This window comes from Pempheris klunzingeri, chromosome 9 (genome assembly GCF_042242105.1).
Source record: "Pempheris klunzingeri isolate RE-2024b chromosome 9, fPemKlu1.hap1, whole genome shotgun sequence".
NCBI lineage: Eukaryota > Metazoa > Chordata > Actinopteri > Acropomatiformes > Pempheridae > Pempheris > Pempheris klunzingeri.
The window spans coordinates 19,238,423-19,354,993 of record NC_092020.1 but is presented as its reverse complement, the minus strand read 5'-3'; the positions used below and the strand labels follow the sequence as shown (position 1 = coordinate 19,354,993).

The 116,571-nt window shown below is 39.5% G+C and overlaps 4 protein-coding genes across 4 annotated transcripts; all 4 read left to right on the top strand.

Moving 5' to 3' along the window:
* Positions 1 to 927: 927 nt before the first annotated feature.
* rab11fip5b (RAB11 family interacting protein 5b (class I)) lies at positions 928 to 13,288 on the top strand. The gene is made up of 7 exons (XM_070837146.1): positions 928 to 1,307; positions 3,776 to 4,305; positions 5,042 to 5,651; positions 6,304 to 8,348; positions 8,406 to 8,787; positions 10,380 to 10,515; positions 12,639 to 13,288. Exons 1-7 carry the CDS (start codon positions 928 to 930, stop codon positions 12,897 to 12,899), a joined length of 4,344 nt encoding a protein of 1,447 aa, XP_070693247.1. The 3' UTR covers positions 12,900 to 13,288.
* A 2,373-nt stretch (positions 13,289 to 15,661) lies between these two features.
* On the top strand, positions 15,662 to 24,966 carry sfxn5b (sideroflexin 5b). Its single transcript, XM_070836849.1, has 14 exons — positions 15,662 to 15,776; positions 19,079 to 19,147; positions 19,778 to 19,855; positions 19,978 to 20,004; positions 20,114 to 20,168; positions 20,264 to 20,289; positions 20,451 to 20,504; positions 20,761 to 20,817; positions 21,031 to 21,096; positions 21,368 to 21,458; positions 21,993 to 22,108; positions 22,356 to 22,441; positions 23,817 to 23,934; positions 24,205 to 24,966. The coding sequence occupies exons 1-14, from the start codon at positions 15,720 to 15,722 to the stop codon at positions 24,280 to 24,282; spliced, it is 978 nt and encodes a 325-aa protein (XP_070692950.1). The 5' UTR covers positions 15,662 to 15,719; the 3' UTR covers positions 24,283 to 24,966.
* A 2,237-nt stretch (positions 24,967 to 27,203) lies between these two features.
* On the top strand, positions 27,204 to 34,996 carry smyd5 (SMYD family member 5). The gene is made up of 13 exons (XM_070836874.1): positions 27,204 to 27,317; positions 28,371 to 28,479; positions 29,627 to 29,766; positions 30,723 to 30,844; positions 30,926 to 30,995; positions 31,879 to 31,983; positions 32,234 to 32,296; positions 32,968 to 33,038; positions 33,132 to 33,238; positions 33,454 to 33,510; positions 33,628 to 33,722; positions 34,106 to 34,176; positions 34,654 to 34,996. Exons 1-13 carry the CDS (start codon positions 27,225 to 27,227, stop codon positions 34,796 to 34,798), a joined length of 1,248 nt encoding a protein of 415 aa, XP_070692975.1. The 5' UTR covers positions 27,204 to 27,224; the 3' UTR covers positions 34,799 to 34,996.
* A 1,987-nt stretch (positions 34,997 to 36,983) lies between these two features.
* On the top strand, positions 36,984 to 98,750 carry gfra4b (GDNF family receptor alpha 4b). The gene is made up of 8 exons (XM_070836418.1): positions 36,984 to 37,083; positions 87,733 to 88,008; positions 88,273 to 88,353; positions 90,674 to 91,019; positions 91,797 to 91,906; positions 92,649 to 92,783; positions 95,955 to 96,121; positions 98,607 to 98,750. The coding sequence occupies exons 1-8, from the start codon at positions 36,984 to 36,986 to the stop codon at positions 98,748 to 98,750; spliced, it is 1,359 nt and encodes a 452-aa protein (XP_070692519.1).
* The last annotated feature ends 17,821 nt before the right edge of the window (positions 98,751 to 116,571 follow it).

The window sequence follows — 116,571 nt, the reverse complement described above, 5'->3', positions numbered from 1 at the left end:
TGATGCGGTTCCTCAGTGGAAGCTGCTCTCCAGTATCAATAAAGGACTGAGCTGTCAGTTTTAGTTAACGCACGGAACGGAGGATATTACACAAACGTGAGTCCATATCATTAAAAAAAAAAAAAAAAAAAGAAACTCAGGATATCTGCCTTAATGGGTCTAGTCATAGTTAGAAAAAATACAATATTAATTCACTGAGTCATAATCCAGTTATCTTGTCAACTCATCATGTATTATGTTGTCTGTATTTTGCTCGTGGTAGCCTTGAGACTTTGCTCCGGAGGTTTGGATGGAAACAACAACAACTCTCGGAATCAAAGAATTAGCAGCATGAGCTGGAAAATATGTAGTTTTCTCGGACGGTTCCGCCCTGCAAACTTCTCTGCTCACATGTCCACTCTGACAGCGCGCAGCACTGTGTGACACTGTGTGTGTGTGTGCGTGTGTGTGTGTGTGTGTGTGTGTGTTGTGGGTGTTTCTCTTTAATTCTGCGGCATCTCTCCCTCTCTCTCTCTCTCTCTCTCTCTCTCTCTCTCTCTCTCTCTGTATGCGGGCCTGCTGCTCTGGAGGAGGGCGGGCCGTGAGCACAATGAGCAGATTTGGGACAGTAAACTAACTGATGCGACATGATCCGGAGCGCGTACTTTGGCTGATTTCCACGCGCGTCTCGCCTAAACTTGGTTTGCATTGATTGGATTTGAGAATGGCACGCAGAGCTTCACGTCGGGCCCGCTGTGCTGTCTGAAGGCTGACCTCGGGTAAACCCTCAGAGGCTCGGCGGACTTTGGAGATATTCTGCAGAGGTGTTTTTGCGCAGCGCAGAAACTCAACGCCAAGGGGATGATCTCCCAGTCCTCTGATAAGACAGGCGACTGAGGGGAAACCACGATTATTAAGGGACGCGCAGTCACTGTGGAGCGGTGCAAGATGATGTCATTGATAGATCTGGACGATGATCAGCGATGGGTGCCCACTCATGTCAATGTCACCGTCCTCCGCGCAAGAGGACTGCGAACCAAGGGCAAGCATGGCAGCCGCTACCTCTACACCATCATCCAGGTGGGGAAGGAGAAGTACACCACCGGGCTGGTGGAGAAGGCGGAGGTGCCCGAGTGGAACGAGGAGTGCTGCTTCGAGCTGCTCCCCGGGATCCTGGAGGACAGCGGCCGGAGCGCCTACCCCCCGGGGAGCGGGGACCTGGTCCTCACCGTCATGCACCGGGTGCTCATCGGGCTGGACGTGTTTCTCGGTCAAACCATCATCCCTCTTGATAAGATGTTTCAGGACGGAATGTGTCCTCGAGATGAGTACGTTGTGTTTGGATTTGAATGCAGCCTGTGTGACAAACCATCAAGTGTTGGCAGCTTGAGGCTCTCGCACATGAGATAGAGGTCATGTGTCATGTTTTAGGGTTTGGTCATGTGGTAAACTTTACATTCAACTTTTCTTATAGTTCTGCATTCAAATGATGGCATGAATTCAGGAGCATATATTGTGGGGATCGTTTTCTCCTCTCACCTGCTCCCCACAATGCACAGATTATCAGGCATGAGCCTCCACAACCCAAAACACAGCACCTGATTTTATATAGATTTGAAAAAAAAAAAAAAAAAATCTCTTAAAAATAATATGACAAGAGTCCAACAATAAAATCAGATGCATTGGTGTTGTGCAGGATGACACAAAAAACTGCTAAAGCTTAAATCCTAAATGCACACGGGCTCATTAAATTCTGGCCCTCCAGGCTGAAACCATTTACTACTCCAGCAGCAGCTCCCACAATGCACTGCAAATCAACAAGATGAGATGCAGTTTCCACTGTGGAACAAGAGATGATTTTAGCCAGAAAGCTTACATCTTTATTCACATCCTCCATTTCCATCAGTACAACACTAGATTTGTCCTAACGTGCTTGCTATGAATAACTTTCGTGTTACACAGTGTGTGTGTGTGTGTGTGTGTGTGTGTGTGTGTGTATGAACAGCTGACTTGTAGCTATTTCTTTCTGACACTGACAAATCTTAATTTTCTTTTTACACCTTGAGCACTGTACTAACTAACCAATAAAAGCCAAATGTAGATGTGCCAAAGTGAGAAGGAAAATTTGGTATCAATGCACCAGTGGTGGAAGAAGCACTCAAATGTTTACTTAAGTTAAAATAGCAATACTACAGCGTGGAAATACTCTGTTAAAAGTGAAGGTTTTGCATTCAAAATGTCACCAAAAGAACAAAAGTGTTAGCACCAAGATATACTAACCAAAAGGAAAAGTATGCATTATCCAGAGTGACTAATTTGTATGAAGTTTACAGTTTAAAATACAACATTTCCCTCTGAAATGTAAGTAGAAGTATAAGGTAGCATAAAACACTCAAGTACTAGTATTTCAAAATCTTACTTAATTACAGAACTTGAGTAAATACACACATTCTTTCTACCACTGCAGTGCACAGATATAAATAGTACAAGGATGCGAGGTGGAATGACAGAGAAGAAAAACAAATGTCCATAATAGTTAACTAAGACTAAGAAAATATGTAGTTTAGTCTGTACTTTGTGGTTTTATCTTTCCCACAGATAGTAAGAAAATGACTTTCCAACATCACAGAAGCACACAGTCACACACACGCAGAACTAGATTTAGAAAGTAGTAACACTACTCACTGTTTTGTGTTATCATGGTCTTCATGGAGTATGAAGTCTGGCTGACTAATTGACAATTAGTGGTATTTCCCTCTTGCAAAATGAAACCATTCATCTCTATATTTGTGCCTTTTTCCCTGAAATGTTCTAGTAAATGTCTTCCTTTTGTGTTGAGACAATAAGAAAACATGCTGTGTGTATTAATTTACTTGTATTATGGGCTACATTTGTCTACATGATTAATCTCAAAGATCTGAAGTAATTTTTATTAATGTTTAACTTAAAATATATATATATATACTACATATACACTCAGTTGCCAGTTTCTTAGGTACAACTAGCTAAAACTAGTTAAGGTTAATACAACAGTCCTGCAATAAATTTTAAAGAGGAGATGATTCAACTGTGTGATCACAGTGGAGGCTGCAGTTTGTGATGCTGCTTTCTGGTTTGATTTGGTGTATCTTGAAAACATGGCCCTGAATCTTTTCTAATAGTATGTGAGGACTTAAGTTGTGCCTCAGGTGAGGCAACAGGACTCGCCTGTAATATGTGAAACATCTCCACCATCAACACTGAGGAGCAGAATAGGATAAAGCAATAATACAACACATCTGGCTTTAATTTTGGGCTCTATGCCCTCCCTCCTCTCCACGCTCACAGAATATCACACTGAATTCCTGCTGTTAGTTTTGGCTCTACAACGCTTTCTCTGGTCCACTGAAAGGATCCAGGAGCAGAGGCAGGAATTCATTGGTTGACTCTTCATATAGTATCACTCATTTCTTATACAGCACATAGGCTGCACACTGGTGGGTGGATCTTGAGGAATTTGGAATCTTGAGGCTTGTAAAACAGTTTTGTTGTCAAAGATTTTGAATACAGTCCCTTCCAGCAGTATTTTCAGATTATGTAATTGAGCCTCTTTGCCAAAAAGAAATCAATGTTTTTGTTGTTGCTGTTTTTGCTCTAGGGAGTGGCCACATAACACGTGCATCCTCTGATTTGTGCTCTAACAGACAGCATTACTCTTCAAATATCCTGCTGAAGAAGTGTATTTATTAAAAGCAGTGATATGAGATCGACTGTCACAGTGTGGATGTTGACTGTTCGCTGTCTTTTGTGGCTCCAGATGGTTCAAACTCAACTCTAAGGTGGGGAGAAAGGAGAAGGAACGTGGTGAACTTCAGGTAACAGTCCAGTTCACTCGCAACAACATGACTGCCAGCATGTTCGACCTCACCATGAAGGACAAACCTCGCTCTGCCTTTGGCAAGCTCAAGGATCGAGTCACAGGGAGGAAGAGGGGGGACGTGGAGTCATCCTCAGCCATTGTGCCAGGCCGCTATGCCGCCCTATCAGGGTCCGTGGGGCAGCCGTTTGGAGAGGAGGGCGGAGGGCCGGGGGAGTCACGAGAAGTGGAGGTAACAGAGGAGAAGAGGAGCAAGATGAAAGATTTCTTTAAAGGAAGGCTGCGCAAGTCGTCTGACACCAGGTCATGCTCGTCGCTGGCTTCAGACAGTAGCGTGTCTTCCATGACCAGTGAAAACCCCGGACCTCCACCCTGTCTGGACCTGCTGTCAGACCCTCCCAGTTCTCCTATCTACACTAGCAAAGTGAGAGTGGACACCCATTATGGAGAGGCAGATTTAGCTAAAAAAGGTAAGATTTGACATTATTTATACTGTATGTGTGTGACATGAAGACTGGTGACTGCTGGTGTTGGCTGATAATGAATAAGCAATCCCCACAGTGTTTTATAGCAGAGTTGGGCCACCTGTCAGAAAGTAGGACCACCTCCACAAACATTATAAAAAATAAGAGAGAAAGAGGACTATTATACTCAACAAATGCCATGTACTGTATTCAATGAGATTGTTTAAGGCCCTTATATACTAAATAGATCACAAAAACAAAATAAAGATGGCCAGGATCTGGGTGTCTTGTCGCCTCTGCTAAAAAATGTTTTATGGAAACCTGATACATAGATATCACTCCATCTGTACCCACCAAAGATGAGAGCCCAACTAATACACGGTTTTGAGGCTGATACCAATATTAAAAGTAAAAGCGGAGTGAAAATTGGACCTGCAGTTATCGGCTAGCATGACTTCTAATGAATGCTAATGCTGCTCCATATCTGCTGGATGAGCAAATACGCACATGTTTGCTAATATGTTGGCTACAGCAACCTCAAAATGTGATAATCTGTCAGTGTTGTGTTTACAGCTTGTTGCACTGCCCCCAAGTGGCCTTGAGTCTGTTGTTGCTGCTTTAAATTTGACATCCCCCAAATTGAATATTTTTCTCTGATTTACCTGTGCTCAACTAAGAGACATGCATACTTTAAAAGTTTTATTTTAGTTTTCATAACCGAGTTCTTCCTCCTTTCCAACAGTGCTCACCAGCCAGCACACCACGAAGGTTCTCACACACAAACGGGCCTTCAGCGATGAAGCTAGTAAGATCACAACGGCCCTCCCTCGAACAAACCTTGCCGTGGAGTCTCTCAAGGGTCAGACTATGACTCAGTCCAAGTCTTCACTGTGTATAAATGGAAGTCACGTCTACGACTCCGAGCCATCCACTCCAAAGATCTCGGCAGCCCACCCGTCCAAGCTGGTCCTGCTGGAGAAGTGCTCTCCTCTGTCCCGCTCCCTGCAGAACCTCACCAAGAGGAGCGAGGACAAAGGTTCCTTTGCAGAAGGCAGACGCTGGTCCTTTGACAAGATGAAGAAAGAGGAGAGGGAGGAAGAAAAGGAAGCTCAGGCGTCGTCTCCCTCCATTCAACAAGCTCAGATAGGGAGCCGCTCTGCGCAGGCCATGATGCCAGTTGTGTCCCCTGCCGCTGTTTCACCTGACAAAGGCAGGAAGCTAAGAAAGACGTTATTCTCTGGAGGGCGGAGTGATTCTCTCCCAGCTAAGTCAGACCTGAATCAGGCTACTTCAACGTCTGAGGGGAGGCTCAGAGGCTGGTTTGGCTCCGGTGACTCCCAGAACAAGCCAAGGTGAGTCTGGGTCGTTTACAGGCTTCCCTCTGGGCCCAACAATGTTTGATGTGTGTACTTTCTCTCCAGGCAAAACAACAGGCACTTTGGAGGCTTGTATTCAGTTGGGTGTCCTTAGTTCACTGTTTGCTCTGCTCCCTGCTCATTTGAAAATGGAATTGATTTAGTTCATAGTTTTCTCCATTTTACGACCATGCTGTATCATTACCTCATACTATATTTTCCACCAAAGCACTCCAGCATTTCCATTTACTTTACCAGTGTGTGTCTGTGTTTCTCTATCAATGATCACTGTGGTTTAGAGAGAAGCTCTCGCAAAAGGATATTAGGAAATCATTCCACGTTGATATGAGCTCACCCAGCAGAATGGTGGGATTGGCAACAATGCATTGTATTATCATTTTTGCTTGATTATTTTGCAAATGTGCTTTTCTTTTTTGATTAAATTTGTGTTTCTGTTTTCATAATTCTTCCATTTGGCAAGTTTTGTATCTACTGATGGTAGCCAAGTTGCAGAAATGTCCCACTTTGTTGTGGAGTATCAGCAAGTATTCTGCTTGCCTTCTCTGTTTGTGTAAGAAAGATGTTCCCCATTGGGTAAGCTGGCACATCATTAACTAAGAGGACTATTGTGCCCTATTTTCCTCCACAGACTGGAAGTTTCTCCTAAGGTAGAAAGCAGCTCAGACGTACCCCCTCCCCTCCCTCCTCGCTCCCCTGTACCCCCTCAGTGCTCCTCTCCCTCTGCCTCCCCCTCCGGTCATATCTCACCTGACGACTGCAGTCACACCAACCCTTTCACCCCCTCTGCCTCTCCCTCCTCAACCCCCATCTCCCCGTCCAATCCTTTCGCCTCACATATGCAACGCAACCCCTTTTTTGAGGAGCTCATAGCAGAGGAGTCACAGAGGTCTCCTCCTTTTGCGCCTTGCTCCTCTTCTGGCTCATCCCCCTTTCATTACACTACTCTGCCCTCCCAGCCCGGCACACTCAGCCCTACTCATGATGTTAACGCTACTAATATAGCTTCCATAAGACGGGAGCGACCCAGGCCTGTAACTCGACAAATATCTCTCCCTGCTTTACTGCCTAAAACAGCCACACCTAAGTCCTCTAACCACTCCGCTTCTCGCTCCATGTCAGAGAGTGCAGGAGACTGGGATGACTCGTTTGACGCCTTTGCCTCCAGCAGGCTCAACTCACCTAAAGGGAGTCTTCCTCAGAAACAGCCGAGAACCAGTCCAACTTCATCTCATAGACGTAGTTATCTTCCAGTTAACAACAGTAACCATGCACAAGAGCTGCAAACATGTGAGGAGGAACCTCCACCTTTGCCTCCAAGGAGACTTTTAAGAACGCCAGTGAATGAGATTTACTCTGACGGCTGGCTACACAGAGGTCAAGAGCTAGCTGTCCATAAAGAGGCCTACCTCCTCTCGCAGACCGGTGTGGCCTCACTGCAACGGGGAAGAGAAGGAGAATGCAAAAGAAACAGTATATCTCCAGACCCTCACACATGCAGCGAAACCTCCGGCTCCCTCAGTATTACCTCTCAGGTGCACACAAATACTACTTCACCAGGATTCATGTCAGAGGAAAAGCTCAAAAGATTCAAGTACGAGCCTTTGGAGGATGACACTGACTGCTGGGGAGGGATGCTGTTTGAGCAAGACTTGTATGGACGTGTATGTAGAGGAAACTATGGACAATCCAAAGTAAATCGTGTTTCGTTGAACGCTGAAGAAACTGCTGAAAGTAAGATCACATCTATGAACTCGGTGCCTAAAATGGTTCTTGATAGTGAAACATCTCTCGTAGACATTTTGAAGCCAGATGCAAGGGCAATAAATATTACAACCATTCCAGTAGAGGAGACAGAGTCTAATTCACCTGAGACCACATGCTTCAACAATAATGTGTCTTTCTCTCTAACCTTAGGAGATCTGAACATGAATGTGAATAATTCAGACTTTGGTTTTATTGATTCAGATGGCTCTTCTCTGTCAGAGATAACTGATACTCTCAAAGCCATCAACAGTTTCAGTGAGACATTTCCACAACCGTCAGAAGATTCACAGACAGGCGTTTACAATGCAGAGACAGCGACTTCACCTGAAGATATGTTCACTTTGAAGGACACCTACATACCTGAGATGAACTATTCTTTTGAGGTAACTGTATCTTCTAACAAACTGTGCAAAGTCTCCCCGGTCTGCCAAGACAATTGCCAAGATTGTCGATGTGAACTGAACAACATAGCACCACATGGTCACTCCAGGGTAAACAGCAGAGAGATTGCTGCTTTTTCGTCACAAAATCAAACATCTAATCCACCCGATCTTGAAACCAAATCCAGAGAGGATATACCAAGAAGTACTGATGACTTTACAAAGGCACAAAAGGACTTTGATGATAACGGTAACCTACAAGCTAAAGGAGGCACGCCTAACCAGAAGGAGTCATTCTCTGGTGTGGTTAGTGCACGTTTTAGACCGAATGGAGTGTCCCGACAGAACAGCAGGGGCAGCCCAAACAAGCAAAGCAAAAGCGGAGACAACGAGTTTGAACAGTTGTTGTCCCTCGTTCAAAATATTTCAGGAGCCCGTGAAGGACCGTTGTCGTATCAGCCCACTAAATCTGCTCTTTCTTCCTTACTGGCATTCAACAGATCAGATCAGACAGATCAAACACATCACAGTGAATCTAACACATCACAAATATCTTCAAAAGACAACACAATGTCTCTTGTTACAGAAAACTGTGTAACAGGAAAATCCTGTGACATCAGTTTTGAGGACCTTCACGCAAAAGTAGCACCCAACCTGAGAACCCCTTCAGAGTCAAAGATTGGGCAATCTTTGCAAGAGCCTGAACCCTCTTCTCCCTCCATCCCTTGTGCACTCTCCCCGTCTGCTGATGCACAGGCTACGCTCCACCCTACCCCTCTCTGTTGCCCCTCCATACATCCCTCAAGCATGGGGCCCAGTGCTGGAGCCAGCGCTACTCTGGCTGTGGCCCCCTACACCTCCTCCTACTCTACCACCTCCACCACAGACCAGCCCCTGGTCGATGCACGGCACTCACTTTTGCCTGAGGAGACACAGCCAGCTAGCAACCTGCCCCATCAGGAGAGCAGGTGAGAATCGTCACACTAGGATATGACATGTGTAGCTATTTACAACTGGAGTAATAGCCAGGATTTCCACATTCACTACAAAACACGTAATGGTATTTTTATTTATTTATTTATTTTTTTTGCTGCTCTGGTTGCTTTGTTTCCTGATGGCCTGGCTTGTTTGATGTTGGTTGCATTTATGCCTTTATAAGTTCAGTCTTTTCATCCAAACTGGTTGGATGATACCTGCTGCATTGTTCTTGGCTGTGCTTCACATTTATGTTATTCATCTCATTATTCAGTTTCCTGTTGGCTATTGTAATTTTGCTGTTTTTCTTCTTACTGCCTAAATTTAGCTACTTTCACTGCTACTTTGGCCACCTGATATGTCATGCGCAGATAGATGTAGGAGTACTAACTGTATATTATATTGCTAGAATATGTGGGGTTTTTTTCAGAACACGAGGCTTTCCAAAAAACAAGGGCAATGAAGGCTGTTATCTGTCCGTATGATGTATACTTCGAAAAAAGTAGTGGACTGTCAGGAGTGGATTAAATGATCAAAACAATTAGACATTTATGGTGTTTAGGGGACACAAAACTTCTACTGGCACACTTTGGTTCAGTCCCAGGAAACAAATAATTCATGTTCTGTCTTGTTAGATATGCACAAACATAGCACCAGAATTTCCCCCGGGGATCAATAAAGTACTTCTATCTATCTATCTATCTATCTATCTATCTATCTATCTATCTATCTATCTATCTATCTATCTATCTATCTATCTATCTATCTATCTATCTATCTATCTATCTATCTGTCTATCTATCTATCTATCTATCTATCTATCTATCTATCTATCTATCTATCTATCTGTCTGTCTATCTATCTGTCTGTCTATCTATCTGTCTATCTATCTGTCTATCTATCTGTCTATCTGTCTATCTATCTGTCTGTCTATCTATCTGTCTGTCTATCTATCTATCTATCTATGTTTACAGCAGATACAGGAGACAGAGCGTCATATTCGGAATGAAATTGTGCTTTTCATATGTTTGTTGGCTTGGAAACAAAAGCACAAAGGACCATAGAGTCATTGTAACTTAGCTACTTAATCGTCCCCATTGAGCGTGTATCGATGATAAAAGAAACCATAAAAAAATCTCAGAAATCCAGCTTTCCTTTTGGTTGTGATCACAAAGTAGCTGTAACTTGAGTTCTAGCTTTTATTCTGATTTTCCCTTGTTGGTGCTTTACAGTCAACCCTGTCGTCCCTCCAAGATGATTTCATCCTCCAGTCGCAAACGAGTCACTGCACTTGCATTTTAGCAAATTTCTTGTTTAAAGTTGGCTGCAGTTTACAGTGCACTTACTTGAATTCTTCCTTTATATTGCTTACTATTCCTTCACAGAGTGAGGGGTCAGGTCACACTGAGCTTTTTTTTGGAAGTGTGTGTGTGAAGTGCAGTTAGAACTGTTGAATAAACTAAAATTCAGTAACTTGCCATAATTTGACCATGCAAGATAAGTCATTAAAAAAGCAATATGCACTACTAGTAAACATGCAGTATACCTGTGTTGAAATACTAGTGCTGACCTCTTTACTTTGCAGAGCTCATCTAGTGAAGCCACTAACGTCCAGCCAATTAGAGAAAAAGGACAGCCGTTCGGTGCTGGAGAAGCTGAAGTCAACCATCAACCCTGGACGCGCCGCTCAGCAGGCTGCAGCAGAACCAGAGAAGAGTCAGGTACTGTGAAGCAAAAGCACAACCCCACACCTTTATGAACCCCTTATAACCTTCCATATACCGTCTACTAAGAATATTTACAAATGCTCAACAGGAGAGCATTATTTTTTGCCCCACAAATATTGTGGGTTGCCTTATCCTACAGTGCTAGTGAAATTTGTGGTACTTGTACTTTTACTTGTGTTACTTTCTACTTCTGCTCCAGTAAAATTTAGAGGGTACTACTGTACTTTTTACTTGAAAACATTCATGTTACAGCTTTAGTTACTAGTTACTTTACACATTCAGATTTCTGCATACTAAACATATGAAGAGCTTATAAAATGTGAGGTGTTCCTATCAATTCAACTACCCAAGAGTACATAAAAAAGATGAAATCGACTAAGATTAGTCAATAATTAGTTGATTAGTCGATTAATAAGTCAATTAACAGAAAATTAGCTAGCCAATAGTTTCATAATCATTTTGATAAGGACATTTTCCATGGTTCCAGCTGAAGCCTTTCTGTTTCTACTTTAAATAATTTTAATCATTTTGAGATTTCACAGCTCATTGGAGAAAACAAGCTTTGTGAAGGTGCAGCTGCTACCCACCAGCTCCCTGTTAGACAGAGGTTACTTTAACACTGAGGACAGAAATGCTGATTACTCCTCTCAAGTGTGACATAATACTTTGGCCCAGATAAGAGTTTTCAGGTCCTGAAATAATCTGTAACACCTCTCATCTCTATAACACTCTGGACTCTTTCTGTTTTCCTACGTCAAGGAAAAAGGTGATCTCATTGGATCCTGATGCTCTTTAAGGAAAACTGTGGCAGACTCTACCACCATCAGTCTAACCTAAAAATGAACAGAAGTGGAGATTTATTTATCACCTTTAATTTCTTTCTTGAGATAATATGGGCCATTTTTGCAAAAGTCAAAAAAATTGTGCTCCTCCAGTAATTTGTGGTTGAGTTGGTGTGCAGACTACCAGTACCATTCATTATAATGCCTGTCAACAACTGGTAACATGATCCAAAAATCACAGTCAATTTTCTAAATGTATTGAATGTAATTCTGTGTGAGTGTCACTGTGTGCAAACAGCAGAGAAATTAAGTTCTTAACATGTCATGCTAAATTACAGAGAGCCACAGTCTATTTAATGCTTCCATGGTCTTTTATTAACACCAGCAACGCACTTAGTATTCATAAATACAGTGCCGGGCCAGAACTGTCATGATGACTTCACTGTTTGCTGTGACTTACTTCATTCTTTACCACCTGCAACACCCCATGACATGACACGTCTTTTAATAACTTAGTAAGCCAGTCATTTTAATTAGAATTCCTTATTCAACGGAATGGTTTGACATTTTAAGAAATACACTCACACATTTGCTTTCTTTCCGAGGGTCAGGAGAGAAGTTTGATACCACTCCCATGTCCGTATGTGAAATATAAAGCTGCAGCCAGGAGACAGTTAGCTTAGCTAAGCATATAGACTGGAAACAGACAGAATGGCAGGATGGCAACAGAGAACACACATGATGATATGTTGCTATGGTGATTTATTATTTTATTGGTAATTTTGTTATTTTTATTTATTATTTTAAATACATGAACGTGTTCAATGCATGTTTTTTCCTTATGTGAGGAAGCTACGTCCCATGTGGTTGTAAATTCCGTGGTGGGGGATGCACTTTTTTGTGCAAAAGCGCACAATATTTTAACTTTGGACTGTCTGTGTTGCTGATATTCTCTGCTAGCCTGACCTCATTTTACCGTCCTGCTCTCATCTACTGAAATAATATCCGGTGTGCCATTTACTGTGTGCCTGAATCCATGCGAAAGCAGTTTAAACCTCACTTGTTAACATGTTAATTTAATCTGTAGAAAAACTGTACCAACTGTACCAGGTATCTCCTTGTCTTTTTGCTACTCCAGGCTAATTGTCTCCTCATATTGGACGAACAGATAAGAGAGTGGTATCCATATTCTCATCTAACTCTCGGCAAGACAGTGAATGAGCATATTTCCCCAAATATCTAACTATGCCTTCAACTGTGACATTTACCAGCCAGCTTCACACACATACTGTATGTATGACTACACCTGTACTGTTCCCACTTCCTCTCTTGCAGGAGGTGGCAGTGGACCACTCGGCCCAGTACCAGCACCTGACCAACATGGAGCTGATCTCCCTGCTGCTGCAGCAGGAGATGGACATGCAGAAGCAGCAGTCGGCCTCCGAGCAGCAGGAGGCGCAGCTGAAGAAATGTGAGGCTGACCTGAAAAAGGTCAAAGCACAGGTTCGAGACTTGGAGGACTACATTGATAATCTTTTACTGCGGATCATGGAGCAGACACCCACGTTGCTTCAAGTCCGCTCGAGACACAAGTGACGACAGTGCTAAGGTGTGTACGGTGTACTGGACACGATCCTCTCTAGAATACTGTTTCCTCATGAAAACACAAAAGTGTCTTTGTTTATGATTTGGAATCACTGTTCTAGAGAGAGTCAAACAAATGCTCCACAAAGTCTGATCTTACAAGCATCCAGGTCTTCTCACTGCTAATACTGCCCTGTTGATGTAGACACGATATTACCCAACATGCATGCTGATTACAAGGCCAATTTGGCATGAATAGAAAACAGAGCAAAGCACTATAAGAAAACGCTTCCATCAAAGCGGATAAAAAATGATTATTTTACTCATGCTTACTAGAATAACTTTAAGATACTCAGCTTTTGTCACTTTAAACTCACTGCTTTCACACATGCATAAAATGAACAACAGGCTCGAGAAAACACTTATTGGAAGTGCATTCAATGCGTTCCTTTTCACAGAATATGATGTTAGCTCGGGTAACCTTAAAATTGCAGTTGTCGAAGTGGAAAAGCAACATTTTACCACACAATTATCATTTAAAACTGTTTAATGAAACGGCAAGTGCACAAAGATTGACTTGAGTTGATTAAATGTTTTCAAATAGATTTTAAGAAATTTTAAGAAATACTACAAAAAAAAAAGAGGCATACGATGAAATGCTGTGCTGCAATGTGAACACTATGAGAAGAGATGTCTCTGCATTAACATTGCTGTATGATAAATAATGTCCATGTCTGTGCCAGAAAACACTAAAGAGGATGAAGACTATTGCATTTTGTGTCTTTGTTGTGTTTCTCATTTTTACAAAACACTGTGTTCATTCAATTGTTATTTCTTGCTACATGCTAAACGAACAAGAATGTTTTAATATATTTCCATGTTTTGTGTCCATTCTTCATTTAATTTGTTGAAATAGCAACATTTTACTGTAGAAATAACAAAGCATACATGCAGTAAATAAGGCTATTCTAAGTTATTTCTAAACAATACTTTTATTCTCACTATATCATGACCTATATATCACTCTAGTACCACTGTAGCAACCTGCAATGCTTTACATGACCGCAGTACTGTAAAAGAAATAAAGTGCACATTAAGCAATGTTTCTGAGGTTCTTTTGTAGTTGGTTTGTCACTGATCAGCCCTCAGTGAGATGAACCCATGACACCCTGCGCACTGTATCATGGTATGTAAGGTGCACTGCGGCGATGCTTGTTTCTTCCCACTAGAGAGCGCTCTTTACTCCACAGTTAAGGTGTAAACCTGCTGGTTCAGCATGGACCTTGTCCCTGGCTTTGCAAATTCACCAGAGATTTTTATTTATGTCCCACAGACTATAATACAGAATATAATTTTTTTTTTTAACTTAAATCACATTAATTGTCAGCCTTGATTAGTTGACTTTGCTGTGCTGGCTTCTTTATGTCACTTGTTTTTGTCTCAGCAATGATTCCATATTGTGAAATGCTTGTTTTTCATAAATTTCTACTCGAAGCAAAAAAATAAATAAAAATAACAGCACAGGCTCCTTTTTTGTTTATAGACTCTAGAGATTTGGTACATTTCCTGTTTAGGCAGAGCAGTCCGTACACTCTTAGATAAAGGGATATACAAGAAGATATACATGCTCCACTAGTGCTAAAGATGAAAGAATAGAAGTATTCGGATTCTATAAAACAGCAAAATGTAAGAATAGCAATACTGCTGTAGAAACACAAGTAAAGGTAAGTTTAGGCATTAAAGTGATTCTGCATCAGGATGCCTATGACAGTGTTGTGTGTATTATTAATGATAATACAGACAGATGCAGTTATAGATTTAAATGTTGCAGCTGGTCAATGTGAAGCAAGTTTAGCTACTTTGCACGTAGTTGGAGTATTAAAGTCAGTGTTTCAAATTTTATATGATTGTTTTGTGTGTAAAATCTTCATCTGCAAAGTAGCCAAATCAAATCAGTCAAATAAAAATAAATGCAGCACAGTAAAAAGTACATTAGCTGTCTAAAATGTAGTGAAGTGCAAAGTGACTTAAGATGTAAGTACTCATATAAAGTAGAAATTTCCTAAAATATTATTTAACCACAGCATCATGTACCACTTTTCATCCCTCCAGCAGTTTAGTTTTTAGTCCGGTAATAATCATTAGTGTCATCAGCAGCAAGGATGACTGTAGACATCGCTGCATGTGTAATTTCTATGTTTTAATGAGATTCAAACACAAAAATGTGGTTACTGTTTATAGTTTATGTATTATTTTGAACTTTTCCTTGGTACTGTGGGACAGATGTCATGAATGTGCTTTATGATTAAGATTCAGCTATTGCCTAACAATGTGAAGGACTAATGCACAGTCAATAGACTTTTTACTCACTCTAGGCCTCTCTATGACAAGAGCATGATGAAAGTGTACAGAGTGGTGATAAATATTTAGCTCCAGGTTATCTATTCTCTCTTTTTTATTACTAAGTGAACCAGAAAACAATCCGGCTGGTCGGTGCAGACGTCTCTCTCTCTCTCTCTCTCTCTCTCTCTATCTTCAGGCCACGCCTCTTCTCATAATGATTAATTGGATCAATCTGACACCTTTGGGTGCATCAACTGTTATCTCTCCCAAGATCAATCCGAACAGTTATGCAATAGCTTTCACCTTATCGATTCTGTGGGATGTGTAGTCATGCGGGTCAACTTTGCCAGTGTTAATGCAACCCAGAAGACTACACATCCCGGCAGGCAGAGCGGCTCATCGCTGCACTAGTTTCACACTGACTGTAGTTCGCTCCACTTGGAAATCCGTTCATGATTCAGTTCATTAATGAATAAATAGTTCGGTGTCATGGCGGAGTCTGCAGCGTGTCCTGCTTTCCAGCTCGGAAGACCCAGATACGACCAGGTAGGTTATCTCCATCCTCTCTTAATCATGCATTAGTTAGATTTTGTTTTTAAGGGTTTCGGGTGAAAAACAGCCCCCATCCTCCTCCTCCTCCTCCTCCTCCTCCTCTTCCTCCTGCTGCTCCGCTCTGGATGCTGACACTTTGTAGCGAAAGTTGGCTTTGATTTGCGATTCGGTTCTTTGTCGTAAAACCACAGCAACTTTCTACCGATCATGAACTTCTTAGTGGATTTGGGTTAGTTTAGAGTTTATTGTAGCTTTGCCGGTGGGGAGGATTGTCTGTGGGCAGTGTCATATCGCTGCTTATCATCTCCTCTGACTGATTTCACACCCTGCTGCTCCGTGACAGATCACATCAGTGTGTTCAGGTCTGCAGCCGAGACATGATATCCTGCGCGTCAGTTTAAAAATGCAGTCAGTTTGTCACGATGACTGTGAAACACGTGCAGCTGTATTTGTTTAGCCCCTTTTCTTTTGCGTTCTAGGCTTTGGAAACCGCAGCTGCTTTAGATTTCGGGTAAATTATGTCCAACTTTGCGCATCATTTTGTGTATTACTGTTGTTCCAAGTTGTTTTTCCCAGAATGCCTTCTGTGCAGACTGACTGTAGCCCCATCTGTGATCGAGATTAATGGGCTGTCCGTCCGTATCTGAAGCCCATTACTCAATTTTCTGTCCGTAGAAATGAATTTGCATTGGTCAGCCCTGGAAGATAATGTGACCTTCACGTTTACTCGGATGGCACATTAACTGAGGAAGCTGCACGCTGGTTACATGTAAATTTCTGAGGCCTCTTTCCTCGCAGCCATTTATTAAAGAGTAACCTAAAGGAAATTATTCACCTGATGGCACTGCTCAGAGCAAAGTCCATAAGCAGGTTGTGTAAATAAGTCAACTGATACGAGCTGTCAAATCAGTTGTTATTGCAGGAGCAGGACTGGAAACACAAAACAGCTACAAACAACTACAAACAAAACTGCCACAAAGAGATGCACGATGGCCGCAAAGAATGACTACAAAGAAACGTAGAAGGAGCCGCAAAGAAAGTCTGTGATGCAAAACAACCACAAAGACGCATAACGGTGTTGTTTAGTGTCTCTTTCTGTCTGAGGGTCTTGCTCTTACAGTATGTAGGAGGGATGACAGACACGAGTGTGTGTGTCCAGGGGCCCCCTGTTCCATAATCCTACCATTAACATACTAATTAACACAGGATATTACACGGTTCACAAAAGCCTAAATAACAGCTTATTTACACCCTTTGTCTCGTGTGAATTATTCTTTTAGATCAGCGCAATTTCAAGGAAGAGAGTGATTGAGTCTTGGTTTCCAAATCCTTTTGCTGATCCACTACGTGTGCTTTTTTTTTTTTCTTTTCCTAGTCGTAATCTGACCCCCATAAACCTTTTTATTTTTCCCATCTCCAACCTGAAGTTCACGTCAGGCTGATAAACGTGTAACACTTTCAGTTCCTTGCATCAGTGTAGTTAAAATTAGGCCAGCCCTTGAATCAGCATGAGTCTTGCTCAGCTTGTCTGTGCTTTCTGCGGCGCTCCATCTCTGCTAGCCTTGTTGTGTACTCTCCGGGGAGCTGAAACTCATGCATAATTAAAGCAGGCTCCTCACATGGATCCTCTCCCTTCCCGACTCTTACAAAACAGCACTGCAGCACATATGGCCTGTCAGAGGAGCAGACGTGCGATGGAGGAATGGCAGCGGCAGCGGATCCAGAGATACTGTACAAAGAGATGGTTTATTTACAGTTTTTATGAGGGCTGAATATTGTTTGCAGTCATTTCAATTAGGACATGGTGCTGAAGAGTTAATTAAAATATAGAGGGGTTTGTTCCACTAACGTTTCTTCCCTTCACGACCGATAAATGTCTCAGAGGGAATCTGATTGAAGCTGCCATGTTTTCATCCGTCTGGTTTGCCAAAGAGACTCTTGGCATAAACCGCTCTCGGGCCTTTTCAGACGGTTGGCACACACACACTCAGCAATTGGCATGCTGATGGAGACAGAGAAGGGAACAGAAAACAGGGCGCCTGACGTGGAAGAATGTGTTTGGTGAATGTAAACTTGCTCAGGTTATTTAGCACATTTTCTTAAAAGTTCATCTCAAAAGACACATTTTACTTTTATATCTCAGAGGTGTTTTGTTCCATTGTTCACTTAGGATGGCAAAGACTGCAATTTTTGTGCTTCTGATAACATTTTGTTCCGAGCATAAACAGTTTTTCCTTCTAACCACAAGTATCCATCTATTCATCTTTCATTTTTATATTAGGAATCATTTGCGCGCTGAAGTCTATTCTTTACCTTTGGGGAAACCATACTGGGAAGAGAATCTGACCTCAGAGGTCCTTTTACTAAAGTTTCAGAGCTTGTTCCTTTAGAGGACAGAGGAAATGCATTGTCCTGCATGGAAATTTAAACCTACAAGCCATAGTTCACAGTTTGGGAAATACACTTTTTCAAATGATAAATATGGTGCATATAAGGCTTGCAGTTGGTTAGCTTAAGCGTAGCACAAACCCTGAAAACTAGGTGAAACATCTGGCGTGGCTCTGTCCAGAGGCAGTAAAGACTTCCTGCCAGCGCCTCTAAAGAACACGTGATATTTGCTTTTTCTAATCCATATGTGTGTGTTTCCTTTTGTTTCCAGTCGTAGCGAAGCGAACCATCTCCTGGCTGTAGCTTCATATTTAAGATACAGATGTGAAAGTCATATCTTTTCATCTCACTCTTGTTAAGAGAGCAAATAATCGTATTTCCCAAGATCCTGAACTGATCCTTTAACACATCTACGTGACAGATGATAAGTGCCGTAGCTACCACTAAGGATGCCGATGTCATGTCTTCTATATTGTATCTGAGCATTGGGGTAATTCAATGACCTTAAGAGGAGTTTACATGCAATTTTTAAGGTTGAGTCTGACTTTTGTTCCTGGCAGTGTGCAGAAATGACATGAAATAGCATTTAAGACATAATGGAGGTAAAAGTACAGAGGATAGAATGGATTTAAATGAATACATTAAAATTTACACTTAGTATTACTTTGGCTGTATTTATTGCCATCTACTGTAGCCTATTAAAACAGCTCTTTGCAGTCTTGGGGTTGCATTTGGGTGATGGGAACTGCAGAACTAGTGAGCATAAACTCAAGCAAAGCGAGCAGTGACAAATGAAGTCGGACTTCAGAGGACTTGTGAAATTATCCATTCACAGAGGGAAGGATGCTCTGCTGTTATTCTGTGTCTTCTTTCATCAAGAATTAACTTTGTCTTACTGTCTCTCCCAGAGTTCATTCCTCGGGCGTCTGAGGCACTTCATAGACATCATTGACCCCAGTACCCTGTTTGTGTCTGAGGTAAAACATTCTCTTTAAAACTGTTAAAATATTGCTGGTAGACATGTGCATATGCACAATATAGTCTCAGTGCAGAGCTTGAGCTTCTGTTGTTCATACTAATGGATGTTTAACATCAGTGCATTTTTTGGTACTTGCCAAAATGTGCTTAATTGATTAATAAATTGCCAAACAATTTCAATAAAGTTAAGATGTACGTAAAAGTTCTTTTTTAAGCAAAATTGCCAAGATTTTTTGGTTCTTTGTCTTACACTATAGGATGAATTGAACATTTTGGATTTCAATCTGTTGTTTTAGCAAAACAAGACATTTGAAGATGTGATGTTGGGCTTTGGGGACTTGAGAGGGGTGTTTTTCACTACTTTCAGACACTTTATATATACAATATATACAATTAAACAAATGGACCAAAGTATGTGGCAGAATAATAGATAACATTTGAGAACTTTGTCCTCTTCTGTTAAATGATAAAAAGGAGTGTTTGGATGAAGAAGTTCATATTTTTCAAAGTAATAAATCCCAAAAAATTCAGTTGGTATCGAACTGCAGATACTGAAAAACTTGCCAAACTGTGAAAACATTAATACATTCTTAGTGTGAACTCCATTTTTTGTTTTCCTTCGTTTTTAGAAACAGCTGAAAGACTGCATCAAACTACTTGATGACTACAAACATGGGACGCTTCCACCTGGAGTGTCTGATCTCCAGGTGAGTCTTCGCTGATGTCGCTGTGATACAATACAGAGTGTGTTGCGCTATAATGTGATAACATGGTGAACCAAATGATTAACTGTACTTGTTCTCTTAAACTGCACTGCTTTCCTGTGCAGCTGTGGGAAGCCCAGAAGATCAAGCAGGTAAGTGATTCACCCCGTCATACGTCAGCCCTGTTAAACTGCACCTCCATACATTCAAGCCTCTGGGTTCCTGGCAGCATGAGAATGATGCCATGCTCTCTGCACGCAGGCCATCATTCATCCTGACACAGGAGAGAAGATCTTCATGCCATTTCGAATGTCAGGTACGACTTCAGATGAAGATCTTTGCCAAAGTTGTTGGAAGTTTCTCCATTCTGTCATCACCTTTTACGCTGAAAATCATTTCTTCACTGTGCAGGTTATGTGCCATTTGGAACACCAATTGTAAGTCCCATATGGAAATCATACATTTGAATCACGCATTTCACAGAACGTAACATTACTGTGCAGGTATCCATTTACATGGTCACGTTTGGGGATAGATGAAATGAGACTTTGGACTTATTTTGCCCAGAAATAAGCTCTTATTCCCTGGTCTCATCTAGGTCATTGGCCTTCTTCTCCCAAATCAGACTGTGGTGTCTACCATTATATGGCAGGTACTGTATATGACATATTGTATCACCGTTGCATTTATTGTACATTTTGAACATCTGTTTTATTGTACACACAATGCTTTCCTGCCTGGAATGCAGACAATACAATATCTATCTATCTATCTATCTATCTATCTATCTATCTATCTATCTATCTATCTTTTCCCTCCTTTTCCTTCCCTTCATGCTCGCTCTCTCTTTCCTTTATTCACCCCTTAAACCCTCATCCCTCCTGTATTTCCTCCCTTCTTTCCTACAGTGGCTGAACCAGAGTCACAATGCCTGCGTGAACTATGCCAACCGCAACGCCACAAAGGTAGGAACTTATTATTGTTACTGTTTGTTATTGTTTTATCTCCATAACGGAGTATTAGTACTCGCCTCCAGTGTTTTTTCCTGAAAAAAGTGTCTTCTTAAGCCAGTAAATCTCAGTCTAACATAAAAAATGTCACTATAGAGGGTTTAATTGCAGTCTTACACTAAATCTGGTATAAAGTTGTGACACAATATTTCCTTTGTCCCTCCTCAGCCTACGCCAACGTCCAAGTTTCTTCAAGGCTACGTAGGAGCTGTGTCCAGCGCTGTTTCTTTAGCAGTGAGTCTGGGTCTTGTTCAGTGACATTAATGTTGTCTTTCAGGAAACTAAAATCTGATTTTTTTTGTTCATTTTACATGTGAATTAGAGCTGTAAATGTCGCCATGAGCAGTTTTGCATCGGCAGTGTTCAGAATCAGTCGCAATAAGGTTTTGACTGTATTTGATACACAGTATCATTAGCAGCGCTTTTAGCAGTACAGTTGTAGTACTAATTCCAGTGTTTTAGTTTCAGTAAAGTAAAGATGGAAGTGTTTTTTTGTGTGTGTTAGGTGGGACTGAATGTGCTGATTCAGAAAGCCAACAAGCTGAGCCCTGCCACCAGAATGATAATACAGAGATTTGTCCCCTTCCCAGCTGTAGGTAGGTTTTCAGAGGACTCTATGTGCCAATTATAATGGGGGGAGTTATGTGGCCTCACAACATCTCACCGATGTCACACTCAATTTTTCACTTAATTTCATGTGAGACATGCACGTGAGACAGTAATGTATATAAGAGTCACATTTCTTGTTGATCGCATTAAAGTGATTTCTGTATGAAAATATGGAATCATAGGTTATTATTATTATTGTTATTATATTATTTCTTATTTTAGTGTTTTACTTTAATTAGCTGCACACCAACAGTACTTTGTGGCCTAACTTTTCTGCTTTTTTGGGGTATTTTTAAAGGAATTTCTTCCTCTTGATAAGGGTTATCAATCGATGAAAAAATGAACTAATTAATTGCACGATTTGCTGTGATTATTATAATAATTATAATTTTTTACATTGAAGTAGCAGCTTGAATTTGGTTGCACAAACCAGTTAAAAGACGAGGAAGAAGAAAGAAGAGCTTTATAATAATGAAATTAAAATTGAATTATGTAAACTGTCTTTCTCTCTGCATCCTCAGCGAGTGCAAACATCTGTAACGTGGGCCTGATGAGACACAATGAGTTATCTGAAGGTATCGATGTGCTCGACAACAACGGGAACGTGGTGGGATCCTCCAAAATTGCTGCTAGACATGTGAGTGTCTGTTGAGCACAGTCAGCGTACTTGTTACATGACTGCACTGAATATGTTTATACACTTGCTGGGTTTTTTTTCAGTGAATTGCAAATGCCAAGGTGGCTGATAATGGGAAAAAGCATCATTTCCTGCTCGGCGCCCGTCACTCGGAGCCCATCTGATCTCATGAAAGGGAAAATTAAATCCAACTCATTGCAGTATTTGAAATGAAGCGTGTGCACAATGTTCTCATCTTTCTCTCCAGGCAATCACGGAGACCGCTTTCACACGTGTGGTCCTCCCGATGCCAATCTTTGTGCTGCCCCCCATCATCATGTCCTACCTAGAGAGGTTCGTACAGACATATGCTGTTAGTATTTTGTTAAATAAAGTGAAAATGACAATGAAAAATTACTTTCCGTTTTAATAAATGTTCTCAATTGATTTATCTTTTGGTCTGTAAATATCAAAAATGTGGGCCCCATGTCTTTTAATGTCTTCTTTTGTTGAGCAACAGTCCAAATCCTAAAGATATACTGTGTATTATTATGAAGGACTGAGACAGTTATTTCCATTTTCCTCAACAAAACCTTACTTGAAAAACGTTTGAATGAAATCTCAGCATTGTTGCAGACTAATTTTCTGTTATAGTTTTGTTGTAGCCAAAACTTTATAAGATATAATTTTTATATTAATTTTAACTTTTAACACTTAAAGGTTTACATCAAATGATTAATTTATTCAATACAAAACAGAAGATATTAAAGTAAAGTAAAGTAAACGTCATTTTGTGTGGCAGAAATATAGTTTTTACGTTTTTTTTAATCCAGGTTTATGATCCCGCAGATCTATGGTGCAGCTCCTTATGGGGGTCCCGATCCCCACTCTATATATTATTGAATATTTTTGAAGGGACTAAAAGAGAAACTCGTGCAAAAATGCCAAACTATAGTAACTCATGAAAGCCATTTTGCCCAAAATCAAATTTGAGTAAAGATTGTTTTTATTAACTCTCTATTAACTTCACTGTGGACAGTGAAGAGTTTTATTTTATTCTGTTCTGCCCAATGCTGGCTGCTAGCTTCAGCTAACTCTTTTCTTCCATTTTCCTGTAACTGAACTATCAATTTTGATGATCCAAAATCTTAGTAATTAAGCTGCGATGTCCCACATAAATCCAACCATGACAAAAAGTAACTGTAACTAACTAGTCCTGCTAGTTGACTAGCATAGCTTTGTAAAGCATCAACATCCTTTTTTAAGTTATTGCTCTTTCTCTCCATGGGGAAGTAGTGTCTGTTTGATTGTGGTGTAAAAATACTTTAAATATTTGTGTGTGTAATGAGCCATAGCCAACATATGTTGTGTCCCAGAGTGCTTAACATTCACCCAGCAGTAGCGTCAGGTCACATCCAGAGAAAATGTAAAAATGAAGGAGATGTAACAATACTGCCTAATGCATTTTCAAACACAAAAAACTGAATGATTCTATTGTGAAATTTAATAAAAGAGGACATCTGTAATCTGGCGCCTAAACCCAGCGGTGGGACTTTCACACAGACGGATAAATCTCCCACCCACTAATTGTCAAAAATAGCTCTCCCCAAATCTGCACATGATGTTTTTCTCCACATCCAAAAATAGCTCTTGGCTTCGCAGTAGTCATCTGGGATCGATCCACAGCGCAGACTCACGTTTCCTTTTATCACTGTCCTGACTTGTGTAGGATGCGATTCCTGCAGAGCAACCGCAGATTGTTGCTGCCCATCCACAGCGTCGTGTGCCTGGTTACGTTCGGCCTCTCCCTGCCTGTGGCCATCAGTCTGTTCCCCCAAATGTCTCAGGTACAGTAAGGCATCGGTTCAACTGTTCCTACTGCTGATTCAAGGCCAGATGGCAGAAGGGAGCAGCTGGGAAGAAATTCAAATTACATATACACCACTTGACATGCACAGCTCCGGCCCACGAGCTTGTATTCACTTCTTACTCCAGATGTCTCTCCCTGCATCTAATTAAAGGTCAAAGTGATTTTCAGGGCTTAAAAAAAAAAAAGACTCAGAAAGACATAGAGCTAAAATTGTACCTTCAGTTTTTATCTTTTCTTTTTTTTGCAGATCGAGGTGTCTTGCCTAGAGCCGGAGATCGCCATGGCAACAGATTGCAAGGTGGTGACCTACAACAAGGGTTTATGATGGATGGCGCGGTGGTGTGGGAGAGGAGAGGACGGGGAACTCGGATGGAAATGAGGCTGCATTGTGACCTGTCGTCAGGGGGAACCTACAGTAGGCTTCCTCCGCCATAACAGAGCCTATAGAGCACCGTGTACTAATCCAGGGTTTTTAGTCTAAAACTGTGTTGTTGTTTTTCTTTACAGTTCTCAAGATCCCAGCAATCATTTAGTCAGTATGAAAATTGCACAGACTTTCTCTTTCTTTGCTGTTTTCACGAGCAGGGAAGAAACTCTGTATATAGAACAGACGATATATTTACTATGAAATCAGTTTTTTAGCATCAATGCAATTATTTTAACATATACAATAGTGTTTCCCACACGTCATTATGGCTGCTTTCTGACCCAATGATAAAGGTTAATGAGTACAGTTTAAACCTGCAATAACTGATTTTTCTAGGGGTCTGTGAACTCGTTGATTTATTAATCCCTTTTTATGCAACTACTGGTAAATGTGAATCCAACATTCGCTCTTTGTTTTTTGAGATGATTGACACAAATCGGATGGTACAGTGTGCGTGCGATAGTCATGGAAGCGATGAGCGGCTGTACGGTCAACAGAAGACTGTGGTGCTAAACAGGAGTTTTTCCAGAGGTTAGTTACTGTCAGTTAACCAGCTAATATCGGATTTATCTCTATTTAAGCCCAATATCTCCTAAATCAGTGGTTCTCTACCTTTTTTGCCTTGTGATCCCCCTGAAAAAAAAAAAGCCGTATCTGCCTGTAATTCTTCATCAGCAGTTTGATATTTATATTTACTGTACAAGTTGTGACCACTGCAGAAAAAGACAGACTTTGTTCTGTGTTTTGTCTGAGGTAAAGGTAGAGAGCATTTCCCATCCTGTTAATCTGGTTAATTATCTCACAACCATTTCAGATAACTCTCCAAGCCTGTTCTGAGTTCAATCTAGAGGTGTCATTTCTTGCAGACACTTGTCACTGATTTATTAAATAAGTTGAAATGTCAGTCACAAAAACCTTCCTCAAGACATGTGAATAAAGTGACATAGAGCTTAAATACAGCCTATAATTGCGCAGTAGTCCGCAGCTGTGTTGGAGGTCACTCATTCAGGATTCCCTCGACTGTTAAAACGTGCTGTAATCTTACACATTCAAAATCTTTTATTCAAGATTTCCAATTTAGGGGGAATTGATTCCCTGCAGCACAAAAGAGACAAAGCAAGTTTCTTTTAGCCTCTAACCAATACTGGATTTCTGAGGCTGATAACAATACGCAGGCCAGCATTAGATTCCTTAGGTAAATACACATAATAAGCAAACAAGGATCATGCAGATCTGGTTATTAAAGAGTTTACTTTTAGAATTGAACAAAAAGAAAAAGTGCCCTCTGCTGGACAAAGAGAGAGAGCGAGAGAACCTGCCTCTAAATTCAATTCTGCAATTCCTTTTTACATATAAGCTGTGAAAATATGCTGATGTTAATATATCTGTGATCAGTTAATACCTGCTGATATATCCACGTGGTCGATTTACCTATCAGGCTCTAGTCTGGTGTATTGTTGTGATGGACTCGGTTGGCAAAAGGAGCTTTGAGTGAAAACTCCCTCTCAAATATATTCTTTACCTGTGGGAAACACTGCAATAGATATTAAAATATACACATTAGAAATCTCAAGGGAAACTCTTTGTAACCAGGCTGATATATCCTGTATAATGAGAATAATGACAGACTGTGTGGCCACAGTGTCGGAGGCTGTTCTGTAAATGTCTGTGGGAAAATGTGGAGACTGTACTGTAGATGTTTGTGACTTTACACACTCTTCAAACTGGTAAATGACAGTTTCAGTCACATGACAGGCATTTTAACCCTAATACTGTGAAACAGCTTACAGAATTATACTGTCTTTTACTGCCATTTGTTTTTTTGTAGCAGTCAAACACCAACTTTCTTTCCTGTCTTGTAGGAAGGATATTTTACACCACTAATGACTGTTTCTTTAACCACAATTGTAATCCTCATCAATTACTCCTTTTGTACGATATAAAAGTATAACCTATATATTATACTACTGATTATGCACTAGTACTTTTTGATTCTTTGTATAATACTTCTACAAGTTTATTAAATGTTTGCGAGTCAAACGACGTAAGACATTTATCTATATAATATATAATAAAAACTCTTCCTCTGCTGACTTTGTTTTTGTGGGGACATTATTTCCAGACATTTAGTGCATCTGCAAATGATTGACGTCCTTTGAACGAATTTATTTTTTATTTTGCTTTTAAATTAGTGCTAATTTAGCTGTCATATCACTAATATGAATGTGTTAGAAAATGTCTTTCATACTATATAACACCTTATTGGATGGAGGAAAAGTGATGTTAAGAGCTAGAATGATTAGCAAGCGAATGGCTTAATTAATAAAAAATTAGAAAGTTAAATTAAAGAAAATTCATCTGCAACTATTTTGGTCAATCTTTTTTTTCATCTTGGGATTCAGAAATTTTTACTAATTCAGCAATTATGTAATTAGTCAAGAAAATAACTTGATAAAATGATAAAAAAAAAAAAAAAATTGTTTTTGCGCACCTATGGTATTATTTTATCTTCCAGTTATGACAAGTAGTGCATATGAATGTGATTATGTGGGATTCACTCTTCTCTAGATCATCAGACATATAGTAGCTTTATTTTAACATTTGTGAATTTATTAGACATCTAGAATATATTTTTGACAGTTCTGCAGCCAGTTTCTGTTTACTTACTCTATAATTGTATTGCAGCTCCATTTCAGCTCAGCTAGTTTTGGTCGCTTACAACTAAACAGCTACCGAGGTCACCTGCAGTTCACATGTGCGCCGCCAGAGGTCGCTGTCGCCTGCAGCCAGACATAAAGCCTGTGAGCGTCAGGGTTGAAAGGGAAGAGGTCGTCTCCAACATGGCTGCTCCCCTGGATGACATGTTTTCCTCCTGCGTGGACCCCGGCAAAGTTGCCGCCTGCGTGGAAGCCCGGTTTATAGACAACATTAAGGTGAGGAGGTGCACAGTTTGTCCCGCCGAGCAGACTGAGGCGGATCTGCAGCCTAAAGAGGCTCTGCAGCAGTGAGGACCAGAGCCTGGCACAGCTCAGGCTGCAGGGCGCACAAAGCACTGAGGGAACAGGACTGGTGGTAAAACGCTGTCCGACAATAAGACATCTGTTAGGGTCCGAAAGTACCAGAAACGTAATGGTTTTGTGTGCAAAGAGGACGGCATCCACTATTTAACACCATGAAAATGTTTGGGTGTGACATGCAGGGTGCATGCAACTCCTGTGTGGACCAAATACATTAAAAAAAAAAAAAAATGTTCCCCATCTTACCCTGACCTAATCTACGGTGGGCTCAACACAACAATGTAAGAAGCATTTTAAAGAATTCACAACAAGGAGACACCTAAGAAATGACTAATTTCTTTATTTTAAATGACAGAAATGATCTTACATTTTGTTTAGTTTCCATTCTGAGGAGTGTGTAGGTGGACAAAACTTCAGGAGGAGTTCAGGGTGGTTGATTTAAGTCAGCATAAACCAATTATATATGTGGTGTTTGTACTGAAATGATGCAGAAGGTGCACCATACCGTGGGGCCAAAATCACTTTATTTCACTCAGTGCTGTCCATTGTAATTTTTATTGATAAGAAATCCATTCATACATTATCTCTGCCCTCTTATCCTTTCTTTGAGACAGCTGTGATAGTATGAGTGTGTAGGCAAATGAAATGTGTAAAAATAATAGTTTAATAATAGTATTTCTTTTGCTATAGTAATAATAGTAAAGGAAACCTATCCTGTTCTTCAGTGGTAATGATTTCAAATATAAAAATCAATGACAACATAAAAAACTGGATGTTTTAATTATTACTCAGCATCTCTCACATCTCTTCCTCTGTGGCTCCTCTGCCTTGACCGTGCAGAGACTGAGTGATGGATGAGATGATATTTTTGAGCATTTTAACTCCTTGACTCATTTTCTCTCATTTCTGCTGTATGTTCAGAGATTGGTGAATAGTGCACAGCAGTGATTTAGTGTTTGTGTTTGACAGGGCAAGGGTCTGTTTGCCAAAAGGAGCATCAAGAAGGGAGAAACCATATTTTGTGAGCGGCCTCTGGTCTCTGCCCAGTTCCTGTGGAACGCCTTGTATAAATATAAAGGTGAGATGTCTTCAAAGTGCTACATACCGACTGAGTGAAGTAAATAAAAGTGCTGCTCAGCGCTGCAAACTGCAGACATACAGAGAGCTACTTCCTGGACTTTTTTTTAAAGAATATTTTTGGTATTTTTTTTGGTATATGTAGAGAGAGAGACGAGAAACGTGGAAGGAGAAGCACGTGCCTCTTCAATCAGGCTACTACTGGGAGACCCTCACTTGTAGACATTTGAACTTCATCTTGCATCAATCGTACAATTAATTAATAACAGTGGTGGAAGAAACACTCAAATTAAATACTTCAGTAAAAGCCAAAGGTCACTGCTCCTAAATCAGCTGTTAAATGGCTTTTCTATAATGTTAAGGATGTGTCCTGGGTGGTGACTAATTGCTGGATGCCTCCTGTGTGCACATTGGATATATTTCTGAATGTTTTCTGTTGTAGTCTTTTTTTTTTTTTAATTTATTTTAATGTTCTGTTGTCACACGAAGCCCTTTGACTGGGGTAAAAAAAAAAAAAAAAGCTGTTATATAAATAAAGATTTACTTAAGTAAAAGTAGCAATAACTCAATGTTAAAGTCTTACTTTGAAAATCTTTCTTTTTGTTTGTAAAAGTACAAACTTAGTGGCATCAAAATATACTTCATGCACTAAAATTAAAATCACTTAATTATGCAGAATGGCCCTTTTCAGAATCATATTATGATGGACTATAATTACTGAGACATTAATATGTACATCACTTTAATGTAGCAGCTGGTAAATGCGGGCTAATTTTAATGTATTGATATATATTACTTTTATATACTGCACAGTATGTTTCCCCCAATGAAATCAATAGATTCTTTTTGGTAAAATATCATCATAAATTAGTTGTTGATTATAATTTGTATTATTAATCTAAATCTGGAAACCAATAACTAAAGTGACTAAATGTAGAGGAGCAGAAGTATAAAGTAGTTGAAAATGGAAATACTCAAGCAAAGCACCACAAAATTGTACTGAAGTACAGTACTTGAATAAATTGAAAATATTACCATCCACCACTGATTAATAATATCTAACAATATATTGTTGACAGTCCACACAGGGACGACAAAAGCATGTTATACCACAATAATTTATCTGCTCTGCCGTGTCCTTTTCACAGCCTGTGAGTACTGCTTACGTTCTCTGGAGACCGCCGAGGACAATGCAAGGAGACTGAGCGGCATCCCTGGACTCAGCCTTCCCCACCCTGAGCTCTGCCGCGTTCGACCAGAGCTGCACCAAGCCTGCCCTCAGTGCCAGGTCAGTCCAGTCTGAACAGAGAGTCAGAATGAGCTCCAGAGCCCGATTTAACGGGTCTTAGGTTTTGAAGGCCTAAACTTTTCTCACAGAAAGAGAATCCTCTGAAAAAGTGGTCAAATCAATATAGGACAAGAAACGTATTGATTTGTAAGCCAGCTGTGGTAAGGGAGGAACTTCCACTGCATCAGTGGTGGACGACATGACTAGCTGATCGATTTCTTTTTAGGAGTCAGTATTCGTACTGTGGATCAGCAACACAATCTGTTTGTCTGTTTTGTATTAACCAAAGCGGAAAAACTGGGACGACCTTGTTTGGTGGTTTCTTTGTATTTACGCACCTAAACAGGCCAGTTTTTACTGCAACAAAGCGTCTTGCATTTAATTTTAATTCAGCAGGTGGGTTCCTGAAGCTGATGATAATAATGACTTTATTTATACAGCAAGTGCTTCACAAAAGACATAAAATCAATAAGGTGTAAATGAAATTAAATGCAATAAAAGCACACAATAAAATAGTGTAATAAAATACGATTCTGATTGAAAAATAATGTTATTGATACAAAGAGGAACCTCATTCCTTCTTAATTACATTATAAAACCTCCCCGATATGGAGCTCTATCACTTCAATTTTTAACAATTCCTAAAGATCTCCCAGAGTTGGTCTGTGTCCTGAGATAATGAAGTAAATGAGATAACAAAAAGCTGTTGTTAGTGTCACTAATAGTGGGTTAATTGACTCTGCACTGTGTTATGGTCATATGCACTGAGACTGGAGTCAATAGACTTTTTGTAACCTTTGAACAAGGTGAGAGGGTCAGACTTCATCCACTCTATATTAAGTTGTTTTTTTTGCAACCATCAACACAATATGCAGTGTAAAACACTGTAGTAGTTTACTGTGCTTAATACATCTTTTAATATGTTTGTGTCTGTGTAAACTGGTCGCCCCCTGCAGGTGATGTACTGTAGCAGCGAGTGTCGACAAGCTGCAGCAGATCAGTACCATCGAGTTCTGTGTTTGGGTGCCTCCCAGGAGGATCCGGACCACCCCATCAACAAGCTTAAAGACGCATGGAGGTGAGAGAGCATTTCATAGATGTAATATTTTAATTTAAAACTTTCATACACCTCAATGAAGATCATTTGTCTTCTGCTCAGGAGCATGCATTATCCCCCAGAGACCTCCAGCATAATGCTCATGGCCAGAATGGTGGCTGTGGTCAAACAGGTGAGTCTCCGATTTACAATTAGATCCTAAATCACTGGGTGTAAATTATTTAGGGGTCAGTTCACTGTGGTGTGTGTACTTATCTGTCAGGTGCAGTTAAAAAAGGACAAACAAAACGTACACCTTGCTGTAAAAGGACACAACATGCTGTATGTAGTTAGATTTTTATTGCTCATTCCCCCTTGTCCCATTATTGTTTAAAAGCAAACTTTATGGTGGTATGTATGGTATTGAACCTAACTTTAAATTAACATTGTCCTGACTAAAAAAAGATGTCCTAAATAAGAAAGCTTGATGTGATAATAATTTTTGTAAGGTGGCAAGCTGGTGACAGAATATGTAAACGAAGCACAATGTGATGCATGTATTCATTTAAAGTTTTAAAGCTGCTCTAATCAATATTTTTATATGAGCAATTTATGAGGGTGCATAATCTGAAAGGGTTTTCTCAAAGTGACAAACCCACAGAATTGTCACCTGACTTTCAGCTTATTGACGAAGGAGTTGGTGGAGACCAAAAACAGAGCTAAAAGGAGAGTGAAAATTGGACTTGCATTCATTAGGTGGTCATAAACATAACTCGAAATGAATGCTAATTGCTTTGTGACTGCAGGATATGTAAATAAGTGACTGCAAATGTTTTGCAGCTTTAACTTGGCATAGTGAATTAAAGATAACAGATCTGATCTTCATGTGTACCACGCTAAATCCTACAGTGTAAAAAGTTTACTTTTGAATATCCTTCGAAAGTGGATGCATTGAAACATAAGGCATGTTTAACAAAAGATATACTGCATACTAACAATAAACTACACTATATTATAACTGAGTGACACAATGTTTCCAGTCAGTATTGGTTACTTGTTATCACTTGTTTATCCAGGCCAAAGACAAAGCGCACTGGCAGAGGCTGTTTTCACACTTCTGCAGCCGGGCGGCTATTGAGGAAGAGGAGATTGCCCATAAGCTCTTGGGAGAGCAGTTCAGAGTAAGTTACCATCATGTTATTTCTGCTTGATATATGAAATTGTTCAGGTGCAAAAAATATAAAGTCTGCCGATTCAAAGACAATGTCATGCTCTTTTTTGCTAATCACAGTACTTAACAGGTCAATGAGCAAAGCATGACACTGTAACTCCCCCCTGACGGAGGTTTAATTCCCACCGCAGCCACCTATGCTTATGATGTATGTTTTCTGTTACGTAAAATGTAATTTCTATTATCTAATGTTTCTACAGGGGCAGTTGACCTTGTTACACAGCCTTTTCAAAGCAGCACTTTATGATGATCATCTCAATCGGGTAAGAAAGAGCAGCTCAAATGTAACCACTACATGTCTTCAATACTAATGATCATTTTAATTAATTAATTAATCAATTAATCAAAAAAATATTGTCCTGATTTAACAAGTAGTTGGCAGTTAAACATTGTTCTCCAATGGTCCAAACCAAAAAAGGTACAGAGTCATAGAGGACTAAGAAAAGAGTAAATGACCAGTTAACAACTAATTGATTATTATAATTCATTAAGATTAATTTTCAACTAATCAATTAACTTAAGCTCTACATGGCTGCATGTTAGATATTGGAGCTTGTTGCTCAAGGCAGCTAATAACAGCAGTTTAGTTCTCTGATTTTTATATGGATCCCCTTTGTCCCCTAAATGTTGCTGTCATAGATATAAAACATTGTTGGCCGACTTATTAAATCACTTGGAATATAAATGTCGTCTGAAATGTTCCTTGTGTTGTGCTACTGGTGTTGTAGGAACCTTTATCCAATGGACAGGTTGTTATTATATATCATAATAATATGAGTAAATTAATTTCTGGAAAGTGAATGTTCACATTCCTACCAGCTCAAGAGACGCTGTAGCTGACCCTGACCTCTGACCTCTGACCTTAGTATGAAAGGGGTTAAAGGAAATGATGAATCCTCTGTCGCAGGTCAATAATGATATGATTGTATTGCAGTGGTTTGTCCCTGAGGGCTTCCGCTCTCTGTTCGCTCTGGTGGGAACCAATGGACAAGGCATCGGCACCAGGTACGCACTCACCTCTTTGTCTTTGTGCTGGACTAACTGTGGATCTTAGTTTGACCTGTAAAAATCTGTTTCTTTTTCTTTATTCAATCTCAGTTCCTTGAGTCAGTGGGTTCATGCCTGTGATGCACTTGAGCTTCCTGCCCAGCAGAGGGAGCAGTTGGACTCTTTTATTGACCAGCTATACAAGGACATTGAGAAAGGTCACAGTTTTATCACAGTCTTGCAGTATTATTTAAAGTCAGTTATTTTTGTCTCGACTGAGCAGATTTGCAATGGACAGATGATGTGAATGAGTGTTCATTATTGTCCATGTTGTAGTGCTGACACAATGACATTGCTGTGATTTATTATATAACCTGCGTTTACATTTCAACTATGCTCAGAAATGTTCGTTAATCGTCTCTTCTCTCCGTAGAAACGGGAGACTTTCTAAACTGTGAGGGCTCCGGACTTTTTCTGCTTCAAAGCTCATGTAAGTAGAAATAATGCCCAAGTTATGAGCACTGTCACTTCAATTCAGACACTGTTCCTCTGCTTATGAGGCTCACTAATTTTTGTCTTGGTCTTGTTGCCCCCTTGACCCTCACAGGTAACCACAGCTGTATACCCAATGCGGAGGCATCCTTCCCCGATAATAATTTCCTGCTTCAGCTCAGTGCCCTCAGTGACATCAACCCAGGAGAGGTCAGCTGACACGTCTGGGTTTGGAGTGATAAATTCTGGCCTGGGATAGACGGGACAGAACATCCCTCTCTAGCTTTGTGTGCTCCCTTGTCAGACAGTATTAGAAGGCTGAGACTTTGAGGATTGGAGTGGGTTTGTCAAGCTGTCAGAAAGATTGAGAAGCCTTGCATCTGCACGGCACAGTAATGTCACAGCAGCCATGCTACTTTCACAGCAAAGCTCTCCTTTGAATGCTGGCTGAGACCGGGGCACAGGAGCAAACATTGGAAAAACCTGCATCGTTTCTGCAAAGTGAAAAATACCAGTACTATGTTTATGGGGCTAAAGTCATTGATGTTGGGGTTCTTCAGCCAGTTCAACTGTTTTCTTTCTTCAATTTTCAGGAGATCTGCATCAGTTATTTAGACTGCTGTCAGCGGGACCGTAGCCGTCATAGCAGACACAAAATTCTGAGGTAAACATCTATGATCCCTTGGATGAATCACTTGAACGGAGTCCACGGTTACAAATTCCATCTGGATCAATAAAAATTGCCTTCCACTTCCAGGCAGTAATGGGCAGTCTTGAGGCACAGATGCTAGGGGTCTGATGGCTACTCCTGTGCTTATGATCTTCATTGATCAACATGATGTCAATCCATCTTTGAATTACACCCAGTCTCAAGTTTGTTTCGCTAGTCTCGTTCATTAAGTTTTTACTGCATTTTGTGGTAATTTTCAGCTTTAAAAAAGATAAAACTGCACTAACTGGTGGTGTGAATTTACCGGCTCCCCTCAAAATCGCACCAGCTGAAGTATTAATTACAGTATTAATACTTGGTTGCTCAAGTGCACAGTGGCTGCATAACAGGGCGTAAAATGCCGATGCTAATTCTGATTAGTTCAACTCTTGTTAGAAGTGCACTAATTTGACTGGAACATTTACTTCCCAGGGAGAACTACCTGTTTGTCTGCTCGTGTCCAAAGTGCATCTCCCAGATGGATGAGCTGGATGTGACTTCAGAGGAGGAAGAAGAGGGCGAGGCAGAAGGTGAAACGGAGGGGGATGAGATGGAAGATGAGATGACAGATGTCTGATGAAAGACTTGCCCATATTGTTCTCAGCCGTTCCCATTCCTTCCACCACGCTAAGCAACCAGTGAAGCCCAGAAGAATAAAGTCCAGTCTAAACATGTGGAAAAATGTCTTATTGTCAACGCATTGCACTCATTCTTTGTCCAGTTTTAGAGAAGAGTCGCACAAAGCTTTTCCTTAAATGAGGTAGATACATTTGTCAGTATTGGGACAGCAATATGTTTTTTATTGTGTTCACTCTACTTCAGCAGTCTGGGATTTTAAATTAAACAAAGACTTTCAACTTTCAGGGTTTTATCCTGTTCACATCCATATTGGGTGAACACTTAAGGACGGCTATGTCTTTTTACCCTCAGGAACTATGTATAAAATGATTGAAATTCCTACTGAGTTCATCAAATGTGGATATACACCTTTAAACCAACATGGCAGCACCACCAGTTGTAATCTCTGATATATCACCTGGATTAAGAGTAACTTTACCCCTGGAAAACCTTGCTTTTGCTGCCCTCCAGTGGCTCATCCTCTCACCTGCAGTGATGTACAGGTGTACTCCAGTGCACTATGGCATCACCATTGGGTGTGGTTACAGGGGCAACAGAGCACATTTCCCATTGCAGGCAGCAGTCAGACAAACTCGAAACTTTCAACCAGAGAGGGCAGTTAAAAATTCCTTGAAAGTTCCCAAACACACCTGCCTGCTGCTGCTGTACACAACACAGAGCAGCGAAGAATGTATCAAAACAGTAAAATCGGGGAGCCAAAAAAACAAAACAATGAGGTGAAAGATTCTAAATTCTGCATAAAGCTGAGGGGAACTGCAGAAGAGATCATTCTCTATGGGTTCGTCACTACCAGTTCTGTGATGTTACACAGTCCTTTTCACACTTACAGCTCAAACTCAGAACCTCTTCAGTGATTCATTCGATCCATGCCATCCACTGTGTTGGAGTACAAACCAAAACTGTCCTAATACTTACTGCACTCTGACCTCCAGGTCCACTACATACAACTCAGAAGAACAGTTAATCATTTGTTCTTGTTGATAGTTCTTAAGCAAGGCAAAGCTACTCTCAGGTGTTTTTCTCCACTTGGGTCTCCTACGTGACTATGAATACTGCTATGAAGATGCTTTTTATTTATATTCCATTTTAATTACCGCCTTGTCATATGGGAAGCATCCAGCCAGTGAAATATAATTTGTTTTTCACACCATGATCTATGGGGTTAAGTTAAACCTTTCTTAATGTGTTATGGGGACCTTGAGTGGAAAATTGCTTTGTCAGTAGCTGTTTGCCCTTTGTTGAGAACTGTATTTCAAACCGCAGTTCCACATGAGTGAAATTGCTGCGGCTGCCCACACATGAATCAATATTACAACAATGACTGTAATCACAAATCCCAATATTTTCAGTTACTTGACAAAGATTGGTAATATTGAATGAATAATCTCAATTTTCTCAGTTGGCATTCAACGTAGTGTCACACAAGAACAAGGCTTTGTAAGTCACACACAAGTATAAATTTAAATATAGCAGCAGCATACAGGGGCCTAGCAGTTGTCGTTTTTACTACTCCGGCATAAACCATTGAAATTGGATGTCTGTTCAGTCATTTATCTGGTTTACACACCTCTTGCCTTTGCTACAGAAGATTGTACTGGTAAAATATTTGTTCAGTCATTGCATATTAACCGCAAACCTTTAGTCAAATCGTCTTCCTCAAGGGGGTTTGGGTCTTCACTAATCATTGCTTTTTTATGGCTCTTGCTCTCCAGACAGCCTTTTGCTTTAGGCACTTTTAACATTGCGCTAGAGCTAGATATCTAATTCCATATCATTAATTACTAAATGGATTAAATCAGGTATTCTACTGCAAAGGCCTACCAGTCAATCACTGTTCACACTGACATTAAGTGCAGTCTAATTGATGCTAGCAGATTCTGGATAAGAATGAGTCTACAGTTATGGTGTCTTTTCAAAGTTAAGCACAATCATCCACTTTTCCCCAGTGCCTCCAGTGGTCTATGGTTGACATTTTTGCATTAACCTTCTCAGCTTACTTTACTCCAGTCCCTAGTCGTTGCTGCACATGCATCACATGATAATTCACACAGGATGCACCAAAGAGAAATGGGGAAAAAAAGAACACATTATGTCCATGAAAGGATGCACACCTGGGACCCAGCATGGCAGGAGGCTGGACCTCTGGACACATCCTCCTGTCGAAGCGCCCCCACCATCAGCTGTCATCCTCTGAAGCCAAGCCAGAATCGCTGCAGGAGCTGTGTAACTTTGGAACGTGGACCTTGGTGCGGCAGCCTACTGCAGGGGTCGAGCTCGGGCAGGCATGGATATAGGCCTGTACATCACACAGCACAGACGTTTCAAGTAGGGAAAGCAGAGGGGTCAAAGAGTTGGCCCTGAGAGAAGTGGGCCAGATAGAGACTCATTTGAGGACTGAGAGAAGTGAGGCAAGAGTTTGATGAAAGGGAAGTGGGGTGGGGGTGGGGCTTTATGAAGGGCAGTTATTACTATGCAGAGAAAGAGTCTTTTATTCTGACAAACAAAGTACAAAATACTTAATATGCATTTCAAAGACTACACTGATCTGAAAGTGACATATTACTGCCATTGCTATATTATGCAGATGGAGGAGTGAGAGTACTTGACTCTGTTTAAAGAGATAAAAGGTGGCATATTTTTTCCAATATGTTCCTGTTAATGTTGTGTGCAGGAAATATGCAGTTTTTCCTAAGACTTAGGTGGGGGGCCTAAGGCTGCACTACACAGTGCTTTGTCAAAAACTTTTAAATCTCTCAGACTGAGATGCTTGTGCAGTTTTGCTACAAAATTTATGCAGTTGAATAAAATATGATTGGGATTTTTTATTCAGGGCCCATAAGATTAGGAATGACTTAAAAGATAATATCAGGCTAGCAAAATGTGACTCTCCTTACAACTGACTTCAAGGGTAAAAATGTACATTTTCGTACAGCGACTAAGATTAATTTTAATTGCAGATTAATATGTCAAATTTTTCAATTAATTGTTGAACCGTGTTGAACCAAACTGTCACAATCTCTCAGAGCCCACAGCGATGTTTTCAAATGTCTGTATTGCCCGAATTAACGGCCCCAAATCCAAAAGATACTCCGTTTACATTTATATAAAACAGGGAAAATAGCAAGTTTTACTATTAGAGAAGCTAAAACTCAAGAGCAGTTATTGTTCCAAGTGTTTGTTTATACCTATTTAACCAGAATTTCTACAGATTCATTTTCTGTCAATCAAACTACTCAATCAATTAATTGTTTCAGATCTATACACTGTCATAGAATTGATGCTGCAGAGATAACTCTCTCTTGAGTATTTCAAGAAACCTGCTGTTGATTCACCCGCCAAGGTTAAAGGTGGGCTTTACTGTTATGACTGCTAGTGCAAAAGTTGTCTAATTATTTCACATTGCAAGCTTGAAATGGGCCGACTATGAAATGGAAGCAGTTTTTTTTTAGACCCAATCAAAGTGACTCTGCTTGAAAACAGGCCCCATATGGAAACAATCTCCAGCCTACATTAGCGCTGTTCAGATTGGTTACCACAACGGATGCCATTGCCGCCTTGGAGGGCTGCTCCAGGACTAAAGTGATGAACGACTGCTTCATGGGAAATCAACCAACCTGAAATAAGGTTATTGCACTTTAGCTCACCCTGCATAAAAATAAACACGAGAGAGAAATACAGTTCAAAAATATAAACATGGCTGCTGAGTGACCCGCTGGTTTTGATAAATGTCTGAAATTTCTGTGGTCCAGTTCTGCTGAAATAATTTCCTTGGTAAAAAATCAAAATAGTACAAATTGTCAACAGTACTTCTGCCATGTGGTCATCAGGGATACTATTGAAACTTTGTGGGCTGCCCAGTAACATCACATTCATCTTCAGGGAGAGGCGTTTAAGACCTCAATGGCGTCATGTAAACCTTGCAGCACAGCCTGACTCGGTGGAGTGGAACATGAAGAATTGAGTTGTGAATCATCCAAACGGAGGCTTGAACATCACAAATGTTACATCAAAATCTACAGCAACACAACAACATGTTTATGGCTTTCAAAAGAAATATGTGATTTCTGGATACCTGAAGTGGTTTTCTGAACAGAACAGACTTTTGTATTGTTTTAACAACAACTTGCTAAGAGATAAAAGATTTGAATGAAAAAAATAGATTTTAACTGTGAGTTGCTTCGCTTTTTTTGAGACTCTGACAGAAGAATTTGAGTTGCCAGAAAAACAGAACAATATGTGAAGATTGATGGATGGCTGAACCAACTTCACTGATCATTCTGGAAATACAGAGCTGATTAGTTGAAATAATCAATGTCTTATTTCAAAAATTTTTCTAACCAGAAACCATGTTTCAAACCATGCTAACTGCATAACGGATGCAAACAGGGCCTGTCACACTGTCCACTTTGCTCCGGACTGAAATACCTCAATAGGAATGGATTGCAATGAAATTTGGTACAGACATTCATGATACCCTGAGGATGAAGCCTAATGATTTTCTGCTAATCTAGTGCCACCAGCAGATCTAAAAAAATTACACTTATCCTGTGAAATATCTCAGGATCTACATGCTGGATTGGCACAACTTTTCTTGAAGAGATTCATGGCCCCCAGATGATGAATCCTACTGACTTGTTGATCAACAGTCCTCATGCCAAATGTCTCAACAACTATTGGATGGATTACCATAATATTTAGTACACATATTTATGTTCCCTACAGGTTTAATTGCTATATGTTGTGTGGCCCTCTGGCTTTTCCTCTTCAATCATCTGGTCAAAATTTTTTAAATACCTTCAAAACCAATTACACTCCCATCATCTTCAGCTGTGTTTCGTGTTTACAGCTAATTAGCAAATGTCGGCATGCTGACTAAGATGATGAACATGGTAAGCATTATACCTGCTACACAGAGGCAGAGAAAGCTGCAGAAACAACAATAATGTGGAAACTTGAAAATAATAGGCTGCTGAGCTGTGATGCATTCACTTACTGAGGTAGGCAGTGATATGCATTTGAGCAGTGGCCCAACCACTTAGCATAACAAGTCAACAAACTAAGACATTCAGCAAAGTGATTTCTGTGCAGCCTCACAGAACCACTAACTTGGCTATAGAGTCCTCTTTGCAAACATAAAAGTACGCAAAGATTGAAGGACAGGTGAGCAAACATCATTGTTTGCTCTGGACATACTGAGCTGATTAGTTCACACATTTTGCATCTGAATTCTTATTTCATAAGCATTTCTAAGCACAGCTAAGAAGCTGTGGGTTTTTCATTCTTGCATGGGTAGTTGAGTTTTTGTTCTTTTCTTTCCCTCACTCAGCTGCGGTTTGAGACCTCCAGGAAATGTGTACACTTTATTTTCACAAACCTCAGAATTTGAGGCCTGGACAATTAAAATAAGGCCATTATACTATATATGAAAGAGGTTGACTGTGATGAACTGCGACCGCCTAGATGAATTCTTTCTCTAAGGTCAAGCCAGACATTCCCACCGAGACCAAACATGGTCTGACTCATGTAGTGCAAATGAGGCATTTGAAACACTTTGGCTATTCAGCCTTATCGCTCGCTATCTCATTTTCACATCTCTTGCAGGGCATTCAACACATCCTTGCTGGATGAGGCTAATGCTTCCTTTTGGCTGTGGCATTTCAAAGTCCGGCATGCGAACGACGCTACAGTGTACAATTATCTGCAGCTTATTCTTGCTAGTCAGAATCATAAGCATGCTAGCGAGATAGCTTGGCTAGATAAGACACTTTTCAATATCAAGAGCTGCTCTCACATCCTGTGGGCAGCTGGTTGATGGACTGCTCATCATAAAAAAGGTCACATTCATGACCCAATTACAACAGGAATTTTTCATACAAAAAGACACAAATGAGACAATTCTGTTATTCAGCCAGTTTCTTGATTTAGTTTTTACAAAGGCTGACAGAGATGATAAACACTGCTGCATCCATAATAAGTGGACACACGAAAATATCAAAATATACATAAATTATTTATGTTTCAAAGCCACTTGAAGAGTAGAGTATTTGGGTGCCATCATTTAGCAAAATAGAGTAGTAACAGTGAAAGTGCAAATAAGTGACTGTAGAGCCGAAATAAACGTTTTATCTGTTTCATGTAAAAAGAACTTGGTTTTTTTTAATGGATGCAAACAATGATGCCTGCTTTTACTGATGCCAGTAACACAAGCAGAGTCCTCATTAATGAATTAAATTTGGCCACAGGTGCATCTTTTGCAGAACTTGTGTTTGACATAAATCTGTACCCTTAGTTCCAATATCTTTCAGGTGCTAGTGTTGTGCAGTCAGAATCTACCATTTAGATTTTTTTATTAACAAATTAATCATTTATAAAGTGATCAACTAACAACAGTGGCAAAAGAACATAACACTTTATCAGAGCCCAAGGTGACATTATTATTTTGCTTGCTTTATTCAACCAAAAGGCCAAAATCAAAAAATATTCAGTTTGCCATCATATAAAATTGAGAAACTGGAACTGTTAAATGGCCTTGTAAAAATAAAATCAAAACTGGTCATAGATAGTTGACAATTTTTTTTAGTCCATTTACTTATCGATTCAGCATTTAATTATTTCAGCTAGAAGGGCTTTTACATATTGATCCCTAAGTTGGCCCCTCTTTTGTGGGACCCAAGAGAATTTTGCGCTCCCATCAATCTGATGAAAATACCTGCAGGTGTCTGTGGCCTCTGTGAAGTGACCCTTTCAAGTTGTATGGTCTCCATATTTGAATTCAAAAGAAAATGATCCTTCATTTGTACATTTCACTGCTCTGTCCCAAATGAAATGGCCTGTGTGAGAAAGTGAGCTGCCCCCGCCCTCCCTCCTCACCAGATACCCTCAGTATACCCTCAGGACACACTTTGACCCACATGGAGGGGGGGCAGGAGGAAGCCCATGCCTAATGCTTTGTGTAGTTATTTGAGTTCCTCACAATTTCCATTGATTATACATAAAAAGACCACATGTGAGCCTTGGTTACACAAGGCCCCTTCATTATGCTTTCAGGGTGAGATAACCCAGTGAGCACGTTCTTCACACACATAGTGTTATATTCACCAGTATGGATTGTTGTCAATTCAGACTTAAGCGATTGATTAGTAATTACCATTATCAACACAAACAACATTTGGCATGTAAAGGTTGACCTTTGGATAAGTGTTTTGAGTGTGTGTTTTTTTTTTTATTAAATATTATCTGACTTTATTGCACATCCTAAGCCTCATGCTACAAGCCGGGCCTCTTTTATTGTAGAAAAATATTTTTAGCCATCAATATCACCTCAGGATATCATCTAATTACCAAGCAACGTCTGGCTGGGACAAACAATAAGCATATTATCTAGCCCTGACTTCCTATTACATCTCGCGTCTGTTCACAAAATGAACAGATAAAACATTTAAATGGGACCGTTTTCACAGCACAAAACACAAGCGCCAGTGAGCCACAACAATCCAGAACTTCACAGATGACTCCGTATTTAGTTTCATGCACACAATCCTCTACAGACCAGTACAGCCCAGATTAATCACTGCATCAGGTGCTTGTGTCTGTGCTACGATGCCGTGAATGTCTTGTTCTCCAGATGGAAGTGCCTCTGAAGGCCCCCGTTGTGTGAAACTCAACCGTTCCAAAAAAAAGTTTCATGTCTGAGCTTAGAGGTGCAAAATCCGCTAGGACAGAAAGTTGGATCCGAGCACAAGCTGGAAATGTGATTAAGGCCTGAACCTCTGTGGTAGGGGATCGACCCAACAAATCCTATACCCAACACTGTAATTCTGCTGTGGTTCCTCAGGAGACATTTAGCATTTTGTTAACATAAACCTGTTTAGTGTGACATGGGATGAAGGCCCCTGAAGTGACAGGTGTTTTTTTTTTTAATGTGAGAGGAAGTAATTTTTTCTAGGGGTGGGGGGGGGTACTTTGTGGGGTTGAGATGTTCAGGTTGCTTCGGGCTGTTTGAGGTCCTGGGCTGATTCAGTCTCTCTTTTTCCCGGTGAAAGGTTTGCATGTTGATATGAAATAAGCCTTCTCTGTTTCAGAGAGCAAATAAACTGCTCCATCTCTTTTTCTCTCCTCTCCTCCTTCACCAAGGCAGTCCACAAGTTAACAAAATGGTGACTTGGGGTTATTTCAAATACTTGGGAGTTGAGGGTCATTGTAGCCTCAAGCAAGGTGCTCTCAAAATGAAATTGTTTCACATACTAAGTTGAAGAGGGAACACTTTCTGTCTTTACAAAAAAGAACTTGAATATGCTCTCTGAAATTGGTTTTAGGCTCATATGAGTAATTTCTGCTTAAACTTAATTGCTTCTGGGATTTGTGAAAACACCTTTTTGCTATTAAACTGCCTTGACTGAAAATAGCTCCACATTTCAGATGACGTTCCATCTTCATCTGCTAACTGCAAGAATGGTATCACAGATTTTCCAACACTGTTGTGTTTGTTCAATTGTAATGGGACAGCTCAAGCATTGTAGATGAAGAGAACAAAAACAAAGGCTTCTCTCATGAAGCTGGCAGTCTGTTTGTGTGGCTGGTTGAAGAGTCTTGAGACACCAGAGGGAAATCCACCAGACCTTCAAAGGGATGGCACAGCGGGAATGTTGGCAGACTGCTGGTTTGGACAGCTTGCATACCTTACACCATAACCCCAGTTAACAGACCAGCACACATAAACATACCATCATCCACCAGTATGGATGAGCAAGCAACATACAGGCTAACATATGTTTACAACTGTAATTCCCAACCAGGGGTACTGCCAAGATCTACCTCGTATTTGCCATGGGGCACATGGAAGAAATTGCAGAGAACTAATTTGAAAAAATAGCAATCATGATTTGATTGGAAAACAGTCATGGGTCTACAGCTGGGTATCATTCAAACATGTTTGATACCGATACCAATACTTTGAACTCAATACCAAATGAAGGGTGGGTGCCATGCTTCCCCAACAACGTTAGCAGCGGTAACCTCAGAATGAGTGACGCTGCTCACCAACGCATGACCAGCTAGAGTAGTACGCAGCAGCGGAAATATGAATGAATACGAAGTTTTTACTTCTTTTATTTTTTTTACTTTAGTGAAAAATAATAAATTGAAATAGCAGGTTAAATGTAGGCTTTAGCATAAATGGTGAAAAAGCTCAAAGTAATTGATAAATGACTGACACAAGTCGTAGTTGTACAAACACAAACTTGGCCGTGCCAAGTGTAACATGGATATTTTAAATCATGATCATCATCAAATGATCAGATCATTGTAACGATACCTACAACATTTGCATCAAAAGAGTTAAATAACATCAAGATTACTGTTGAGGTGATTACATTTGGTAACTTCTAACTGTGTTATGGCCAATGTGTACCTGCTGAGCTCATCTGACAGGGGACTGAGTTACAACACCAGTAACGTTCACTGTTAATATAATTCTGATTACATACATAAAAGTACATGTGCCTGTATAGGCATTTATTTATATCACATGGCAGAAGTGAATTAATGAATATGTATATTCCCTTTTTTCCATACACACCCTCTTGCTCTCACACACACACACAGGAAGCCACTGAATTATGGATGCAGAAACAGGAAATTCCTCCCTTTACCCTCTGTCACTCAGGCTTCGACCTTGTACTAAATCAATTAGCAGTGCTGCAGGCAATCAGAGGACCTCCCTGGAGACTCTATGAATGTACCCTTAATTCGTGAGGGCCTCTTGGACCGCTCTCCAGTCTCTACCTGATGGGTGGCCACGGCTACTGTTCATACAAACAAGACAGTCTTTTCACGCTGTGCAAATCAAAGAGCAGTAGGGGTGAGATGGTTTTGCTTCCTCGGCTGTGCAGCATCCTGTCTTGTCCATAAAGGGTCCTCTCCTGTGTGGTCAGAGGGTCTTGTTCCACTCGGTGACCACTGTGAAGGTCCTGCACTGTGTCCTTTGTAATTTGTGGCTTTCGGTGGCCTTTATAGCGCTGCTTCAAGGCAAGTGCTGATATAAAAACAATTAATGGCATGATTATCCTAGCTGAAATTACAAAGATATACTATGTTGATCATTAGTAAAGCCTAATGAGAATTAAAGATAAAATCTCCATTGTTTTTAATTGATTAGTGCTGAGACAATCAATCGATTACTTGATAGGCAGCTTGGTTTCTTTGTTGTCAGCAGTTTTAAACAATTTGCTGTAGTCTTTCCTGAATAATCTAAAATCATAACAAGGAAAGCAACTGACAATTACTTTCATTATCGATTGATCTGATTTATTTTCCTAAATAACCAAAATTGTTTAGTCTATTGGATATCAAATTGTGAAACAGTGAAAAATGCTTGTCATAATTTCCCAGAGTGCAACGTGACGTAACTACATGCTTTGTCCAACCGACAGTCCTAAACCCCAAATATTCACTTAACAATGATAAGATAATAACAGAGAAAAGCAGCACTTGTTGGTGGAACTTAAAGATAGCCGACTGTGGAATTGTTCTTAGAAAATCCTTGTTTTTAATGACATCAGGGGCGATTAAGTGAACAGCAGTCAGCATCCTGATTGCACACATGTTCACACTTCGTAGGCCAGAGCAGCATCCTGGGTATCGGCTGAAACAGTGACATGACATACACGACACTGAACATGATTGACTGGCATCATGTTGTATTTTATTTGGACCATTGGCTCCAGTTATCGTTACAAAGCAACCAATACCAGATCCAAATCACGTAACTAAGTCACTGCTAGCACGCTAACCATAGCTTAGCTTTGGTAACAGTTAGCTAGTTAGTCATGTACCTTTGATTTACACCATTACATCATTTATCGTTGGCCAAAATCAACACAGTTTGTCATAATATATGTTAGTATCATGGATCTCATTGGCAGGTGAAGCAATTTCGCAAGATAGCCAGCTAAAATGTCCACTCAAACGTCGACCCTCGTTTTCCCCTGATGTTGGACACATTTCCATTTGACCAGACGGGCTTCACTCGATAAAACGTTCTTTTTTGGGTATGCTTACATCAGGACTTTGTGTTGTGGTGGGCATGAAGCATCATTCATTTGGACTTTTGTCCAAACGGATGGATTTTTTTTGGAGGGAAATATCTGGCTCTTTGGCTGCTACATATTCCACGACGTTCAGCAGCTACTCTCTAACTTTATCTCTAACTTTGCAGTTGCGTGCTGAACAGGTAATGTACAGTGGGGGGGTTTTTATAGGGTTTTCTGCTCTGTAAAGCTAACTTTACCTAATTTTATTGTATGAGACACTCATGACACAAGAGTAGACACTGCACAGGAAAAGACACATTATTTAGGTCTGTGTCTCATTAAGAACATGTTTCCATCAATTACACTGCAATGGGAAAATTATGTAAATTATTGGCACACATTGGTTCTGCTAATTTCACATATTGCAGGCTTATCGGCAAGTCTTCCATGCACTGCTCCAAACTTCATCCCAGGCAGTCTTGGCGTTTCCGTTTAGGGAACCTGACACTTACTCGAGCTTCCAGCCATTCAGTGTTTATCAGCAGGATCAATGCAGCATCTGTGTCTTTCTCCCCACGAGACTCTGCGGGATGTAATCCTTCTCCAGCCGAGCGGATCCTGAATCTTCCCATTCACTCTCACTCCCCAGAGGACATGGGGGCACATTTCCCATGGACCTGAATAACTCTGCATGCTGTTTGTGCAATGTATTGCAGGGCGGTTGTGCCATAAAGTGCCTTAATACATTTGGTTCAGATTACCTTGCCTTATCATGAGGAGTGGATACTGGATATTTCCTGAGATAGTGATGCCAAAGTATTCGCATTTTATGACCCTTAGTGAAAAAATAAATCTCGACAAGGAGGCTTTCCCGTACAACCCCCTGTAGCTTTTCATACTTGTGTCTCATACAGTAGGGAAATTGATCCAAGCTCAGATCAAACAAAATGCTGTGGTTTTCTGTGTTTAACTGGAACTTCACACTGATTTCCCTTGGTCATATTTCCCTGACCAAAATCAATGTGAATTTGAGATGAGCAAATCACCAGGGAATTACACACTGTACAGGGAAATAAACAGAGTGGTATTAAGGGAAATTAACCAAAAATTTCATGAATCATAACAATTCAATTTCAATCAATTTAATAAATCAAACAAGCCAATGACCACATAGGATAACGCCTTGTGGCAAAGGGTGAAGCGGCTTATGAAACTCTGTAGTTTCATGCTTATAAAAAAGTGTTTTTCTGATGTAACATTTATTTTTGACCTGGTAGTCACCAACCTTCCTCCAATTCTGAACAGCTTAATGAGACCACTTCTCACCTAAACTAATGACTATTACCTAATTGTCTCAATCAGCTTTGATTGTACCTCCACTTTATCAGCACTTCTGTTAAGCGTCTCTGTGGTTCACTTAGGTGAAGGTGAAAAGAAACTCTGAAAATGTAATAACATTTTTCTTTTTCTGTTTTTTAAAAAAAGGTCTTAGAAACGAACATTGTTCCAGTTCCAGTTGTGGATAAAAGGTCTAGTAATGGACATGATGTGTTTTACTGGTGAACTCACTTTGCAATGTCCTGGGTTTAAATGTTATTATGTGCTTGTTAAACCTGCATTCCCTTGAGCCACTTAAGCCAAACAGCTGCGCTCCATAAGATGATGCAACATGACATGTTCTTTTATCACCATATGAAACTACTGGGTAGTCAAATCATATAGGGTTACAAGAAGAATGTTAAATACTGAATTGAACACAGGTTTAGCTGACAACCAAAACTCACTGCTATGACCCCCTGTCCAACCCTTAAGTTATCTTTACTGGACAGTGTAATTTTTCTACAGATAGGGTCCCCCCACATGATGATTTCCCCATAAATGGTCCTTGAGTACCTCGAATACACCCTTACTTTAATGTGGGACAAAAAAATGTTTTGCTTGCATCCTTCGTTAAAAACGAGGCTTACAGAATCAGAGGAATTTATTACTTCATTGGACTACATTTACCATTAACACTGACTAAGACATCCACATAAAAAGTGACCCTTTAACAGTTGTCCTTTAACATTTTTGGACCACCTCCATGGTGGATGTGAGATTGTCGCAGCAGCATTTACTGTGCTGTGACCGTGACGAAATGGATAAAAAAATCATTACATAAATACTTGTAAGACAGTGTAGTCCAAGACTATTTTGCATGTGACTGTCGTACTGTCTTACTGCATTATTGTGACTCTAGTGTACACTCAGCTGAATTAATAACTAAAACTGTGTATGCAAAAAAAAAACAGAAATATGCAAGTGTATTCTTTCCATTGGATTTATAAGGCCATGAGTACACAAATCTCAATTTTTGTGGAAAATTGAGGAAAAAGTTCTAAATATATCTTCTCTGTGAAAAGACAAAGGCTGAAGCGTGTTGTATTGCAGTGATTTGCAGCTTAATTATAAAGTGCGAGCACTATGAGATCTGGGGACCAGTGGTTGGAGCAGTTATTTATTTAAGCAGGAGGAGATGACACCTACAGCAGATTGCCTTATTATTTATAATACAGCTTATGAAAGCACCGCTGTGTTAGTTAAAATCATGACATGACCCTTATGGCATTCATTGACAGGACATTTACTTAGAGGCTGTATTAGTTTACACTTTTAAGATGTTGTATGTAACTTACACTGTATTTGCAGTAAATGTGGTGCTGCTATTAAAATTTACATGCTGAATTCTATTAATGGAGATTAATGATGAAAGATTTATTCATTTTAGAGAAGTGAAAATATAAGAGATTAACCTCATGTATACTCAGAAACGGCTTTACTTCTAAAGTGGTGTAAATGATCAAACCTTTATTAGTTAATGATAGCCCAAAGAAAAGTCACTAAGGATTTTTAAAGACAGTAAAGTCTAGAACTGGAGGACATGGCTGAATAATAATACGGAACGCAGACAATCTGCCAACACAGTCAAGGCAAAAGCAAGCTGGCAAACATGGATGTAAACAATGCATTTTTTATGCATTTAACATTTCTAAAAATCTGTTTTATAAATCTTTCAGGCCTTGAGGCTACACACGTATTTTGGTGAGTAAATCGGAGTACAAACATAACTTATTTATTTACTTATTTTGATTTACAAAAAAACTCAGTCCATGTGTGTTTAAAGTTTGAGACTGAAAGTATATTCTTGTCTTTAAAAGAAGCAGTTTATACTGTAGGTAGGTGGGTAGGGAATATTGCGTGATATCGTTTTTGTTATATAACATGAACAGTGGAGACTATAGCCTACTGGGTCAATATATCAGTACTAATTCTGACCTGATTAAACGGATCATGTATCAGCCAGATATGATACTTAAGAACGACTGCTGTTTCTCGCACTAGCTTTATAAAACTGTAACGCACTTTTAGAAACCTCCTAGAAAAATAAAACTAAAATTTGCACAAGCCTAAAAAGAACATAGTGAATGAACATCTTTAGGTGAAGGCACAGCCTTAAAAAACTTTCTAAAACTTATAAAACATGAAAACATTTGTACTGTATCTCGATGGCACTCACCAAATACCCTGAATGTACCCAGAATCATTGTCTGTGAGAAAAAGTGGTGAATCGGTGAATCCCTAATTTGAACCACATTGAATGTGAGGTATCCCTCTGCCATAACCTTCATCTATAATTCATGAAGTAATGGGATACACTGCACACAATGTGGAGTTTACCATAGAGTATAATACAGTGCAATATTCATGCAAACCTCAGGCCAGTATAAGCAATGCAAGGAACTGTGAATGGCCTATAGAGCTGAATACTGCATGAATTGAAGAATCACATCTTTTTGCCTCTGGGCCAAAAGAGAGTATCGACACCTGACAAAGAAGCTGCCATATGTCTCACATGCACCATATTTATGGCTTAAACTACAGAACATTAATTATCACATATGAAGACTATAAAAAAAAAACAGCCTCTCATGATAAATTACTTCACAACTCGCCTTCAATTCACAACAAGCAGCTGCAAAAGTCTGCGTTAACAGGAAGCAACAAGTAAAATTATATTACTAACAGGGGAAAAAAAAAAAGCAACAGCACAAAGTCAGCTTGTAAAGTGACGTGAATTTTCATGGTCGCATCTATCCACACAGGCAAACTAAGCTAATTTAATGAATAACTACTTGGATGGAAGCGGGGCTCATTACAAATTGAAAATTCATTTTCCTTCAGGAGACAGACACCACAACTTCAGCTCACTCTGCATCCTATTAAATAAAGACACAAGGTAAATTGCTACTTCAGCTTGTTTGGGGAAAAATGAAAGTGATGATGACTTCAAAGAGTTTCAGATAGAATACATTATGAAAATTATGTGAAGTGCCCTATCAAAATTATGATAATGTATGTGAAACAGAAACTTGTGCACTTTGTCATTCTAGTATACATTCATGCATTACAAGTATGTGTGTGTGGGTCTTTGACAAGCAAGAAGTAAAGGTTCAATATGCAAGATAACAGCCAAACTACTAGGTTTCTGCTTTAGACTCCTTGAAATAACATTACTGCTGAGCTGTTTACTTTACAACCAGTGTGAAAAACGACAGAGGTTCACTAGTTCGCCTTTTGACCTTCGCCCTCACCAGATTTTGCCTTCTAATTTGGCTAATTGTATTTTTCCCATGAGACAACTGGTATGGACAACATCAATGAACCGGTGCCCAGGTCAGGTCAGTCTTAAAAGACAGCTCATGACAAAGACGTGTGCCTACAATGAGATCCATCTCTCACAGTCATACCAGCAATACGTTATCAATGCTGCATTGTTGACTTGGCTTCTTAATAAAGCACAATCCTCTGAAGGGAGTCGGGACTGTTTACATATTACAGTTTTCAAGCTGTTTTTAACTGGTTATCTCAATGTCTCCATATAATAGTGATGCCTCAATATGAGAAACATATGCTAATGTAACCATCAGCAAGAAGACTGGCTATATTTCAATTCAACAATTTACGGTGCCAGACCAGACCAGAGGAGCCTGGATTTACAATTACTCAGGCAAAGTTTCACAGTGATGGTACTTTACTCACTTAATATGAAGCAGGAGAAGATTTTTCTTTGAAGAACTGTATTTTTCAGGTTATATTTTATGGTTATAGCGGATACTGAGAGCAGGATCAGCTGTTATCCTGGCTCTCTTCCCTCCCCTCCTGGGTCAGCTGTACCACCCCCTGCAGCGCTTGGTCCGGCTGGTCTGGCTGGGTGGTTGGAAGATGCCATGGGCAGTGATCGTCTCAAGGTCTGCTGCTCTGAATCCAAACCCTACAACTAATTTTCCAATCCCTATAACTGTATTCCTCTCATATGTGCTACTTTTTTCAGCAATACAGCTGAAAAAAAGATTAAATCATGAATGTAGCAAAGTTTGATCAAAGCTATAGCCGCCGCATCTGGATGGGCCACCGCTGAGTACTAAAGCAAAGTTTACTTTGTTTCACCGACATCAAATTACAGTTATTAATCTTACATAGCCACTAACAGATCCATTGGCTCATTGCTATGCATTCTGCAGAGTAAAAAGAAGAGTTTAGAAAAGAGAAATTGTAAAACTGCATTTAAAACAAGCTGCATCATTTTTTCATGCCGCCATCAAAACTTTCCATCAGTTTCAATGGTACCTTAAACAACATGCCGAGCACCCCGTGTATTGTTTTAACACAGAGCTGTGTTTGGTTTGAATCCCCACCAAACCAGAGGTAACATATGATAACCCTAGCTCTATGAACACACGCAAAGCTCTTTAATTGGCTTGGCCACGGTCTTGTGCAGTCTGAAATCTACCTTCTTTCTTTCCTTACGTTAAATTTATTTTCCTGATTATAGGCTTGCTCATTTTTTGGTTTTTATTTTATTTATTTCTGCCAACTGTTGAACAAATAAATAGAGGTCCTGAGGAGTCCCGTCTGTTCCTAAACTCAATTTGGCTTCGTCCAAATTATGTTCAGTCTTATTGGATCCATTACCGTCCTCTTGTATTGCCAAAGGTCTTGGTGCCACATGTAATACCTAAGTGGATCCCAGTAAACAAAGCAGCATTACCCATAGCAACATGCCGATCACAAGAGAGCAAGTTAAAAGTTGGGACTGACCACAGTACATACAGCTAATTCAGCCACACAGTCAGTAGTCAACCAACCATGAACAGCTTGAAGGGTTGGGTAAACTGTAGCTTGTATGACTTAAAATACACTCATCTCTTAACCAACAGATGAAATTCACCCAGGCTAAGAAGGTCCAGAGAGAGGATATGAGTGTCCAGGCTTGATCAGCCCGTGCCTAAAGAGGAGTTTGGACACAGTGATATTAAACAACCTGATCACTAGACACCTCTGACAAAGCTCTGAAATGCTAGTCAGCACCACTAACAAACAGAGCAACAAAGCATCAATCAATAGAAAAGAAATTCACTCTATTCTATTAACTAAAGAAAACACTTTCACGTGATAAACAGCAAAGATGTCAAATCTGTATTGTTCAGAAATGTGGAGCAATATCTTCACATCATTTATATCTATAAAACTGCATTCTAACATTTCGTGCTCATTTCGCACACTTTCATAGTTTATTTAAATAATCGTGACATTGTGCTGATGAGCGTGACCAACAGTGACACAAATGATCATGACTTCAGCATTCAGGGTTGCAAGTTTCAACATTGAGCAGAATATGCCTCAAACCGGTTTTCAATAGCAGTGCCACGTCCCACGAACATCTGCTCAGTGCTTCTAGCTTAAAAAGACGTGTGCGATGAACAGCATAAGTTCTCGTCAAAGTGCCAGAGAAACCGACAAAATGGCCATTCATACAAAAAAATAAATCTGCACACACACTTGCACTCACCCACACATATTTCTGTGTGTGCACTCATGTTCACAAATCCATGGAGATGAGTTATGGATCTTAAAACACAGAGCTGTTGATCCAGGTGCCATCTGATTATTTTCAGCCACCAGGAGTGTCAGGAAATCAGTGATAGATGTTTTCGGATAACCTTGTTGCCCCCTTAAACCTAACATGGAGATAGATAGCCCCCGCTGGACAAGAAAGAAAAAATGTCATGAATTTAACATCTGTCTCGGTCGACGTAACCTGATCCTTTTGCTCTTTTTCTCTGACTCAACTAATTTTTAATTACATGAGGGATTATGGCTTAACCCTGAGGTGGCAAAAAAAGGAGTTTTATGGTGGTGTTTTATGAAGGAAGATAGTCAGGAGTGGATACATGTGTCCCATTTTCAGGAGTTAAAGAAAGGATTGGGAAAAAAAAACAACCCACACCTTTGAGACTGCATTGGTGTTGTAGGCTGTGGTGCCAATCATCACTGTGCTTACCCCTAAGAAAACTATGATCATCCTTTTTTCAACACTTACGGCTTGATTAATTCAGTGGTGCCCTCTCTTTTTTGTGCGTCTTTTCATGCATCTGCGTGTGTCTGTTTGCGTCTGAGTCTGTGTGGTCCAAATTAAGTTTAAGACACAACTAAGCATCCGCAGAGAAGTAACATAACCTTCCACACAGTATGCATGAGACACACCATCTGTTGTATTGAGAGGTAACAGAGTCACCGTCTGTGCAAATGCCCGCCATGCAGTCTGGCACCATTTGAGTACTGCTCTATTTGGCATAGCACTGGCTGTGAAACACCCTTCTCAGATCACTGTGACTACATGAGACGACATGCACCCAAACTTCCCCGCATGTTTGACAAACAGCGGAGCACCTCTTTGTCAAACACGGGAGATTACAAGGTAGATTTTCTCCCCAGACATATAAAAGACACTCCTGTGCCAATATTGGCATGCCTGCCAGAATTAAAGCTCTATTAAACCGCATTGAGCTTCTTCAAATATTCAAGAACGAGACAATGACACTTCTGGTGTGGAAATGAGAAGTTTCTGTAAGTTGTTTCAAGTCTGTTCCATAGTGACCCACTGAGCTGGGGGGAAGAAAGAGGAAGCGGAAGTGTCCCGGGGGGGGTTTCACACAGAACAACTACCACTCTGTTCGCAATCAAGTGCGGACATGACGTCACTGTCCTGGGAGCGGTATGTATGGTCTGCCTCTAAGTCAAGGCTTGCTTCTGTGAATATATGGAGGTGTAGAGTGAAGTCCTGAAATAGACGTCACCAGACTCATTGTTGCTCATTGCAACATGAACCCGTCTCTACCTCCAGTCCACCTTTCTTCCTTAAAAAGAGAGTTATAAAGTTGTTTATTTGTTTTTGACTGTCTCGGCAAACGCAGACGTCTCAAATATGATGCCATGGATCAGAGAGGAAGGCGACATAATTTTCAGGGGTTATTTCTTGCTGCTGATATTCTCCATTTCCTCCCGTGAATGTCAGATGACTGACAGTTGAGCGTAACATAACGCACACCCCGATACAGCATTTCTCATCTTGGGCAGTGAAATAACAGCATTAAAAATTAAGGCTTTACGTTCACTATAATGGATTATCCTGCCTGGGAAATGTTCAGGTCTATGAAACTTGTTTACCATACTGCAGCTGACGTCTTCTTCTGTAAGACCTAAAAACAAATGACTGTAATAAGTTATTAAGGAAAACAATTAAGACAACTGCCACATAATTAAAAAAACAAACTGGTGTATACATAATGCTTGTAAATGTAAATTAAATCCTAATATATTTTTGTTTAAAAAAAATACTGGAAGGAAAAGATACACTGAAATAATAATTATTAATAACCAATGAGAATTTGGTTGGATTAAATCATATTGACCAACTAATTAATCAACTGACCACAAGACGTCAGCCCTAGAAATACAGTGGCCCCTAAGCTACTACCTACTTAGCCCGTAAAATGTAGCCCCAATCATATGAGAAAGTGGCAGAGCAAAGTTTTTCCTCAGATCCACACGGGAGAATTTGTGTCAAAGTTCACCAAGTTGATGTAAAAGATTTGCACATAATTAATTTGCTCCCTCGAGCGAATCTCCTGCTGCTGCAATTCATTGAAATAGATTGCTTTCGATGACAAATTTCACAGTTTTAAATATTGATGTGGCCGGGCCTTTATAGACCTAATATTACGGCAGACATGCCCAGGTGTAATTAATAGCATCAATGATAGCTAAATTCAATTTAGTTGAGTGTGAGTAAAGAGTTCTGGTATTGTGTGCGTTCCATGACGAGCATGGCTCACTGAGACACTTTACTGGGACAGGGCCATAGATAAATGTTATAAGTTGCACCTGTGCCTGTCCTACTGCACCAAGTCAAACTGTCTGAAAAAAGGTTACAAGGCATTTGGTGAATCCCAGCCTTGCTCCGCCCGACTTCAACCAGACTGGGGTCGAATCAGGTAAAATAAATGAAAACACCTGTGTGGCAGTGCCAGTGTTGTTCAGGAGCTTTAAAACCTCCCAGAGCAAAACAAAAGAGCCCCTAGACAAAAAATAGGCACGCATCAAATAGGACACTCAACTTTGAAGCAAAGGGAAATGAGACCACTACGCTTTGGTTTGTCATGCAGAAGTTAGAAGTCTGCATTTGGCAGTTAGTGAAGCTGTTAAACGGCTCCAGCAAATATTTACAAAGCCCCTCATCATCACCCAGTTCTGGCACTTTGACATAGCAATGATTATGGGTATAATAACTAATCCCTCATTAATGTTTTGTTCACGATGCTGCGGCTCACACAGATAGGAAATCAATACACCTACGCCTGAAGCATGAACCGAGAGCTGTCCATCTCACATGTTTCAATCTACACCTGTTCTCCAGTTCTCAGTGAGAGATCCTGGACCTACTGACAGCAACTTAGTATCCCAAAAGACTGAGTTATATCACATTACTAGAGCAGAAATCATAGCTGAGGTGATTCAGATCACGTTAGATTGGTGTTTGTTAATCTGAGGGTAAGACAGACAAGCCCATCTGCACCCAGAATCCACTGGGAGGAAGCCAAAGACTTTAATGGTTTAGAAGGAAAATAAACATTTTCTTCCTAATTCTCCATAAACTGTTGACAGGGCTTTTTTGTTCTTGCAAAAATATAATGTTGATTTGAATTACAAATGCAGATGCGCATTGCAAATATGTACTTTACCAAAAGATCCCCATGGCACTGAGTCGCTCTTTAAAGATTCATAAAGCATTTTCAGAGCCCATCTCGCCACGTTTAAGTACTCTAACTCCCAATAGAGATGGTAATGTATTGTTCCAAATATTCTCATTGCAAGCTTGTTAGGGTGTTAAAATTACAATCGTTGAGGCGTAAAGACATTTTACAGTTACAGTCTTTCCAATTTGAGGCCTCAGCAAAAAATAAAATAAAAACTTTAAACAACTAAGGCTGTGAAAAAGCTTGAATTAATGTCGCCAGCTCATGTAAGTCCAGTGAAGCAGTATAGTAGAGCAGCCATGAATGGCAGTAAAGATAACGCCAGCAAGTTGAAATGGCTCTTCAGAGGTCTTTATTTTGTCTTTGGTCCACAGTTGGATCATCCTTTTGGACCCCTGGGTTGCTTTTTAGATACTGACATACATGCGCGCACACATACAGTAAAGCAGACACAGCGTGTGGCTGATCCAACATGGTGACCCTTTGTTATCTGCTCCTCGCCAGCTTTGTTTGCATGGATCATCTGGAAACTCCATTTGTTGTTGCTGTTTTGGAGACACACTAAAGGGGTGAATTAACAAACTCCAAATGCACATACTGACCCAATGATGTTCAGTTCGAACGAAAAAGGGCCCCTGAACCATAAAATGAACAGATGCTGCTAAAGTTGAATTCTTAACACTAAAGAATCAATAACTGTCCGTCTCAAAACAGTGAACAGTTCTGAAAATGGAGCTGTGCAGCTCTAGTGGTCGGCGGTGATCAGGAGCTGGATCCACCTCTTTGTGTGGGGCCAAGTGGTTTTACTTTCGTATGGAACTAAAGAAAACCTTTAGTAGTTGTGGATGCATAAAAAAAAAATCTACTTTTCATACAAACTGTATTTGAAACGCTCTCCTGCACACAGCTCACTTTCTGGAGTAGTAACAGTCTTCCTGTTAACATCAGACACTTGGTCAATCTTTTCATTTAATGGATGCTGAGAGTAAATATGTCCAATAAATGTGGTCAAGTTATCTGACTTGGGAAGGGATCTGTTAGAGGGGACTGCCTGCCAGTCTGTATTTTATAGTAAAACCAATTAGAGGTGAGCTGTTGACATGAATTTAAACTACGAGGTTACTAATTGAGAGTCCCCCGAATCCTCCTCCTCTGAGAGTTCTGGTATTTCCTGTATCTTCTGTTTAATTTTCGGGGAGGACTGAAAACCTACATCAGCACAAGATCAACAGTTTTAGAGAGGATACAGACTATGCATTTATCATGAATACTGCAGAAGCACACTATAGGTCTTACATTTAGGCGTGTAATTCATCATGGCATTTCTAAAAGAGGCATACAAATCCATAAATAAGACCATACTGGATCATAAAGTTATCCCAAATGTAAAAAGACATGTATGCCAATATAAAATATGATTAAATTAGGTTTTCAACACTTCCTCAAACTTCAGTTCAAACTGAAAACTCACTTTTCTTTCTCGGGTCCTTCTGCCGCTTTTATTACCTCTGCTACAAAACTCATATTTTATATTATTCAAAGAAAACTGAATGACAATTGTTGGACCTTGAGCTGAAGATAAAGGACAAGAGAATAAATAACACAAATTATGAAAAAGGTAAGCCCTTACAAAATCCTCATGAAAACCAAGTAATCCTTAAAAGCTAATATATACTGCATTTTTGAGTGATCTATTAAACAGGATAAAATAATGAGACCATATGGATGCTATTAGAACATTACTGGAGCATCAGTTTATGATATAACATCATAGAAAAATACCACAAAGCTGATTAAGATTCCTATAAACAAGCCACACTACGAGTCCCTGTAAGAATATTTTAATAGGGTTTCTGTAACATAATTAGCCTGATGATTAGCCTCATGCTTCATTAACGCCGCAGAAGCCCTGACCATGTAACCAGGCCGTTTAATGTCCTGTCCTGCACAAACAGCTTTCAATCTCTCCCTCCCTCTTGGCAGTGGTTCTTCCCGGCAGCACTCAGCATCTCTCCAGCAGCGGACTCAAGGACTTGTGCGACCACCTCGACGCGCAACAGAAGGCTCTCTCTCACGAAAACGGAGCATACGGCGCACAAGACAACTTTCACTCGCATTATTACGCATGGCTCTGGCTTTGCGCAAAAGCGCGACTCTAACAGCGTCTTGGAAGAAACTGATGGAATTTTAAGAAAAGAAAAGACAGCAACAGCAAGCTAAAGAAAAGACGACTGAGGGATCTTTCAAGATATTACTCTCCCCGTGCCGATGATGCTCTCCACATGCATGACAGGATATCTTCTTCTTGCAGTGTAACTGTACAGCTGTACGTGTAGGTCCGACGCCTTATCCGAGATTCTCATTTCACGTAGAGATGGATCTGTGGGGACTTTATCTGTTTCATCTCATAACTTTGGGTAAGTAAATACTTTTTACAGGGAAACGTAGCAAATGTTGGAAGTGTCTTTCTTTAACATGGGGAGAAAATAATCCAACCTGCTCTATTAGGAGTTTGATTTAAAAGAATCTGATCAAATTGAAGGAGTTTGTCGATTCCTTCCTTTTAGCCTTTTGGGTTTGGGTGCCAAGCTGCATATTTAAAATCCTTATGTAAAAAAAAAAAAAAAAAAAACCACTTGCATGTTTTATGATTGAATCACTTCATATTGTTTTAAGAACGTTAATTTCCATTCTAATATCAGCTGGGTGGTTCAGCATTAATCATGCAAAAAGAAGCTTTAAGCATACGCGCACGTGCTTATACGTGTGCATGAGTGCGTCTGAGCGTGTGTGTCTGCGTGTGCGCGCATATGAAGACTCCCCCCCCCATGGGTCAGTGTGTGGATTATATTTTGGCTTCCTGGTCATGCATATTCTCTCACTGCAGGACACATTTAGGTGTATTATCGATGTTTGCATCATACAATAATTATCACGTGTTAAATAGCATTTCATCTTTACACCAAATAATTCAAAATCATATTTACCTGCTATATGCATTCATAGTTTTATAAGAGACTTACTTCCCTGTTTAAATTAGTAAACCCTGGAGTAAACCCTCCAAAAGTGACCATCCTGAGCAGTACATCAGTCAATGCAGTGTCACTGAGCTACCTGCTCTCCATGTAATTGGATGAAGCTGGAATATTGATTTTTGTGGCAACCATCCACAGTCTTGAGAAAGGAGGGCTCCATGTTGTTGGCTCACTGTGTCTCTTTGTCACTATACACAAATGTGTCAATCTCAGTCCTGCTGCCACAGTGCCAACTGTAACCGGTGTCATTATACCCACTGATGGCCATGGCACCCGAGATAATTAGTCTCTTTTCAAATGGCACTAGCTTTCCTGCGTAACAATTTCATCAATTTCTCTGATGAAGACCTCCGAAGACGATATTAATTATGAATAGAGATTCCAGTCTCACCAAGACACGGTGAATGGAAAAGAGTACGGTTTGTTTTTTGAATGAGGTCTTCCCTCTGTAATGACATTTCGGTCACATATTTATTTTGGCATGATTTGGCAGGTAATGGGTGTTTAGAAACAGATGGAAACAGTGATGTACTCCAGCTATATGCCTGAAAACAACTCAAGTCTCAGTGCTTGTTTCTGCAAACCTGCATATTTAAATATATAATGTAGTATGAATGAAGAATGTAGTGCTCTATTGAGGGTGCATTAATGATAAAGTGAATTTTGTTCTAATATTATGTGGGTTTTTTTGTAAGGTATACATGTGCTGACTCCAGCCTGCCATCTGCCCAAATTAATTAGCTAAGACCAAAGTACAAAAGGTCAGACACTAAGGGCTGTTGAGATGACTCAACCCATTTCTGTGGCATTCTAGGCAGTTTCTGTGATTTCTAAGGCTTAATATGGACAGAAAACTGAGCTCACACATTACCCAGCTCCCCTAAGTGCTCCAGATACCTGCAAGCCAACACAGAGGGATCCCAAAATGACCACAATTTTCCAAAAGGAGCTCTTAAAGTAAACATCAGGAGCTGTATTTCCCAGCGAGTAACAGTGGCCATTAGGACTTGGCATTGTGTGATCATTTCTTGGCTTTTGTTGCCTTTGTTGGGTAAAATCATGTTACAACAGGGAAAGATTTCTGTGTATTTATTTGTGCTCACCATTTAATTTTCAAACATAGAGCCGGAAATTATCACTTTCCTTTAGAAAAGAAATGGCAGTAAATCTTTGCTTTTATTTTTTAAGTGTTAGCATTTTGAGGCCTTATAATCAATACAGATGCCAAAATCAGTTGTCCATTCAAAATATCTGCTTGTATAGTTCAACATGAATGTTATAAGAATCCACCAAAAAGGAAAAATTCTATATATTCCATGTTTTTTGTATCTTAAATGTGACAATACGCTACTTTTGTATGCTTAATATGTTAATATCTGAATATATTTTGATTTTTAACTGTCAATGAGACATTTGAAGACGTCAGCTTGAGCTCTGGGAAATTCTACTGGGCATTTCTCAATATATATACACACACACACACACACACACATATATATATATATACATATATACACACACATACACATATATATATACACATATACACACACACACACACACATATATATATATATATATATATATATATATGTGTGTATATATATATATATATATATATATGTGTGTGTGTATATAGATAGATAGATAGATAGATAGATATCTATATATATCTCTCAACTAACCCAGTGAATTTATCCATCAGTGTTACTTAACCAATATTTTTACACCTAGCTTGGTTTGTTAAAGCTTGCTCATTAGGTGGCTGTTTGTCTGGGCTGCTGGTCTGAGCTGAGAGCCCTGAGCAGTCATGGTGTTCAGTGCAGGGTTTCAGGTCCTGAGGAAGACATTAATCTAGCAGAGGGTCAGTTTATGCATTCAGAGTAGTTGTGGAGTTCAGACTGAATAACTGTTGCCTCTGCTGTTATGAAAAATAAAAATGAATCCCAGGCAAGTAGTTGATTGTCCAAGCTTTGATCTTATCTGCATGATAAATGTACACCAGGGCTCACTTTGACAGATCCGAATGGAAGCTCAAAATTATATAGAATTAAGCGCAAATGTGCACCGTAAGCCTTTTTTTTTAAGGTTAGATAAGCGTTTCCCAGCAGTATTAACTTGAAATGGTAAAAAGGGCACCACAGTCACATCATATATTATATATATTATATCAAGGTGCCAGTCCCAATTGTCAAGCAAGGTGATTGCATTTATCATTAATGGGTCAAATTGAAAGCCTATGTAGTGATCTCTAGTGGCACTCAAACTGGTAGTGGTGGCAGTGAAGAAGCCCTAGCAGCAGATATTGTTGGTTATAACTCTTCTAATGATTTATTTTTTTCTGAATAAAGCCTGTCATAGATTTTTAATTGGTATTCAGATTTTTTTACTGTACAAAATCTACTATGTTTAACCTCTGTCTTGACTCAGAGCTGCTTTTTAACAGCAACAGCCACCAGTTTATGCCTACCATACCATGCTATATTTTTTGATTTAATGGTTTTGACATTGTGGGATATGACCTGTGTCTTTAATGGAGACAGATAAGTACTGCCGAGCATGCTATTACCTGGCATATTGGCTGGCCTCGTGTAGGGGATTTGTCATGAATCTCATTTGAAGCAGGTATACCCATGGCGAACGTATAGCCCATCACATGCTCCTGCTTTCTTCGTGTGGGACAGATAAGTCAGTCATTCCAATCCAAGACAAAATGTTGGCATTATTGGTGAGAGGAGATTGTGTGGCCTTCATTATGGGAGTGTCATCTACAATGTTAGAGCCGCTTAACACAGAAACCTTCATACTCACTGTTGGTCGGGGTTAAACTAAATGTACTCCTTATTAAGCACTAACTGATGTAATTTCATGGAATTTAAAAAAAACTATATTTTGTTTCCTGCTAACTTAATATAACAACTGACTATCTGCAGTCATTTTCAGTATTTTGTGAGTAAAAAGAGTAAAATTTATAGGGCTAGTAATCATATTTCATGGCACTTTTGTTTTATGGATCCCTCAGTTTCCAAATGAGGTCAAAAACAGGAAGTTATATTTAACCTGATTTGTTACTTAGTAATTGTCATGGAACTAACAATAAAATGGAAAGGAAAAAAGGAAAGTGTGGCCATCATCCAGACCTCAATTCCACACACATCTCTCATCTGTTCAGTCATTCAAGTGAATCAAGTGAAACAAAATGGCAAATTATTTGACCCTGTCCAGCTAAAACACATGCATACTCTCTTAGTGTATATTGTAAATGTATGGGTTAACAAATATAGAAAATAAACTTTCTAACTACTTCTACTATATCAGTGAGGATACACTACTAGACACCTCTCTGGGTAATTCAGTACAATTCAATAACAAACTACAGCCTCCAAAATGACCATAAAGTTGAATCAGCACTGAAACTAGGATTTATTGCAGGGCTGTTTTATTAGATGGTTTTAGCTAGGTGTACCTGATGAACTGGCAACAGTGTAAAAATGTATATTTATTCAAGTCACCAAATTGATTTCTGTCCGTTTTTTTCAGTTCTTTCAAGAAAGTTAATCTAGCAATAAACAACTCCTCATAAGGGCCCCCAACTGTGCTTCTTGTGAAATTATTAAGAAATTCAAGGACCCATAAAATAAACTCTTGCCTTACCACTAGTTTTTTTTTCATAAGCATACAAAATAAACTAAAAAGGTGCACGCAGTAGAATTCAGATCTCCGCCAGGTGATTGGTGCTATACCTAACCATAACTTAACCTACACTTAACCCCACCTGCAAAGGACACCACTACAGGAAACACTATCTGAAGGAAAAGACTTCAACAAAACACCACCGCCACCCTTACAGTCAAGATTCTGGTGCAGATGACAGAAACAGGGATTCATTCATGACATCATGTATGACTATCATGCTGTATCGGGCAAAGAATTAATGTACAGATGCTGGGGTTCAAAATAGGATCAAACTTTTCGGTGGATGTCAGCTTCTGAGCCACAACAAAGACCAAATGTGGCCTGCAGCAGACTAGGTAAGGCTTGATTTTACCCTTGCTGATTGCCAGAAATGTCTTTTGGTCTGTGATTATTAACTGAAACCGTTGTTTATCATTTGTGGCCCCTACCAGCCCATTAAAAGGAGCAAGGAGTTGTAAATGTGCACAAAACAAAATTAGTCTAATTGGTTCAGTAGCGAGATTAGCTGCGGACAGACATTTACACACACTAGCATACACACGCTCAAGTGACCAAACACATGTTTCCCTCAAGGCTTTTCTCTGGTGGAGATAAAATTTTCTGATCATTATATGATCATTTTGATAATAAATAGTTGATAGCTGATTATTATATAATTAGGACCAAGAAAAATGAACTTGTCCACATACTCGCTGGTGGATCAACTGTGCAAAGGTTAAAAATGATCTTTAACACATCTTTGGCATTTCTGTACTGACATTTCTCGTAACACCTTGGCCGACACATCCAGACATAGATATATCTGCAATAAGCTCATACAGACAACCCCCAATTAACTGTCTTAACCCTGTGCTTGGGTTTAAAAAGGGGTTTAAAACGAAGAAGTACTATGTAATTTAATTTTGTAAAACAAGGGAGGAAGCAAAGGAAAAATACTGTGGATTTTAGCAAAAATGATAGCTGCAGTCATGACTTAACACATCTGTCCAAATGGTACATTTACTGAACTTTTAAAATAACTGATTATTAGTCCTCAAGACTCAGTGTTGCATCTCATGAGCCTCGTGGTCAACAGGAAGCAAAACTCCATGAAGGATGTGAGTTTTCCATCTAAACCCTATCAATATATTTGAGTAGCATTCACTTGCTGGCAGAGCTGATGGTTAAAAGCTTTAGAGACAGAATGGCTGTTACACTTTTCCTGTGGGCTGACTCGGTTCTCCAGCCATTGTCAGAGCCCTTAAAAATAGCCTTTGTGTTTAATTAGTGATGTTTTAAAATCTACTGTTGAGCTGGCACGTTGCCATTCATCTGTTGTCAGTCAGTCTGACGGCTCTGACCTTTAATGGTGACAGTATACAATTTCTCCCACAATCATCTGCCTATAATATTAATCCATAATAACTTCAAACAGTACATAAAGTTTGAAGTAAAAGCTGCTCACAGTTGAAAAGTCTAAGAGACTAGGGCAAACACTGTCAGGGGCTGCTGGGAGCATTACAGCCAAAGACGTAAAACATTGATTAGATGTGATGAATGTGGGTGAAAAATAAATGAGTCTGAGTTTAAAGCCCTAATCCATTATTGTAGTGGAGGGCCTCCAATTACATCACTGTTAACTCATTAATGAACATGTTTACATGTTAAGATTTATGTGACTGAAGACATTCTTTGAGGACAAAATAGGAGACACAGAACACGACTCCAGTCTATCTTACATTTACATTCATGTCATAAGAGGCTTAGTGGCTTAGTTTGCCAATAGAAATAGGATAAACCATAATTTGGTGTTACAATAAATGGAAGAAGCTCTAAAACCCGTATTGTCTAGACATTCATACTATCACATTTCTATCCTTGTGTCCAAGTGTCTTCATAATGGCAATTATTTTTACATATATTAAGTAAAAAAGATTGCCATTTAAGTTCCATCTCCTTAGCATTTTTATCCACAAACCAGTAATCTCTTTTGAGTTTAAACAGTAGAACACAGTCTACAGACATTTTATTAGGAACTTAAAACTGCTGCAATCCAAATTTCTTTATGTATGTGAGAGGTCTTGATTGTAGTGATGAACCCACAGATGACAAGCCAAGAAAGCAGTTCCATCCAGTTCTACAGAGAATTTTTGGTGTCTTTCAGCTCATTGTTTTGGGTTTCTGGCCCACAACTGCACTGTCACCTGATCACACCTGAGTGCTCCACACACATCTACAAAATAAAGCTGCTCTGCACTCTGAACCTTGGACTCCTGCCTCATCCAACGGCTCCTCAAACAGCCTCAGCCTACACACTAGATTTACTATCTTATCTAATCTCATCAGCTTCGTTTCTAGAAACAGCGGGCAGCTATTTTCAGTGAAAAGGCTCTAAAAACTGCCCAACACCAAAAGACAGGCAGACAATATTAGCCCCTAGCCAGTGAACACAGAAAAGCTTTTCGCAGCTAAAATGTCAGATTGCCAAAAGTGTTAGCGGAGACCAAAACTAAGCTAAAAAAGCATTCAGCAGAAAGCCAGAAAAAAACAACTCCAAATTAAGGCAAATGTTGCTCCAGAACTAATAGATGTGCACATAATCATCTGTTTTCTTGGTCATAGTTGGTCATATCAACTATTATTGTTGTTTTACAGCTGGTTTCTATTACCCCCAAGCTTTTAGTAATACTGTAAAAAATGGCTTAAGGGGCAGCTTTGAAAAACCTTATTTCCATGATTGTATAGAAACCCATTAGATGGCAACATCACTGTCTTTATAACGATATTTTTCTGCAAAAGTGTACTGCACCAATAGCAATTTCCATAAAAAAAAATTGTGGGACTTGCAAAGGACTTTTTAAACAGGATCAAAATTGATGACGTACAACCAAAGATATAATTTTTTCATGCATTCTTCTTCCTTGTCAAAACCTGACACCTACATTTCCCCAAATGCAACTTCAGGTGTGGTATGCTTGTAAAAAACAAACACATATGTTATGACACAGCAACCCAAATATCTGTGAAGAGACATAAGTGTAAAATGGGTGCTTGGTGTTTTAGATACTGCAATTAGCACCAGTGCAGTTGTCCTAATAATGTGTGTATAATGATAATACAAGGTACTGTGGAGAAAGTTAAACGGCATGTTGGGGTTTACAAAAATATGTACATGGTTTAATAAAATGTGAACGTTATGTAACAAGCAACAACCTACAGTGGGACATAGTGCCAGATAAACATCTTCCTTCCATTTGCCTTTTCTTTTATGTGTGTCTTAACATAAGCAAACACTCAGACACAGTGACTGGTTTAGAGCAAAGAGTTTACTTTGTTCGATTAAGTCATGGCCAAGCAACAGCAACCACTGACAGGACTGGCAAGAAAACCCCCCACTGTGGTTAAATTTGGAGGAACAAGCTAGCTCATGGTTAGATGCTTTGTTTTTGGAGAAAATCTTCACATTTTGCGGTTGCAAATCAATCTTTCCAACAGCCCATTTTGTTTTGTTTAATTTAAATGATTTCTGTGAGCTGCTGAGCAAGCAGTTAGTTTCTACTAGTTGCATTATTGGACGAAATGTCGTGGGTTTAGTGAAATGTAAAAACACACTGCAAATGGTTATATAAAGATGGTGCTGTTCAGTTCTTCAAGATTTACTCAGTGGAACATCTGGGATGGACATGCTATACTATGTATTCTCAATAACATGCAGTATCTGCTTTCACCCATTACTCCCACCCCCCTTTCTCCTTTCCTTTCGCTGTCACAACATCACCCTCACTTATCATCTTTCGCCTCAGTGTCTGAGATCTCAGATCTGATTCTCTGGTAAATCTAGGAGGATGCCCTCCAAACTGGTAGTTTATGTTCAAATGTGAAACAGGGAGGGACAACAAACTGAAGTGGCAGTGATATATTCACAGAATGGGCTTCCTTTAATCTGTAAACTGCTGTTGATAACCGAAGTTTAGAGACTGAAGGTGAAAATGTTACTAGTTCCTGATCAGACTAAAAGCTGCGGCTCCCTCTCCATTAGACCTGTTAGAAAATTCAGAAAATGGCTCTGAGGTTATAGACATACAGTGGCCTCTAAGGGCCAAACAGAGGCTCATTAACTCAGAGTCTGTCTGTGGTTATCCGGAGAGAAAGACTGTTCCAGACAAGTAGGCACAGCCCCATTGTGACAAAATTTCAAATGGAGGGCTTAAGCTCCACTCCGTGCTTTCCTGTTGTATTTCTGGGACGCTGCTAAATCTATTTGGGGTGAGAGAAGTTTCACGAAGATGGATGGAAAATCTTGGAAGAGTACATGCGACAAAGGTCCAAGGACATATTTTTTGGTCTCCCTCCTCCAGTTAGCTATGTGTGAAATGAGTATTTTCATTGCACACAGGGCCCATAATATGGCCACTGAGAAGGCGTCAGTAATTTTACTCTGATTTTTATTATTTCTACTCAAACAACAGTGTGACACCACCAATAAGCTGGAAACAACACTGGTGGGATCCAGAGAGACATAATCCTCTTAAAAATGATTAGACTAGCAGACATGGGCTTTTTTATGTGTAAATAAGAGCTCTCTCTCCTATACCGATGTAATAACCTTCAGTCGATTTTGAACTTATTTCTGATTAATATAGCAAGTTTTCTGATTCCTCTTTGACTTTCTGGCATTAATAACCACAGAGTTCAGACAGTGAAGTGACTTTTGGATGAACCAGTCATCTGTTCTATGCTTTTTTCCCCCCTCCAAACAGAAATGACAGCTGCTGCTGTTCATTACCTTTTTCCCTTTCCAATTTTTCTGCATTACAGAGCTACTTTATCATTCAGTGGTAGGCTTTTTGCAGCAGCCTTGTGCAACAGTACAACACTAATTACAGCTTAAATAAAAGCATTAAAAATGTAATTTCTTTCTTAACTTATTCTTGCTATTATATTGCTCCCTAAGTTTTTAAATGCAATAAAGTCTTAAACCGCGTAAGCAAAGAACGTGAGAGAAAAGTTTGTAAAGCCAGAAAAGGAGCTTTGACAGCCATGTTTGCAAATGAGGGATGCAGCAGCTTTGTATCACTGCGGTGCCAACACAGGTTTTACGACAGGTAGAATGAATGAGCTCAGTAACTGTAGCAGTGCATATATACCCTAGCTGTGTTACTGCTATATATATTTAAAATAAGTACAGCCTCAAACTTTATAGGATTTAATTACTGTTTCATTGTTTGTTTACATGCACAGGCAAGTGAATTACACTGCAGTTCAGCCAGCAAATGGAACAGTTTCTTATCAGCATTCCCAGACTAGACCATATACCAGCTGAGCTATGGCACCAAACAGTTTTTCAATGAAATTTATTCAGCATCTTTATGCCTAGGAGGAACTCTTCAGTTAATCAAATCAGTGAAATCAGTTTGTGGCCTCATCGTAGCCACAATAAAAAGGGATGACTGGAAATGCTTGTTTGCACAATACAAATTGAATCATTGTCTACACCAGGAAATAAGAAATACAGGAAATGGCAGAGTGGCAATGAGATGGCAACGTAGCAGTCACGTATCTTCGCTTTAAACTATATAATTTGAACTATGTCCCTGGTATCATCGTTACTCCTGTGCAGCCATCCAGAGAAGGAACACTGGCTCTCAAGTTGACAAACCTTCTGTGTACCAAGAAAAAAATAAAAGCATTAAGGAGGCCATGAACTGTTGATTTACACAAAAACGGGAAGAATTTCTCCAAATTGTCCAATGCTGTTAATTTGTGTCTGGATACATACAGCAATCATCCATGAGAGCTCTTAAATATGAATGTGTAAGTTTGAGCTGATGTCTGAGCTATGTTGAGACTCCCTGAGGTAATATGAACCTAAAAATGAGCCAAAGTAACCACTAGTAGTAGTAAATGTCTCTCAAATATGGTAAAGTGAACAAGTACCTTAAATCTGAAGTGTTGACTTTAACAGGCTTGAGTCTGAATGTGTTTAAACATGTTTATCCATGACAGTCATGTGACATTACACCACAATCAGCCGTCTTAATAATGAAAATAATAATTTGTTGCAGCTCAGGCTTGTATACCCACAAACAAAATGCAATATACGATATGCTAACTGTAATGTCTTAGCATGTGCATCAACATTGCGATCACTATCACGTCTCCAATGCTCAGCTGCAGTACTGAAACTGTAGATGAAAATTTTGATTTTCTTACATATTTGTCTTTTGTACATTGTGTTCCACCAAGCACCCTCCTTAGGAGATGAATCAACTTATGTTTTTCTGTATTACCTTGTAATGTGGAGATAGAAGAGGTTGGACTGAGTGCTCCTCGAATCCTCCAGTGTTCAAGGGAAGGAAACATTACATTACATTACAAAGGCAGCAGACAGGAACCGACTGGAGGGCACCTGTCTGTGTGAGCTGCAGTGGATTTACAACATCTGCTCCATGCAGGAGAGGATGCCACCTCCGTTCACCACTGCTTGATTAATTATATCAGACACAGGCAATGACGCATCCAACAAATTGCAAATTGTGTGCACAGAAGATCCCCATTTCACTTAAGGCTCAATGATATTTGTCCTGTATCTCAGGAAGAGAAGTTATGGAACCTTTGTTCAGTTGTCAGGATTGTTTGGTTTTTTTGTTGGAATTTAAACTTCCAGGAGATTGGCAGGCTTTACTACACATCTATATGTGGTTGGAAGCCTAAGTGAGCATGCTCTACACTATTTCTACAGTATTTCACATGTCACATTAATGGCCAGTGTGTGACGAGATGTTGGCCATGCTTGTAGAGGCCTTTGACTCTATCACCACCCTGTAGATCCAAATCCCTTCCCTCTCCATGCTTTGTTAGGGCCTAATTAATTGGATCAAGAGAATGCCACTAAGCGTTTGACAGCTCTCTGTGAATGATAACTGTGAAACCAGAGCCACATTCCCATGGATCTGCCCCTGGAGAAGAATCACTCCATATTAGGCCCATTGACTCTCTGCCACACACATCCAGGAGGATTCAACACTGCCGCTGTGATAAGAAGTATGAAGACTCTGCTTTGAAAGCTGCAGTGGATTTTGAAGTTATTTTCTGTGGCACTGTGTCAAGTAAATATGTCTTCATAATTGTTAGCATAATAGAACAACATGTACAGAATATGTTCAACCATAGAAAAAATACAAACATATGACATCAAACCGTGGTCTGCACTTTCTCTGCAGTAACCACTGCATTTACATCCAGTCATTACCTCTTTATAATGTAGTTTTGTTGTTTGCAAATTGCTCTATATTTACTTAAGTTACTGCTAATGGAAAATGTTTGGCTGCACTGTAAACAGACACACCAGTTGATCTTCTCTTGTATCGTGGAAACCCCTGACAGTAATAACTGTAGCAGTGATCATCCGTTTACAAGGATCACAAAGCTTCAGACAGAATCATTCCCATACAAATGCTGTTTAAATAATTTGCATATAGGAATCAAGTAGTCTACTTACAGTGCTCATTTTCGGTCTTTTCATTCTTGACAATGTGTGTAACAATAATGTTAAAACTACAGTAATTCTATTCTTCGCGGTAACTAGTCTGCCTTCAGCTTGCTATCAGAGGCTGGTGCTGTGTGCACATTGAGCGCTGCTCACCAAAAACGAATGCTGTTTACTCTCAATGAAAAACGTAGTGTCTTCGAAGCTTATGACAAATGGCCAAACTTGAGGCAACGAAGTGCAGCAGCGAACCTACTTTATGTAGTCTACTCAAACAACGAGAAACAGCCACGGCTGCTCGTGATGGAGGCTGAATATATTACGAATGCACATGGGCAGAACTTAAATTGGAATTTGTTTTGTGGGGGTGGTCCGAGTTGAGGCAATTTATCAAAATCCATCGATGCACCGCAGACCTGCTTGAAAACACAGGCTCAGTGTGCGGCAGACGTGCCTTAAAAGCCTGCCAAGAGCACACAGCCCAATTAAACCCAGGTGAAAGCACCTGTAGTTGAAGTCGCCCTTGTCAAGTGGATTGATAATGCCCAGTCACATTATGAATATGTAATAAATGGCAACGCAATAAATAGCGAAGATGTACGCTTCATTACTTTATATTCATGTAATAACTTTACAAATTTGAAGGTCCTGCAAACTTGGTTATGATAATTAACCACTTGCAGGGATCAATTTGACCCAGACTGACATGAAAACTTTAAGTTGTTTCCACTTTTTGCCAATGTAGCTGCTCAATGTGTGACTGCTGTGGTAATACAACACACTTGCTATTACCATGGTAAACATGGGTGTCACCATATCAGACAGGGCTTAAATCTCAAGGATTACAACTTTAAGGCTGCTGTCATCCCATGCACAGACGTTTCTTTAGTTAACTGACCTGCTCATTAATGGCGCAAGCAATTCCCAGAAGAAAGTAGAGAAGCTGTGAAGTCTCAGCTTTAAGTTTTTGGCAGCATTGTTATTGCTTTTGGGATGTTGATCTGTTGCCCTGGAGTTTTCATAGTCTGCATCATAATGAGACCCAGCCTAATATCTCTTACAGCATCACATATTCGGCCTACAGAAGAAGAAGGGAGCTTTTGAGCCAGGTTGGGGAGGGGGGATGAGGTAGAGGGTGTCTGTATGGCAGGTTTGGAGAACAAGCTGCTGTCTGAGATTATGTGCCTCAGTACTTTTATACATGACCTTCGAACCTGGGAGGAACACCTGTTTGCAACATATGGTGATGTTGTGCAAAACAAAAGGTCATGCAAAAGCTGATGTTGCTCTCTTCCAAGACATTACAAGGCCACAAGGCTTTTTAAGCAAAGAAAAAAAAACAAAGGTCGTTTCAGGATAAATATCCCATCCTGAGCATCTCTTGAATGGTGTTCGAAAGGTTAATGCAGAGGGACAAGACAGAGAATTAGACACTGAACTTCTTGGACTAATTGCAATCAGAAGCTTATCCACAGTGCATGTGCAAGTCTCTTGATAAAACTAATTTGGACATTATTTTATTGTATTTCATGTAATGAAATTATAACAGAGCAACCTTTTGGGAAATGACACCACTGAAGACAGCTTGACATTTTCAAGTGTGAATATTGTACAAAGAGGAAAACTCCTAATTACTATTGTGGGGTCATGCATCTTATATGCTTTATTTCTCCTGTGAATATTTTCTGGTCATAATGTCTCCATTTTAAACTTTTATCTTTACAAGACATGCAGGTCTAGCCTTACTTGAGTCTGGACCATGAGCAGGGAGGTCTGGTTTTCATAAAGCAGGTTAATCACATTAATGTGCCTATATACATTCATTTTTAAGCAGATTAACACACCAAGAGTCCTTGAACAGCCTATTGGGGAGTGACACACATTGCATTTAGTATGAGTTAGCCTTGACAGTCTTGGCATTCAGGGACAATGGAAAGTACGGAAAGCAGTCTATGTGATTATCATACAAATGGTAATGTTGCACACAATAAAATGGAACCATGTAACCTATAAATAAAAAACTGGACTGTATTGTAATGACTAATGAAAGATATATGTCCTTCGTAGCTTCTCTTTTTTTTTGCTTGCGTACTATTCTTTCAGTCTCTTTCTCCACCATTATTACCTACAGTCATTAAAACACCTTTCATATAGGAGATGCTAGAGCTGCAACGAGTAGTTGTTTGATCAGTTAGTCTCTTAACAGAAAACTAAGAAACTAGTTTGAAGATTGAAGCAAAAGCATTCAAAAAATGTGTTGCTTTTCTTGATGTTTGCATCATAATACATTGAATATTTTTGGATTATTGACTATTTGTCTGACAAACTAAGAGATCTGATCATGTCACCTTGGGCTCAAGGGTAGTGTGATGGACATTGTTTTAGAGAACAAATGATTAATCAAGGAAATAACTGGCAGATTAATCTGTAACCAAAATCAATCTGTAGATGTGTAGGAGATGCATATATAATGTGGGTCTACTCAATTGTGCTGGACCCACACATGTAAGAAGTTGGTTTCTGGTTGTTACTATTAGCAGAGACTCCATTCTGTAGTGTAGTCCCATACCCTTTATTACTAAAACATAAATTGGACTAAAATACGACTAAAAACACAAGTTAAGCTTCTGTTACACTTCTTTCTTTCACATACATGCTCCCTCTCATCCACACTTACACATTTTCTATTTGTCTCTTTCTCAAATACTCTTGTTTCTTCTTTCTTTTCCAGATTAAATTACATTTAAAAGTTGATATCACTGAATTAAATTTCTTCCCTGATGGAAAAGCCCATTCACTAACTTAGTATCCGAGTCATGTATCTTCAATGCTACTCAGCACAGGAACACACAAGTCTCCTTGATAGTGTAACCTCCTTATAGGCTTATGTTGTTGCCAGCAGCTATTTCAGCTTTGTTTCTGAGAAATCATGTTTTTCTGTTAGTTTGGCAGGGAAGATGGCTCAAAATACCACAATACCCATGAGTCTTGAAAGAGAGGCCGGTCAGAGGTGAGAATCACGGGGTATAGTGAACTCAAAATGCTTCTCTGTTGCAGTTGCAGACAAGGCTTGCCACAGGGGTTGCCAAATAAATCCAAAATTGACCCAGATAAAAAACTGAATTTATTTTGTGATATATTGTGTCAGTTTCTTCCGATTTCTGGCTTTGACAAGAAAGCAGGACAGAAACTCCACAACATCATCAACATTTTTCTGCCATCAAAATCATTTTGTCACTTAATTTCAATATAAGGCATCGCTTCCAGTGTTGTGGGAGTCATTTCCTCCAAATGCACTTTTTGACACGAGTGGCTGCTATGAAACCCCTTCTTGTTGAAATGGGAGCTACATTAGACCTCCGTCTGTATGCATTTTAAAACATTTTTGGCAAACTACGAATACATAAAAGCTTTACAGGGAAGTGGGGGTGGAACTTTGATCACAGTCCACCATTATGATGGCAAAAACCTCAGATGAAAGCCACTGAAATTAAGCAGGACCCTTACAGTACCCTTGTCATGTACTTGCCATATTTTGGGCTTGTGTGGAGCTTATCACATTAATTTTGTTGTGCTAGAAATATGCAACTTGTTAGTGTGTCTCTGAACATTTTTAGATTCTTTAACATTGTCATAACAGAAACACAGCAAACATGGTTAATGAAGCCACTTATTCAATTATACATTAGCTTCAGTCGTGTTTTTCCCTGCAAGTTATAATCCAGGCAGTCTGTTTGGCTGGGTAACTATGAATTTCAGAGCTGAAATTAATTAGGACATTGTTATGGTTTAATGCAAGTGGAAGTTAAATTGAAGTGACTGAAAAAGAAAATTGTAATCATTTCATGCACAATATTGCTTTTGTTCTACAGCTGTGACAGAAATGTCTAATGGGTTTTTGTCTGAATAATGGATAGCTGTTTCTGTGAGGCTCTGTGTGTCTGTTTACAACAAACTGTCTTTAGAGGCTGAAAAGCTGCAGAAGTTGGAGTCACAAACAACATTCACTTGAAGATTTGAAGAGAGGCATTTCATTGTTTTATTTTACATTTAATAAATACAGTTAGGACAGAAGAGAACAGAACAGAAAATATTACTGAAAAATCATCCCAAAGCGTTCCTATCCTATCCTGTATGTATGCCTGGTATTTTTTTAACACTTCTGACTGTAAATTTCATTTATCACTAACGGTGTTGTAAGCATGACTGGCAGCTCTGAGGATGACAAATAGGTGCTCGGGCTTTAGATCCTCGAGGAATGACTTTCACATATCCTTAGCAATCACATTGAGAAGTCACACTATGACAAACACCTCGGTTTCGACACACAGAAGCACTAGTCGATAGAAAGAAGAGTAAAGAAGAGTTTACAAGAGATCACTTGTTTAGCAGCGTCAGACTCATGAATTTATACTTTCGGGCCTGTGCTGACTGAGAGTTTATGTTCCTTTTGATCTTGAGGCAATGCCTTTTGGTGCCTCTGATCCATTTGTGACCTTTCATGTGAGGATTTAAAACAGTGAATCACAGAGGAGCCCAAAGAAGTTGTGCAACTGAGCTGCTGCAAAGCACTGTTTTAGTCCCGCGGGTCTCACATGATTGACAGAGTCCTCTGGAGTCTACCTTAGCAGGATAACATCTGGTCATGATGACCCACATTTCACTTTTTGTCATCTTAATGTTTGCTCTGGGTGAATGATAATTTCCCTGAACTGATAACTGAGTTTGTAGACCTTTTTAATGGTAAAATTCAAGCACTTTTTTGAGTACGACGACATTTGCAGAATCTAAAACCTTTATCATCACATCTATATGGTTAATATGAATGCAGTTACAAAAAATAAAGTTTATAGAATTCCTTTATGCCCAAAGTAATCAATGTATGTTTTATTTGTCCTTATTTCACTAGCTGTTCATATCAACTTAGTATGTTTTCATCATGATTATCATCTTGTGTAACACAGCATGAGACGACAAATAAAAATGACAATGGGATTTTTTCATTTGAATGTTAAAACACTTCTGGTTCACATGAGTGAATGTATAAATGAAACATGTTATGTTAAAAATCCAGCATTTTTCAAGGAGAATGTTCAAATTCAAGCATATAACTAACTTTGCAAATATAATCGCTAAAATTTGGCATTTTCAACCTTAAAAGACCTTGGACAGGCTCTGTGATAATCTTTTCGAAAGCGTTTTCAGCGTATGTGTGAAGACACCAATTACAGATCACGGAGGCGAATGGAGACAGAAAATCAAACTGAGATCTAAGGCGGTGATACTTTATAAAGGCCATGTAACATTTAACTAATTTACAGCTAAAAAAACAGTATACAGTTGTTTCATATCACCAGTGTAGTGTGCGTCTGGACTCATAAAATTGAAAAACACAGCAGAAGCCCCTAGATTTATTACCTTAAAAAACTACCCACTATGGAAATTGCTGCACTGCAACTCTTTATCGCAATAGAGGCAAGTGGAGGCAATCAGCTGAAAAGCACCATCTCAAGATTCATGTATGAGCTCCTCTCATTGCGGCTGCTTCTGCTGTATAACAACACAACAGACGGGGTCTCAAGGACTGGGGGCATGCTGGGAGTCTGGGCCGCACAGAGGACTCTGCTGTTAAAGAGTCTCATCAGTAAAAGTGCCCATCAATCCTTGCGCTGGAATGTATGGCCCCTCCCCCCTCCTGTAATGGCTCTTGACTGACAGCCACAGCTGGCAGGTATTATGGCCTTGCCACAACATCAGACCTGACAGAAGGTTAACACTTAATCACACTGTTAAAGCAGCGCTGCTACTGTTCCGTAAATATTTCCTTTTTATTTGTGGGAGTGCGGGGCAAAGGCCAGCGTTCACACTATTGGTCTTCTGTTCAGCCATTTCCTTCTATGCTTTTTTTGTCTATCGAACCACACAGACTATAAACATGCTACAAACATCACTCCAACGTTTAACTGTTCGACTTCTTCGTGCGTGCTTGCAGGTGTGGTTTCACAAGCATCTTCCAGAAATTTTTTTATATACATTTTTGGAAAATGATGCTTCTGTAATGGAAGCCTAAGAGAGAACTGATTCAACTGGAGTCAGATTCAACAGATCTGATGGATACACTGGGCCGCAGACTCCACTGAAACTTTTAAACACAAGACACACAAGAGTTTGAACAACCTTGGTGGGCTCCTACCTAAGTTAATTCATCGTTTAATTTAAATTTACGGCAAATGTAAGTGCTTTTACGGTTGCTCTGAGACTTCATCGTTGTCTCGTGTCTCATGAGATTTGCTAATGTAAAGTGCACTACAAATAAAATGCATTGTTATTATTATCATCTAACCCTTAATTGACAATATAGAGCACTGTCAGATTCCCATACACTGCCATATTAACTGCAGACCTCACCTTCCACTTTCTTTAATATACATTTTCTTTCTTAATTTTTTACACAGTGGAAACATTACATATGTCATCATGCTAATTTTCTTCTGCTGCCAGTCGTATGGTAAAAGAAACCAGCTTTAGTTTAATTTCTCGAGGGACGGCATTATTCCCTGATCGAGGTTCCATGTTAGGCCAACAGATTTTGTTTCCTGCTACAGGCAGAGCGAATGTTCTCCTGGGAGTCCGGTTGGCTCGATCCTTAGCACTGCTGTCTCATTATTAGACACCTCTGAGTTGAGTCCCCGTTATGAGGCAGTCCTCTGTTGACAAAAATGCTCCTGACAGCTCTGTAAGGTGGTTGATGCAGCTTTGTTTTTTCAGAAATCTACCTGGCTCCCACAGATGTAGGGTGTGTAGCCTTAATTGATTGCCAATGCTTACTTTTTCTGTTTACTGTCATAGTAATGAGGATTGGAACCTCTCCGCGTATGCACATTGATGACGACCATGTATCTTACTTAATTTAATTATGATTTTAACACTTTGTAACCAACCAGCATATTGTCATTTTACCTCTAATAGTGGAAGTTAAAGGTTGTAGTTCTTAGACTTCTCAAGAAATTGTGAACTTATGAAGAATTTTGCTGGGAGACATGTTAGAGCTACTGTCTCATAATCTCATAATCAAAAGTACTGGCTTCGTTTCTCACTCAGGGTGGCTTTACTCATGGCTGACACTGATACTGATACTCCTGGTAACATTGTTCTTATTATTGAACTTGGCTGATTCGTCACAACTTCATGCTTTCGCAAGACTATCTGGCTCACAAAGGCATGTGGTGTTTGGCTGGTTCAAACCTTTCCACCCATCCACATTGTTTTAAACTTTATATCTTGTCTATTTAACCACTGTGTACATGCTGCTGTTGTTTATACCTTTTATAATGCCTGTGATGCTGTTTTGCAGACATGTACAGCTGAAGTAATTGGCTGTCAAAAATGCAGTCACTAGTTCCAGCTCCATCAGTATGATGAGCTGCTCTTTCTCTGATTTCCGTTTTTTCTGGTTTAGATCAGTAAAGTGAAAATCTTTGGATTCTTGTTTTGGAATCCGACAGCGACAGGTGTTATTTCTGCCGGCAAAAACAATGCTTACAAGCTACAAATAAGAAACCTGCTTTTGTCTACTTCTGTTTAAGATGAAGATGACATATCGTCTCAAAATGTACAAACAATTTTAAGTGGTAAAATCAGACACCAGGTATAACTTTGAGCTACATATCATATGTCATGCTAGACTTGTGAGCTTAACAGATAAAGCAACAATGACTAAGTAAGACACAGTTTGAATGAAGTCACCATGAGAATGGTGAGATAACAAACAGCAATGTTAACAAGGTTGCTGCCTGTTCATAAGGCATTCTGATCTTATTACACAAATGAGATATGATTGACAATGGTTTTGCATTGTGACAGACACATTTTTTAATGAGTCAGGATCAGTATTTGCACTGCGCTCTACACCCTATATTTTAGCAGACCCATCATTTGTATGCCCTGGTGGCCCCGAGTCCTGCTCAGTGCTGCAGACAGCCAGCCAGCACTTTCACACAGAGAAAAACATGATGTGTCACGCTCTTCCTCTCCGCAAGCAAAAGGACGATATGCTGATAAGTTAATTGCGACCATTACACACCAATAGTCAATGCACTCATAATGTCACCATGTCCAAGGGAAGATAAAAGCGGTCTTTGTTGTGTGACATTGAGACTGAACTTCACAAGCCTTGACACCAACATAGAAATTGGCGCGCACACACACACACACACACACACACACACTCAATTCTTACGTGTAAATAATAATAACTTGACTCAGAACTTGTCAGTCCAATGGAAGTTGTTCTGCATGTCAAAAGAATAGCCTTTATGATTTCTGTTCTCAGCAGCAGTAACAAGTTGTATTTCCTCCTTTAATATAAATGTCAGAAAGCCTATGACTGGAATATAGTCTGTCCGGCAAATCAATAAGTTATGAACTGCAAGACGCCTCTTTAGACACCATACACATTTAGCCAGCTATATTTGAAAATGCTTCTCCTCTCTCTGCACTTGCTTTCCATCCATACCAAGCTGCCATTTTTCCATACCTGAAAAGTTGTTTTTTTGAAAACCCAAGGGGATAAATCTTAAAAAAAATAAATCATATATTATCATCATATATAAATCTTATTACATTAACAAAATTTTACATTTGGCTCAAAATTAAAAAAAAAAAAAAGTTTAACAGAACTTTGTTGTAAGCAGGTAAAAAGAGTAAGAAGTGGAAGAAAGTTGCTGTTCGTTTTATTTGGGTTTTTTTGTTTTAAATAACCCATACAGCATTTTCAGATTTAGCCAGCTTAGTTTGGACGTTCTTCCATAACCAGAGAGTTCAGCACACAGACACTGACAACTTGTCCTAAACCTCCAGAGATGGTCTTAACTGTTGCAGCTCGATATCAATACAACTCTTTTGTCCTTCTGTGTGTGCACTTCTTCATGTGTTTTCTTTAGATAGGAGGGAGAATTTGTCTGTTTGAGATTTGTCCGTGTTGAGACTTGTTCGCCCAACAAATTGACAGTATCTGTTCGCTGTTCCAGGTAGCAAATTGTCTGTTGTTAATTATGTATTGTCAGTGAAGTCAGCAGCAGTGTTTGTCCTGTAGTCTTTCTTATGGCTCAATGGGAGCAAAACAGGCTGTGGATTTCTAGCTTACTTGTATGTGTGTGTGTGTCTATGTGTCAGCAGGTGGGTGGTGGTGTGCTGGTTTGAGTTTTGGCACTTGGCCCAGGGCTTTATGACTATTTCAGCCTGCCAGTGATATAAGCCTCATGTGGTTCAGAAAGCTTTCAGAGACCACCTGAGGAGGAATGGTTAAGGCTTTTGCAGAAAACACACACACACCGTTGGAGTATGTCACTTCTGTTTCACTTCAGTAACAACAACACAGAGAGGCAAACAATTGAGTTATGGCTGAGATTTTCAGGCAGCCTCTTTTTCAGGGTAGGTCAAATTTCAGTGTTTACACCTGTGCAACAACTGTTGTTCAGGTATCTATCAATGAAACTTGATGTTTGTACCTGACCATTAGTTTGGCCAAGAGCCAGCTCTTCTAATGTTTACCTGTGAGTAGAGTTTAGCCAGCGTGAGGGGTGTGCTACAAAACAAGTTCAATATAGCCAGGTTTTCTCTGTGTGAGCTGCTCGACAAACACTGAACTTACAATCAGAGATAATTGGTACCATGACAGTGGTTATCGGTTTGCCTTTGCCAACCCAGGCTTTCTGCTTCAGGCTCTGTGTGTGTTCCCATAAAAGAAGACATCTGACACGTCATTTGACTCTTCTTCCACACAAAATGGACCAAACTGGACTGATCACGTGCCAGGTCATGGAGAGCTATGAAGACTACAAAAAGAGAGGAATGCTGGCAGATAAAGTTAACATAGTTACAGCCTGCACTCTTAGTGCCTATTGTTCATGTTTAAATGTGGCAGCTGCACATTCTTCAGTTCACTTTAGCTTGTGACCAAATCAAAGTGAAATGAATTCTATTGATCGAATATTATCTGTGATAAATACCGCTAGACTAATCAATTTTCTAATCTGTTCTGTTAGCTGCAATACCTGCAGTGTAAAACGCACTTGGCCTGGCAAGCATTAAAACATTATCCAAAGTGGTCTGTAGTGCTGTAGTGGCTGCTTCCATCACTTTGTTAATGTATGGATGATATGCAGTGTAAAACTTGTAAGTGTGTGTAATGTTACAGATTTTCTGCATGTAGCCTCTCATGCATGAACTCCATGGTTTTGTTCGATGACATTACTGCCATACAGCTCATGACGTTATGGCTCAACATACCTCGATAACCCATTAATCTTGCTTTGTGGTACGCAGCTCACATGCCAGATACATTAAACTTGTATTATGACTGAAACTGCACAAACGCAAACAACATACCTATTCTTCAGATGAATGAAACAGGTTTCCAGAAGCAACAGTAATTGTGACACTATCACTTTGTTCATAGATACATACATGCATGCATACAGCTGTTCTCCATCACTCCTTAACTCATTCAATGAAAAGAATATGCAAAGACGACAGTTTCACATTGGTACGATCTTCCTGCCACACCAGAGCAGTGATACTCTGATGATTGCACGCGGCTGTGGCTATTTACAGCACACACAGAGTTATTGGTTCGTCACACATGCACCTGTAAATCATCGGTGATCATCATCAAACCTCAAATAGGTAATGATGATGATTTGGTGATAACGATCTCACTCACAGCACTCATGTTAAAATTAGTTTACAGAGTGCTTCACAAACACAGGGGGAATAAAATGAAGTGACAACAAAAAAGACACGACGTATGACAAAAAAAAAACAACAAAGTCGAGCACTTTTAAATTTATAAGTGTCCCTTACACATACAGGTGAAACAGCCAAAAACAATAATGTTGCATAGTAGATTTCATCTCTCACCTTATTTTCTCAGTTCTACTTTTGCAGATCACAGTGAACCTGCTCTGTTCACCGTGGCCCAGACTGAACTCAATATTTGATTGTTTTTTTTTTTATATTTTAAGACTCTGGCCCTGTTCTTTAGGCAACAGACAGTGCACAGTGAGGTCAAAAACATTTTTACAAATACAGATTCTGTCAAAAGAAATTATCTTCACTAAATGTTCTGAATTTTTGTTGTAAATCTTCATTCTTAGCCTGTGGCAGTGAGAACACTTCACTCTGGCAGTAACATGATCTCAAGTGACTTTAAATGAATGCCAGTGCCTGAGTCCTCATCGCTGATAGAGGTTGATTGATGTCATAAATGACTAAATGCTCCTTTAAATCCCCAATCTCTCCTCTCCCGGTGCACATACGTTGACTTAACCTCATGCTGGTACTCAAAAGGATAGCACAAGTAGAACACACACATTCACACACACGCAAACAAACTCAAGCTGTTACTAGTCAGCTCGTACTCCGAAGAGCCAAACAAACTTTAATGCAACAAGACCTTTGCAACTGTGCCAGTCAGTCGTACAGCATCTAGGCCCCTCGGATCAAACTGACACGGGTGCTCACTCGAAGCAGTGAGTCGAGTTATGAAAACAACCATCTTCGCTGCGTTCAGATATAATCTTTTGTTTACAATTCGCTCAGCAGCCCATGCATTACACGATCAATTTGTATGTTTTCAAACTGCAAGGTGGAAATGTGAAATTCAAATAAATAAGTGGCATGTAATCTGAGAGAAAATGAACCACAGGGAAGAGTCAAATGCACATGGTGGAAAAGAAAACATGCCTGTGACATGGCAACATCATGCTCCTGCCTCTAGGCATGCAGAGTGATTAATATAAGCATATTTGTCCATGTAAGCACCCAGGGGGAGAGACATAAGCACATGTAGCATAATTAGGAAGAGGATGTGATGTTGGGTTTATTATCAATTCGTTACAGTAGATTTAGACTTGCAGACAAATGCAATACTGTTGGTTTTCGGAGCTGAGAGTCTGGTAATGCTCAGCACTGGCTGAGAATGTGTGTATTTGCCAGTCACTAAATGTTCTTTTGCAAGTTTTTTTTTTGTCCGGTGTCTGGAGAAGGGGAAAGCAGGCTGAGTTGAGGCTCGGCTTCAGACAAACTGGAGAACCATGTTTTTTTCCGGCCGAAGCTCCTCTGAGGGAAAGCATCGATTAAAGACGGAGGTGGTGGCATTGGTGGTGGAGGAGAGATGGTTATCAGAGAACTACATGGTTACTATTGGGGACCTGATGCTATTTTAGAGATGCAAGACGTCACATAGAGAAAAGCAGGCTTTTAGTGCTTTACCAGATCTCTGTCATTTTCAGTCAAATGAGATACTTGTGTGTATGTGTTTCTGTGGTAACGTTGATTAGATGCTTGTTTCCTGTGAGTCTTGGGCTCCAACCTAGCTACTGGAATTGTATAAAGTAACAAAGCTTGCTGGATTAAAGCAGTCATAGACGATCTAACTCATTCATTTAAGCATACCATTTAGACTAATTTGTACATGTTGAGAGGTGATCACAACTGAACCAACTTCTGCAGTCATCAAACCAGTCAGTGTGGCAGTTTTTAGAATACAAACCCTCACTTCCTACCCTTCATGCTGCTGCTGCTATGAGTTGTTTACCCCTGTTATTGGTCATCGCTCCATCACCGGAGCATCCCTCTGTTCCTGTGTCTTACCTGCTTTTGATGGTAGTTCCTGCCTTTTGCTTTAGGGACTGTTGTATAACTGGGTGACATGCGTGTGTGATGATCAAGGTCAGTCTTTTCTGACAGACTATAGCCGTACGTCCATTCTTTGCCAACAAAATCCTTTAATGTATGCACCTCTGACTGTTACTGCGACAGCTGAAGTTCTGAGTAAATAATTTACATGCAAACCTCCCAGGCAGCATTTTCTTTCAGTAAAGGTTTAAAATAGACCTTGCTGGAAGAGGATCAACTGAATGGATGATTTTTTTTGAAGAAGAAGAAACTAAAAAATGATATATATTCCACCTTTACGTTACCTCACATAATGAGAGTGTGGATGCTTCTCTTTTCAAAACTTTGAAGCTAAATTACTCTTTGTTTGATGTCTCACATGAAGTATTAGTGGAGCTGACACTGCTTTATTTTGAATGTAGATGGATATTTTGCTGTCTCATTTTGCCAAATTCAATCTCCTCTGCTTTGATGTCTGAAATTGCTAATTTTGTGCCATAAAAGCAAATAATGTTGTCTTATGCAGAGTATAAGACAGCAACACTTTATAACAGAAAAATACAGGATACATCTTTGCAACGACTGTCCACATGCTGATTGAACAATTTATTTTCACTTATTCCAATAATGTAAATCCTCAGCTGCTAGAAATTTCCCTGAAAAAGCACAGAACACAGTATATAGGATACATAAGTGCATACATTATTTTCAAATAATGATGAACTTCACTTCTCTCTCAAAGGCAAAGTGCTATGCTTAAAGACGTAATATGATAGCCAGAGATAAATAAAGAATAAGACCAAATGTAATATTCGCTTGGATTTTATTACAGTGTGCTGCTTCTAACCTTTTACATTTTAATGCTTTTTGATGGATGCTTTTCCTAAAAAAAAATATCCCTCTCATTGGCTCAAGTTAACATTTCAAATAAGTATGTAGTTTTGGAAGAAAATAAATGTCTGACTAAAGCTTCTTTTACAGCTTATATTGCTTTATAAATTGGTAAAAGAAAAAATTAACTGTAGAAAGACCAGTAGTGTTGAAATGTACTTTAAATACAAATTTTCAACATGTATGAATACCAGCATTAATTGTTGAACCTGACAAGGCCTGCAACCAAAAAAAAACAGACACAGCTAAATAAAACACCTGCTGCGTTGGTTTTTATATTGTGAGTTGGCCTAGAAGCAGCTGAATAAGCTTTTAAAGAAGCAGCAGCTGAAGAATTGCTGCCATAAGAGTAAGATTATCACAAATAGTGTATGAAGCGTAAAAAAGCAAAGAGGCAAAAAGGATTGATTTGACTTAAACCTTCAATAATAACTATTAATATGGCAAGTTGTGTGACAATAACCAGTTGCTAATTTTCACATTCAGCTTCATTTTGAGCCGTGTTTGTGGCCAATTGATGAATGTAAGTCTAATATTCTTGTAATATTCTGATATTTTATCTCTGATTTTGGTCTCTACCACCTAATGAAGAAAATATCTGGTTGTTAAGCTGCAAAATGGTCCACTATGTTCACCAGCAAGTCGCTTTCTGCTGTTTGGTGCTGAGCAGGCAGTGTACAGTGGAGTTTCAGACCTCTTTCTCTTAAAACGACTTCCTGCTGCAGCTGAAAACATGGCATGAGTGATCAGATTGAGCAAAATTGTGGACCTGACAGCAAAACAATGAGCTGAACCTCACTTTAAAGCTCTGTAAAGCTGAGGGGAGCTTCAGATTTAAGTTCATCACCACGAGCTATCCCTTTCACATCATGGGCTGAAAATAAAGACCCTGCTACGCAGTTCTTATCACACTGGTCTATGTTCAAGTGGTAATTTTTTGAAAAAGTTTGTTTTTTGATAACTTTCTTATTATCATTTGATACATTGTTAAAACTGGCATACATTTTAACATTTGAAAGACTGAATTAGAAGTCAGAAGTAGCTGAAAAAACAACGCACAAAATGGCTTGTATCATATTGCCGAACATCCTTTGTCAGACGACCATCATTGGTGGAAGCCACTTGCTGTAATGCAACTATGTAGGTAATGTACAAATCTTAAGAGCACTGAAACAAAGGTGATACTCATTAAGTGCACCAATACATTACCATTTCCCTCCACAGCCTCACTGCTTTGTAGGTATATAGGAGTGAGGGTAACATTCCAGCTGACTTCATTAAGTTTCATTTTCCATTTTATCTCTCCTGAAGTGGACCATTAAGTCGGTGCGCAAGGGTAACTGATCAGCCAATCTGCCTGTGATTTATGTGGCAGGGAAACTGAGGACTTAACTGAGCCTCAGAACACATTGATTACTGACATGGTTAATTGGCTAAACCCACTGGTACATTGAGACAGGCTTATTGGAAATGTCAAATCAAGCGGCTCATTTGCATTCATGATGTATGGTGTCTATTCCAGCTTCTGCTCAGGCAGCACAAACTGACACTCATAGCAGGAAGGGCCTGGGATCTCTGCCTTGAATTTGCAATTGACCATCTGGCCTTCCAGGACATTGGTGTTTTTCCCCCCCCTAGCATCCACATGTCTGTATTGGATGCACTTATCCAAGCTCTCATCCTCTATTCAGCACATGTTGGCTAACTCCTGATGTGAGAGAGACTCGATTCACCTATGGGTTTTGATTAACGCTTTGAAAGTTCATGTAACTGATTAAACTGTGTTAACAAAACAAAAAATATGTTGGTTTATTATTTTCTTCATTTCTATTAGTGTATGCATGTGTGTTTTGGAGATGAAAACAATGGCTGAGACCATTTTGCCCTAAGATGCCTAAAGTGTAACCAGATGAAAGCAGCAATAAATAGAAAATTTTGTTTTAAGCATAGAGAAGATAGGGGTTGTGTGAATTTACAGTGTTTGAGTAAGGGGATCCTCTTGGCTTATTGTGGGTATGTTTTTCAATAACCTGAGAACACAAATCTTAAAAATATATATGCATACACTTCAAATTCTACAGAGACAATTCTTGAGCAATACCAACGTGTAGTTTTCTAACTTAATTGGACATCCACATGAGGCCTACAACATTATGCCATGTACCAAAACAACAATTATGGAGAGCAGGCCTACAAACAAACAAAACGTCTTTTCTTTTTTTTTTTCTTTTTTTAAATAACAGCATAATTTTAAAAAACTGCAGAGTGCAATAGAAGAAAGACTCAAAAGAAGAGTGACAGCTCTTTTTACAAATTCACCACCTCCACCGCAATTAACTCAAGCAAGGGTCTGTATTCTCGGAGGCTTATGTGCTCTATGAGGAAAAACCTATCAAGTAAAAAAGTTACTGCTAATACTGCTAATTGCCTGTATTTTTAAACCTGAGATCAACTTCTTGATGCACTTAATTATGTTTTTGTAAGAGCTCCTAATGCTTCATGTTAATGTGTGTACTGTAAAGACCTGCTTCCCAACTGGTTGCAATAGTGATCTGTGATAGTGATTAATTAATCATTTCATTTTCATTTGGACGTGAAGTTCCTTGAAATTCTTATGACCCCAACCCCGGCTCATAGAAATTATGTTTTTGAAATAGCAAAATGTATCATGTAAGTCACAAAAATGTTGATACTGAACGTATCAGTAAAATGTTCCCTCAATATCCACCTGTAGTGACTACCCCATGATGAAACTCTTTTATAATTATGTTTAGACACTGACAGCATTTGGTTAATGTTAGGGAAAGATCACTGTTTTGGTTTAATACAGAAAATGTCCAGTGGCTGAGGAACTCCAGATTAATATGCCTTCAAATGTCAGCTGTTTGGAGGATATAAGAACAAAGAGCCATAATATCATATAATACAGCCATAGCGCATTTCGATTTGTCTTCCCTCATGATTTGACATACAAATACCTGCACTGCTAATATAGACACTTGACATAAATTACATTTTTTCTGTTCATCTCACTCAAAATATTTGTCCTGCCATTCGAGGCCAGCGATGCAAAAGAAAACCCAATATCATTTCACTAGCTTAGCTGTTATGTTGGCACATTGAGATAGAGTTCAATAAATAGACATTACACTGTATGGGCTTTTCACCACAGCAACAGATAAATATCTGCAGCTCTTTCACTTCTTCTCAGTAGATTCGGTACATGACACACAAGTATTAATCAAATTCTCTGGCTGGCTGAATAGACTTGACTCATGCAGAAGAACTAAAGGAGTCAAACCTACTCTGGACTAGGTTCGTCAGCGAATCAATGAGAGCCTGCTTTACCATGAATATAAGCCTGCAGCTCAAGATGTTTCACACAGTAACTGTACATAATACATACATATTCAGGAGGCATTACAAATACACCATTTCAACCCTTATACTCGATACTGTGAGACATAAGAAAGACGACTTCAAGAAATTCAACCTTGAAGTCGTTCTATTCACATTGAAGCAGCAAACAGCACACACAAAATGGCTTGTATCATGTTGCACCAACACCAACCAGTGGTGGAGGCTGGACAAACTGTACAGTCACAAAGCATGTCATCCATTACAGTGAATTCATGAGTTTAAGTTGAAAGTTGATACCTGAAAACCACAACATATCAACCTCATGGTGGCACTTGATAAAACATTATCATGGATCATCAAAGTCATGAGAATTCACCCTCTGGTGACAATACTGATGATGATGATATTGAACATAATGCTTAATAACTTCTTATTCCTGACATTTGAGTCTGACTTTTTAGCTTGCTTCTCCTTTATTCTTTATGGTCTGTCTCATCTTATAACTTTACACCTCATCTGCCATCTCAAATCCCCTTATCTTTCTGCTCTCTGTTCTGTTCCGATTTTCCCTCTCACAGCTCTGTTAGAGGTTATACTGGCCGGCAGAGACTGCTTGGTGGCTGGAGACTCATGCTCAAGTGATGAGACTTGTAGTCCCCGTCTGCGGACTTTGCGTCAGTGTGTGGCGGGCAATGGCAGCGTGAAGCTGGGCCCCGGTGCCAGGAGCCAGTGTGCCAATGCAGTGTCCGCCTTGCTGTCCAGCCCCTTACATGGCTGCCAGTGTAAACGGGGCATGAAGAAGGAGAAGAACTGCCTGAGCATCTACTGGAGCCTTCATCAATCCATCATACATGGTCAGTGCTTAATGGATAACAGCAGTCTACACTGCTAAAAACCTTTTATTTAGTTTACAAATATTTGTTTTACTGCATAGAGATGCTCAAGAACCGGTTTCTTAAAAATAACAGATGAGACATGAATAATAGGCAGACTTAAATCAGAGTATAAACTATTATTTAGTCAATTGGAGCCTCAGTGGAGAAGAGATAGTAATAATATGAGAATTATTTATGTTCCATATTGTTAAATGTTTCTCCCTGTGCCTGTTGTTATCTTAGGACTCAACCTGGTAGAGAGTTATCCCTATGAGACGGTGCAGAGGGATTACGACTATGTCCGCTTGGCCTCTATTACAGCTGGTAAGTTCAATGACCTTCATTAACTTTCACCTTATTTTGTACAATTATACCCTTTGAAAATGTTTTGTTCTTGCATGAATATATGACTCGACAAAATGCTTGCTGGAAGCACGCCCAGGGAACATGGGGGTCTTTTCTGTTCTTGAGAAACATATAGTCTAGTACTGCCGTTCATCTGAACACAATCCCAGCATCCAAAATGATAGGATATCTTCAAGTTGTTGGATGCCAACCTTATTCATTTGCCAGACTCAGTTAAAATAACATAATCCATGACTGTCAATGTATGCTAATCCAGGTATTGTTTTTTATGGCCTCAGGCTCATGTAACAATGCAATCTCATAAAATTGATTAAACCAGCCCGAGCTCTGAAAAGCAGATTTCATGTTGTGGATATAAAAATTACAGACCCAATATTGAATGACAACAACATGGACTAAATATGCATTTTTGTCATGCTCATCATGTGAAAGACTAGCGCTAACATTTAAGCAAGTAAAGCAACATTAGTTGAGGTTAAAATTGAGGTAAAGCAACTAGTTGTTCATGTTATATTGAAAGTGACTCCCATTGGAAAGTTTCCTTGCATGAGCTTCAATCTAAAGTCAAAGGCATGGAAAGGCTAAAAATCCATTAAAAATCCGACCAGAACACCTGCCAACATTACAAAACTAAAAACATGCTGGAGAAAACTGACGACTCATTCCTAGAGCGAACGGCTCAAAGGGGTCAGCTATTGCTCATTCCCAGGCAACATGTAATCAAAAGGTTCATTCAGACTTTGTCACACTGCGGACCAGGGTTCACTTTCACACCAAACATGCCCATTCATAAATTCATTGCACAGGAAGCACAGGAAGTTGTTGCAGATAACAGATAACACAAGTATGACTCCGGTTTCACTTGTCTTTAGATCGAATTCTAAAGAGAATTCAATATCAAATATTTTATATTATATTTCCTTATTTAAAGGAGACATAAACTCATTTTCAAGTTTTATACTTGTATTCTTGGGTCCTACTAGAACATGTTTAAATGCTGTAATATAAAAAAAACCCTCATATTTTCTCATACTGTGCTCTTTTCGCCCTCTTTCTGAAGGCTCCATTTTAGCTCCTGTCTCTTTAAGCGCCCCCTCCAGAAAGTCCCGTCCGCTCTGATTAGGGTTGGGGTTAGGGTTTGGGATTGGTCCTCAGCAGCCCAACAACTCCCACATCAGCTCATCTCTGAAGGGGAAACACATTAGCCAAACGAGATACTAAGGCTGAAAAAGGTCATATGACCAACAGATCATATGCGTCACCTGCATGTGACATCACAAATGGGGCCAAAACGAAACAGATTATTCTTACACAAATTTACTGAAAGATGAGGCCGGAGAAAAAGAGAGAGGATGGTTTTTTCTAATAGTTTGAGGGTTTGTAGACATACCAGGGACACGTGTTAAAAAGAAAATAAAAAGTGCATTTTGCATAATGCATCCTCTTTAAATAAGCATCTATTATTTTCTTTTTACTGAATAGCTCTTTATGTGATGAACTCTGTTAATAACACAGCTGCCAGTAATGTTAGTGGACAATTCTATCATTAAGTCACATCTCTGCCATCCAATGCAAAGCACAATAGCCCACATAATCAGTGAGTAGTGACACAAGCCGCAGCAACACACTTTTAAGTATGACAGACATTGTTGAGAGGCTTTTAGACTACTATTACATTGAAACCCCCTTAAATTACAATCTGATTTTTAAGGTTTGATAAAAGCAAATTGTGATTGTTCGTGCATCTGCACTATTTCACATAGTACGTGCAATTGGGTGCTTATAGAATCCTTGAAATGACATATGGAGAAATGGCCATTGTTTCATAGAAGTGAAGCACATTTTACAGATAAGAGGATTTGTAACAGACAGTGAACAGACGTCACTCTACTGAATACTAAAATGCAGTCTGCAATCACCAGGATGGGAAGGCATGGATCTGGTTCTGGTGCTAACATTAAAGTAATGCTAAGAAGCCCACTGGGCTTCTGAGGAATAGCCCCAAGTCATTTTGTTATTCTGGTCCTTAGAAAATGAGCATCCATTGTTTATTCACAGACACTTCCACCTTGAAGTTTAGCTTTAATTCAAAACTACCAACCTCAGTTTCTGATTTATATCGGCATGTTCAATAGAGTACATACCACAGTTCACATGTGCTCTTACCCATATAGAAATATTGTTATCGTTATTGTTATACACAAACTCTGTTTTGCTCTATTGCTATCATTCCTCTACTCATATCTATGCTTGTCTTTGACCTTACTTCCATCCGCAGACTCTGATGTTGGCATGACAACTGTGAATCGCTGCCTGGATGCAGCCAAGGCTTGCAATGTGGACGACTTGTGCCAGAAGCTCCGCACAGAATATGTCTCAGCTTGTATCAAACCCACTGCCAAGTCGGGCCTGTGCAACCGGCCTAAATGCAACAAGGCTCTGCGCAGGTTCTTTGACCGTGTCCCTGCCGACTACACGCACGAACTGCTCTTCTGCCCCTGTACGGACACGGCGTGCGCAGAGCGTCGAAGGCAGACCATTGTACCAAGTTGCTCTTATGAAAGCGTGGAAAAACCCAACTGCATTACACAGATGAGGATCTGCAATGCTGACTACGTGTGCAGGTTGGTGCAGAGAAATGGAAGCTTTTAATTGGTTCCCATTTATTTCAGTGTCAAGTCTTCCTCTCGTGTCTCTAACAGATATTAAAGTTATCTCTCACTTAGCCATGGTCTCCTATGGATACAATAACATACAGCTATAATATGATCATAATCCTCAATTCTGGTTTGCTTTATGATTCACATCTTTTCTTAAAGTATACCAAATCAGCATAGCCAGTCTTTCGTCATTCCCAGTTTATTCAAGTATTCCTTGGATACAGATTTTAGAAATACTCACCATTCATATTTGGGCCAGTGCTGTTCAGTATTATGGCTGTTTGAAACCAAATAAACAGCCATTCAATCAACAAAATGGCCCGCTGTTTTACCCTAAAGCTTTCTACCACCATTGGTTAGAACACCCTAGAGAGCCTGTTGGAATAACACATTAAATATTTAGCACAGATAAAGAGCCAGATGGATCAGAGTTATCGCTCATTGCTATCTCTGGTCATGGCCATTATTTTTCACAGCCCCATTACACTCAGAGGGCTTTACTAATGATCCCAGGTCTGGGGGATGAAATATATTACTCTTTCTATCACTTTCGCATTACAGTCCAATGCTTTCAGTCTTCACCACAGCCAACAATATTTCTTTATGTCAGAGGGGGACACTTAATTAAATGACCAAGTTATAGCAAAAAGGTTGTATAAAAAAGAACCAGCAAACTTTTTAAATTAAACAATACAAAGATCTGTTCTCAGTCTTGCCAACCAGTGTCTCTCGCATCTGTAGGTCTCGCCTGGCACAGTTTCAATACGACTGCGAACCCTCCGAAACTTCTGCCAATGGCTGCAAGCAAGGGAACTATGGAGCCTGTCTCCTCGCCTACACAGGGCTCATAGGTACGTGCACACCTAAGAGGTAATAATGAATGAAAGAAACATTAAGGAGAGGGAAAAATGAAGTGAATTTTTTAAAAAATGAGGAAAAGACAATATGTGAAAAAAAAATGTATATGCCATATGCTGCGTTAGAGAAGGGAAGAGAAAAAGCAGCGACAGAGGCAGGAATGAGTGAAACCTTGCCAGGGGGTTAATTAATCACTGAGTGGGAGAATAAAATGACACTAATAATTCTAAACTAAAACAAAAAATGTCAACATGGTTTAAGATACAAAAGCATAAAAAAAAAGATACAGAAAGAAAAAGAACAGCTATGCCTTTTCTGCAAACTGCAGAGAGAACCTAATGCATTTCAAGAACCTCAAATGGTGCCCCTCAGCACAAACACACACTTGGCATTTTCATTCTTGTCTTGTATTTATTAAAGCACTTGAAATCCAACATGCACTATGTTGAAGGGGAAAAACATCCACAGAGAAAAAATCTCAATGCCAGAGACTTCTGTGACCCAAAAAAGAGAAAATTGGAGCATTTCTCAGTATCTTTTTACTGTATCACTTCAGTCAGTGCACAGTCTAACCAATAATATTGTAATAATATCAGCCCTGTGCATCTGGTCAGCGTATAGGAAATGCAGTGTCCATTAATGTTTCAGATAATAAAGCAGTAGTAATACACTGTAACAACTCAAAGGAGAGTAAATATTTAATATGATTGAAGTCTGGTGTGGTCTTCTTTACAGGAAGCACAATAACTCCCAACTATGTCGACAACTCAACATCCAGCGTGGCTCCATGGTGCTCCTGCTCAGCCAGTGGGAGCCGGAGAGAAGAGTGTGATAACTTCCTGGGATACTTCACCAACAATATCTGTCTCTGTGAGTGTCACTCAATCCATAATCTACTTGAATGCACTGACTCAGGGTTGTGTTTGTGTAGAGGTGCTAGGGGGTAAAAAAAATTTGACTGCTATTCCTGTTAAAAAGATGTGGTGCAGTTTTAGGGAAAGCGCTGATATGTTTTTGTTTTCTTCAGGCATTTTATTGTTTTTAGTTTTTCCTGTTTCTGGTCATGACTCAACAAATGTCTCTGTAGGAAAACCAGGCTCACAGCAGTGATACAAAATATTTCAAAATGTACTGTAAAATACAGTTTCTATTTGACTCCGGAGACACAAACACCTTCATCAGCATGCAAAGATAAACAGTTTGGCTATGGATCAAAATTCCACTAAATTATTCCACAGCTTTCTCAGATTGTAGCTGTCTATCTAACTAACAGATATTATTTTCCAATTTCAGCATTCAAATACAAGTTGCATGTGTGTTGTACACTCTAGTTTGACATAATTTTTCCAAAATACTTATTTAGTTAGATGATAGAGAAGAAGATCAAGCTTCTGGTTAGGTTAGCTTAGCATAAAAACTGGAAAAAGTAAAAAAAAAATAAATAAATAAATCACAAAACCTGCTTACCAGCAACTCTTAAGCTTGCCAATTAACATTATATGCCAAATATGTTTAACCTCCACACAAACCAAAATGTAAAAAAAAAAGGATAGGTTGTGTTTTCATGGGAGGTTATGGGACTATGTCTTGGGTGGGGGCAGTAAAAAATGTCAAACTATTCCTTTAAGCCCAGTTCTATCCCACCTATAGATGTCCACGCTGGCATATGGACACTTTTGGTCTTAGTGTGAATGCAGCGCACCATCACTGTAGAGCTCAAACAAATGCTGTACTGTTCTACACAAATGCCTCAGGTGCTTGTTTGGATTTCTATGGTTTCATATCTTTTCACTCCACCGCTGGTACAGCCAGAGTAATCTCATTAAGAAGCGGAAACACAAATGCAGCGTTCCCTAATCAGAATAATTTGCACTGAAAACCTGCAACAGGGGACACTCTAACAGACTTGATATGAAAAGCAAAATAAATAAGTTCAACGATAGAAGAAGTGACAGGACAGAGCTGTTGGGATTCAGTGAGACAGATGTTTCCCAGCATGCTTTAACAGCAGCAGATCAAATGTATTTAAATCACAGATGCTGAGCTTTTTGTAGAATTATCGGTATGTTCTGTCTCAGTCTCTCTTTGTGTCTCTCTCTCTCCCATTTTCTCGATGACTTCATTTTCTCTCGTTATTAATCATCCCCTTCATGCTGTTTCCTTGGTAATTCCACCTGGGTGTTCAGACAGTCACTTCTTAGTGAATTATAAGTGAGCTGGCACTGTGATTGTTCGCTAATTGTATATTTATTAAATCTCCTTCAAACACCTGATCTACTGTTTTTTTAAAGCAATTGATGGAAAGAAGTTAAAGAATTTACTCTTCAAAACTTCTTTCAGAGACAGCTGATTATTTTGGACACTCATTTTTCTGTTATAACCTTTATAATGTATTGGTATTTTAACAAACATTCCTTCATATCTCAGGTCTTTAGTTACCATTTACTTATGGAACACATATGGAGCTACTGATTAATATAATATTGCTTGTACATTATTCAGGATGTATTATTAACAATGACCACAACTACATTGTTGGCATATTTATGTTTAACAACTGTAATAGTGACTATGCTTAATATTAGTCTATTAGTCATTCCCATCAGCCTCTGCCAAAGTTGAGGCTGATGGTAATGACATTAGATCTTCAAGTATTTGGTCATAAACCAAAGTATTGTACAAACTAAACCACTGACTTTATGTTTGCACTAACTGAAACGCTGGGGGATCACCAAAGCCACAACAAATCATCATGAGGACGACTTATGAATGTCTGAACCAAATTTCATGGAAATCCATCCAACAGCTGTTGGGACATTTCACTTAAAATAACAAATGTCAGTCTCATGGCGGGACTAGAGGAACAGTCGGGGGATCATAAAAGTCAGTAGGATACATCATCTGGGTACCATGAATGTCTGTATAGCAATCCATCCAGCAGTTTTTCAGATATTTCAATCTGGACCAAAGTAATACCAAAGTACCAATATTGTTATTCACAAAGCCAAATATAAATATATAAAATACTGCAGGGAGTAAAGGGCATAATTGAATACAATCAAATAGGGTGTAAGCTGAAGTTCTGTACAGGCCCAAGGTATGCATTTAAGGATTAAAACTGATGCATGACGATAATGTTAGAGCCTCTAAGAAAATGTCCTGAAACCTGAATGGTGCAGACAGCTGCAATGATGACACTACAGACAGCAGAAAAATGGGCGCTGCTAAAATCAACATATGTTTTAAAAGAGGACTATATAACAAAAAACTCAATCAACGTGTTCAACACTGCATGTGATGTAGTATGGGCTACATTATGAAAAGATGTTGATTACCGGATTTGAGAAGGTCAACAGAGCAATTTAAGAACAGCAGTAGTAAATAAATTACTTTACAGAAATCATGGAAATAATAATATGGATTAAAGGTGAGCATATACCATCATTTCATTACAGGGGGGGCTTCTAATCTATTGTGTCTTCTGTTCTTCTGCATGGTTTGCTAATGCTAATTTTCACCTTGACACATTCTTTCCAGTTCTCTTCTGACCTCTGCTCTGGTGTGAATAATTAATGGTCCTTATTACTGATCTCAGCGAGTATATCTATCACTGAACTTGTACACACAATGAGCATCTTTGCTTGGTGTGTGCGGCGAGGTGAATCTTTGGCCAGCCTTTCCTCGGGCCCCCTGCCTAGAAAAAAGATACAGAGAGGTCTCAGAGTTGTTTGGCCGGTGCAAATGGTCTACGAGTTAATGAGGTCGATGTGGAGAGGCAGGTGCAGTTTGGATACTTGAAGAGAATACTGAGTATTTTCTGTTTTCTTTTTTTTCCTCTCACTCGCCTCTGCTGACCAAATCCAAAACTAGCTCTGGCCCAGCAGAAGCTCTCATGCAAAATTTACAATTCAGAACCAGACGTATCTGTCGTGATTGAATAAGACACAAGTGGAATTTGATGAAAAGAATAAAGACGATCAAGTAGCAGAAGTCTGATAACTTTTCATTTCCTTTTTTTTTTTTTAACTGCTTCTGTTTCAGATAATGCTCTCATGATGTTTGGAAGTGAATCTGACCAGCAGCCAACTCTCAGCCATACCAGTACAAGCAGCCCCGGGTACAGCAGCAGGGAAAACAGGAGTACCGTTTCTCCACCAGAAACCATAGAAACTATGAGGAACATTCTGGATACAATAATACCAACACAGGTGTGCAGTTTTCTTTCATGGTCAGTGTTCAGCAGCTTCTCACAGCCTTACATCCAGCAGTAAAGTTCAGAAGTGCTTTAAAGATATTAGCATTTTAAAACATTAAAGTTATGTGATGAGTATAGTTTTGGATGGATGGATCCCAGTGAAAACTTGTGTAATCTGTTTTTTTCAGCCATTCGTTTTCAGTGTTCCTGAATGGATCCACGGGGTATGGAGTAGGCGTGGCGTGCACTGTTGTGCGCCATGGTGTCTTTTTCTGATAGGTTACTACCCCTAGGGGTGTCAATTTTCAAATTCTACACATCATAGCTTTAATACTTCTAATTTTACTTCAGTGTCATTGAAATGTAAATCAGGTCAAGCTGATTAAGATTTTTTTTCAGGCTAACTATGAAAATCTGAATGCAGCAGTCGGAATGACCACAATAATATAAGTAATGCTGAGATCAGACTACACAATGTCCAGTTAATAGAGCGACCCAACAATAAGTGCTGAATGGGAGCACCTCACAACAAAAACATTACCATTTTCAAATTCTGCCCTTTCCTAGTTTGACAACTTTAACGACATGTTACATGACAGCGGTTCATTGGATCACATTGTGTTTTCTGTGCACAACTCCAACATGGCAAAGCAGATGAGGAATGATGTTTTATTTCCTTTCAGGAAGCCTGTAACAATTTGACCATCTGACTCAGGTCATTATTATATATATTATTATATTTATATTATTATTATTATTATTCCAACTTAATTATGCCTGTGGGTGCAATAGTAAGATATGCCAATTTATGCATGCTGGACTCCCACACATCAACCCTCCCGTTTGGAGGGATAAAGACAGAGCCCACCTCCATTGCTAATTGACAATGAATGGTTCCACAACATTAGAGCATTTAAGAGCAGGTCTTCTGTGACATTACCCACTTTGTTTACAAAGTTCAGCAAGCAAATGCACAATTTCAAAGTATGTATAAATAAAATGCCAAGTAAATAATCATGGTCAGTGATGGAGACCAAAACTAACCAGGATATCTTGGTATTGTTCCCCAGAAAATTTGTCATTTTAGACAGTTTTCCTGCATTCTAGTGAATTTATGGATTTGCAATTTTTCCTACTGATTGTGTCAGAGGTGCTTTAAAACATAGTTACTGCAACTACTACAAAAGGTAATCAATTTAATCTGATACCTTGGCGGCTAAACTAAACTATTAACCAGGAACTCGGATAAACACTGCATGATGCACTAGTGCACCATAATGTAGTCATTAGATGATGGCCTGTCTAGCCTGTCTGCTGGAATCTAAATGATTTGTTATATTACATACCTCTCATTTGCATGACTGTAAAAACTATCTGTCAAATCCATGCAAGATAATTTAATGTCCTTAAATTGTAAGAGTTGCATATGCAGAGAGTAGTTTGTCTTCCCTCCTTACATCAGACAATGAAGCTATTACAGAAGGATACAAACAGAAAGTAAATGGATTATTTAATAGGTAGAATATAACATATTGTACGATGTGCTAACACAGGAAGAATGTAGAATACATCAACAGAATCAATAAAACACAATGAAATACTCTCATCTAATATTGTTAGATTAAAACACTTTTGACCATTTTGAACTCTTGAGTTTATGTGCAGTGCTGAACTGTATGAGCTGTACAGTGTGTGAATCCTATTTGCATTATGGAGTTTGTGTGGGTATATAGAGGCTTTGCTTTAACTCTGGTGTCCTTTGTTGAAACTACTTATAGAAGACACTGGGACCACACAGACAGACAACGTGTGTTGGCGCAGTTTATCAGCACACACAGACATGCGGCACATAGGACGGGCAGATAATAATGGATAGGTAGCAAGAACGGAGCCCTCATTGCCGCCAACTGCTCTTTCAAACAACAAATAACAGACTGCTAAACAGTGCTAATGTCTGGGGGTGTTTGATTTATAATCCTCTCTTGTCCTCAACTCTGGCTGCTTTAAGTAGAGATAGCGAGTTAACTACATTTGAGGGCTGCACTGTTGTTGACAGCATATTGGGGAAACACTGCTTTAATTAATAAAAACATAATTACATATATACAGTGTAATTACAATTACATACATATAATTATGTTCCGTGGTCTGATGTGCAGTTTATCATGTTTCTCACCCAAGGCATGGCAAGAATTTAGGACTTTATGATCGTTTATTGTGACGCAGCTACCAGAAGGCAAAAATATTGTGTAGTCTGGGGATCTTGTGACCGTTGACTGCATTTCGAGATTCAATTAGCCCTAACCTCTTTACCTAACTTCAGCCCTTTTCTTGACCATAGCCCTGTTTTAAAATTGAACCTTGAGATTGATAATCACTAGCCATGACGGGAAATGATACTCACAGGGCTGTTTGTGTACCACTATAATGTCAGCAGATCATCAGCATTGGACTATCCAAAAGAGAGTGGCCATAAACTGATCTCTGTCTCCTCCCAGGCACTGGGAAATGAACTGCTCGTGGGCCAGTCCACCCTGCCATCCAATAGCCTCCCAAACTCTGCCTCACCTCCCAGCTTAATGCTTCAAGCTGCCTTCGGCCTTCCGTTGCTGCTCCTTCATCTGCTCAACAATGGACGTTAAAGACTGCAGGAGCACGTGCTGAGGACCCTCCTAATACCAAGCAGATGGGAGGACCAGCGCAGTTCAGAGGAAAATGGACCATGTGGCATAACTCCTCCATCTAAATATGTACATTGATTCTGTTTTTCTATTTTTGTGTCTACGTGGTCCTATTCCACCTGCCAGTGTTCTCTCTGCGAGTGCGGGAGACTCCTGCAGACAGAAGCCAGTCTGTACATTTGTACATTGTCGTCGCGATCAAATCAAGCTGAAATGAAGTAAGAGTACCGCTTTTGTGGACTAACCCAGCTGTCAGCTATTCAACTGTATCCATTTGCAAGAGTTATTAGAAAATATACCGCAGATATGTACAATGCAAAGACATGAATTATGTCAGTACCTGTGAAGATTTGTATTATCAAAAGAAGCTCTTAGTTGAAATATTGTAAGGGAAAATGGTTTAAGTAAACCAGTGAACTTTGTGTCTACCCTGTGCTCAGCACACAAAGTGATTGGAGAGCTGCTCGAGTATATGGGGCTTTAATGCCACTCTCCTCCAGTGACTGAAAGAGGACTATTATTTCTGATCAATACTGGAATAGTGGAGAGAAGAAGAGACCACAGAGCTGCATTTCGCTCGGACATCCTGGACAAATGCCCTGATTCCTTCATGTCCAGCAGCACGATCTAGGATAGATGTGGCAATACATAAGATAAACCTTGACACAATAATAGTCCTCTCCATCAAGACAGTTGCTCTTCATAAAACTCTCTCACACCACTTTCTTTGTTATTGCTAAAGCTACAGTGGCTGTTAAAAGAAAACACGGATCCTTGGTCTTTATCAGCAAAGACAAGTTCTAGGACTTGAAAGGAAACAATCTGAAAAGCAGTAATTGTTTACCTGTAGCTGCTGTAGTATGTGCATTTGTGAGCGTAATACACTTTTCTTTCTCATTGTGTATATGAACACTGCTATACGGGCGTCTGAGTTTTTGTGCCAGAGAGGAAACTGACAGGTTTGACTTACCGAGTGGCGCCAACACCAGTACGGAGTTTGTTTGAGATTAGACAGTTATGAATGATTCAGTATTTTCTGTTCTAGGAACGTGCCAGTGAATGCTGAACAGGACCAGAGGTGCTGCAAATACAAGTTCTCAAATCATTATGTTTACACATTAGTAGTACTCCTTTTTAATGACAAATGCTTTGTTTGGTGTGGTTAAAGTGAACGTTCTCAGTTGAGGCTTCTGGGGAGACACAACACAACTGAGTACATGTTTATCTAAACCAACTCTCACATAACATCCACTGGAGCTCATTATTTGAAGTGAGATTGTAACAGGATTTAAAGCATAATCCAGCCATTTGTGACCTAAGATCTTCTTTCAAAACTGATCTTATCGGATCTCTCTCTAGAAGCTCACCAGCTGCTTCATGTCAGAGATAGTTTAGTTAGATCTTGCTTTTCTGGACCTCACATAAAGATCTTTAGGCCCAATAGAAACAATTTTCAAGTGCTGTAAGTGCTAGATTTTTCATTTATCTATTATTGACAACCTTTGCTATTTTTAGCACCGCGTCACTCTGCTGCAAATGCAGGCCAAAGACTAAAAGAATAACTGGAATTAATGGCGAGAATTACCAACACAATTGTGCCAGACCTGTCTGAAAAGTTGTTTCAGACAGGTCTCATAACATAACAGGCTAATTGGAATAACTGTCGGGCCACACCACTTACCTCTACCTGTGCGTGACTGCTACCTCACTGAAATGCTAAGACTCACACGCGTGTGGTGTCCACACAGACGGTGTTACTGCTGCAGCACTGCCGGCCATATTCTATATGTATAGATATTGGAACTGCCGTGAAAGGTGTAATGATGCTGATATGATGTTAGTATGACTATTAATAGATAATTCTCTATCATAGTCTATTTTGCTAAAAGAAAAAAAAAAGAAAAAAAAAAAAGATAAGGCAACATGCCTAATCTCTAGATTCACAGGCAGCTGAAGCTACACTCCACACGCAGGTTGTGTGGCTGCTCTAACCTGTTCAACATGAGTGCCGACATAAAAACCCCAACAGCTTCTGTGATGCACATGCGCTTCTCAGGAAGGTGGTGTGTCCCGGACATCAGTACTTGTTAAGTTAGGAAACTGTCAAGAGTTTTTACAGAATCCAGTATAATTTTAAAAAGATTAAGAGATGAAAATAACGGTCAGACACGAAAAATCGTCATTTTGCATTTAGTTTGCTGGAAAAAGACAATTAACATCAAGTCAGTTTGCATACTGAACTGAACCCCTAACTGTGACACAGGATGATGTAATCATCTTCCTGTTGGTGTTGTTAAATCTGATGTCAGATGGGAAAGTTTTAAAGCATATAAGCTTTTCAGTACTTTTCATACACATGAGACACATAGCTTTTAAAGTTTTGAACAGGTAATTGTTTTGAAATACTGCCACCTAAATATTAAATATACTATATTCTTTGTTGCTAATAAATACAGAGGAGTTATTTTAAACCATAACTACACTTTATTTTTGGAAGTGAAAAATGTTCTCATGTTGTTACCAAAACATGGGAAAATGTAATGAAATTAGTCAAATATCATGTTGGATTTATTCTTTATGCCTGTTAGCATTCAAAGTATTACACAACAGTTGACAACACACAGGCAACTCTGGAAAAAGCACAGGCTTGGTTGACCTCATTGTGAAGTTAGCGTGGACATCAATCCGGTGAAGATGTAGTGTTACTGACCATTATAAATGTATTTGCTCTCTTCTGCAGGGGTAAACGACAGGATCCAACATGCATGAGTGTATAGCCATGCACTGTGAGGCTGCGTCAAATCAAAGTGTTGCACTCAGTTAAATGCTCACATCAGCATGCTGGTATAATGTATAACATGTTCATGAACACAAAGTACCGCTGATGCGTAGCTCAATGGGCATGTCTATGTCTGTTTTGCAAGCAAGTATTGGATAAATTGCAATTTTGACCTGAAGATGAATGAAAAGTTGAAGTATCTCTAGTTACTGCTCATCCTAAGGACAACATGGAGGTCTTTAGCAAATCAAATTTCAACAAACTGTTCAATAGTTGAGTTATTTCAGTCTGGACCCAAGTGGTGGACAGACCAACATCACCAGCTGCTATCATGGCCACAAATGGATAAAAAGGGATTAATCACCTTCACAAACACTGCTACAAAAGGTTGGTCATATTGTATTACATATCAATTAAGATGGCTCATATCAAAGTGTATAAATCTGACATATCACTGTTGGTTAGAAGTGTCTGACCAATGTTCCTCTTTGGTCATGTACAGCAGTTTGTTTTTGGCATATGTTGTCATGATTTCCAAGTGTTCTCCTTGATGTATTAAATCACTTTTCAGTTATTAAACTGATGTACTTGCAGTTTGGGTTCCCAAAATTCCCTATTTTGTCACGTTTTGAAACCTCACACCAATGTGCTGACTGCCACATACTGCTACAAGTATTTGTACTTGTGGTTACATAGCACACACATAATATAAGCCACCTAGCACTTTACCTCCTGATTATTTTATTTTTTTGACCAGTTAACCATTTAGTCAATGAAAAGTGGACAGAAGAAGTTTTTAGGCTGTTTAGGCTTTGCCTAAACAGTGAAATGAAAATTGAAAATATTCTATTTAAAAGTAGCCTTGTAGAACTCCATGGCCGCTGTTCGTGATCAAAATTGGCACACTCCAAAACTGGATGGGTTCGTCCTTGGCCCATGCTACACCCTTCCACCAAGTTTAATGAAAATCAGGTCAGTAGTTTCTCTGTAATCCAGTTCACTAACAGACAAACAAACAGCACTGAAAACATAAAACCTCCTCAGCAGTGGTAATGATTTAAAACACAGATAAGCACCAAAATGTCTCACTTCACTTTAAATCATTTAAACATGCAAAAGAGTTTAATTCAGTTAATTCAATTGTCAAAATCACAGTAGATTAATTTAATTATTCAACGAATGGCTTCAGCTGTGAAGTCACCTTTGTAGCAGTGTTTGTAACTACATGAGATACACTAATAACTTAAGCTAGTTAAGTTATTAGAGTTATAAGTGAGAAGAAAGAAGACTGTGATATAAAACTATGTTGTCAGGGACTCGACGTTATGACTACAGAGGAGTGTCCTTACACAGCATGGGAGAAAGGTGGGGAAGGTGTCTACAAAGCTCTCCATCGAAAGTAAGTCATGTAACACATTCTTCGCGTCATGGTGATATTACTCCATGGGCACTGACATTGAAATCAGCCAGAGCAGTGACTGTGCAGTACTGCACCACAGGGAGCAACTCAGCTCATTATGCTACACAAGTGTAGATGAGAAACAGATCGCTGTGATGAATGTGAATGCTCAGCTGATTTACACCAAACTCATCACTTCACGAGTGATGCGCTTTCATTTTCAGCGCGCTGTTTAGAATCATCTCTTATCTCTGATGAACAGCGATACATTTGTCCCGTAAAATCCTGTCACTCCAATTATAAGCACAATATTTATTAAGATTTTAAAAAATCCCCCAAAGAAAACTTCGTGCAGCTCATGAAAGAAACAAGACGGAATTTGATTTAATGATTCATGTTTGATGAAGATAAAATTCAAAACTCCATTTATTGCATAACAACAAGTCCAGTTCTCTTCTATTTGTCACATCTCATCCTTGCTAACAATGCCCTTCAATGTGCACAGTGCAGCTTGTTGGCAGTGATTATGGTTGATTACACCCTGAACAGGACCTCTTGTCAAGTGGAGAGCCATTTGCGTTACATACATTTAAATATCTTTGTGTAACTAAATTGTAACAGAGAAAAAAATGACTTTGTAAACAACAACACAATGAGGCAACCAAGGAAGCATGAAGCAAATAATGTTATTCATATTTAAAATGTAGGTTTCCAGTACAATTTGGTCAAGCTAGGAAATGATTGTGGTTTCATTAACAGACTTAATAAGTAATAATGAACACCACTCCGCACTGGTTTTGGTGTTGTAGCAACAAAACATTGATGAAAAGTTTGTGTAAATCACAGATAAGCTTCTTTACAGTAGGTAGTTTAGAAGTCAGGTTGTTTCTCTGAGAAAAAAGCCAATAACGTCAGAAAACACAATAAACATATGAAAATATTTCTGATCAGTGTTATAGTCGAGAGCAAAATTGCCTTTGACATTTAAAGTAAAAATACCAGCAGCCTTTGAAGACATTATATGTATAATGTCTATTGTTGACATTTATTCTTGAGATGGAGATTATGAGACTGTGAGATTATGTTGCAAACACAAATATGTAAAACTAAGAATGCTATTTGACAGAGGTGATGAAAAGAGCTCTAGAAATATATTCAATATATTCAATGAAGAATTTTAAAAAGTTAAACATTAATAGCTCCAGTCCAAAATTATACCTTTATAAACTATAAACTAAAAACATATTATTATATGAGATACCAACAATGCCCTTAACATAAATGTAGTGATCACTAAGCTTTTTAGAACCATACATATATTTTCATCTGACATATCCACCATATTACCTATGACTAACACATCATGTTTTAATCCCCTTGGTATTTGTAAACTCCACCACTCACTGGATATTTCATGGTACGGTGCTTGTATGGACTAATATAGTGAGGTGTAGGTTTCAAACATTTATGACAACAGCCTCCATGGCTTTGATGGGAGTCCCAAAGTTCTGTTTTGGATTTAATATGATGTAGTGTTTAAGTTTGTCCACGACCTTGTTTGAGGCCAAACAAGTAACATAGATTCAAAGCGAAGATGGCTCAGTGTTTATGTGGACTATCGGCACTAGACGGAGGGACTGGCTTATGAAAAAAACATCCAGACACACAAAAAATATCCTGACACACACAAAATAAAAGACTAAGTATGATGGTATCCATACTTCTTTCTTTGCTTCACTCTCTTCTAATATGCCTCTTATTTTCCTCTAATGTTCACGCATTAGGGATCTATGGCTTGGATTCATTCACCCCCATCGCAATTGCCCCTCCATTCACCGCAGTTTCTATCCAACGGTGTCTCTGAATGCAACACGGATCAATAGCACCAATCAAATGTTGCTCTAGGGTGTTGAAACCTCTTGCCATTTACCACTGGATCATTTTACCTGCAACATATCAACAGAGTCTCACTACTCCTATTTTCAGACTCCATGTGGTTACCTTCCATGTCTTCTGATGGCAAGGAAAAATTAAAGTGATTCCTCCCACTAATTGCTATAAACACTGAAACAAAGTACAACCAGAGCCTGTGACACATGCCAACTTAATTTTCTCACTGCTTTCCTTTCCAATACAATAATTTGTTAGTAGCTGCAACATGAGTTCACTTCTGATGGCAAGTGAGCTTAAAACGCAACCACAACCACAAATAAAACCTATTAAATATTCACTCTTGGAAGACTGTATGAGCTGTAAATCAAAGCTGTTCTAGGGAATGATGATGATCATTGAATAGCAGAGCGACAGGATGGTTCGAACTGTTGAGGGATCATGACGTTTTCTATAAAACTGAAAATACAGCATGACTGAATATGTTTTGAGACACATCTCTATTTCAGCGTACACGTAAATAATGTGACCAATGACAGCTGAAACTGGCAATCTAGTGGCAAATAGGATGAAATTGATATGAATGACAATGTTCACTATAATAAGCAGAAAAAACATGCAGCAGGTTATAACTTGTGTCTGTATCATGCCTCTGTCTTGGAGCCTGTAATCCCCAGAAAGGGACTTGTTTACTCAGTATGGTATTTAATCAGCGTAACTCAGTAGTAATAATCTGTCTGAAGGGCATCACTGTGTTTCCCCTGCAAGAGTCACATCCCGCTGCTGTCCAGTCGATGCAGCGAGGCAAATCTAATTAGTCAAAAAGTCAGTATTACAATACAGTATGACATTTATAATCCTTTCTACTCAAAATGGATATCATGGTTTAAACGTAGGAGGTAGAAGTTGCGCTTTGCATGTTTTGCTTAGAGGAAACATCTCGTGTGTTTAATTATGACTGGATATTTTGTCTTGTTTGATATAATCAGAAAACCTCCTCACACGCTTCTCTCTGCTCCATGTGCACGCGTGTCGTATCGCATATTTGCAGAACAAAACTATGTGCTTTTCAATCTTTGACAAGTGCCTCCGTGAGTTAAATAATGCTGTTGCATTCTTTGTTGCAGATATATTCCTCCAGCACGGACTCAGATCAGTCTTAGTATTAATGAATGCACACAGAGTTTCATCAGTGCACAAAAAAAACATGATCCTATATAAATTTAAAACAAATCCTATCTACGTATTTAAAAGTATTTGTAATTTTCATTAAAAACATATTTAGATGTTGTTTCAAAAACCCGTACCTGCTTTTACAAACTGCTGTCTGGGTATGTTAAGACTCCCCTGCTGCACCTTCAGTCACAAATTATCCGTAGCCAATCAGATGGCTCCTTACATCTACCAGTTAACATGGTGTCTCGTAGCTGCTCTCCCAGTAAGCGATAACTCTCCTGTTGTGCATATTTAAATATGTTTGTGTAATGAATGCAAAATTTGCCATATGCTCGTAGACAACTTATCATCCATTAGCTAGCTAGGTAATTACCTTAGCAAGCATACTTGCAAACATATGTAATCATGCACGATAAGAGAGTCATTACAGTTACCTGTGGAGAGCAACTTCCAGACTCCATGTTGACGCTGACCTGTGGCCTGATGTAACACCTACTGTGCTACTTTTGAATGTTCTAACAAAAGAAATATCAAACTAAGCAACAGGGAATAACATTTCACAGCTTAGAAACGGTTTTACAATATTGTGTGTTGTGTATATATCCATGAATGTAACCATGTGATGAAATGATATCTCCAGTCTGCAACTACATGACTGGCTGAAGTAGAGGGAGATCTAATTAACATTTTTTACTGTTTGAAAAAAATTTGTGATTGAAAAATTTAAAATGCATTTGTGAACCTAAACACTGCAAAGGAGTCTCAACAAACCCACAAAAAATAAAGTGAAAATAAAATGAAAAGAGTGAGTTTTAATATAAACGTAACAACATCCAAATATGTTTTTGATGAAAATACTTTTAAATAGGTACATTTATTTAAAACAAGAAATATTTGTATGTGCATCACAAAGTTGCAATTGCAACCTTTATATAAGTGGATCTGTGTTACATTTATATACTATCAAAGTTTTTGTGTGCATTAAACAATATTTACGAGGAGAGACTTGTTTATATATATATATATATAAAAAAGACTGATCTGACTCTTTACTCCAGATGTATGAGTATGTTCACATTTGTCGGCTCACATCTGTGTTTATGTGCAAGTGTGTGTGTTCATGCATATGTATGTGAAGCATGTAGGCGTATGTCTGCAGACATCTGTTTTAGTGTCTGTAGTCTGTGTGTGTCCATGCATATCTGTGTCTTTCTATGCGTTTGCATGAGCGCACAGGCACAGATTTTTCTTGAAAAAGGTGATTTTGTTTTTGTCTCTCTGATCCTACTGTTTGTTTTCTGACAAGAGGACTCAGTGTACCTACAGTATTATGCATGTGATTTGAGTTTACAGGTGTACACTTGCATGTGAGCATGAGGACTAAACTCTCACTGTATATGAATGGAAGTTACAGTTGCTGCCAGCTGCACTGTAGAAAGCACCTTAATGTCCCTGAGCATGACGGCATCAGAGGGGGAGCAGCTGGACAGTAATGACTGCCCACAATTCACCAATCCTTCACTGGCCTTTACCCTTATGGGCCCCAACTGAGGCCTCATGGGAGCTCACTAGATTGCTCGATACTTGAATTTTCCCTGTGGAGGCCATATTCTGAGCGAATGCCCCTTCTCCAGAGGCACTTCAATTACCACCACAGTATTTCATGGTGAGCTAGTTAACACTTTGTATACAGTGCCATGACTCAGAATCACAGTAACAAGTACAGCGAATTTAGTGTGTCAAAGGAGAGAAATATGGACGATACGCTTGCAATGTATCCCACCTACCACATTCATACTGGACAATTCTCAATCTGATTCAACTTCATGGTCAATTTGGAGGCTGCAGTTTGTAGTGCTGTGGAACTGTATTACATTAAAGTGACACATATTTCTATTATTTTGTCCACGCCATGACTATCAATTAGGGTAGAGTAAATACCACAAACACCTTTTTGGCTAATTCAGTTTATACAATCTGACTGGTTCAAAGGAGTGATATAATTTCTCTATACCAAGGCTATGAGCCTTATTCCTTTGTACAACTCAGTATCACTTTGTGTCTGAGAAAAAACACGAGCTAGCTAGCATGGGCCGTGGTCCTCAGTTGGCAGTTAACATCTGAACCAGTAAAGGCACTGAAGACTCATCAACTCACATTTGTTTTTATTCTTCAACCACATTTACTCTTTCATAGTAAGTCTTTCTGTCAGTACTGTAGGCTTTCTATTCAGTGTACCGTTACACATTGTAGATATGCAGGTTTTTGTTTGTTAGTGGTATTTATAGCTTAGTAACATAAATGGAGAAGAATTGGAAGAAGCTCAAAACACACTGACAAGAGTGAGATGTAATGCTTACTTGACTCCAATGACACTTATGTGTAGGACTTAATATTAGAGTGTACTGTGCCTAGAATTATTAAGGCCAATAAATTAACAACATGGAGGCTCTGTAGTTCGAATCAGGAAGACTTCATTCCTCACTTAACTGAAGTGAAAACTTTCACTCCAGTGTTTAATGAATTCAGATTTCTGTAGCCTTAATGGATATGTAATTTGCTCCATCTTATAGAGGTCCCATACTTTTTGCACCCATATATCATAGGTAGGAGAATCTTGGTTTCTGCCATTCTGTTGTTATGCACTTTAAGGCTGCTGTAAGTAACATCTTAAGAAGATGTTTCTTGGCCCTCCCATCCAGACCCTCAGGTGTAGACGATTGCAGTCTTTAGCCACTTAATGCTCCTCTATGTTCACCTGCTGCTTGGTGCTCAGCAGTAACTCAGTGGGTGTATCTGAGCTTATTTTGCTGAAAACAGCTGTTTGTTGTGGCAGGGAACGGGTTTGATGAGTGCAGTGAGACTGAAATGAGCTGAAAGGAACTAAAATGCTCCATATGAGTCGGGTAAGGACTTTCTTGGTTCATCATGATGAGCATCACCTTGCACATTAGTTTTTATGATCTATTGTTAATACAAAAATACTGATTAGAGCAGCATTAATCTATAGTTGCCATTAGCAGATATTGTAGAGAGAAATTTGGCTTTGAAAGTGGGAAAAAAAAAACATGAACATAAACAACAACAAAAAAGCTGAACATAACTCAGTGTCAGTTCCTCCCTGTAAGGATATGAAGATTTTGAGAATTTGTACTTTTTGATAATAGCCTGAAACTAACACTTACAGTACTGCCTTTTCAGTTGTTCTGTCATATAATGAATAGAAATAGTGCTGCTTTTATCTGAATGTGCAGTAACAGCTCAAACAAAGGCATGTTTTCTCTCTGATATTCCCCATTGTCTCCCCACCAGAAGCAGCAAGAAGTATCCAGCCCAGATCCCCTAACACCCCCCCGACCATGAAATGGAATCTATACCCCTGATAGTGTGATACTACAGTACAGGGACGAACTACAGATAAGCCAGCTGGCAGTTCTGCACTTCTCACCCCTTTTGACATTTCAAAAATGTCATCCCCAATCATCCCTTGGTTTAAATCATGTCCCACCACCATGAAGTCACTGCCGCCCTATAATCTCTACAGGACAGCTGTTTTACATAAGGAATTTTATTATGTAAGACCTGAATTTCAAATGTGTGTAAACATTCAATATATGACCACTTCAGCCATTTTGAAAACCATACATACAAATAATAATTTATTCAGACCTATAAAGTCAATTCAAAATAATAAACCAGAATAACATTTAATGAACCAGGGATCTTTCAACTAGCACTGCTCTGCAAAATAGCTTGTCCGCCAGTGCTCATTTGCTTCAAAATATGTGTGATCACAGGATCCTTTTCAGGATGAACTGCACTAGTCTTTCTGTAATAATCAGTTAATGCGAAGACAGGCAAAAGCAGGTAACGCTCTTGTGGTTCTGACAGAGCACGGTATATTTACAGTAAGACCAATGTACATTTGACAGGTAAAAATGTAAAAAGCTCCTATAAACAGAAAGCCCAAGTCAAGTTGAAATGCAATAATTAAATGAAACTTGTCACCCATGGTCATTTCTTCTCCCGTGGGATTTAATTGGCGGGCACTATGTTTTCAGTTGGAAAGAAAGCAGAGGCAACGGAAGCATTGCCTCTGGTGCAATTAACTAGAAACCTGGTGGTAAGAAAATCCAGCACAGGGCGGCAAAATCACTTTTGATTGGCAGAGTTTGCGGAAAGGGTTTGGAATGTGATTAATCATCCAGCGTATTGTTTGACGTTACAGGACTGAACTTGTTGAAATGCCCCATTACAACCCATACAGCCACATCATTATGCACAAGTCCACAGCTGCACATACAAAAGCATTCACGATGATTTAAAGTCTTGACTTTGGACCACTTCACTGACAGTAATCTTTCAGAGCATTTCTGTCTGTATTTCTGCTCTACTGCTAAATGAGACATTCTGAGGGCAACAGGCTGGTGGGTTCAGTGTATGGGGATGTCAGTTCACATCCACCTCCGATACCAGCCTTGCCCTCACTCAGTCACTATCATTGGAGTAAAACTGTTCAGACTAGACCAAGCAGATATTTGCCCTGAAGAAAAGTCTCTGCATGGGGAAAAGATATGGGCTAGAGGTTGGCATGTTCTCCTTCTGTCTCTCCCTTTCCTACAAATATCCACCAACCGCTGAACAACTTTTCCACAGCTTTAGCTCCAGATGTAAGTGAAGCCAACGCCTGCCCACTGGTAGCATATCACCTGATCCAGTCAGCCTTGATAAAACCACCTTTGTGCTCTCCATCTTTGCCAAACACACAAGGAATGAACATCACCACAGGCTCTCATGCACAAAGTTTTGGAGAAGTTGTTCCTTTTATTCCTAAGCAAATTATTTTCGACTTGAAAAATGTCTAAAATCCTAAAAGTTTTATTATTGCTGATTAATTTCCTGTCAATCAACTAATCAGTGAATCAACAGATCACTCAAATCAATGTGTCTAATTTGGAACCCCTGGTGGTTTTTTTTAAAGATTTAACAATGTTCTACACTTAATATTGAGTACAGTAAAATCTGTGAATGAATGAAATAAAAAGCAGCGTAAAAGGGAGCAGTTCAATCAAAACACAAAGCAAGGCAATCAGCGCGGTGGACCTGGCACAATCAACCATGTATCTCTTATTGTTCTCATCATAGTCAAAAACATTACTTAACTCCAAAACTGTCGAGAGAAGTGAAGAAAAGGAGCATAAAAGAGGCATCTCTAGTTTGTGTGGCTCCTGAGAAACTGGCTGTTTTGAGAGAGTGTGATCTGGGGTTATACTGCCCCCTAATGCTTTGAATGAGCAGTACAGCACCTACACAGACTCCAAAAAAAATTAACACCAAGACCTGATCACACCTTAGAATTACTGCTTAACAATACAGCTGCTTCAGTGTTGCTGTCACTGAAACCAAACTATTGTTGTTAGTGCGCTGAGAGTAATCAAACGTGTCTTTGCTGCTGATGCCTCCACTGGAGGTCTGATATTCAGAGCTTTTAAAGAAGCCTGCAGTAACTGAGGCTCTCTGCAGTCATGGCAACCCATGGGGCCACATACTGAGAGCCTTCACAGGTGCTCAAACATACTTAAAAAGAAATGTCAAGTTTCATACAGACCAGGGAGAAATGCCATGGGAAAATGGCAAATGCAAATTTTATTTATTAAGTTACCGTAATGCATACTTAAGCATTTGACAAACTGCACAGAGAATGAAATGAACACCTAAAAGAAGAAATTTTTTATGATGAATAAATACGTAGTTCAGTGGCATACCTGCCTTGTGTTCTACATGTGAGGGAACAAAACATCATTGTCTCGCCACCTTCATTGACTACACATTTTTCAAGCTTTTCTGCCAGACTGTGTGAACAGTACAACTTAATACAACTTTAAATTGTATTTTAAATGTATTTACAGACACAAACATGTAGGTCAGGATCAGATATCTGTCAACAATTTCAATAATCACTTAATCGTTTAGGTTAATTATCAAGCAAAAATTCTGATATTTTGGAATATGCGATTGGCATTGCTCACTAATTTTGAACAATGAATCAAACTGAATTAAATGTAATTTCTTAATTATCTAAATTTTATTTGAGATTTAATTCAGCTAAAGGCAGGGTGTGTTACACTGGAGAAACTAGCAGGAGTAGCTATATTCTGAAAGTATCCAACCAAAAAAAGAAAAAAAAAAAACCCACCCCCTTCATTTAGGTCTCCCTCCACAGACACTCTCCCAAGACAAATGAAGGCGCACTGACGGACTACTGCTGGAGGACGATGAAAGTGATGAGAAGACCCGTCGTCGCTGTCACAGTCGGTGTTCTTCAGCTCAGAGTTACTGCTCGCTGGGCTGAGAGGCTGTGCTCTGTGCCGTTAGCTCACTAAACAACAGTCACGGTAAACGGTAAATCTAAGAGCCGTGATTCTCTCTCATTCCTCAGCTCAGTGGGTGCAGGCTTCCTGCTGGGTAACTAACTGGGGCTCAAAGTTTGGCTGCACTGACCATTGTTGTGTGACTATCTTGCTCGCTTCATCAGTAAGTCTGTCCGGCCTTGTGGAAGGCTCAACTCATGCGCAGTGAGTGCGCGGGCAGAAGGTGTGTCAGTAGGCAGATGCGTAGGTGGACAGGCAGGTCAGCCCGAATAAAGGAAGGTCCTATTACAGACCTTTGACAGCCACAAATGCCAGGTTTTTCTATTTTTGTCAAACCATTTGAGCTATTGATTGCTGTCTGGCTGTTGTGAGAATCAAAACAAATATAACCAAAAAAATGCTTCTAAAATAAGTAACCTTGCCTTTAAGTGAACTGATAATTCAGTGCATTCGGTTCATTCCTTTTTTCCTTGCAAGCTGTGTCTCTTACTGCCAGACGTCTGATAGCAAACCAAGTCCTAAACATAAAGATATTAATAAAAACCAAAAAGAGAGAAGCCAATATGTTTTCCTACATAGGTTACAGACAAAAGACTCCCATGTCCCATCCCAAAGTTGGCAAAAACTTCTTCTCAGCCTCTCTGCGCCACAGAATAGTCAGTCACACAGCCAAACTACCTTGATCCAAGTTCTCCCAGTCACCTTATTAGTGCTGCCTCGCTGCCTCAGGGCCGCTCAACCAGAAAATGTGTCACCTATCTGTGTCATTATGTCCCCATTTTTGTGAGGCTCACAGTTCACGTCTCTGCGGTCTATTATCCTGTTCAAACTAGACCGCTGGAGACTGAGCGGTAGCATCTCAGGCAGGGTCAACACAATCCAGGGTCACTGATTACCTAATTGTTGCTCATTAACTCCAAAGCACCGGTGACCTCTTCATAACACCGGACCTTATCAAAAAGCCTACATCCAACATCAACCACACGGCAAACAGAGTGAATCCTGACTTTAAATATAAAAGCTGAGGCGACACTTTTCACAACCGACCAGCAGGATTCTCAGCTCAAGTGGTTCGGCTCTCTCTCCAAAACTATCAGAAACTCATTGATCTAAATGTAACCACAGCACCCATAAGACTCATAAGTAAGGCAAAAAGAGACTCTGCCAGTACATTGCACTATATCATTAATGAGTAAGTTGCTGGCAGGTACATAATAAAAAAGGGTCCAAATTTCACATTCTACAAGCATAAGCAAACTGGGTATCATAAAATACACGTAAGGAACCCATAAAATACGAATGTACAAGCAACCAGGTGAATGCAGGACAGTACTTCTGCTGATAAAATTGTGATCGTAACATTTAACCTCTAAAGTTTTATTTTATTCTTCTGCCTGGTTTCATACACAGAACATACTCTACTTCCTTATAACATATTAGCACCTGACTGTGCATTCAAACGTGTAACTGCTTCCTCTGTTCCTGCGCTTCAAGGATCTGTTTTGTCTCCATAGCTGTGACTAGTCCTGACAACCTTTCCTTGCTATTGCAGCGTCTCACAGATAAATACCAAACTTATCAGTACGCGTCCTTGGATCACAGCTGACAGTTGTCACCCTGTGTGTGTAAAACTACTTGTAATGTTGCATCGTCGTGGAACAGAACAAACAAAAGATGAGCTTAATGCAAGTACCCGCATCTTCATGGAAATGGAAATAGTTTTTCCACTGAGATGTGATTTGATCTTCACAACTAACACTTAAGAGATACCAACGACTCTCCACTGAACAACTGCACTTTCATGAACTCCATAAACTCAGAGAGAAAAACAGAGTGGTCACGTTTAAGACACAGCTACATTCAAGTTACTTTAACGGCACAAATCAAGCCGAAAAGTCCAAAGATCATGTTATTTTTAGCTGCACAGTCCACAGGCATGTGGCCAGTGGTGGACACAGTAACAGGCCCTGGTGCTAAACTTTCTGGAAAATGTTGTTGGCTGTTCTATCAGTGAGGGGTTGGTGCACACTAGCATTAAATGCTACAGTTATCTGTGGCTGATAATTATCTATCATTGTCTCCTAGCTCTGTCACTGCTAACTCTGCTGTTGACATCTGAAGAGGTCGACAACCATGTGTCTCCTCTAGCACAGACATAATGACCAGCCACTTCTCTTCCCTTGTCAGTGACATGGCACTTTGCAGGTGTAACCACACTGACATCCACGTCAGTCAGGTGTCGTCGGGTTAACTGTCATTAACAGTCCCTTCAGACACACAACTGTTATATATGTGCTGTTGAAACCATAAACACACACGTTAAATAAAATAATAAAATAAGTCCATATTAATGCATTTAGGCACAGTTAACAGACTGTCTCATTGTTTTTATCTCCTCTCATCATAAAACAAAAGACATTTTAAAAACTATGTAAATGAGACAATATGAGAATGGCGGCCATATAAACTTAGTAGCCCCCTCATATGGCTCAAAAGTGCACTGGAGATATCCATCTTCAATAAATGCCTTCGGAAGAAATTCTTAAATGTATTTGGTGACCAAAATAAAACCTCCCAGTGTCCCATCCTCCCAGTCTGGGAATTCTTGGTTCACACCATAGATTCACTGCACATAAGACAGTGTAAACCGCACAGTATTACTCCCACTGTGCACACACACACATCAGATGTGCAGAGTGATACTACACACATCACAGGGAAGTGTTAGGACTCAACATCAAATCCCAGCAGAACAAAAAAATCTGTCATAACACTCATTTACATGCACTAATTAATGCTGAACTCTGAAATGATCAAACAGCCAACCATTTTTTTTTTTTTTTTTTACAGCACTTAAAACCACCCCACTCCCCTCACAGCAAACAGTCAGTCACACAAACCACAAGATATGAGAAAGTTCATGAAGCACAAACTGTTAACACAGAAATGACTGGGCAAACATCTGACCGCCAAAACTGCATCACACTGCACATATTTCATGAAACATGGCTCTTACCTTTTGGGAGAGCATCTTCTGGATCTTGTGTGTGCAAACGAGATGTCCACCTGCTTGAGGTTAGTCATCAGTTTGTAGTCCATGGCCAGCAGCACAAACCAGACGTCACTCATCACTGTTGCCACGGCAACAGCTTAAAAGGCAACAGCTAGTAAAGCAATCAAGAAATTGATAAGCTGGTTGTAGCTGTCCATCTTATTGCTGATCATGTTCTTCCAGCTCAGTGCCAGTGAGGCCGCCAACGTTAGCAGTCTGGCTATATCATTACATGAGCATCACGTTACTTATCACGGTGCCGTATTGCTACCTCTGTGAATTACCCACAACATGCTTGCAAGTCGAATAAAAGTTGCTTGAGGGACCAACTTTGAAAACAGTAACCCGCTGGAGGACAGGTTAACTCCTCGGGAACAGATCAGAAGAAGCCACGTCGATGCCAGGAGTGCATAAAACACCGATTATTCCAGTTACACGCAGGTAAATCCCATTAAACCATATACAGACCGAACACCTGTTTACCATCTTAAATGGCGCGTAATTTCTTCCTCTCTCTCTCCTCCACTGGACCGGATGCCCTCAGTGCTGCCCCTAGTGGGCGGTGTAGGTAACAGCCAGTCACAATACAACTCTGTTTACCACAGCAGCAGAACATATGCAGAGTTTGGCGATACTAAGAAGAGATAATCAAATATCTTGCTTTGCTGCTCTGCCTAATTAGAAGGGTGCGTATGATAAGGAGAGTGAGATGTGTAGCAGCGCAGCCTGAACTGGCTGCCAAATTAACAAGATAGAACAAAAATGAAATAAGTATTAAGTAAATTAAAATTGTAAATAACTTACTTTGTGATAGATATTTAAAAAAAAAAAAATCATATTGGAGTATTTCAACCAGACAAAATGCTGGAAAATGAGGATGATTTTTATTTTTGCATTTTGAGTATAAAGTCTAAATGTAAATGGTCAGTATATATATTTCATATTTCATCTTCCTATGCATTGTGCATCAAAAAAAAATTACAAGGAGGCTTGGCAAAATAATAGCAAGACACCTGAGAAGTAAACTGCCTCTATTACTCTTTAATGTCAGATATTGCTGGTGTATTCTAATAATTAGGGTTAAAGGGAACAGTTTGTATGTGAATAACTGACAC

What these genes read in the sequence shown, in the direction of transcription:
- sfxn5b (XM_070836849.1), top strand. Translation starts at nt 15,720, where the DNA reads ATGGCGGAGTCTGCAGCGTGTCCTGCTTTCCAGCTCGGAAGACCCAGA. An exon ending in GTACCCTGTTTGTGTCTGAG is followed by an intron (nt 19,148 to 19,777) that starts GTAAAACATTCT and finishes CTTCGTTTTTAG; the next exon opens with AAACAGCTGAAAGACTGCAT. An exon ending in CCAAAATTGCTGCTAGACAT is followed by an intron (nt 22,109 to 22,355) that starts GTGAGTGTCTGT and finishes CTTTCTCTCCAG; the next exon opens with GCAATCACGGAGACCGCTTT.
- rab11fip5b (XM_070837146.1), top strand. Translation starts at nt 928, where the DNA reads ATGATGTCATTGATAGATCTGGACGATGATCAGCGATGGGTGCCCACT. An exon ending in GGCAGATTTAGCTAAAAAAG is followed by an intron (nt 4,306 to 5,041) that starts GTAAGATTTGAC and finishes CCTTTCCAACAG; the next exon opens with TGCTCACCAGCCAGCACACC. An exon ending in GACAGATCAAACACATCACA is followed by an intron (nt 8,349 to 8,405) that starts GTGAATCTAACA and finishes CTCTTGTTACAG; the next exon opens with AAAACTGTGTAACAGGAAAA.
- gfra4b (XM_070836418.1), top strand. Translation starts at nt 36,984, where the DNA reads ATGGCAGGAGGCTGGACCTCTGGACACATCCTCCTGTCGAAGCGCCCC. An exon ending in TCATCAATCCATCATACATG is followed by an intron (nt 88,009 to 88,272) that starts GTCAGTGCTTAA and finishes TTGTTATCTTAG; the next exon opens with GACTCAACCTGGTAGAGAGT. An exon ending in CTTGGCCTCTATTACAGCTG is followed by an intron (nt 88,354 to 90,673) that starts GTAAGTTCAATG and finishes TTCCATCCGCAG; the next exon opens with ACTCTGATGTTGGCATGACA.
- smyd5 (XM_070836874.1), top strand. Translation starts at nt 27,225, where the DNA reads ATGGCTGCTCCCCTGGATGACATGTTTTCCTCCTGCGTGGACCCCGGC. An exon ending in GGTTTATAGACAACATTAAG is followed by an intron (nt 27,318 to 28,370) that starts GTGAGGAGGTGC and finishes TGTGTTTGACAG; the next exon opens with GGCAAGGGTCTGTTTGCCAA. An exon ending in TCTTGGGAGAGCAGTTCAGA is followed by an intron (nt 31,984 to 32,233) that starts GTAAGTTACCAT and finishes ATGTTTCTACAG; the next exon opens with GGGCAGTTGACCTTGTTACA.